This window comes from Babylonia areolata, chromosome 7 (assembly GCF_041734735.1).
Source record: "Babylonia areolata isolate BAREFJ2019XMU chromosome 7, ASM4173473v1, whole genome shotgun sequence".
NCBI lineage: Eukaryota > Metazoa > Mollusca > Gastropoda > Neogastropoda > Buccinidae > Babylonia > Babylonia areolata.
The window spans coordinates 26,254,199-26,391,698 of NC_134882.1; the positions used below are offsets into that span (position 1 = coordinate 26,254,199).

The 137,500-nt window shown below is 45.2% G+C and overlaps 1 protein-coding gene across 2 annotated transcripts; it reads right to left on the bottom strand.

Moving 5' to 3' along the window:
* Positions 1 to 8,324: 8,324 nt before the first annotated feature.
* Positions 8,325 to 112,405, bottom strand: LOC143283927 (uncharacterized). 2 transcript variants are annotated; one of them, XM_076590367.1, is made up of 18 exons: positions 112,272 to 112,405; positions 106,131 to 106,205; positions 105,575 to 105,604; positions 95,217 to 95,263; positions 90,744 to 90,816; positions 85,016 to 85,097; positions 84,099 to 84,213; positions 78,332 to 78,386; positions 77,234 to 77,345; positions 74,880 to 74,944; positions 53,887 to 53,996; positions 38,297 to 38,352; positions 35,057 to 35,092; positions 31,272 to 31,315; positions 30,111 to 30,187; positions 24,123 to 24,442; positions 18,990 to 19,030; positions 8,325 to 14,891 (listed from the first exon to the last, which is right to left on the bottom strand). In XM_076590367.1, exons 1-18 carry the CDS (start codon positions 112,380 to 112,382, stop codon positions 13,467 to 13,469), a joined length of 2,874 nt encoding a protein of 957 aa, XP_076446482.1. In that variant the 5' UTR covers positions 112,383 to 112,405; the 3' UTR covers positions 8,325 to 13,466. The 2 variants fall into 2 exon arrangements, with proteins under 2 accessions (XP_076446482.1, XP_076446483.1); XM_076590368.1 differs by lacking the exon at positions 35,057 to 35,092.
* Between the last annotated feature and the right edge of the window lie 25,095 nt (positions 112,406 to 137,500).

Here is a 137,500-nt window from a genome sequence, read left to right on the forward strand (position 1 = left end):
ATCGAATGTGGCTTTCAGGACAAAGTATACTCTGACGGTGTGGATAGACATGGAAAAGGCTTTCGACAAAGTGTGGAAAAATGGGTTCCGCCTGAAACTTCAAAAGAGCTGTGTGACCGGCTGTATGTACCACTGGATCTGACCAATAGGGAGGCCCCAGAAGATACTGAGGGAAGTGCCCCAAGGAGGCGTCTTGAGCCCAACTAACTACAAGGCTGAGGCAGAAGCCCTGAAAACAGCAGCAGCTCACATCGAGGTCAGCGCTCATGCTACCATAACGTAGTCCTGACTGAAGCCCTGTCCGTCCTACAGGCTTTACAGTCCAATAAAAACACTGACTTAAACGACCTATCACCCGCTCTTGCCTCCCTCTACAGGAGCCACACTGTTGTCCCACAATGGATTCCCTATCACTGCACATAATGTGCTGGTGGATAGGTTCAGCAGCTACCCAGAAGTAAAGATTATCAAGGCCAAGCAACAGACTGGGGTGTCCATCTGACCAACGAGAAGAAGAAGGGGATTTCTGTGATGGAGCGTGTCCTACAGATGTCTGTGATGGAGCGTGTCCTACAGATGTCTGTGATGGAGCGTGACCTACAGATGTCTGTGATGGAGCGTGACCTACAGATGTCTGTGATGGAACGTGTCCTACAGATGCCTGTGATGGAGCGTGTCCTACAGATGTCTGTGATGGAGCGTGTCCTACAGATGTCTGTTATGGAACGTGTCCTACAGATGTCTGTGATGGAACGTGTCCTACAGATGCCTGTTATGGAACGTGACCTACAGATGTCTGTGATGGAGCGTGACCTACAGATGTCTGTGATGGAACGTGTCCTACAGATGCCTGTTATGGAACGTGACCTACAGATGTCTGTGATGGAACGTGACCTACAACAGGTGTCTGTGATGGAGCGTGACCTACAGATGTCTGTGATGGAACGTGTCGTACAGATGCCTGTTATGGAACGTGTCCTACATATGTCTGATGGAACGTGTCCTACAGATGTCTGTTATGGAACGTGTCCTACAGATGTCTGTGATGGAGCGTGACCTACAGATGCCTGTTATGGAACATGTCCTACAGATGTCTGTGATGGAGCGTGACCTACAGATGCCTGTTATGGAACATGTCCTACAGATGCCTGTTATGGAACGTGTCCTACAGATGTCTGTGATGGAACGTGTCCTACAGATGCCTCTTATGGAACATGTCCTACAGATGCCTGTTATGGAACGTGTCCTACAGATGTCTGTGATGGAACGTGTCCTACAGATGCCTGTTATGGAACGTGACCTACAGATGTCGGTGATGGAACGTGTCCTGCAGATGTCTGTTATGGAGCGTGTCCTACAGATGTCTGTGATGGAGCGTGACCTACAGATGCCTGTTATGGAACATGTCCTACAGATGTCTGTGATGGAACGTGTCCTACAGATGCCTGTTATGGAACGTGTCCTACAGATGTCTGTGATGGAACGTGTCCTACAGATGCCTGTTATGGAACGTGACCTACAGATGTCGGTGATGGAACGTGTCCTACAGATGTCTGTGATGGAGCGTGACCGGAGCGTGACCTACAGATGTCTGTGATGGAGCGTGACCTACAGATGTCTGTGATGGAACGTGTCCTACAGATGTCTGTGATGGAACGTGACCTACAGATGTCTGTGATGGAACGTGTCCTACAGATGCTTGTTATGGAACGTGTCCTACAGATGCCTGTTATGGAACGTGTCATACAGATGTCTGTGATGGAACGTGTCCTACAGATGCCTTTTATGGAACGTGTCCTACAGATGTCTGTGATGGAACGTGTCCTACAGATGTCTGTTATGGAACGTGAACTACAACAGGTGTCTGTTATGGAACGTGTCCTACAGATGCCTGTGATGGAACGTGTCCTACAGATGCCTGTGATGGAACGTGTCCTACAGTTGTTGGAACGTGTCCTACAGATGTCTGTGATGGAACGTGTCCTTCAGATGTTGGAACGTGTCCTACAGATGCCCGTGATGGAACGTGTCCTACAGATGCCTGTTATGGAACGTGTGCCTGTTATGGAACGTGTCCTACAGATGGAACGTATGCCTGTTATGCAACGTGTCCTACAGATGCCTGTCATGGATCGTGTCCTACAGATGCCTGTTATGGAACGTGACCTACAGATGCCTGTTATGGCCTTACAGATGACTGTGACTGAACATAATTTACAAATGACTGACGGAACATGTCCTACACGTCACTGCTGGAAAATGACCACATCGCCAACTCAGGGTTGGAAACACGTGAAAAAGAAGTCTAACAACAGTGAAAACCTCAGCAACACATAACTGGCCATTGAAAATCAGTTTAACGTTAGTGAACCTCCCAGAAACACATGAACTGTTTTGTCACCACCACCTGTGTCTCTGCTGTGTAAACATGTTTATGCAGCGTGTATTATTTACCTGCGCGCAACAATTATTTCAATGTTAACAGTGACACAAAATATTGTGACGACCTGGTTGGAAGGATATATATATATATATATATATATATATATATATATATAGAGAGAGAGAGAGAGAGAGAGAGAGAGAGAGAGAGAGAGAGAGAGATGTATAGACACTGATCTCTCTAATTTTGTACACATATTTTGAGATATACATACATATATATTAGTACTCCATATTGGCCCTATATCCGACTTGCCCAGAATTATGGATTCTGTCTTACACCCAGCTGGTGCATAAACAGGCGGCTGGTATTCACGTAGCTGTATGGATTCAGTTTGTGCAGCAACTGTTCGCCGTGTAAAATGAAATTGATCAGTCCCACTGCTCCCATCGACCACTTGGACGTGCCGTTGACGGTGTGATGCCCAGTATGGACTCATACTAAGGAAGGCCTGGTGTAATTCCAGTGTGGAGTAACCCCGGGAAGACTTCCAGCCTTACCCTGGAATGAATCCCATTAATTAACATTAAAAATCTCAAAGCACGATGACACTGGTGTAAAAACAAACAAGGTGGCGTAAATTTTGGACAGCAACTGTCACAATTGTCCTGATCCCACAAGCACCCCAACAGTTATTCTGGGGTTAAATTCATACGAACAAGAGTGGGGCAGCTAAAAAAATCATTCCTTGGTGAGTCATTTTGTGGTGTATTTTTGGGACATAGAATGGAGTCATTCAATATTTTCGCGATTTTCCACCAAAGAAAAATTCATGTGGTAACGAGCTGGTTTGGTACAAATGAAGATATTCCATGGGAAAAAAAGGGGGTTGGGGTTAATACGGGTCATGGGGTGGTGTAACTAAGATGGCTTGCCTTGAAATAGCCCCAAGGGATGTACTTCTGGGCAAACACCAATGAAGTGAAGGTCTTAGACATTGATGCTCCCGCGTCGTTGGACGCATAAGGCAGTCAAAGCGCTCCATTCTCTGCGGTCCTCAGCCAGTTTGCTGGTACCACACCATCGTCGTCAAGTCAGACATTTCTCTCCATTGTTTTGCCGCCAGTTATTTTGGACCGTGACCGAGACAGGCAGACTGCCAGTGGTTCCTAATTCCCCGTCCATAAAGTGCTGTGATCCTTCCGGCTCTGAATAAACTGACTGTTTAAGTAGTCTCTCTAATTAGTTTCAAGCTTATTTGATTTTTATTGATTGATATGGATACTTATACAGCGCCTATCTTCGGTCGGAGACCAAGCTCTAAGCGCTTTGCAAACACGGGGTCATTTGCACAACAGGCTGCCTTCCAGGGTTATTCCGACTGACGGCTGCCACTGGGCGCTCATCATTTGTTTCCTGTGTCAATCAATTTCAGGCATACACACTCAGACAGACATGTAACGTGTATGACCATTTTGTTTATTTAGTCCGCCATGTAGACAGCCATACCCCGTATTCGGGGGTGTGCATGCTGGTTATGTTCTTGTTTCCATAACCCACTGAACGCTGATATGGATACAGGATCTTCAACGTGCGTATTTGATCTGCGTGCATATACACACGAAGGGGGTTCGGGCACTAGCATATAATTATGTTCACCTTGGAGATAAGAAACATATGCACTCTTTACCCACCAGGTACCGTCACCGAGATTCGAACCCATGACCCTCAGATTGAAAGTCCAACGCTTTAACCATTCGGCTATTGCGACCGTCACTGGGCTAAAGCTTCCACATAACGCGCGCTGCTAACTTTATTGTGGTCATCTTCACTTTGCGTACACAACAAAGTCAGAAAACAGTTCAAGGTCCCATCGCCTTTTGGGGGGCAGAGGGGCTCTCGGGGCGCTAAATTCATATTCAGTTTTGGGCTCGGTGTTCGACGGCGGAGCCAAATCCTCTTCTTCCACCGTCAGAATCTTCTACAACCGAAGTCGGGTACCTATTCACATACCTGGGTGGAGTGAGGAAATTGAACACTGTGCCGAAACGGGGGCTTGAACCCTGATCACTGGTGAAACTCTGGATCAGGTCCTAACCGATTCAGCCATGACACCGCTCCCCCCGAAAAAACACAACAAACTGGAACGCAAACATGAAATGGTATACCTTTGTTGGTGGTGTGTGTGTATGCGTGCTGAGTGTGCGCTGATGATAAAGTGAACACAATTAATCTAATATTCCGTTGATCAACATAGTCAGGTCCTTCAAAATAAAGATTTATGAGCTGTGTTCATGTCAGCAGTGCCACAGGAACACAAAGCAGTTGACCGACGACAGCTGTGACAGACATGGAAACGACGCACGCCTGTCTGAACCTCTTATCACCAGCTTTACTCTGAACCTCTGTTCAGACAAGTCATCCTTTGTATACTGCAAGTTACAGTGAATGGATTAATCACAAATAATTTTTCTCTTTTCTCGCATTTTGTGTTGCGTGTACGTGTCAGTCCGCATGCCATGGTGCCCGGTAGAAGCAGAGCAGCCCACTGAACAGTATAGATATGTCTCACACGTGAGACAGAGTGGTGGCTTTATGGTAACGCCAAGGAAGCGAGAGAATATGAGGATATGAGATCGAATCCCACACCCTCCAGGATTTTCTTTCCCCGAACGCCGGATCTTGAGTGGTGATCTGGACGCTAGTCATTCGGATGAGACAAAAAAACCGAGGTCTCGTGTGCGACATGCACTTGGGACACGTAAAACAACCCGCGGCAACATAAAGGTTGTCCAGACAAATAATGTTGCAAAATCTATTTCGACTGTGAAACAAATACACCTGCAGACAGAAAAAAAATGGTGGCGCTTCACTGTGGCGATGAGTTCTCCAAAAGGGAGAGCGGACCAAATTTCACACAGAGAAATCTGTTGTGACAAAAAGACAGACAATATATATATATATATATAACATTCTCACAAACAGTCATCGTCATTTGTGACAGCGACACACACAACACTGTTGACTGGAAAAAATAAGTTTAATGAATAACGAGAACGAATGAACAATGCGTAACATGATGAAAAGACAAAAGGGACAAAGAGAGAGAAAGATAGTGGCAGAGAAAGAAGAACAACAGAGAGAGAGACAGAGAGAGAGAGAGAGAGAGCTCACAAGACATAATACAAAATCACTCTAAATAAATAAGCAAAACCGGGACTGGAAACGTCGTTACAATGACCACGCCACGTCCCCTGGCTCACAGTGGGCATGTAGGAGAGGCCTCCACGTGTGAGACCCCCCCACCCCTCCCTCCCTTCACCCCGTCAGTGACCCTCACTCCACACTTCTGACCACAACAACACTCATCTCTCTTCTGTTGTCCGCGTGGAGTAAAAATCCAGCAGCTAACCACAATCGCTTGCCATAAAAAATCCACACACATAACAGCAGACTTTTAACTTCGATCTTAAAACAGCTTCAGCTACCTGTCATTTTTTGAACACTGATCAAAACCTTAACACCTTCTGAAGGCACTGCGTCTGATGATGGTCCACATCAACGTGGGAATATAACCCTGGGGAGGACATCAAGGTGTTTGGACAAATATAAACTGCAGCTGAATGTATTTCTAATACTTAGATGATTGTAAATACCAAGTCGTTCTTTCTTGACCAGCAACTGCTCCACCCAAGGTGAAAAGTACACCAACCCCACCCTCCTGTCCCCGTCTCTTATTTCTCCATGAAATTCCGCCGAAGCCGTAGAATTTAGAAATACACCCCTTTGAAATAACCTACTCCACCGAACAGACTGACAGGATGTAAGGGTGACCCTATATGTACACCATGGCCAACATCATCACGTCAGGACCACTCTTCCTTGTCTCGCTTCCACAGCAGTCAACACCTTTTCCTCACCGTCTGTCTGTCCAACATCACACCACCACATCGGACCTAGTTTCCTGTTAACGGACCATGACGGTACCGCATTCTGGAACATTTCCTTCCGCAACCGGCTTCACTGCCATCCCGTCTGAACGTTCCCCACAAACTCCCGCAGTCAACTCTTTTGCATTTGCTCTTTCTGTTCAGCCTTCGTCGTCTCACACAGCCCGGTCCCAGCTCTCCTTAAACCACCACCCACCTGCATAATTCACCTGTTCACCGCCTCAATCCCAGCGTTAAATCATGGTCCTCGCAATGTCCGTCATAATCATCCTGACCCATCGTCACTATAACTAGTAACGACGCTGTCGTTCTCCACTTTCTGACACCATCACTCCTATCCTCCACTCTATCACATCATAACGTGTGAACGAACTAAACTGCATCATTTGGCGTCCTGTCTGGACTTGCATTGCTCTTATCCATTACAGTTCAATATAATCAACGAACAACAACAATTACAACAGCTTCATTGAAACAGCTACATGTCAGTTCTCAAAGAACACTAACAACCAACCACAACAGCATCACTGAGGTGGATTAAACAACTAAACACTGCGCTTAGGCATGGGACACTAGTACTTAATCAAACCAAGGATACTAGTCAGGGACACTGATAAGTACACAAGTCAGGAACATTGATAACTACGACAGGCAGGGGCACTGATAACTACACCAGTCAGAAACTGATCACTACACCAGTCAGCTGTTGATAACTATATCAGTCTGGGACACTTACTTACGTCAGCAAGTAGACACGGAGTACTGTATTAGACTGACGACTTCATCAGTCAGGGCAATGAAGATGGGCCAGTTATAATGTAACCGTTAGGTGACACTCAAGACGGGACACTGATAATCTCATCAGTCGGTAACATCAGTTGGTGGACACTGATAACTGCATCAGATGGCACACTGATTATTGCATCAGATAGGGGACACTAATAGCTGTACAGGAATCTGATAACTACACCAGTCAATGGATATCGATAATGTAACTGCATCAGAGGACACGGATTTCTACAGTCAGGGGATACTGATGAAATATATCAGTCAAGGGGCATCAATAACTAAGCATCAGTCAGAACTGATAATGGCATCTGACAGAGGACACTATTAACTGCATCAGTCATAGGACGCTTGATAGCTACAACACTGCATCCGGCAAGGCAATGCTTTAATTGTCACGTGACCATCAGTACAATCTGCCACGGTACAATTGTTAAAGCTACAATACAAATTGCGCCACTGCTATTCAAACAGTTCCAACATTCTAACACTTTCCATAAATCGGCTAAAATGACAAGTCTGCCACAAAGATAAATTCACTATGTTCCAATAAAGTTACAGCGATATCTATATCATGTAGACACACACACACACACTTAACACAATGTAACGTTACATTATTGTAATTACACACCATGGATTATAGAACAATACTTTGACCATTGCAACTAAAACGGTTAAAGTACAATACCTGGACCATTGCATCTAAAAACAAAACAAAACACACAAACCAATAACAAATCAACAATCAACCAGAACTGAACTATTTTACTGGCAAAGTAAGGCCGGCAATTGTTCAGACTACGCAAAAACAGTGACACTGGCAGCAGTGACAGTCACTACAGTGTTACATGGCATGTCGTCAATTCAAGTAACAGCACGTTAAACTGACCACGTCCACAAGGTTTCCAGGCGATTTCTTTCAACAAATATCCATGCCACCCAAATCGCCATCTGTATATAAAGTACCGTTCCCATCACTTTGCCTTGCCTTCAACCCCGAGCACACACTTTCCCCCTTTGTTTCTTTTTTGATTTCCTTCAAACTCTAGGCAAAACAAATGTCTCCATCAATATTCATGTCAACAGCTGCTGACGACACTGCCTGCGCACTAAGTAACGTGCGAAGACAACAGAAAAAACATAAACAAACCTACTGGTTTTTTTAAACACGAACACACATCAGAAAACACCCCCCCCCCCCCCCCCCCCCCAAAAAAAAAGCCCAACAGAATCACATGTGAACAGTTTGTTACGAACAGTATGAAACATGGGAAGCAAAACGTTGTATGTGGTCGATGACAGTGCTACTCACGTTTTCGGGGTCATTATCTCCATTCATGACTTGTCCATTATGTAATTCAGGATTTTATGTGGTCCATTCTCGCATTCATGTATTCTACGGCTCAGTCAGTCTTTATATGGTCCATTCTCGCATTCTATTGCCTATGTGCTCTCATTCAGTCATTATATGGTCCATTCTCGCATTCTATAGCCTATGTGCTCTCATTCAGGCTTTATACGGTCCATTCTCGCATTCTATAGCCAATGTGCTCTCATTCAGGCTTTATACGGTCCATTATCGCATTCTATAGCCTATGTGCTCTCATTCAGGCTTTATACGGTCCATTCTCGCATTCATGCATTCTGCGGCTCATTCTCTCATTCAGTCTGTATGTGGTCCGTTCTCTCATGCTTACATTCTGTGGCTCATTCTCTCATTCAGTCTGTATGTGGTCCGTTCTCTCATGCTTACATTCTGTGGCTCATTCTCTCATTCAGTCTGTATGTGGTCCGTTCTCATGCTTACATTCTGTGGCTCATTCAGTCTGTATGTGGTCCGTTCTCATGCTTACATTCTGTGGCTCATTCAGTCTGTATGTGGTCCGTTCTCATGCTTACATTCTGTGGCTCATTCAGTCTGTATGTGGTCCGTTCTCATGCTTACATTCTGTGGCTCATTCAGTCTGTATGTGGTCCGTTCTCTCATGCTTACATTCTGTGGCTCATTCAGTCTGTATGTGGTCCGTTCTCATGCTTACATTCTGTGGCTCATTCAGTCTGTATGTGGTCCGTTCTCTCATGCTTACATTCTGTGGCTCATTCAGTCTGTATGTGGTCCGTTCTCATGCTTACATTCTGTGGCTCATTCAGTCTGTATGTGGTCCGTTCTCTCATGCTTACATTCTGTGGCTCATTCAGTCTGTATGTGGTCCGTTCTCATGCTTACATTCTGTGGCTCATTCTCTCATTCAGTCTGTATGTGGTCCGTTCTCATGCTTACATTCTGTGGCTCATTCAGTCTGTATGTGGTCCGTTCTCATGCTTACATTCTGTGGCTCATTCAGTCTGTATGTGGTCCGTTCTCATGCTTACATTCTGTGGCTCATTCTCTCATTCAGGCTTTCTGTGGTCCGTTCTCTCACTCAGGCCATCAACTGCCATTCTCTCATTCATGCATTCTGTGGTCCGTTCTCTCACTCAGGCCATCAACTGCCATTCTCTCATTCATGCATTCTGAGGCACATTCTATCACTCAGGCCATCAACTGCCATTCTCTCATTCATGCATTCTGAGGCACATTCTATCACTCGGGCTTTCTGTGGTCCATTCCCTCATTCAATGGTCCATTCACTGATTCAGGCCTTCTATGGTCCAAACGTCTTTTAATGTACACATCACACACAGTCAGACAGCCCCTGATTCACACCCACACAGTCACTGGGAGGAGCTATACATCCCAGCATCACACGAAGGAAGATTTTAAACTCGCACTCAAATAAACCAATAAGGAAATGGAGGCAGCCAACAGTGAGCACTGCAGCTTTTGATCGGCTGACATTTGTTTTGTCTTAAGCCTTGATAATAGAAAAATGAAACATCACGTTTCTTTTAAGTTAAAAAAAAGGGGGGGAAATCCTACTTTACAGTGGGACACAACAATGAAGGCTTCCTGTGTGAACAAATTACTGGATTGAAAAAAACAACCAAAAAAAACACAATACCACTTCTTTGATTACACGATCAACTTTCAACACTGCAACAGACATCATCAAATAGATTTTGACAAGCAACACGCTCACACACACACACACACACATGAAACTCTGCTACAGAAACACTCCCTCTCAACAATGCGTTGGTTTAAGCCTTGTCATGTAAAACAGTCATCTTTGAATCTTTCTTCATCAGTTTTCCCGTTCATTCACATCGATATGGCAAGAATGAATGAGAAGAGCGCAGCATTTGTTGACACATTCTAAAGATGATAACAATAGGACTTGGGGTAAAATGTTTGAAATTTATTTGGAATACTAAAAAAAAGGTTCTGTATTGATCTAGAACTACCTGGAGAAAAGACCAGCTGTTGAAAAAAAACCTTCCTGTCAAAAATATTGACAACAGCTGGGTCAATGTGTGGGCTAACATTCACACACCCACAGAAAAAGGGCTTCTTTTGAGAGAGTGAAGAGGGGGTTGTTTTTCGAAGGCTGAAAGATAAAATAATTCCAGATACTGTGCAAACATCAAGGATATGGACAGAATCCAAGTCTCATCCAAGATGAAAGCACAGAAAATATTCATCACGCACAAGTGTCCGGCACATCAAACAGATGCTGGTTTAGAAATCGACAAAATTCAAGTCCTACCCAATATCCATGCATAGAAAATAACTTGTTCCCAATTTACCATACAAAAGTAATGAAGCAGATTCTGCATATAGTTGAAAGCAGGAAATTCTCCTGTTACCGCAGTTAGGTTATGTTGTGTCAAATCAGACAGCTGACGTTAAACTGAGACAACTTAAACAGCAGGACAAATGCATAGTAGTATGAGGCACATTGTGAACAGTAAAAGGGACGCTGTAGCTGGGGGCTGGCAGATTAGATCATCTCTCACCACATGCATACTCACACAGCTTTACTCTTATTCGCCATACTGGTCCAAATCTTTTCTTTTTCACCACACTGCATATGTTTTACAAAAGAATCAAAACCAGTTCTTTAGACATATCTATTCTTTTCACCGACTGTATGTGCTTTAAATAAGAATCAAAACTAAATGTTTGTTAGAACTTATTTCTGTCTTTCTTTGTGTTTTGATGTTGTCTGCATCTTGCCCTCTGATCAAAATCAGCTGACTGATGACTGAAATCATGGGCAGTGGGGCCGGCTAATAGGACAGTGGCAAATGTCAGGGTTGACAAGGCAGGTGAAGGACACTATTTTCAAGGACATGACGAGGTAGTGAGGAATTACTGCATTAGTTATGAGGCACCAATCATGGTCATCCACATCACAGACCTTACAGGACCAATGCCGTGGAACAAACGGAAAGCTAACGAATCACCGACGTTTAAGTCACTTGCGAAGTGAGGGATCACCGTTTCCATGATTAAAAAAAAAAAAATTAAGGGAATCCTGACACTTTGTTAACGAGATGGTATCACTGACTTGGGAGTTAAAGTGACAGTATCACTGGTCAGCGAAATAGCATCACTTATATCAATGAGGTAGTATTCCATGGGAGTTAAATGGACAGCAAAAGCTTCCTTACAAGTCAGTTAACAAGAACACTGAGGGATCACCGAAATGATGGGAGGTACCGAACAGCAAGACATTACTTACAAGAGATCACTGTGGGTTCACCGACATGGTGGCGCTTCAAACTGGAGTCACTGTATGACAGGATAGGGCAGTGTTGACAAAAGGACAAACTGAACATTTGAATCTGGGAAACAGATAGTCTCAATCTTTACATCCAGGTGTTCACTGAGCTGAAGCACCCGTTGCATACTGTGAGAAGACTATCAAATCATGTTGCTAACAGCCCAGCCGACTGCCAACGGCATTAAGAACAAAGGAGTTGTTTTGGAATGAGACAGGAAAGGGAGAGTCATTCTGTATCATTTATACATCTCGCTTCCACAAATGTTATCGATATCATTAAGAAAACAAATAAACCGATCATGTTCATTTCTGGAACTCACAGTCAACATAAACCATCCGACACTCAAACACACATGTTTTGAAGATTTTCTTTTTAGTTGGTTTGCTATTCTTTCGTTGTCATACGTCTAAGGCACAGAGAAACTCAGCTATCGGCAATCCACAGCCGTTCATCAACAAAACTGAGGGAAAAAGACACGAGTCTGTGGGAGTCATTTCTGCCCTTTAAAAATAAAAACAAAAACAAAACAGAAAATTAAGAGCAGCAAACAGAAGCTGTGCAGGACCTTGTGGATGCAGATAACCACCACCTGTACCACACAATGCCATATACAAACACTAGACAAGAAAAAAAGGTAACATTTGCGGTCCTGTTCTACAAATCCCATGATCTCGTAGTTGTCCTCTCCTTGGCTACTGTTGGGACGCTTCAGAACATAAATGAGTTCCGAGGAACCAGACCAATATACTCGCGCCCTATGGTTTCTTTTTCACTGATACACTTTACACTTCTGTTTGCATCACAATATTTGACAAACTAGCAAACCAGTCATGAAAAGTTGCCAATTTTCGTGACACTGCATATTATTAGTCTGATCATCTAATCTTTTCGTGATCACCTATGGTTACACTGTTAAACCACAAGCTAGAACAGTGAATGTTTCAACTGACTGAATGCTCTACACACTGGCATTCATCACTGATGCACAGCATTGGCATGGGAATGCGAGACAAAGTGATTAAAACGTTTACTCCAGAGTCATGGGACATGTGACAGGATATGCGAGCAGTCCACTACAAAGTTGAACGGATGTCAAGGTAGAAAAGAAAAGTTGGTCACCCAGCACACAGAGATCCATCCCATCACCACTGGTCAGCATTGCCCAAAGCCACCAGGAATAGGCCAACAAGACATGACGTCATGCATACAAACATAAAGCAGAAAAAGAAAAAGGAGGAAAAGAAAAGATTCTCCCACTCCCGTTAACACCACTTATCACACTCACACGCTGCCACTAATTGTTACTACCATTCACGTCTCATACAAACACACACAAAAAATAAGGAATGTTAATTAAGTCACACCTGTGGACTTTGCAACTAACCAAACGCACAGGTAAGAGGTTGGGTAATCAATCGTGGTTCGTTTTACACGGCCCATACATTGCTCTCATGAAGCCGCTTTCACGTGACAAAATCAGAGCTAAGTTAAGGTACAGTCACATGGTCAAGATAATGCCTGCTCTAGACAGTGAGGATGTACAGTTCACAAGGCACGACGACCAGGAAGGCCAACAAACAGAACAAGAGTTCAAAACAACAGAGGACCACGGACAACAGTTTTGGTGGCTGGTGATGGCCCCCTGAAGACAGCCACCAGAGTCAGTCCTGTGCTAGTCACTGCACGGCCACAGGGGGGCAAGCCACGCCCATGGTGTGGGCAGTAGGCGGGGCCATGAGGGTGGGTTGATAGCCCGTGCAGGGCGAGGCCGGCCCATAGCCCTGGGGGTTCATCACGTACACTACCTGGCCCTGGGACAGGGCAGGGCCGTGGCTCTGTCCCTGAGGAGGGGTGGCCGGCAGGGTAGGGAAACCTGTGGAGGGAGAAGAATACATGTAAAAACATTGCTTCCCGCCACCAGCTAGAGGGGGGTGGGCAGAGCCCGCATGCAGGGGAGGGGCAGACAGAGGGGGCGGCATGCTGCTGGATACAGGGAAAGCGGGAGGCAGAGACAGAGAGAAGGAGGAGACAGACACATGCGAAGAAGCAGCTTTGTTGGACGAGGGCCCTGCCAGCTCGTCGGGCCTCTTCTCTGGACCCGAGCTGGAGGGGCCCTTGCCCAGGGGCCCCCCAGCCACCACCACGGGCAGCAGCTTGCCCTCCGCTGGCCCCCCGGCCATCTTGCCCTCAGCAGCAGCGGCACGGGGGTGGGGGGGCAGCGAGGGCACGGGCAGAGCGGGGCGGGTGAAGGTGGGGGGAGGCAAAGCGGTAGCAGAAGAGGAGGAAGGCAGAGAGCTGTAGACCACGCTGACGGGAGTAGGGATCCCCGCTGCTTGCATGACGGGAGGGGGAGGGGGCATGACGATGGGAGGGGGATGGCAGGCGGTCGTGAAGCTGGCCATGCCGCTATCGTCCAGCACGATCGTGTCGTACGGGTGGGCCGGGTAGAAGCACTGAGCGTCCACGTTGAGGGCGCTGGCCTCGCCCTGCTCCAGGGCCATGAGGTCTGCAGGAGACAGCTGCATGTAGATGGGCTGCCCCTCGCACCGCGCCTTGGCCGCGCTGTTCTCCGCCAGCATCAGCTGAAAGCGGGGCGGAATCTCCTTGATGGGCTTGATCAGCTTGTGTGAACCGTACATGTAGTACTTTCGCTTCCCTTTCCCCTTCGTCCCTCCCTTCTCAGACCCAGCCTCTTCCCCCTGGGTGGATCCAGAATCATCATCAGTACGGTTGCTGGCCACGTCCAAGTCCTCTTCCCCCGCCGGTCCGCCCTCCCCACAGCTGGTGAAGCCGTTGTCGGACACGTCACTGCCCATCTCCATTCCCTCCACCCTGCACTCTGCCCCTCCTCCACCTTTGCCCTGGCTGGGGCCCGTGGCTCTGCCAGAGGTCATGGAATGGGGATGGCCCTGACTCTTGGCCTTGGGAGGGAAGGGGGCGGCAGGCACGGCAAAGGACGCACCCTGTTCCACTGGCATGTAGACGGTGGAGGTGGGGGGATAGCTGGCCAGCACTTGGGGCATGGGTGACGTCATGTAGCTCTGCTGCGGCTGCTGCTGGGGTTGCTGCGGTTGCTGCATGTTGGCGCTGATGCGGAAATACTGAAACAATGAACACACAGTTACGTGAGGGATGTGGAATTCACCCACAGGACTTTAATGATGTGGAGTACACTTCAAGGTGGTTATGGACATTCACTTAATAACCTCACTTTATGCAATTTAAGGAACGTGGAAGGTCATATATGCATGTGAAAAAATGAGGAAAGACACTATATGCACAGTGAGGGATGAGGATGCTCATTTTATGCACTACGAAAACTGAGGGAGGTGGAGTTCTCTTGACGCACCATGAGGAATGGGGAGTTCTCTTGACGCACCATGAGGGACGGGGAGTTCTCTTGACGCACCATGAGGGACGGGGAGTTATCTTGACGCACCGTAAGGCATAGGGAGTTCTGCTGACGGCGACTGCGGGGGATTAGGGACGGGGAATTCACTCGACGCATGTAAGGAGTCTTTTCTTGACGCATGTTTGACAGGGAATTCTCATGATGCACAAAGGGGGAGGGGGAGTTGTATCGAACAACCATGAATTACAGGGAAGTGGAGTTCTCTTGACGCACCGTGAGGGACGGGGAGTTATCTTGACGCACCATGAGGGACGGGGAGTTCTCTTGACGCACCATGAGGGACGGGGAGTTCTCTTGACGCACCATGAGGGAGGGGGAGTTCTCTTGACGCACCATGAGGGAGAGTTCTCTTGACGCATCATGAGGGAGGGGGAGTTCTCTTCACACATCATGAGGGACGGGGAGTTCTCTTGACACATCATGAGGGACAGGGAGTTCTCTTGACGCATCATGAGGGACAGGGAGTTCTCTTGACGCACCATAAGGGACGGGGAGTTCTCTTGACACATCATGAGGGACGGAGACTTCTCTTGACGCACCACGATGGACGGGGAGTTCTCTTGACGCACCACGATGGACGGTGAGTTCTCTTGACGCATCATGAGGGACGGGGAGTTCTCTTGACACATCATGGGGGACGGAGACTTCTCTTGACGCACCACGATGGACGGGGAGTTCTCTTGACGCACCACGATGGACAGGGAGTTCTCTTGACGCACCACGATGGACGGGGAGTTCTCTTGACGCACCATGAGGGACGGAGACTTCTCTTGACGCACCATGAGGGACGGAGACTTCTCTTGACGCACCATGAGGGATGGGGAGTTCTACAAACGCACCACGAGGGACGGGGAGTTCTACAGACGCACCACGATGGACGGGGAGTTCTACAGACGCACCATGAGGGACAGGGAGTTCTCTTGACGCACCATGAGGGACAGGGAGTTCTACAAACGCACCACGAGGGATGGGGAGTTCTCTTGACGCACCATGAGGGACGGGGAGTTCTCTTGACGCACCATGAGGGACAGGGAGTTCTCTTGACGCACCATGAGGGACGGGGAGTTCTACAGACGCACCACGAGGGATGGGGAGTTCTACAGACGCACCACGAGGGACGGGGAGTTCTACAGACGCACCACGAGGGATGGGGAGTTCTACAAACGCACCACGAGGGACGGGGAGTTCTACAAACGCACCACGAGGGATGGGGAGTTCTACAAACGCACCACGAGGGATGGGGAGTTCTACAAACGCACCACGAGGGACGGGGAGTTCTACAAACGCACCACGAGGGATGGGGAGTTCTACAAACGCACCACGAGGGATGGGGAGTTCTACAAACGCACCACGAGGGATGGGGAGTTCTACAAACGCACCTCGATGGAAAGAGTTGATTTGACGAACATGAGGGTTTAGGATTTGTAACGGGGAGTTCTCTTGAGACATTGTGATGGTTAGGACGTTTGGAAGGGGTACTGAGTTCTTTGATCGCACATAGGAGTTTGTTGAAAAAGGAAAGAAAAGGAAACTACAATCAGACCTACAAAAAGGCAACTACACCGTGGTGAAGAACAAAACTGCACCATGACGTTAAAAAATCATAACACCATGAGAAATAACACAAACACACCCAGACCTGCAGAAAGTAACTACATCACGAGAAAGAAAATGTACCATGACGACAAAGTTAACTACACCCTGGTAAAAAAAATATTGCACCAAGACCTATAAATATAACGATAACTACGCCACGAGGAAGAACAAAAAACGCAATCAGGCCAACAAAAGTTTACAACACCCTGGTAAAGAACAAACTACACTCAGGCCTATAGAAATGTAACAACATCGCAAGAACGGACAAATTAAAAATAAAATCCGGACCTACAGAAAGCAACGCCACAAGAAAGAACAAAAAATGTGCCAAGACCGCAGAGAGTTGACAACACTCTGGCAAAGAACTTTAAAAAGTTAACAACATTTTGAGAATGACCAGATCGCACGCCGATCCGCTGAGACTGTTATTACACCCTGAAATTGAGCGGTCAAAGATCCTGTAATCCATGTCAGCGTTCCGTGGGTTATGGAAACACGGAAACAAGAACATGCCCAGCATGCACGCCCTCCCCCCACCAGGAAAACGGAGAATGGCTGCCTACATGGCGGGGTAAAAACGGCCATTCATGTAAAAGCTCACTCATGTACATGTGAGTTAACGTGGGAATTGCAGCCCACGAACGAAGAAGAAGAAGAAGAAGAAGAAGTGTCAAAACAGGCGGAGTCCCATGCACAGTGCAAACTGCACACATCGAATCATGGTGCTACGTGCCCATCCCACCGCAAAGGAGCCATTTCAGGGCTGAATACCCGTCGGCTCTTAAAGTCAATGAAAGGTAAACTAATATTTTGAAAGGTCCTTTAAAAACACCACCACCACCACCTTTAAAAAGACCAAACTCATCCACGACTAATTAATATATTCATCGTAAAATTCAAATCACATTAAAAGTTTAAATATATCTCCGTCAAGAACTGGGACAAAATATCAAAAACACCAGTATCCGGAGCAACATCATAGAACTAGCGTAGAATGTTTGTGCCCGTCATGGAATTCTCTGCAGTCGGCCAGCAGATGAAACTTCAAGCAACACTGCATGATGAAATACAAAACTGACTGATGAAATGTAAACCAAACCGCCGTACTTGGTACGCTGATGCATACACCATCATCCACCCACACTAACACCGTAACCCATAAAACAACGATACAGACCTCACAGCAACCCGTTTCACTAAACGTCATGACATCGATAAATGCTTGATGCATCGCAAATATCTATCGTGTACAGCCATATCAACTGCAGCACTGATAATAAATAAATAAAATGATAACATAATAAATAAAAACAATAACAATGTCCGGACTGCAATAACAGGTACATAGATTTCTACGTACTCTGCGTAATCGGACTGTTGTGTATCTACTTTGTTAAACATCACTTTACTGCAATCATTCTGTACATAAAATTACTTTTATTTTCCCTCGCGATTTAAGAAAAAAATAAATCGACGAGTTTTCTGTCAGAATATTAGTCGCTGATCTGAAAATAATATAGCTACATTACATAGTTACTGATTCACGTCTTCCTGGGTCCGGGCTGACCGGCACTCGGCTCACTGAAGACATTCACAGCAGATGCTGGAACTACGCTGGTATTGGCCGGTCTTGAAAGAATACCATACATGGTGCCCTCAATGCTACCAGTTTTTGCAGTGTGTTTTTTGTCGCTTTGGTTTTATTTATGCCAACTTAACTTTTGTGATAACGCACTTCATTATTAAGTGATCCGTGTGTTCTTAAAATGTCATATTCGTTTATCGATGGCATTTTCAACACTGAATTCATAAAATGTATCACTGGTACTTTCAAGTGGCATAAAAATATATTTACATGTGGGGGTCTTCGCGAACTAAGTAATGGAGACCGACACTCACGCGCCCCATACAGGAGAGCTCGTGGCGTTTACAATGGAATTTATATTAAATATTTACATATTTATACATGCAATAAAGTACACCACAAACACAAACACACACAAGAGCACGCACACTCACGGAGCAGAAGTTCAATAGACAAATTAGTCAAAATGGTGGAAGGAAGAACGTATAAGAGACATGCAACTTAAAAACATTCACCTCCACCATCAGCAACAGAAAATGGATCTGTTCATGAACTCTAAAAGACTCCCCCCAAAACAAAAACAACAAAACATTAATTGCTACTCACCTCAACTCCAAGGTTAAAGAAGTAACGCAACGTGTTCATATCTGCAACAGATGAGACATGGTGACTACAGTTTGAATATAACAACCCTGCATGTAGAAACAGAAGATCGAACAAGGCACGTAAACCCGACAACAACAACAAGGGGTCTACACGATGAACGGAGTGAGAAGGAAGGAAAAGGTATGCTCACAGTGCTGTGTGCAGCCAGTCACTGCGTCAGCGTGCGTGGTGGAGGTATAGGGGCAAGAGCAGACAGGACTGGCTGTGCTTGCTTCGTTCTGACACCGACACCCACAGGTGTGCACCATTGATTTGTAACCCCCATCCCCCGCCACAGTTGCCTGCCTCGGGAGGGAGGTGGAGGGGCGGGGGGTGGTAAGCACGCGCAAGCCAGTCACCGAACCCCCACCCCTGACCCCCTCTCTCTCCTGAACACTCATTGATCAGGCCCAACAAACAAAATCAAAGCGTGTCCGCAGAAGGCTTGTACGGACAAAGGCCAAGTTAAACGCACCACTCACACACGTTGTAGCTGTGCCAGTTTCCGCTGGGAGAGGCCATGCTGGCGGGGAAGGAGTGGATAGGGGTGGGGGATGTAACAGACGTGAAGGCTGATAGGGGGCAGGGACAGGAGGATAACACAACGGAAGGAGGTGGGGGGAGCTCAGGCTGGGTGCAAACTTCCTTCCTTCAGAAAACAGCAAAGTGGGTTGACAACCTATAACTTGCGAGTTCACTGAAGTATTGCCAATCATTCCAATACAGATACAAAAACGCTGAAAACGTGTCGAAAATTACCTTCACATTCGGTTACTGAGGTCCTCAGAAAGTTCTGAAAATAACTCGTGAAGCTGCATGTAAAATGTTTTAAAATAGCATTCAGTATCCTGTGTTCTCTGAATGTTCATTATTTCTGTGTTTCCGTTCATACACGTGTAATTATCTTCAATTTTACAGTTGTCTTTATGTATAGTCGTCTTCCAGTTGTCTTTCCACTTCAAGTGATTTAAGACATGAAAAAATAAGGAGTTGGGGAGAAAAGTGTGTGTATGTGTGTGTGTGTGTGTGGTGTGCGTGCACTTAAAAAGTTTGCGTTGTGCCTTCCCTGGTTCTGTTTGTGTTAGTGTTATGTCCCTATCTAGAATGTCAAAAGCGCGTCGGCGCATGTTCTTGTATAAGGTTTTGTCTGACTGACATGTATGACTGATTGGTTATTGAACAACACTTCGAGATTTTGTTAGAAAGCTTCGAGATTTTGTTAAAAAGCTTATGTACACTATCATCATACAAGAGGAAGGAAGTGAAGAAAAGTGATACGTGGTGTGTAGCCCTGGTGCCAGTGACATTTTTTAATTTTTTTTAATTGATCGATATGGATACTTATATAGCGCCTATCCTCGAATGGAGTCCAAGCTCTCAGCGCTTTACAAACACAGGGTCATTTGCACAACAGGCTGCTTACCTGGGCAGAGCCGACTGACGGCTGCCATTGGGCACTCATCATTCGTTTCTTGTTTCATTCAGATTTCAGGCACACACACATACAAACTCAAACATACATGTAACATTTTATGTGTACGACCGTTTTGTTTATTTACGTTGCTATGCAGGCAGCCATTTTCCGATTTTGGGGGTGTGCATGCTGGGTATGTTCTTGTTTCCATAACCCACCGAACGCTGACATGGATTACAGGATAACATCCGTATTTGATCATCTGCGTGCGTATACATACGAAGGGGGTTCAGGCACTAGCAGGTCTGCAGATATGTCGACCTGGCAGATCGGAAAATCTCCACCCTTTACCCACCAGGCGCCGTCACTGAGGTTCGAACCCGGGACCACCAGACTAAAAGTCCAACGCTTTAACCGTTCGGCTATTGCGCCACTGCAATGTATTAATCCTGCCAGCAGAGAAGCCAACCCCTCTGAATCACTTTCAAGAACATTTTGAACTTTCTGGAGCACTCAGACATTCAGTCGCATCGGCATACATACATAGTTTTCCTACCCGACAACAAAAGTCTCGTCCTTCATTCTTCGGGAAAACGAGTCAGCTGACTGGTCAGCTCAATGCAAGTTCAGAGTAAACGCATGTGACTGGTCTGGGTCTGTTTCATCACCTGAGACTAGGGGTGTGACTCACTGTCCCAACATCCGCTCAGAACGCCATGCGCATCGCGAAACTACCCTTCGGCCTGTAGTAAGAATGCAGAACTTCTCCTTGGGTCAGTGTTACCTGGGTGGAAGGCCAGTCGACAGACCTTCAGGCAGATCCGAATGGTTGACAGTCAGCGGTTTACTTGTGCGTCCTGATTCCCCGAGCCAGTCGAGCAGAATGAGAGAAAAGGGTCGACACTTATCACTGGACCATGGTTTCGGGGGATGGCGGGTTCCGGTGTCCTAACGATCACGCATCATTGAACAGACTAAAAACATCCACCCGTCGGTTCATGCAGTCCGCACCAAAACTGATCCCACTGATCAAAAAATCCGCTTCCACGACAGCGGTGACAAGAGGCTCACACTTCATGCACTCTAGCAGGGGAGAGGTGCCTGTGGATGGGCGAACAGAAAAAAAATCATTGCAGGAAATCAACAATGGATAAAAAAAGAAGAAAAAAGAAAAAAGGAACCATTCTATCCACGCACGACACAAAACACACACACACAAACTAAACTGGAACAAACTCGCCAGTTCCTCCTCAGTCAAAACATGAACTTGTGTCGAGCCCAGCAGAGTGAACACGCGTCAGGCTGCTGCTGATGAGCAAAGGGAATGAACATGTCCCCGTCACAGACCGCACGCACAGACAGGACACATACACACACACGGCTGCGTCACTCTACTCCAGCTGTTTGCAGCTTTCACCTGATGGGTTACCCATCATCACAATGATTATACCTGTCACCTGCACCTGACACGAGGAGTAAGGACACACGGAAAGGACGTCAAGGTACGAGGGACGGAGGGGTGCGGGAGGTTTCACTACTGCCAGCACGCTCAACACACATTAACGCCTTCAGAACAGACACACACAATTACCGAGACATGGATGATTGCGGATAATGGGACGCCCTAGGATCTCCCTCAACTGCCCAGAAGTCATTAACCGCTATTGTATTGCATCGTATTGTGCAGTGTGATGTGCTGTATTGTACTACTGTCACTGCTGATTTATTGTATGAAATCCAGGACAGCGAGTTACCACCATGCAGCGCCACCCACACAATTTTTTTTTCCTGTTCAGTCTGTGCGTGTTTTGCTTTCAATCTCTAAACTTAAGCCAGGGACAACCCCTTTGTTGCCGTGGATTGTTTTACGTGTGCTAAGTGCATGCTGTTTATCGTCTAATCCGCGTGACCAGCAACCAGATCACCACTCAAGGTCTAGTGGAGAGGTGGGGGCTGGGGAGTAACACAAAAATTCTGGCCGTATATCCTACTCGAAACCGTGGGCACACGTTTCCTATTCGGGCGCACTACCAATAGGCCACCGCTCTACGTATGGCGATGGATAAACCAAAGCAACGACTTCACCCAGTTGCTTGTGGAGTATCATCCTGCGCATCTGCTCTCCACCAGAGTATCTGTGTATTCCCACTGTTTGGTGGGGAATGGGAAGTAGGGCGATCAGCTTTGCTCCTAACGTTTGCACCAAACATTTTGTTCTTTCGAGTCCCCGTCTCTTGCGTGTAGCTGAGAAGAAACAGCTGAAAGTCTGGACAGTCAGACACTACTAGCAACACATGTTCAAAAAGCTCATTTAGAAATCAACGCTTTCCTTTTCGCACTGACGGATACAACTTTATCCTAATAATACCTGTCCACCAACAGGTATGAAGACATGGGGATCGCAAACAGAGCTTCCTCCCTTTTCATACCTTGTGCTCATAATGTGTCTGACGGTTTAATAATAACTAATATGTGCATATTCGAGGGATTAATAAAAATATAATAATAATAATACTGTAATACTAATAATGAAAAGTATCCATATGATTTTATCGCAATACTCGTAAGACACTACACGTTGCTCATTTACACATCGTTTATTACCATTTCATTCACTCAAACTGTAACTACAGAACACCATACTGTGAATACATACATGTGTGGACAACGTGATTCAAATAATGTTTGAAAAATAATGTTTTTTGTTGCGATTTGAAGACAAAAACACCCATAGAGGACAATTTCGCAGACTGGTATGCAATGAGTTCCAAACAGCCGGCGCAACACAAGAACTAGACAAGACAAAAAAATCTTTATTAACCATGGTGAAACATGAAACCATGGGGCTTTTTCTTCACATACTCACCTCGCCATAAAAGATATGGAAAAAGCGGGAAGGGACAGCTGATATAATAAAACGAAGTTTACGTCCTTCTTTCAGAACTTACATAAACTAACGTCAGAGCGAAGATCTGAGGGTTACGGAAGGAGAGAGAGAGAGAGAGAGAGAGAGAGAGAGAGAGAGAGAGAGAGAGAGAGAGAGAGAGAGAGAGAGAGAGAGAGAGAGGTAGAAGTGAGACAGAAGGTAAAGAGATAGTAAGACAGTGACAACGAGAAAGAGATACACAAAGACACAATATGACTACACGGAATCAAAAACAGAACTGAAGACAGGACAAACACAGAGAGCATCAGGATATCATCAACTTTTCCACCTATTGTTTGTTCAATTACAATCAGACAACGCACATTTCTGTATGCTTTTCTCATGGAACTATGCCTTGTAGATTGTATCAGAGTATTTCTGGTAAAGAATTCCATACCAACCCTCCAGAGTGGGGAAGACGATTTGATGAGCTCTATTCGTGAGCTTGCTGTTCAGCACTCCACCCCCTCGAACAACTGAACCTTCATGATTTGCTATTTCAATGTTTTTGACACATCTGCTAGCTGCTGGATGGGAACTTCTGTTATTTTGGAGAGAAAAAAGAGGAGTGGGAGGACAGACTGGCAGGCAGTAAGTCGTAAAACTCAACTCTACCGCCTTCTGGCTGTTTGATGGGAACTTCTGTATTATATCATGCAGAAGAGAGAAGGGCAGAGAGACAGAAAGACATAGGACATAAAAGGGAAGGCAGACAAGCAGACAACCAGCCAGTCAGCACAGCCAGCCAACCAACCGGTGAGCGGCAGGTCCTTGCCGAAAGGGTCCTGAGAGGGAGCCCAGGCCAGGTTGACCTGCCCCATGGTGTTGGCGTAGGGCACGCTCACCACCGGCATCCAGTACACCACGCCCCCTGAGGAACCCCCACCCACCCCCTGACCCGCCGAGGGCTGCTGGGCAAGGGGCAGGGAGGAGGAGGTCATCAGGCTGTAGCTGGCCCCACCCACCGCCTCCATCGACTCCCCCACCCCCATCACCCCGCCACACTCCAGGCTGACGGGCTGGGAGGAGGTAATGGTGGTGTGCACCGGCTGGCTGACGTCAGCACCTCTGCTCCTGCAACACACACAACACACCTCTCATCGTGTCACTGCTCCTGCAACACACACAACACACCTCTCATCGTGTCACTGCTCCTGCAACACACACAACACACCTCTCATCGTGTCACTGCTCCTGCAACACACACAACACACCTCTCATCGTGTCACTGCTCCTGCAACACACACAACACACCTCTCATCGTGTCACTGCTCCTGCAACACACACACAACACACCTCTCATCGTGTCACTGCTCCTGCAACACACAAAACACACCTCTCATCGTGTCACTGCTCCTGCAACACACACCTCTCATCATGTCACTGCTCCTGCAACACACAAAACACACCTCTCATCGTGTCACTGCTCCTGCAACACACACACAACACACCTCTCATCGTGTCACTGCTCCTGCAACACACACAACACACCTCTCATCGTGTCACTGCTCCTGCAACACACACAACACACCTCTCATCGTTTCCCCCTACACTGCTCATCCCGTCTCCCCATACACGACCACACCCAGCGCCGGCAGTCAACAAGGAGCTATTGAAGTCTGGTCGCCAGGAGGCCCTGCACTTCAGCGGAGACATCTTGGTGGTGTTCAGCGCTGCCTGTTCGGATTAAATACTCAAGGGCATCACTAACTTCGCACCCCCTCAGCCCACTGATGATAATAATCGATAAGTCGCGAAACAAGTCCCAGAGGGGGTTTCATCACGTTTCTCCGACAGAACCTGTCGATGCTGACGACTTTGGCAGGAGGAACTCACCATAAGCATAGAAGTGGTGGAAAAATCGAAACCGAGATCACCGTGAGAGTACAGCATGAGAGGTCACATAATTTGGGCGTTTTTTTCTCTCCTTCTTTTCAAATAATCATTTCTGTATTTCATGATGAATTATATGGATATAGACGATGCTGCAATGGAGGTCCACTTCGGTTTGGGACTAAAGGCTGTACTCTACACATCACTTTGGTTTGGGACTAAAGGCTGTACTCTACACTTCCTTTCATGAGACAGCCATCTGCAGTGTTAGACAAGAAACTTGAGCAACACATCCAAGGACGCATCCATTAAGTGATATAACCTCCGACTCTGTGGTTCCAATTTTCCCACAACACCTTCAACTGTGGGCAGCAACCGGCCACCAGTCGAAAAATCCTGACCTCTGCTGAGGGTCCGAACGCATGTCCTCCAAGTCGCCAGTCCGCGATGCTAACCACTCCGCTACTGCGGGTGGTGTTGCCTTTATCTTTTTTGTTTAAGAATTCAGAGATACACAATATACACAGACTGCAAATACAAAACTCTGGTTGCCCACATGGACGAGATATCTTGCCTTAAACCAGCTATCTGAGATTTAAACAGGCCATGAAGAGTGCAAACATAATAAAGCACCACATCAACACACTGGTCCAGTCCTCTACAACGCAGGGGGAGGGTAATACTCACCCCGACAAGGAAGGGTTTTTCATGTGATTTTCTTGTGTGTTTTCATGTCAGAAATCATAATTTATACCTGTCTACCAAGTTCAAATTACGGAATAAATGCATGGGAAGGGTAAATATTGGCCATTTTTCCTTCTTTGGGCCCAAAATGACTTTTGGGGGTAGATGTGCTTGAAGCGACACTACATCCATATATTTTATCACACAGTTATGTCACGTCTGCAGAAAAGAATTCGAGTGAGCTATTCTCTGGATGACATTAAAACTGGATTAGCGCCTAAGCTTGTCAAGAGATCAAATACTTCTGGTGCACTGAAAATGCTCAAACGCAAGCAATCTGGCTACTGGATGAAGGATGTTTTTATCAACATGGGGTAACCGATAACACAATTAGGCACTGTATTAGAAAACATTTGTGTTATATATGTAGTATTGCTTTTAATCAGTCTAACAAACATGGTTTATGGCCTAGCCGACCGCAAGGGTCATACTGTAAATGAAACGGTGTTTTTTCTTCTTCTTTTTCCCAATGCATTTTATGAAAGGAATCACACTGTATCAATCTGACGGATTTATTTGTGGTATATATACACAAGTCGGTTTTCCTTCTTTAAACTGAATAGATAAGTTTGGGGTATACCTATTTGCAACGCCACAGTGGCCACATACAGGACTTACATCTTCTTTGTATTAAACAGTAAATTTAGAAGCGTGGACACACAAATTATGCATCATTCACAACAAAACCAACTTCGGGGCAGACACAAGAGTAGTGACCGAACAAAACAAGACAGCGTGAGAAATGTGAAATTTGATATATCGAATGCGCAAGATCCAAGATGGCCACGGAACTCTCCAACGGTCTATTTTTGTGATCGTCTGGATACGCATCTTGTGGCACGGTAATTACGCAACCACAAAATCTTTCGGGAGAGACTTGATTCTGAGGCATGTGTATAGACACGGAAGAAGAGACAAACTGTTTACTGAGCAAAAGGAAGTCTACACGAACACGTTTAACCACGTGTACAAATAAATGGAAAAGAAGATCATTGACGAAAACAAAGCGAAGCGTTATCAATAACCTGTTCTGATAGTGTAACTGTGCAACAAGCTCTGCACGTGTCACTGAAAGCAACAAGACAACCGGGTCAGGATCATGCTTTTATCACGTTTGACCATGGACATTTGGCAAAATGAACAGTCCCAGAAGAATACGGTATGTCTTTGTGCGTTTCATTTCGTTTGTTCTTTCCTTAGTACTCTGGGACAACACATGAGAGGAACAGGCTTTAGAGACTAACTGTTCAGTCGGGCTACTGCGCCGGTGGCTCCACTAAAGCCTTTGTGGCAGGGAAATACAACAGCCATGCCATCAATGGTGGAAGCTCTGTGGAGACTTCTGGGACAGTTCCTCAAAAACTCACCTGGTGCAAAGGAGCTCTTCCAGGACGCATATTGGCAACTTAAAGTCAACAAAAATGGAGAGAAAATAACCGACAAAAGTATACTATTAATATGCGAAGTACAAGGAAGGGGTTCTTGGTGGCAAGAAAGGAAAGACGGCATAGTTTGGTTGTGCACATGAACAACTCGGTGATCCTTTTCCTAAATCGATATGGATGACCAGAGTCAAAATTTGGAATTAACTCTCTCTGCTATTTGTGTTGGCCACACCTTACGCAACACAGATTCTTACACCGCAACTGACTTTATGTCAGACAGGCTTCTTCTTCTTCCTTCGTGGGCTGCAACTCCCACTTTCACTCGTATGTACCCGAGGGGGCTTTTACGTGTACGACCGTTTTTACCCCGCCATGTAGGCAGCCAAACTCTGTTTTCGGGGGTGTGCATGCTGGGTATGTTCTTGTTTCCATAACGCACCGAACGCCGACATGGATTACAGATCTTGTGCGTATTTGATGATCTGCTTGGGTGTGTACACATGAAGAGGGTTCAGGCACTAGCAGGTCTGCACAAATGTTGATCTGGGAGATCGGAAAAATCTCCACCCTTTACCCACCAGGCGCCGTCACCGAGATTTGAATCCGGGACCCTCAGATTGAAAGTCCCAACGCTTTAACCACTCGGCTATTGCGCTCGTCGTAGACAGGCAATTATTGACAGGTAATTAAAGACAGAAAAACTGACAAAAGTATGAAGCAGACAGTGTGAAAAATTCCCCCTGCTGAGGGTGTAGGGACACAAGCATCATTAATGATCATGTATTGCTTACCAAATACACACTGTAAATTGCGGAGACGCGATACTTGAAATTGTGGAGTTGGGTCAGTAACTGAACGTCTGTAGCACTCGGGTACATTTTAGCAGGTCATTCGTGACAGTAGAAGGCTGAGTTATACAATAAAAAGCTCCACAAACCTAATCTTCATCAAACTGAACACTTCACAATTAATTAACAAGATACAATTATTATTGATCACACACTTTCCCAATAAAATTACAGTGCCCTTTTTTCTCCTGACATATTCGTACCGTAATTCATTTTTGGTGGACAAGTGTAGAGAGACAGGGGAGAGCAGGCAGAGTGTATTATGCAGGGGACAGAAGACTAAGAACAAGAGGCAGAGGAAAGCAGGCAGAGGACAAAAGGCAGAGGAAAGCAGGCAGAGGACAAGACGCAGAGGAAAGCAGGCAGAGGACAAGAGAGAGAGGAAAGCAGGCAGAGGACAAGAGGCAGAGGAAAGCAGGCTGGGGACAAGAGAGAGAGATGAAAGCAGGCAGAGGACAAGAGGCAGAGGACAAGAGGCAGAGGAAAGCAGGCTGGGGACAAGAGGCAGAGGAAAGCAGGCTGGGGACAAGAGAGAGAGGAAAGCAGGCTGGGGACAAGAGGCAGAGGAAAGCAGGCTGGGGACAAGAGAGAGAGGAAAGCAGGCTGGGGACAAGAGGCAGAGGAAAGCAGGCTGGGGACAAGAGAGAGAGGAAAGCAGGCTGGGGACAAGAGGCAGAGGAAAACAGGCAGAGGACAAGAGGCAGAGGAAAGCAGGCTGGGGACAAGAGGCAGAGAAAAGCAGGCTGGGGACAAGAGAGAGAGGAAAGCAGGCTGGGGACAAGAGGCAGAGGAAAGCAGGCAGAGGACAAGAGGCAGAGGAAAGCAGAGGACAAGAGAGAGAGGAAAGCAGGCTGGGGACAAGAGGCAGAGGAAAGCAGGCAGAGGACAAGAGGCAGAGGAAAGCAGGCAGAGGACAAGAGGCAGAGGAAAGCAGAGGACAAGAGGCAGAGGAAAGCAGGCAGAGGACAAGAGAGAGAGGAAAGCAGGTTGGGGACAAGAGGCAGAGGAAAGCAGGCAGAGGAAAGGAGGCAGAGGACAAGAGAGAGAGGAAAGCAGGCAGAGGACAAGAGGCAGAGGAAAGCAGAGGACAAGAGGCAGAGGAAAGCAGGCTGGGGACAAGAGGCAGACGAAAGCAGGCAGAGGACAAGAGAGAGAGGAAAGCAGGCAGAGGACAAGAGGCAGAGGAAAGCAGGCAGAGGACAAGAGAGAGAGGAAAGCAGGCAGAGGACAAGAGAGAGAGGAAAGCAGGTTGGGGACAAGAGGCAGATGAAAGCAGGCAGAGGACAAGAGGCAGAGGAAAGCAGGCAGAGGACAAGAGAGAGAGGAAAGCAGGCAGAGGACAAGAGGCAGAGGAACGCAGGCAGAGGACAAGAGGCAGAGGAAAGCAGAGGACAAGAGGCAGAGGAAAGCAGGCTGGGGACAAGAGGCAGAGGAAAGCAGGCAGAGGACAAGAGAGAGAGATGAAAGCAGGCAGAGGACAAGAGGCAGAGGAAAGCAGAGGACAAGAGGCAGAGGAAAGCAGGCTGGGGACAAGAGGCAGAGGAAAGCAGGCAGAGGACAAGAGAGAGAGGAAAGCAGGCAGAGGACAAGAGGCAGAGGAAAGCAGGCTGGGGACAAGAGAGAGAGATGAAAGCAGGCAGAGGACAAGAGGCAGAGGACAAGAGAGAGAGGAAAGCAGGCAGAGGACAAGAGGCAGAGGACAAGAGGCAGAGGAAAGCAGGCAGAGGACAAGAGGAAGAGGAAAGCAGGCAGAGGACAAGAGGCAGAGGAAAGCAGGCAGAGGACAAGAGAGAGAGGAAAGCAGGCTGGGGACAAGAGGCAGAGGAAAGCAGGCAGAGGACAAGAGGCAGAGGAAAGCAGGCTGGGGACAAGAGAGAGAGAGGAAAGCAGGCAGAGGACAAGAGGCAGGGGAAAGCAGGCAGAAATAAATACCTGGGAACGGTGGAAGAGCGGGGACTGCGGACGGGGGCGGAGGGGGGCACGAACTCGGCAGCACTGGGCATGGCGCTCTGCACAGTCCACACAAAACCCACCCCCTTCCTCAATGGCTGCATCCTGCTATCACGTCAGGCACCATTCATACAACGTGCTAGTCCTCATGATCCACTGCCGTAACATTCATACAACGTGCTAGTCCTCATGATCCACTGCCGTAACATAATACAATTATCACAGCTTGGCTATTTGTTTATTTTTTTCTACAACGTGGCTGTCTGGTTCTTTCTTCCAGAGGAGAGAGAGAGAGAGAGAAAGAGAGAGAGGATTTATTCATTTAAAACCACAGCCCCATAAGAACATGGGAGCGATAACAAAATTTGTAAATGTCATCATAACTGTCTGTGTTTATACAACTGATTTCACAGCTTAATAAAGAAATTAAGACAATATTGAGACAAGAGAGAAGGGAGAGAGGAGAGAGAGAGAGAGAGAGAGAGAGGAGGGAGAGAGAGAGAGAGAGAGAGAGAGAGAGAGAGAGAGAGAGAGAGAGAGAGAGAGATACCCCAAGCACGTGGAGCGGTATCGAAACTGAGGTCACCATGAGAGCAGTGGAAGGCCACAGAATCTGGGACATTGTTTTCTTATCGATGATGAAAGTCGGGGGGAGCTGATGATGACGATGATGGCAATGTTGCTACAGGGGTCTATTTAGGCTTGGGTCTGCGTAAAAAGGCTGTACTTTACACTTCCTGTCAAGGTCGTTGGTGTAGGCAGATTCATGGGGGACTGTTGCTGGAAGACGTGGTGGCGGTTTCCACTCTGGGGGAGACGCTCATTCAGTCTGGCTCCGCGACTAAGCTATTATTGTCGTCGGTACGGGGGTTAGTAGGTGGTGTCCTAACTATGTAAATCAAAACTACTGAACAAGGCACTACTGAACACTACCAAAGGGACTCAACAACAGCTCATGGCCTCCTCTGGTGTGTGGCCTCCTGACGACCAAACATCGATAGTTCCCTGTGTACTGCCGACACTGGGACTGCGATAGACGAACCCGGGTGTGGCTCTATGTAGGGAACTCAGAATGAGCGTCGTGGAAGTAATGCCACTGAAACGGAGATGATGGTACAGAAAAAGCATACCCACTGAACTCACCTTCCTCCGACACCTGCCTCGTCTGTCTCCGTACGGTACAGGACCTGCGCGCACACACACACACACCGTTGACTGCAACTCTGATGCACCGAGCGTCCTTGTGAGTCCATTTATGCATGTCGCACTCACCTCTCTGTGTATGTACGTTAGTACGTTTGCACGCGTGTGTGTGTGTGTTGAGGGGGCGTGGGAGGGGGGAGGGAGAAGGGAAAAGTGGTGACAGATCCTGTTGGGCATAAACGTCAAGAGTTAAGTTCTGTCCTACGTCCAAGCCACACATAACAGATGAAACCGAAGACCTAGGCTTCAATCCAGGAATAAACGGTAATCGAAAAATAACGATTAATTAATTTCCCCTCCTTGCTTCTCGAGTTCCTTGTGACGCGTAGCGTGCAATGCAACAGATGGGCATTTAAAACTACGTTTACCATTGGCAGAAAGTCAACTAACAGTTACGGTTCTGTCTGGTGAGGTACATACATATATGTATACTCGTCCTCGTCCTCAGAAAGATAAGATCTGAGCACATCACTCCTCTTTTGCAACGTCTCCACTGGCTCACACTGAATAAAGTACAAGATCAGCACTCTATGTTATAAATGTATTCACAAAACTGCCCCTTCCTATCTCTGTGGCTGCTTTCACCTCTACACTCCATCTCGCTCACTACGATCGGCTTCGGATCCACTCTGTTTACGCATACCCAGATTCAAACACTCGACCGTTGGCCACCGTTCTTTCTCTGTCTCTGGACCTTGCGATTGGAATGAACTTCCTCTTTTGCTTCGTAAAGTCTCCACTCTCAGCTCTTTCAAGTCTGGCCTTAAAAACCCACTTCTTCCCAAAATATCCTCCCTTGCCTGCCCTTCCTTGTCTTTAGTTTCTACAGTTTTAGAGTTATGCACGCGTGTGAATGACTGGTGCGAAAGCGCTTTGGTTTGTCTCTGCACAAGATTAAACGCTATATAAATGCCATTATTATTATTATACATGCAATGAACACTCACTTGGAAACGATTCCCTGTTCGTTGTAAGACTGTTTACGTGTAAAGCTGGCTTTGTAGCCATGAAAATGACCGACACATGCTGAGGGTCACCACAGAGAAAAGAAGGAAGGGGGAAGGGGACTGGGAGGCGCGAGGATGTGGCCTGAATTGTTATCAAAAAGTCAGATTAAAAGTCGACATACATACATTCACATGCATGCACCAATTAGTAGAGTCTTACTAAGTGCCAATTCTCAGATTCGAGCATACATGTGGATTAAACACAACTCACTCAGTGGACTTACCTGCGCGCTCAGGCGCGCGCGTCTTTGTGTACGTGTGTGCGTGCGAGAGCGCGTGATATTATCCATTTTCTCACTGACACGGGAAGGTGAAAAGTCAGCGTCTTATTGATCAGACGGGTCGGCCGCAGTGCAGAATTACTTTTCAGTCAGACACACGTGGTGATCACTGAAATACTGTTCGGTAAAGCAATAAAAAGGTTCTTGCAAGTCCTCATGCTCCTCCACACGCGCGAGTGTGTGTGTGTGTGTGTGTGTGTGTGTGTGTGTGTGAAGAGGTGTTTGGGGGGAGGGAATTTCCAGCTTCAGTTGTCTGTTAAAGGTGTCACTGTCTTGTGAGGACCATGTATGAGATATGTGACCATACACAATCCACTTTTTCTCCATCGGTCACTCACTCCCCGAAGAGTTGTGCATTTTGCGACAAAATGCGCTTGATGAGTAGTCAAGTCACAGCAAAATGATATGGCCTAATGACTAATCGAAAAAAACACACAAAAAACAACAACAACAAAAACCCCACAAACCAGCCAACCCGAATTCGATGCAATTGTTGATGAACGATATGTTTTCCCCTTTCTCTCTCATTTTCTTTAGTGTTTTTTTCCCGTAAGCACGAAAAAACAACAAAAAAACGCAGATGTATTCTCCTGTGGGCACTCAGCTCCACAAAAGCGATGCACGTCCATTATAAGCATGAATCAAACTGTAGGCTACGTTTTTCTTGCTCTGACATGCCCGACCAAGCGAATGAAACTTTATGACAATGATGGCTTTTTGTAATAAATCCCCTCAAGTGAGTATGCCTACAAAACAGCTCTCTGCATTCATATTTGATCGTTTCGGACACATGAGCCAGTTAATTTCACTTGTATTTTACTGTGCAAGTACTAAACGACCTTACCGCGATTCTAAACGACTTGACTGCAGCACTTATTCCAAGTGTAATATTAAATCTCCTCTCACTGAAATAACAAATGTCTTCGCTAACTAAAGCGATAACTCTCATCATGGCTTTCAAGGCTTCGTTATGTGACCGTTTTTATTCCTCGGGGAAACTCCAGATGTGTCAGCCCGAGGGCTCAGCACGCTGTTAGTGTGATGGAAGTGACAAAATCCATGTGGTTTTAGAGACGAACTCACAGACCCAGCGATGTGTCACGGCTGACGAGGACTGTAACGTCAGATCCGTGTCTGTGAAGAAACGGCTGATTCAATGGGATACCACTGTATAAAACTACCAGAACGAGATCTTTTTTTAATTTCTATTTCTTCTTTTTTCTTTTTTGTTGCGAATGCTAACGTGTCACACATTCATGATCGCGCGCGCGCGCGAGCGTGTGTGTGCGTGCGTGCGTGTGTATGTGTGTGCGCGCGCACACACATGTGTGCATGCGCTCTCGCGCACGATAGTAACGAGTTCATGTTTGATATTTACAAATGTGTGTATTTTATCAATTATACATGAAAACATTGAATGTGTCACGACACGACATGTATGTCTGCGCGCACGAAGGTAACGAGTATGAACTATGGCATTTGAAAAAAAATCTTCACAAGAAAGCACTTTTATCAACCATCAGGAAGTAGAAAAACACTGTAATCAATCATATGAACCTAACTAATAAAACAGAAGCAAAAAGCATACAACACAACCATTTCTAGAAGAGGAAAATTTGACTGAGGCTGAAGGAGACCAGTCAGCTGTCAGAAATAATACTTCTTGGACAACGTCAAGATGGATAAAAGATCAACAATATTTCGTTTTCAAGTCCCATCGTAGAGATATATTGGTACAATTTGTAATTTGATTTGATTTGATTTGATTTAAATATGTAAATGTAACGGTAGTGTAAATGGGTTGATCGTGACGGCTGTTTGAAGAGCCGTTTCCACACGGTGTCAGTATTTCACTGTTGTTGCTTACAGCCAAGCCGACCACAGAGGCCAACTACTCAGATCAAACAGTCTGAATTTAAGAACAAGACCGAAACAGAGTTTCAGAATAAAGGTGACGAGAAAGGAGCGGTGGCCGAGAGGTAATGCACCTGATTAAGAAGCAAGTGTCCACAGGTTCGAGTCCCATATACGGATCGGGATTCTCAGTCCCTGTACACCCGCCCTTGGAGTGGTGGTCTGGGTGCCAGTCTTTCGGCTGAGATGTAAACCGCGATCCCGTGTGCAGTATGCACTCAACACACCCACAGGAACCCACGGCGAAAAAGGGTTGTCCCTGGCAAAATTCTGTATAAAAATCCACTCTGGTTGTAAAACAAGTTCACTCGCAATGCAAAACGGTGGCGCTACTCTGTGGTGACCTGCTCTCCCTGGGACAGCAGCACGAATTTCACACAGAGAAATCTGTTGTAATACATACATCACTCAATTCTAACGAAGAAAACAAGGCATTGTTGATCACGTCAGCTATTCAACTCCTGATTAAATCAAGGAAAAGTATTAAAAAGAAAACTTTTTTTCAAATCGTTCAGCGACTCACCTAAGTGGGCTATAGGTAGACCCTGATAGTCGGAACCTACAACAACAAAAAGTACTACAATCACAATATTAGGTTCATCATAATCAACAAATGACATACAAATAACACAAAAAACAAACGAACACTTGGCACATTTTAACACCTTCATTTTCGTGCTAACAGGTGCCCGGAACACCGAGTCAGGGGTGTCGAACGGAACAACCAGGGAATGCTTCATCGGTCGTGAGCCAGTTTCAAGAACCGAATCGTTCATTAACTCAGATAGCTGTCACTGGCAGCAAATTGTGAAAACAATGTGACAACCTATTCGTTTTTAACTGGCATCCCATACATGTGGTTGTAGTCAATTTCGGACGCGCTGGCCAAACATCATCTTCTGACTTGCTCCCCCACCCCCCCGAAAATGCCTAAATGGCGGGGTTAAAAATGGCCATACACGTGAAAGCTGAAATGTACATACGAATGAATGTGGGAGTTGCAGCCCTCGAACGGAAACAAAAACAGAAACAAAACAAACACCACATGAACTTTCGCAAAAGTCAGACCAACAATATAAATACAAGCATAAATGCTGTAAGATAATCTCTCTGCACTCCAAATGAAAAAAATCCAAAATAGCCTACCAAACGCAGCTAGAACTATACAGACCTGATAAAAACAAACTGGCCTTAAAAGGAGAGATTTTAAGTTTAAATTCCTTTATAATTACTCAGACACTAATTATTCAAACATGACTTTAATATCATCATTATTATTATCATTGTTGCTTTTGTTGCTGTTGCTGTTGTTATGAGAAGGCATAATTCATTTTTTAAAAAGGGATTTAGCCTTGACAGATTGCGATTTTCCATTTGTGTGTTAATTGTGAGATTGTAATCTACCGAGAAATCGATGATGCTCAATCGTTTTGGGGATAATCATATTTGTTCTAAGAACAACATCATCCAGTCTTTCTTATTTAGTCTTTGTTTTTGCACGTGGCTCCCAGTCTGGCGAAGTCCCCCGTCCTACCCCATGCACCACCGCCACAAACACGAACATCTAAATTGCTTCATATTGATACAATGCACACTTACGTCCCTGCGTATGGAAACTGCCGTGTCGACCATTAACAAAAATCTATGCTGAATTACGAATAATTCCTCATGAAATACGTACTCAAATCACATTTACATCCTCTCCCCCCTTACACACACACACACAACTGACAGGCAAAAACAAAGCTGCAACAGGTAACAGAACTCACTACACCTGGCACACAACACAACCGTGCAGGCAACAACAGTAACAGTACAGGCAGTATATTGTCACAATGATGAAGGATAAATAAATCACACTAACAGTATTTCCATACACACGTTCCTATCAAAAACTTAAACACAGAACACACAATACATAAAAATCGATGAACACTACAGAAGAGAAACCATGTGCAAACAGGACTGGGAAATACTACAGAAAACATGAGACAAGTCTACACTAATCTTTTTTTTTTTTTAAACAAAACAAAAAAACCCACTCAATTAAGCATCCGCGTGTGCGTATATATATATATATATATATACATATATATATGTGTGTGTGTATATATATATATATATATATATATATATATTACGTCTGACATAGACAAACAGACACTGTCCATACACGACTGTAAAGTTTAGGTCACTAATTTAACACAGAAAATAGAATTTTGACATTACAGAACGCACAACAAAACACTGACAGTGAACCTCTGATGTCAAATATATCACATAATTATAAGATAACTGAATAACGAATTCAGCAGAAGGCAAGAACCCAATTGTTTCCATCAGTGGTCAGTGATCTAAATAAACCAGAAAGGCACGGAAATACAGAACATTTATATCAAGGTCATGACACAGACTGGGCGGGGAGGGAGAAAGAGAAATCGAAATCAGAACTCTTTTAATTGGGGAAAAAAGAATGAGCACACAATAAACTCTTTTCATCTTACCGTCACAAAAGAGAGATGATGAAGAAATAATCAGAAAGAGATAGAGGAGAGAAGAGGAGGGGGGGGAGAGGAGGGAGGAAAAATAGCAAAATATATTATTTGCTTTGAATTGAAAGGCGTAAAAACAATTTCTGTTTATAAAATTTCAAATAAGAACCTGTGGTAATCTTCCTTAAAAGGGGATAGGCTATTTTTGTCTTTTAAATAATCGGGGATTTCATTCCAAAGGGATGTTTTACATTATTCCATTGATGAAGACAACTTCAAGAAGGCCGTTGGACAACTGTCATGCCCTAGGGGCCTGGGGACAATTCTGTCGTGCCCGAGAGGCCTGGGGACAATTCTGTCGTGCCCTAGGGGACTGGGGACAATTCTGTCATGCCCGAGAGGCCTGGGGACAATTCTGTCGTGCCCGAGAGGCCTGGGGACCATTGTCGTGCCCGAGAGGCCTGGGGACAATTCTGTCATGCCCGAGAGGCCTGGGGACCATTGTCGTGCCCGAGAGGCCTGGGGACCATTGTCGTGCCCGAGAGGCCTGGGGACAATTCTGTCATGCCCGAGAGGCCTGGGTTCCATTGTCGTGCCCGAGAGGCCTGGGTACCATTGTCGTGCCTGAGAGGCCTGGGGACAATTCTGTCATGCCCGAGAGGCCTGGGGACCATTGTCGTGCCCGAGAGGCCTGGGGACCATTGTCGTGCCCGAGAGGCCTGGGGACAATTCTGTCATCCCCGAGAGGCCTGGGGACCATTGTCGTGCCCGAGAGGCCTGGGGACCATTGTCGTGCCCGAGAGGCCTGGGGACAATTCTGTCATGCCCTAGGGGACTTGGGACAATTCTGTCACGCCCTAGGGGACTGGGGACAATTCTGTCATGCCCTAGGGGACTGGGGACAATTCTGTCGTGCCTGAGGGGCCTGGGGAAAATTCTGTCGTGCCCTAGGGGACTGGGGACAATTCTGTCGTGCCTGAGGGGCCTGGGGACAATTCTGTCGTGCCCAAGAGGCCTGCGGACAATTCTGTCGTGCCCAAGAGGCCTGCGGACAATTTTTGTCGTGCCCAAAAGGCCTGCAGACAGTTCTGTCGTGCCCAAGAGGCCTGGGGACAATTGTGTCGTGCCCAAGAGCACTCTGGACAATTACGTCTCAAAGTAACATGCAGGTGCAGGGAGTGAAGTACACGGAAAGAAAGGTGCAACAAATGGGACAAAGACAGCCATGTGTACCCCCCGGCACCCATGGCTATGGTCAACACGACACGTACCCTGCTTGTTGGCGCTCAGTGGCAGAGGACGCAAACAGCTGTAAGACACCGTCTTCCTGCAACACACACAAATTGTCAAGCACCATATCCTCTTGCTTTCAAAACACTGTGTTCAAAACAGTTTGGATTCATCAAACTTCATGATTTTTTCTTTCTTTTTTCGGGAGGGGGCATGGGTGGGTGGGGGGGAGTGCAGGGCGTTCCCTATCATGCAGTCCCATAAAATACACAGATGAAGGGCTAATATTCCACCCCTCTTCCCACTCCAACCCTGTGCCCCCAACCCTCCTCTCTCCTTTTCCCTTTTTCATTCCCCTTCAGTCTCCCCCCCCCCCTCCTCTCCCCATCCACTACTGTTTTCTTTGTGAAATGTGAGGGGAGGTGTAGCACGGACGTGAGTGTGGCTGTTATGTGTGTGTATGCTCTCCTCCTTACCTCACCACTTTCACTCACCCGCCTCCCTTCCCAGGCTTATCTTAATAGTGATGGGTTCTTTTCCCTTTTGTCACTTTGAGGAAGCCTGATATAGGGAAAATTTGGTGAAATCAAACTAGTGGGATGACAGGCAAGCCTAGTGTTTTTCTTCATCTTATCTAAAAAAAAAAATCATCCGTCTACCTTAGTGAATGCCAATCCTGGAAGGTGCGGCGCCTATACCCCCCACTCTCTCCACACACACACACACACACACACAGAGGCGCGCGCGCACACACACATATATAAATAGTAGCAAACCAATTCTTCAATCATTTAAGACTTGACAAAACTGAAGTTAAAAAGGAATAACACACAATGTCAATAGGTAAGAAAGAAGAGAGAAAGCAAGGAAAGAAAGATACAAATCTAAAATGTTCGTGGTCAGCCAATTGGGTGAATAAATTTTCTTTCGGATCCGAACACTCGATTCATTACCACGCAGTTCCCACAAAGGGGGAGTCACTAGTGGGTGCGCGGTCCAGGGGACACACTCGTGGATTCAAATTTTCTAACTGTTCTAATTTTTGAAAGCCTATCAAATTCATATGTTTCAGAACTTAAACAGCGCGCGCGCGTGTGTGTGTGTGTGTGTGCGCGCGCGCGCGCATGTGCAAGCTCATGTGCTCGAGGCCAACTCTTCCATTCCCAGTTTCCTGGACAATGTTGACAGGCTACTGACAACCAAACAAAAACGATGTTGACAGGCTTCTGACAACCAAACAAAAACGATGTTGACAGGCTTCTGACAACCAAACAAAAACGATGTTGACAGGCTACTGACAACCAAACAAAAACGAGGCTACTGACAACCAAACAAAAACGATGTTGACAGGCTTCTGACAACCAAACAAAAACGATGTTGACAGGCTACTGACAACCAAACAAAAACGATGTTGACAGGCTACTGACAACCAAACAAAAACGATGTTGACAGGCTACTGACAACCAAACAAAAACGAGGCTACTGACAACCAAACAAAAACGATGCTGACAGGCTACTGACAACCAAACAAAACGATGTTGACAGGCTTCTGACAACCAAACAAAAACGATGTTGACAGGCTACTGACAACCAAACAAAAACGATGTTGACAGGCTTCTGACAACCAAACAAAAACGATGTTGACAGGCTACTGACAACCAAACAAAAACGATGTTGACAGGCTTCTGACAACCAAACAAAAACGATGTTGACAGGCTACTGACAACCAAACAAAAACGATGTTGACAGGCTACTGACAACCAAACAAAAACGATGTTGACAGGCTACTGACAACCAAACAAAAACGATGTTGACAGGCTTCTGACAACCAAACAAAAACGCTCGACAAAAGGCACGAACTAAGACATTCACGCACACTCCAGCAGACAATAACACCCAGCAAGCATACATGTATGAAAACACGCCCCGTAACGCTACGCACGTGCTGAAGAGCACCAAACTGGATAGGCGAGAAGAAATCCAAGGTAAACAGGGAATGTCTGCAAATAGCTGCATCCAGATACATCTAGCTGGCGCAATCAGGTGCACAGCTTGGCATACTCCCCCCAATAACCCCCTGCTTCGGTCGATCTTTCTGGTGCCCCTGTCATGGACTGATCCACTCTGTTTACCATGGCAACCTGTTTTACAGTACACCCGAACTCCAGCTTAGTTAAACGAACCAACTGCAGTTCCATACATGCGAAAAATCTTAACAGCGGTGACCGCGTTCTCAAATGCGCATAGTATTTTTGAAATGGGTAGCCAGCAGGATTTCACAGTGACTTTACTGTTAATTCATTTGGTGTTTTTTTTGTTGTTTTTTTGCTTGTTGTTGCTTTTTTCGCTTAGTTATTGACCCCCGTCCCACAACAGCAACACACACATTCTCACACAAACAAAAGGGAGAAAGCGGTCTGGGAGATATGGAGGGGAATGGAGGAGGGTGCGACACCTGACCCACAACCTTTGTGTGTGTATATGTATGTGTATGTGTCCACTGTGTGTGTGTGTGTGTGTGTGTGTGTGCGCGCGCGCGCGCGTATGCATGCACAACTTCATGTATGTGTCAAAAATTCTATTGTATATGTGTATATGATTTTCAATTATGTACGTTATTTTATGTACTCCCCCCCCCCCCCCCACAAGATTCCTTGTGACTCCCGGTACACTTGGTAATAAAGACATATTCTATTCTATTCTAAGATAAAAATTCAGCCGATCGCAAGAGCCGTGGAATTGTTGTCAACTGAAAGAAAACGGTACACATTAACAATCACAAGGCATCTGACACGTCACGCACTAACCATTCAACAGGTAACAATGAATGACTCAGGCACCCAGCTCTAAACGCTTCACTCCTAGTGACAGATGAATGTGCTTTTGACTTTACATACTTGTTGGAAGACGAAATCACAGCGCAATTGAACATCCATATCTGCACACTTTAGTTTGACCCACCGTCCACTATCCACACACACACGAAGGTGGAAGGAGGTGGTAATTAATTAACACCTGGGTGACAAATTGATCTGTACCTGTTATTCCCATCTGCCATCATTAGCTTCATTTTGCATGCACACACACCAGCCATTAATTATCGTATCTCAGTACAAGAAGTCATTAAGCTTCTGTGTGATACATGTGCTGATCACCAGCCATCTTGTATGCACACACTTTGTGGGGCTCACGGGGTACTTCAAGGTATCAACTTCCTCTTTGATGCGTGACAGGATGTTTCATCTTCTTTAAGTTTCATGTGGAACATATACTCCAACTTCTTTACTACTCAACGAGATGTTCATACTTCATACGGAACTAGATTTTTTTTATATATATAAATTCCTCTTTTTTCCGTTTCTAGATATTCCGACTTCGTCTTTAAAAGAACACGTGACTGTATGTTCTTCTTTAATACGTCCTGTTAACTTCTTCTTTAATACTTAACTGCGTGTTCCAACTTAATCGTAGCGATAACTGTGTATTTCAACTTTTTAATTTTTTTTTAAAAATCTTATGCGTATGTATGCTCAAACACACATGACATCAAAGAAGAATGCACAGTCACAAACGACGTCAGTGAAACGCACGAATGGTTTCAAGATTTAAGCCCATGCCATGACGACAGCAGGACAAGATGTCCATGACGTCAGAATGACAATGATGAAGGGGAGGGTGAACCCCACCCACGTTGCATCCTGTCGGCAGGGGCAGCACTCCTGACAGTCACACTGACCAGGTGTGCCAACAGACACAGTCCTGACAGTCACACTGACCAGGTGTGCCAACAGACACAGTCCTGACAGTCACACTGACCAGGTGTGCCAACAGACACAGTCCTGACAGTCACACTGACCAGGTGTGCAAACAGACACAGTCCTGACAGTCACACTGACCAGGTGTGCCCACAGACACAGTCCTGACAGTCACACTGACCAGGTGTGCCCACAGACACAGTCCTGACAGTCACACTGACCAGGTGTGCGCACAGACACAGTCCTGACAGTCACACTGACCAGGTGTGCCAACAGACACAGTGATGACAGTCACACTGACCAGGTGTGCCCACAGACACAGTGCTGACAGTCACACTGACCAGGTGTGCCCACAGACACAGTCCTGACAGTCACACTGACCAGGTGTGCCCACAGACACAGTCCTGACAGTCACACTGACCAGGTGTGCCCACAGACAATCACAGCTCTGCTGCCACGCTGCTCACCCTGATCGGGACTGTAACTGGGCACAGGACCACGGTTGGGTTGCAATGCGATCTCATTTTAACTTTGCCTAAGTTAAGGGTTTACCGATCAGTGGGCTTTCGTGCAGTTAGGGACGTTATTAACGCTGAGCAAACCTGGCGCTGAAAAAGGTCGCTTAAGCATCCCAACCTGGGTCTGTATCCCTCGGTCCACTGTAATAATGTTCTCATCCTTTGGAAACAAGCTTTCTTTTCACCTCAGTCATCGACCACTGTCCTCAGTATTTTCTCAAACAGTTTCAATACTCTTTCCCAAATGGCATCAACCCTCAGAGAAAACTGACGGTTTTTTTTCACCTTTGGTGTTATTTCAAATACACTGTTAAGCATGTCATCCTTTCTTTTGTTTTCAGGTTAGCCATGCTAATGGGATGGAGAAGGCAAGGCAGCCTTTTGTTTATTTCAGATTTTCTGTATTAAGTTTCAAGCAAGCGTCGAGAAGTCCGGACTGACCCATGTAAGCTACACCTAATCTGCTTTCAAACAAAGGAAGCAGATGCCTAACCTACGCATAAACCCAACATGCTGGTCTGGCTGTTATCTGTACTAAGAGTAAAGACACAGAACAGATGATCTGTTTCCCTCAGTCGTCTACAGAAATATCAAACAAGACGAGGATTACTGACAACACGTGCACAGATCGGCAAATGAAGGACAAGACAGGCCACCACCACCCCAAACAAATGTTAACGGCTGACCCTGAACAGCAAAGCACGCGCCCCAGGTGCACAAGTCCAGCTGGTAAAAACGTGAGCCAGGATTTCGGCCCGTGCCCCTCAAGGTGAGTGAGGCCGGGACAATGACAAGCCCTGTCTTCATCACCTGACCACAGGGACTGGAGGGAGCCGGCAGGGGGGCAGGGAAGGGGGAAGGGCGTCAACCAGCATTTCTACATCTATCCATGTGGCAGGATCAGACGGAGCAAGTGGTCAGCAAGTCACGGGGCAGCCTCCTCAAGTCACCACCACTCTCCTCCTCCCTCCCTCCCCAACCCGCTAGCTGAAATTAAGAGGGGTGGAGGGGGCAGGGGCCACAACGCGAGTAGCCACGACCAATGGCGCGAACTACCGTGCGTGTGTGTGTGTGTGTTGTCTTCAGTTTAACGTCTTTCCACTTGAAGTGATATTAGACAGGGGAAAAAACAAAACAAACAAAACCCACAAAAAACAAAAAACGTGGGGATAGGGGTTGTGGGAGGGGGAGGGGTAAAAGTGTGTGTATGTGTGGGGGGTGAATAGGGAGAGACAACGCTAGGGGAAAATGGAAACGTTATAAACGCCAACATCAAACAACTATAACAAATGTCCTGTAGGACTACGCAGCAAACCTGCAATAACAAATAACATATTGGAACTGTTAATAACACATTCAAAAGAACTTTTGGTGCAGTCTGGCAAAAAAATTTAGATTCTGAATTCGAATATTACATGATTGCTAGAAATATGTTCACATATGCATCTGACATCTTTACTGAACTTAGTCATAAAAGCGTTCAGTTTTATCCTGTTTGATAATGTATGAATCTGCCTTAATGTTATTGAATTACTGTATGTATTTGGCTGATTGATAGTTCCCGGTTGTTGAACATTAATTACACTATGGTTTAAAGCTTTGCCCTTTTCCTGGTATAATTCTCTGACTTTGTTCCACAATGTGTTTTTTTCTAGTATTCGATAACCCTCTTGTACAGACAGAGGCACATCAAGTTCTATGGTTCCCTGTTCGTTTTTTGCTCCTTTTCTTGCAGCCCTGTCAGCCCATTCATTGTACAGAATACCAAGATGTGAAGGAACCCAGCAAAATTAGCTCAGCCAAGACAGCTGCTCAGTGCTGGTGGAGGACGTGGGGGGGTGGGTCACAGGAGTTGTGGAGAAGGGGGAGGGGGCGAAGGATGGTGAACGAAGTGGATCCGACACCCATGAAGTGATCTCGTTTGAAAGATCGAATGAACGTAAGCAAGCAAGCAAGCAAGCGAGCGAGCGAGCAGGCAAGCGCGCGCGCGCGCGCACACACAGATGAATATTTATATCGCTCAGTGATCGCTCATGCTTGTCACGCTTCCAAAGCTTCACAGAGAGAGAGAGAGAGAGAGAGAGAGAGAGAACACTGAAACTATTTAATGTCATCAGCATAAATGCCATAATGACATGGGGTTCACGATTTCATGGGCATTGTCAACGAAAAATAGATATTTAGGGACCATCTTAGACAATAAGCTGACTTTTGACAGAAATGTTGATTCCATTCATAAGAAATGTCAATCTAGAATTTTTTGCTTACAGAAGCTTAGAAATGTTGGTATAAATTCAAATATTCTTCAAAGTTGTTATCGATGTTGTATCGAGTCCGTGTTCACAGTTTCATTTATGTGCTGGTATGGAAGTTTGGGAGTGAGGAGTAAGCGTGTTTTGAACGATGTCATGAGTGTATGCAGTAAAATTGTGGGGGTGAAACAAGCTAGTACGCAAGAGCTGTATGAAAGTCGAGTGGTTAAAAAAAGCAGGCAGATAGCAACTGACGACACCCAAGTATTATGAGCTATTGCCATCAGGATGACGCTACAGAACTTTTAAGTTGAAATCCAGACCTCTGAAGACTTTTATTCCACGTTCAATCCACCTTTTAAATTCTTGAGAACTGTGTGTGTGTGTGTGTGTGTGTGTGTGTGTGCGCGCGCGCGCGCGCGTACTCTCATGTGAGACGTGTTAAAGTCCGTGCATGATAGGCTGTACCTTGTTCTAGTTGTGTGTGTGTGTGTGTGTGTGTGTGTGTGTGCGCGCGCGCGCGCGCGCGTGCGTGCGTGTGTGTGTTTACTGAGCTTAAAAACGTGAATTGTTTATAATGAATGTGCAATATGTAGGAGGAATAATGTGCAATATGCAGGATGAATGTACAATGGAATATGTCTAATGCTAACGTCCATATTCTAAATATATTTCTGTTTAATAATTACGATAGGGGGGGGGGGGGAGGGGGGCTGCGGGTGTGTGCTGATTATCTGGTTGCAGTTTTCCGCAATTTATCTTTATTCTTATCTTATCTGTCTATTATAATCAATGTGCAGTATAGTAGGCTATGTTTATAGTTATATTCAAATAATTTTAATTCTTTCTGTTTTTACATTAAGAATACTAGTTATTACCTGCAGTGTGTGGATGTATGTATGAAACGGTGTATGTGATTTTTTTTTTTTTTTTTTTTTTTTACATTTGTGCCTTCGTAATATTCATAAAAGCTGTTGTTGACTTTTACAGTTATGGTCCCCATGTTGTCTATGTTGTGATAATGCACCTGACCAAATTTCTCCAGTTGGAGATAATAAAGTTATTCTTATCTTATCTTAAATAAACATTAACAGAACAAATAAATACCTAAAACACTATTTTACATGTCGACAACAGTCGCTCAGCGTACATGCATATCTGAGAGAAAGAGTGAGAGACAGAGACAAAGAGACAGAGAGAGAGAGAGAACGATCCTTGTACAGAAACGGCGATTGTTGGTTGTTTTTTTTTCACTTGGTTCAGTCTCAACTTTCGTGCCTCTCACACTTCCAACGATTCTGAAACAGACACACACACGCACGCACAGTTTCCTACCAAGGACTAACACATCAGGCCAGACAGTGAAATGTCCAAAACCAACACACCTGGACAAGGTATTGGAGAAAAGCTTTCACCCTTCAGAGTGCCGAGCACAAAGCTGAGTGACAGTTATGTCCCGTTTGTCGCCACTACCGGGGGGCTGTGCCACAGTGACAGTCAGCACTCTGTCACCAAGTTACTTGATAAACATGAGAACGCTGGCCATTAAGGAGAAGCGTGAGCGAAGGAAGCAGGACTCAACTTCTGGAGACGTTTTCAACACCTGTGGGAAGTGCTGCGCATCCAGAATCGGCCTCTTCTCCCATATGAGGACACACACCGACAGATAAGCCTGCCTGCCTACTCATCCGTCGGACCGACGGGAGACTCCATCACTTGATAAAACAGCACTTCTGATGTTGAATCAAGGTTCACCCCTCCTGCTTCCGTATCGAGATCTCCATACGTGTGTGTTGCTGCCTCTACCTTCCCGCGAGAGAGTTTTTGTTATTGTTTTGTTTTGTGTGTATGAAAATAAAAATATAGCAGATGGTTTACCTGCGTGTAACCCCAACGCGCTAACTTCTAAGACATGCGCGGGATACCCTCACCTAAATCCCATACACTGACGATTATACTCCCACTTTCAAGTCCCGCACTAGACCAGGATTGCTAGACACCCCCACTCCCCTCCACAAGACCTTGCATGGAGGTCGGGTAGCCTGTCTTTCGGACGAGACGTTAAACCGAGGCCCCGCGCGTAGCATGCGCTTATCGCATTAAAAGAACCCACGGCAACAAAAACAAAGGCTACTACTGACAAAATCATGCAAAAAAAAAAAAAAAAATCCACTCATGAAGTGAAAGAAACACACCAGTAGACAAACATGGGTGGCAAAGAACTGTGGCGACGGGCTCCACCCGAGGAGAGCAGCCCGAAAATCACTCAGAGAAATCTGTTACGACAAACAAAGCACGATAATAAAATGTAAATCGATACTTGTCAATAAACGTTTGAAGGAGAGGGGGATGCAGAAGGGAGGAAGGGAGAGTGGAGTGGAACCAGTGGTGTAAACCTGCTGGAGTAAAAGGTCATCCACGTGACATAAATATCAGCCTTGTCAAGGATACCCTCGTCACGTCTTTCCTGACAAAAAAGAAAGTCACAGTTCTCTGGACAGGCATTGTGTGTGGTTTAAGTAGCACCCGTGTGTCACCCTCTGCACGTATCAGCCACATGCACACAACGCACACACATGCGCGCGCGCACACCCACACAACATTAATTTTCCCTATTTCCCTGACATTCATCCTTTGCTCGACCGAGCGAAACTCACAGTGAACTTGCTTGTTCCCTGTGCCAATACTGTCCTCGAATCAACCAAGTCGTGTAATACACACAGTTCAACAAGCTGTCAAGCTGTAGAGTACAACCAGAGCACGAATCCCCAACGATTTGAACATGGTTGTGTACACACAGTGAAACAAATCAAATTTTTTCTTTACATGGCAGATCTTCCATGCCATTTTCTCCGGTCTCCATACCATTCGTCCCGAATTCTCCATGAACAGCCACCACCGCGCCTGGGCCAGTTCTGTCAGATCTTCAGCAGTACACACACACGCATCATTCAAAGTCATGTCACCCAGAACTTCAGCAGAGATCCTTCTGTACTTCGGTGGTGGTGTTCAGCAGTGTCTGCTCTTATTCGAATGCGCACGTTAAAGATCTCGTTGTGCATCTAAGCGTTCGGTGCACTGTGGAAACGAACTTACCCAGCATGCACACCCCCGGAAACGGATTGTGGCTACCAACATGGCGTGGTAAGAACAATCATGCAGGTCAAAGCTCACACAGTGGAAGTGGGAGGTGCAGTGGGTGCAGCCAAAGAACGCAGAAGAGATTTTTCTAAACGTAATAGCTATGTTATACATTCCTTTCATCATTTCTTTGTTTGTCTCCCAACTTACAACGCTCCTTTGTTGTTTTCAATTCTATCCCTGAGCCAAGCGCTGCAACCAAGTTCACTCAATGCACAAGACAAGACTGGCGTTACTTCACGCTGTCAGTGGCTTGTCTGACGTGTACCTGTCTGAGAAACCCAGACATTTCCAGTCCACATTTTCATAGTGTGACCAATTGTTAAAATTGTAGGGAAAAAAAGCACAACTAAAATGACAGGATTTAAAATAGAGCAATTCAAACCTGGTTTTATTTCAGAAGACATAATAGTCTACTGGGGTGTTAAAAAAAAAAGCAAAAAAAAGCAAAAAAAAAAAAAGCTTCTTTCAAGAAATGAAAAATGGCCGTTTGCCCCCAATTGTCTTTTTTTAAAATGAAAAGTTCAGCGCCACTTATGGCAAGCCAAACTGGTCTTCCGAAAGATGATCATAGTATTAAACGTTAGGACAAGATGTCGTGCGTGCATTCGAACACGGAGCCACGCTTTTCAGTGTCATTCGAAAGATTTGTAGAAAATGTGTCAGAACCAAGGGTAACGTCGATGGAAAAGTCATAACAGAAATATGTGTGTGCGTGTGCGTGTGCGTGTGTGTGTGTGTTTTCATATTCTCCGGTACAGATTTATCAGGGCGACAGAAAATATTTACTTCTCGAAGGTAAATTCATTGCAACCTTGAAGAAAGAACAGACTCTGGGATTCAGAATCATCTTCAAATGCTCGGACAGATCGCCAACAGAAGACGGTCTATTTCCGTTTCGTCAACTCTGCGATCGTACCGCCACTCTCAATGGCTTCAGTCAGTCTGCCCCACCCCCCGACCGCCGCCTCTCTCTCTCTCTCTCTCTGTGCAATGAAGTATTTTAGAATACATACAACAGCAGAGTTATATGAAGGCGAACTGGGGGCAGGCAGATCAGGGTTACCAATTTAGTGATCGGCAAATCGGGAAAAGGCGAGTCGGGAATATGTTAAACAGGAATAGGTGGATCGGGAATAGCCTGGGAAAACTCAACTGCCCCTGATACGTTTACATCGAATTAGTACTGCATGGATATCCCCAAAATGAATGCTCCCAATTCATGGCATGCTAACCTGCACTGCGACAAGACTGCAGAGTATAAATCTCTATACGAAATAAAACAATTAAAAATAGGTATAACATTCCTATTCCAAACCAGTTTGCACCAGACAAGTGAAATAGAAAATCAACTTGTTTCCTCCAATAACTGAAAACTCGTCTCGGTGTAACATCCACTGAGAATGGAGAATGTTCAAAAATTGGCATTAAAAATGTTTGTGCCAAAATCACTACTTCAGTTTCTCAAGAAGGCGTCACTGAGTTCGGACAAATTCATATACGCTACACCACATGTTTGGCGGATGCCTGACAGCAGCATAGCCCAACGCGCTAGTCAGGCCTGGAGTGCATGCTTATATAATTGTGTACCTAATATCAGACTGGGTTTCTTTTGACATCATTTTGTCAGAGGACAACGCTTTTGTTGCCACACGTTCTTTCACATTGCGCCAAGTGCGTGCTGCACACTGGACCTCGGTTTATCGTCTCGTCCCAAAGACTAGACGCTCAGTTTAATTTTCCTGGGAGAAAGGGCGAGAGTGGGATTCGAACCCAGACCCTCACGGACACTTTGTTGGCAGATGAGTGTTTTAACCATTCTGCCACCTTCCTCCTAAACTAAATCACCAGTGAACAAAGCTCATCATGCAATTTCTTTCCCTCTGAGAGGGAAGAGATGGGAAGGAGGAGGTGATGTTTATCATTACCACCACTCATAGCCCAGCCCACCACACAGGGCCCTAGCAGTGCTGAAAACACTGCCTACACTGATCCCTACATCACGTAAAAAAAAAAAAACAATGGAAAAGAAACTTGAGCACAAGTACAGCCATGTTCATGAACATAAACCTAGCAGAACATTCCTCTGCATTGATCTTACTGTCTTTTTCGCCAAAGGAATAAGAAATTAAAAAGCAACCTGAACATAAACATAACTACAAATATACAGTATCTGTATATATAAAGCTCTCTCTCTCTCTCTCTCTCTCTCTCTCTATATATATATATATAGTCATACAAACCAATTAAGAAAACGACAAAACAACCAACCAATAAAAACAACAAAAAGAGAGCTGGAGACTCATACGTCCATTGGGTAAAAAACGAACTCAATATTGTTAGGATGCCCACTTATCGAGTATACTAAAAGACTAAAAAAATAAAATTAAAATACAAAACACATCCAAGGTTTTCCAGACAAAACTGTTGGTGAATGATCCAGCACGGCAGAAAGAGGCGTCAGAAAGAAACTGGGACAAAGCCAGATACCAAAAAAGACCGATAGAAAAGAGGAAACTTCTCGTACAAAATTCCCAGGTGATCACGGTCCATGCAGACCGCAGAACGTGGTCACCGCCGATACACCCCCCCCCCCCCCCTCACAACGGTCTTTCCGGCACCACCACCATGGACCACTGACCACGACCAAAAAGTTTTACGGTCATCGCCGCTGCTTGTACTGATGCCATGCAAAGGTAGGCTGCAACTTGCATGGGTGTGAAGAGGTGAAGGAGGGGGAGAGGAGGGGGGGACCGGTGGGTGGAGGGGGAGGGGGGCCGGGAGAACAATCTGCTGCATGACATGTCTGACGAAGTGGAAACGGTTCCAGGTCATTTCAGTCCGCACACAAAACATCAATGAGCTCGTGCGAACACATCTGCAAAGATGCAAATGCGCGCGCGCGCACACACACACACAGAAGAGACCGCGCGCATTAAATATCAATGTAAAATGGGAAAACATAAAACAACGATAAAAACAAAACAAACAAAAAACACACACACACACGCACAAAAATACACACACACGCGCGCGCGCGCGCACGGTCTGTGATTTGTGAGCGGCGTGTGAGGCCGTCTGAGGGTGGGGGGATCGATAAGACAGCTGCTGTTGCCTACCTGTGGATCGAACAGTGCTTAACTGTCGACCCCCCCTCCGTCCTCCCTCCCCCACCCGAACCCCCACCCTGTCCGCTGGTGGAAGCAGTCAACCATGGCCTCTGCTGTCGGCCAACCATGGTGTGTTAAGTCAACGGCCAACAACTGCTGCCGACCAGGTTGTAAGGTAGACAGATGTAGGTCCCCTCACAACAGGCGCCAGTAATCAAGTGCCGACAATGCATAAAAAAAGGTGTGGGTGAAGGGGATGGGGGAGATTTCTTGGCTGCAGGAATGCCTGTGATGACGCTACGTTTTATACTGAGAACTGTTCAACGTTAAAACCAATGTTATGTTACAAACTAATAATTGTCAACTGTTAAAATGGAAGTCAATGTTCTAAAGATCGCCTAATGTTAAAAGAATGGTCATGTTCCATACCAAAGACTGCCATGTCTATAAGGATGTTCCACTGTCATCAGTTAAAAGTCATGTCCGTACCAAAGACTCACCAGGTTAATAGGAAGTCTCTGTTCAACACTAATCTACGTCCAGTGTTCAACAGATCCGTTTTCTTTTCTTATCAAACGTACGCGTGTGCGCGCATGCGTGTGCATGCATACGTGGGTGCGTGCGTCCCAGTGTGTGCCTCTCTGTGTGTGTGTGTGTGTGTGTGTGTGTGTGTGTGTGTGTGTGTGTGTGTGTGTGGGTGGGTGGGTGTGGGTGTGACTGACACCCCCCCAAAAAATACCAATGAAGTGATCAGAAAATGATCCGGCCAATGTTACCGTCTGTGCTCTTGGGAATTTGACTTTACACAGCTGCTGCCACCGATCAATGCACAAAGAGATACTATTTCAACAAACATGTCCATTAATACCCCGCCAGTTCCCTCCTAGTACCCCAAATCGTTACTGTTGTTACTACTTTTTACTACTTTTTTTGTTTTTTAAAGTACGAGCGTGAAGACATCTACATTTCAGTCATTGTGCCCATCTGTCGTTTTCCATAACAACCCAATATAAAATCAACCATCTTGGAACATTTCAACAAAGGAAAAATCAATCAATCATGCGTGCGTGCGTGCGTGCGTGCGTGTGTGTGTGTGTGTTTGTGTGTGTGTGTGTGAGCGCGCGTTTGCGTTTTTTCTCATAAAATCGACAAGTCTGAATACAAATATGAAACCGACCAACTGAACACTAGACATCGATGTGTATTTTGTTCGTAATGCACTGTGTCAATTGTGAAACGTGGACAGTCATACTGTCACAATCGCAACCAGACTGTAAAAAAAGAGAGAAACATTCGTGGACTAATTTCGGTAGCCTTGACTGCAATTATTCTTCAAACAGAAGCTCACAAGGTTTGGCATCTGGCTAACGCATGTCTTTTGAGAACTTTTCTCTATAAATATTGTACATGACACAACCTAAAAGATGAATTTCATCCTCGAAATTCTACAGCACACCGTGTTTCCTCTTTCAGTAGATAATTTTTGTTCTTGTTTTATTTCAATATTTAACCTCTACGTGTATTTCGCTTGTAATGTATCTTGATTTATTCATTTGTCTGACTATTCTGTTTATATTGGGCTGTTTTATATACCTGTGGTAGGCTCCCAAGGCCCTGACCAGCGCGCTGGGTTTATGCGTGGTCAGACGTCTGCTCTTTTAATCCATTTCTTGTTTAAGCACATGTGGTGAAGCACGCTTTACCGCCTCCTCCACAGGACTTTCGGTGTATTTCTAAACTTTCCCTGTTCGATACATAACTGTAAGTCATGGGCACTGATTCGGTAACACCCTTGTCGTATCACTCCCAAGACCTGCTAAGCTGATTCCAAACCCATTACCGCTTTCCAGTTTTTTTGTGTTTTTTGTTTTGCTGTTGATGGTGGGGTTTTTTTTAAAATAAATATTTCTTACATTCAGTTTCTTGGCATTTACCACCGAGGGTTGGGAGCAGAGAGGATTGGAAAGCACAGAGAGAGAGAGAGAGAGACAGACAGACAGACAGACAGACAGAGAGGGCGGGGGGAGGTGGTAGGGGGAGAAGAAGTCCACTTTTGACAACATATTACAAGAAAGAACGAGAGCCCACTGAATCTGAATAGAACATCCAACACGCACCATGATGGACACAGAAACGATGAACACCAGCAGCTGATGGACACAACACGGACGGCGCTGACGACTTGGATCAGTGGCAGAGGAAAGAAGAAAAATGGCCAGTACTCCGACAAAGTGAAGGAGAAAACAAAAGAGAAAGGCAATCAAACACCCCATCCCACCCCACCCCTTCCGTCAAACCATCCCTCCACCTGTACCCATACACGCCCGCCTCCACCACACCTTATTATGGTCTGGGTGCAAGTCTTTCCGATGCGATGATAAACAGAGGTCTTGTGTGCAGCAAGCACCAATTAGCGCATATAAAAGAACCCACGGCAACAAATGAGTTGTCCCTGGCAAAATTATGCTAAAAAATCCACTGAACTAGGAAAAGAAAGACATTTGCTAACAAAGAAAAGAAGAAAAAGTAAAGAAAAGAAAAAGTGGCGATGGACTGAGGCGATGCACTCTCCAGTTGAAGAGCAACCCGAACTTCACACACAGATGTTTGTTGTGACAAAAGAGTAATAAATACAATGCAAATAACAGACCCATTCTCTGTCATGCGAGTGCTTGCTTGCGTATGTAGGTGGGTACTCACTTTTCACCCAGTTTTGTGGTGGTGTGCTGTGGTGTGGAGTGGGTGTGAGTGTGAGTGTGAGTGTGAGGGTGGGGGTTGGGTTGGGTTGGATTGTGTGTGTGTGTGAGTGTGTGATGAGAGAGAGAGAGAGAGAGAGAGAGAGAGAGACAGCTCACTTTTCGCCCAGCTCCTCAATGAAGACCACCACGGGGCCCTTGGGTTCGTTTATCTCCTGCACGTGTGCATTGTACAGCGTGCCGCTGGGATTGTCTTCCTCCAACTGAACCTGCACACACACCACAAACACACAACATATAGGTCTGTATCATACACACCACACACCACAAACACACAACATATAGGTCTGTATCATACACACCACACACCACAAACACACAACATATAGGTCTGTATCATACACACCACACACCACAAACACACAACATATAGTTCTGTATCATACACATCGCACACCACAAACACACACCATGTAGGTCTGTATCATACACACCACACACACATATGTCGGTCTGTATCATACACACCACACACACACATGTCGGTCTGTATCATACACACCACACACACACAACATGTCGGTCTGTATCATACACACCACACACACACACCATGTAGGTCTGTATCATACACATCGCACACCACAAACACACACCATGTCGGTCTGTATCATACACACCACAAACACACAACATGTAGGTCTGTATCATACACACCACACACACACACCATGTCGGTCTGTATCATACACACCACACACACACATCATGTCGGTCTGTATCATACACACCACAAACACACAACATATAGGTCTGTATCATACACACCACAAACACACAACATATAGGTCTGTATCATACACATCGCACACCACAAACACATAACATATAGGTCTGTATCATACACATCACACACCACAAACACATAACATATAGGTCTGTATCATACACACCACACACCACAAACACACAACATATAGGTCTGTATCATACACATCGCACACCACAAACACACACCATGTAGGTCTGTATCATACACACCACACACACACAACATGTCGGTCTGTATCATACACACCACAAACACACAACATAAAGGTCTGTATCATACACACCACATACCACAACATATAGGTCTGTATCATACACACCACATACCACAAACACACAACATATAGGTCTGTATCATACACATCACTCACCACAAACACACAACATATAGGTCTGTATCATACACATCACACACCACAAACATATAGGTCTGTATCATACACATCACACACCACAAACACACAACAAAAAGGTCTGTATCATACACATCACACACCACAAACAAACATATAGGTCTGTATCATACACATCACACACCACAAACACACAACATGTAGGTCTGTATCATACAAATCACACAACACAAACACACAACATATATGTCTGTCATACACACCACACACACTGGGAGTGTGAGATTGAGTGAGACAGAGACAGATGCAGAGAGAGGGAGAGAGCGAGCGAGAGCGAGAGAGAGAGACAAAATCGGTGACATAATGTGTGTGGTGGTGGTGATGTGGGTGAGAGAGAGCGAGCGACATACAGAGAGAGAGAGAGAGAGAGAGAGAGAGAGAGAGAGAGAGAGAAAGATGCAGACAGGGGTGTTAATCTTCATATACGAGGGTAGTATGTAAGCAGGCATATCCCAAAAGAAAGGCTAAAATGAACGCGACAATTTGTTAACAAAGTCAAAATATGATAAAACACAACGAAAACATGCATCACCAAAATACGAGACTGGGAGAGAGATAAGACAAGACAAGACAACTTGTTTAACAAGGGCTGAGCTTTGTGACTTTTTTCATGTGTTGCCTTTGCCTACGAAGCGGAAAATGTTGAAAAAAATGTAAAAATAGAAAATAATATAAAACAGAAAGAAAAACCACCAAAGGAAAACGAAGAAGAGAGAAAGATAGGGAGAGAGAAACAGACAAACACAGGGAGGGAGAGACAGAGACAGCATGAGACAAAGATACACACTGAGGCAGAGAAAACGTACAAGAAATAGTATGATGCGGCCAAAGCAGGATCAAATGCCACAAACTAAAGTGACATCTGCTGAGATTTACACGTTCTGGCACATTACACTGCACAACACGTGCGATACTACAGATCACAGTCACGGATCACATGGACTAGCCTGTGTGTGTGTGTGTGTGTGTGTGTGTGTGTGTGTGTGTGTTTTCTCGATGACACTGTTTTTTTGTTTTTTCCCCCCCCCTTTCTTTTATTTTTTTTTATAGATGCGACTGTACTTGTTCCGATTACCCGACTGACAACGAATTTTCTCAGTATCGTTCTTTGATGATTGAATCGAATTTCCGCCGTGGTCCTTCAAGTTTAAAAGTGTACAAACGCAGTCTCCCAAGGGAGAATTGCAACAGAACCATGAACACTGAAGGAAACCATAGTTGCACAAACTGCAGATCAGAATCTAAAAACATTCACTTTCACCGTTCACACATACACACACCCTAGGGCTGACTCACATGCACGACAGTAAAGAAAAAAAGAAAAGAAAAGAGTGACAGCGAAGCCTTCACCGTATGCACCCCACATTTCAGAATAGTGACTCTGGAAAATGGGAGAAGATACTGACGTGTGCAATGGGATAGGTGCTGCTATAACATACGTGCCATGGCCATTATCATGCACAGCACATACGCCGTCCCACCCAAACCCCCACTGACATGCCTATGCACAATCAGCTGCTGTGAAGCATGAATAAATAAATTAATTGATACTGCTTATGCCCGCTTTGTGTCTTTCGACTGGCCGCACACGCCTTTACGAGATGAAAAGGGATGAAACGATAAACGTGTCAAGTATTGTCAAAATGATCTTTACTGAGGATAAATGATAAAGCATATACAGCTTTTTTTCATCGTATCTGCAGAAAAAAAAAGATTTTTCAAAATGTGTATGAGTGTGTTTGTGTGTCTGCGCGCGCTATATATGTGTGTGTCTCACACACACACACACACACACACAGAGAAAGAGAGAGAATGCGAATGGTTTATTTATCAGGCCATGGCCCCTCATGAAGGGGTAAGTGAACAAATACCATTTCAAAATATTCAAAATCAAAATCAAATTTCAACAAAACAGTACTAGAAACGAGAAACGATAGTTCAGGATGTACTAAGAGGTTACTATTTCTCTAAGTTTAAATGACAGATTACGCACGCCACATTGTCTTGTGGATGACATCAAAAGACTTAGTTTAAAAGAGACAGACAGACAGACAGAGACAGAGACAGACACACACACACACACACACAGAGAGAGAGAGAGAGAGAGAGAGAGAGAGAGTTTGTCGTCATTCAGATGATCCCTCACGCGGTATTCTTTTTGCGGCCGTACGTTTTCATTCTTTGCCGAGTTGTGCATTTTACAGAATTACAAAAGTATACTGTCTAAAAAATCAAAAAAATCGGGGGTGGGGGGTGTAAATGCTATTTTGTTTCTACACCTGGAATGACTTGATGGACTGCATCACTGTTCACTGTCATCCAGCGATCAGTTGTTATGGAGCGATGCCGGTCACAGACTAAAATAGGGTTATCCCGTTCCTCGCACACACACACCAATCCGGCACTGCCACAGCACTGGCACAATACTTAGTATTTTGTCTTGGAAATGAAATAACCTGTTCGCGCGAAAGCTGCGTTCGAAAGAGTAACACTTTTAAGAAAACGTAGACATTGCTTTCTTACTGCTCACACACACACACACACACACACACACACACACACACACACACACACACGATGCATGCACCCGCCCCCTACTCCCAAATTCTTATGTGTGAACACAATGCTCTGTATCACAAAATCGACCTATACCCACCTTGCAAATTCAACATCACCAGGTCACTCACACTGCTGGAAATGTGCAGAACATAACGATAACTATTTAGTCCATTGGAAGCACGTACACCTATCGTACGTTCTGCGCTTGTTGCGGTTTTAAGCACAGCGCATATCAGGACTAAAAAGTTATGTACCTGTCGCTCACTTCTTTTTTGCCACTGCACTCAAACAAAAGTCACTGAGGACCAGTCAGTCCTAAAGGCAGAACGTGGCTGTCCAAGTGGAAAGGGGGGTGTGAAGGGGGTGGGGGTGGGGGTCAGAAAGAGAAGAGGACATGACAGTGATGACTACAGACAACAGCCGATAGTAATCACCCCTCCCCCTCCTCCCCCACCCGGCTGCCCCTGGGTGAACTAACTTGGTAAGGGAATCACCAACACCGTACATTAACAATGTGAAGTGATTTTTCTGGATTTCAATCGATACACAGCATGAAGCAAACTGATACCTCTCCACGGTATAAATCTATTTCAAACGCGCGCGCGTGTGCATGTGCATGTGTGTGCGTATACATGTGCGTGTGTGTGTGTGTGTGTGTGTGTGTGTGTGTGTGTGTGTGTGTGTGTGAGAGAGAGAGAGAGAGAGAGAGAGAGAGAGAGAGAGAGAGTGAGTGTGTGTGTGTTCGTCAGTTTAACGTCGATTCACATAATGTGATTTTAGACCGAAAAAGCAAACAAAGGAGCGAGAACCCAGAACAAAGTTGACTGTAAACTTAATTAAATCAAAAGTCCAACTGGACTGCGATATATGCGTGTGATCAACTAATGTGACAGCACTTTTTGTTGTCTCGAGACAGGCATGAGCGCTATATCATCATCATCATCATTACTACTACTATTATTACAACAAATTCATGACAGATACGACGCACGAATAATATTTCAGCATGCTTAAAACCAGTAACAGTTCTTTTCGGCGACACATCAACCAGCCGACGGTCCCGTTAAAAGTCCCAACAAGGTGAGAGTGAAAGGGGACAGGAGGGGGTGAAGGCGAGAGGAGAGTCCGAGGAGATGCCCATCTGATGTGGTGTGATGCCTATCACACTGAGCCTGACCAGTTCCGCACCAAACACTGCCCCCAGGTTCAGTCAGCGCACCTCACCCACCACGTGCTCACGTGGCTGGCCGACCACACTCTCCTCTCCTCCCACAGTCCTGAACTTCCAGTCACTGACTGTATTGCTGTGCAGTACTCTTTTGCCATTACACATTTCTCTCGTGTGAAATTCGGGATGCTTTCCTCGGGGAGAGCGCGTCGCCACGATGCAGCGCCACCATTATTTTTCCTTTTTTTCCGCACTTATTTTACTATCAAAGACGATTTTCTACAGAATTTTGCCACGGACAATCCTTTTGTTGCTGTGGGTTCTTTTACTTGTACTTCGTGCATGATGCTTACGGGGACCTTGGTTTCCAGTCTCATCCGAACACCTAGACCACCACTCAAGGTCTGGTGGATGGGGGGAATAAAAAAAACAACAACATTCCGGTCTATATATGAGTCTTGAACACTCCCAAGTCAGGCCTATTACTAACATGCCATCGCACAACTTGACCCCAGTGCGTTGGTGTAGGGAGAAGGTTGAGGGCTCTGTATTTCGATGGAGCGGATTTCACTCCCACAGCAACTAAACTGCCAACTGCAGAGTTGTGTGGGCGGCCGGATGAGAGGTCCGATTTGAGCAAGACGGGTACGCGAGCCTCGTGAGAGTATGGTGGCACATGATATACTGAGACTGGGACACATACAGGAGTGACCAAGGAGAGATGGGAAGTTTGGGAAGGGGGGGGGGGGAGCAAGAGGTAGACACAAAAACAATTTTGACGGGAAAAAAAAGAGTTCGATAATGAAAGGAAAGAAATGAAAAGGAGTGGACTGTTTTCACATCCGGTCCAAGACAAACCATCACAGGCACAAAAACAAATGTTTTCACATCCGGTCCAAGACAAACCATCACAGGCACAAAAACAAATGTTTTCACATCCGGTCCAAGACAAACCATCACAGGCACAAAAACAAATGTTTTCACATCCGGTCCAAGACAAACCATCACAGGCACAAAAACAAAACGTTCCGTCCTGCCCATTCCTTGCTGCTGCACACCAGACCACACTGACTGACTGCCACACATGGGGTCTCGGGTTATCGTCTCATCTGAATGACTAGCGTCCAGACCAACACTAAAGGTCTAACACAGGGGGTGGAAATTAAATACCAGCCAGTGTGACACCCAACATAGAAATGGGCAATTTCACTACCCATCGTAATGCATTGTGCTGGTGGTGTCAATGGCGTGTTAGATAGGTCTACTGCCGCCAGTTTTGTTTTTGTTTGTTAGTTTTTTCCCCATTGATATCCCCCGTCAGCCATGTCAACCGAGGTTACAAACCGACTTGAACTTACAGAGTTAGGGAAGGAAGGGGCAGGGATACTGAGAAAGAGTGCAAAAGACAGAGGGATGGGGCAGAACGAAAGGGGGAGGGGGATGGGGTGGACAGGAGAGGGATAGGCAAGCAGACAGGCAACAGACGCGTTATCAAGTTAACTGTGGGGTGCCCAGGCGATGTGGATCAAGCCGCGGGCGACACGATCCAACAGTGCTGCTGGGTGGATACATGTCAGGCTGCCCACAGCCTATCTCACATCGCCATCACTCTCACGTTCAAGGTGGCGTGGAAGCGTGCGGACTGATCCGCAAACGCTATACTATATCACAACTGATTTTTTTTTAAACGCTATGCTATATCACATCTGATTTTCTTTAAAAACGCTATACTATATCACATCTGATTTTTTAAAATTTAAACAAAACAAAAAAGAAAAAAGAAAAAAAAGAACCGAAGACCTGACACATACACACACAGACAAAACGTGCTGGTCAAATTTTTATATCAAAAACATCTATCCATCCATTTGTCTGTCTGTCTGTCTATGTACGTTTGTGTGTGTGTGTGTGTGTGTGTGTGTGTGTGTGTGTGTGTGTGTGTGTGTGTGTGTGTGTGTGTGTTTAGTTCGATTTTGGACCAGCTTAGTGATATCGAACACAGAAAAATATTCTGGGAAAATATATTTGATATTACTTGACTTATATCGAAATGGTAATTATTCTTCAAAATGGATGAGCTGTATCAGACAAATTTTAATAGAAGCGGGGTATGAATGTGTTTGGGATGCTCAATTCTTCTTGGAGAGGGAATCTTTCTGCAAGAATGTCAACACTGCTTTGAGAGATAGTTTTCAAAATCTATGGAGACATGCTCTAGAGGCGAGTAGTAGATGTTTGTTTTATCGAAATTTCAAAAGTGGATTTGGTAGAGAAAAATACAAGTCAAATGCCTGTTAATTACGTTATCAGCTTCTTCAGATTTCGAAGTAGTAACCATAAGTTGGAAATAGAAACAGGGAGACACAAAGGCATACCACGAGTGTTACGGCTTTGTAAGGTTTGTAGCATGTCTGTGATCGTTGATGAGTTTCATTTTATAATGGAATGTCCCAATTATGATCAGTTACGAAACAGATATGTTCCTAAAAAAAATATTTGTCTCCAAAATCGGTTTTTTAAATTTTTTTTAAAAATATGCTCAAAGGAGGCAAAAATGCCATTTTAGCTGTAAGATGATTAGATTTGCAAATGTTGCCTAGCTATACTTTTGAAGTTGAAAGAAATTTGTGTTTTCTCAACTTTTATGTGACACTGTTGTGTATTTGGAAATGTTTGTTCTGGGCATGAAAAGATTATTTTGCAGTAATCCTCCATACTCCAATAGGAGTAAAAGGATAACTGAAAATTGAAACTTTGTGTGTGTGTGTGTGTGTGTGTGTGTGTGTGTGTGTGTGTATGTTGTGTATACGCGCGCCTGCGTGTGAAAACAATGAACAAAAATGAAATAAAACAAATACACTCAAGTGAACAAATGAGTAAATGAAGAAAAATCGTATTCAAAAAGGGGGAAACAAACATGAAAACAAAGTCGACATCACAGCTCAGTATATGTGCAACCTTCCATCACGTTATCCCCACCCTACCCCGTTTCCATTCACCCATTCATGGTTTAATGTTGATGGAAACTGTAAGAACCAGCTGAAAAGCTCTCGTCAACTGATTGTCGAAATTCCTGCGTAAATCTTTTTCTTTTTTTTTCTCTTGTAAATATATATATATATTCTTAATTTCTGATTCATTTTCACCCAGTCCTACAGTCCGCCCATCATTTTTTTTCTTTTCTTTCTTATTCATTTATTTTTGTTGTTGTTGTTGCTTACTATTCACACACACACACACAAATAACAAGATGTGGTGTTCCGCTTATGGATCAGACCACACGTTTTGACGCCTTGAAACTGAAACAAATTGAAACCTCCCCCACCCCACTTCCGGTCTACCTGTCCTGTCCTATCTGTCCCTTTCAGCCTGTGGCAAACGGAAATGTTTGGGCGGTGCATGATGATATGATGATGATCGTTCACTGGAGCTATCTGCCATCACGATCAGCCACGGAAACTGTACCCCTCGGCAAGACAACTTGTTGACCACAAACCCGAGTCCCTGACAGGCTGAAGCGTCTGTGGCCATCTCCAACAGTCTGTCTCCCCACCCCTACCTCCCCTCCCACCCCCTATCTGGATATTTAACACAGCGCTTCGTTAAAAGCTTCCATTTTCATACAGGATCGAGCTTCATGTCACTGAGAAAATACCATATATATATATATATATATATATAGAGAGAGAGAGTCGGTGATATCCACAAGCTTCAAAGCGGGTTTCACTGTGGCATCATGCTGGCTGCAAACTGTGCTTTCCATGACTATTAATTAATGGGCAGTTTGTTTATATATTTTTTCGTTGTTTTAGCCCCAACAATTCCAATGAAACAACCAAGATGCGACGTCTTTCTCTCCATCCCATTGGACAACCACCAAATATGAAATTCGAAACACATTCACAACGCCAACAGCGAGTCAAGAGATTTCTTTGAAACTACAAAATTTCGAGGTGAATATTGCACGAACCAGTTACCCAGACATCAGTGACATTTCAGGTACAATCACTAAAGGGAAAGCCTTCACTGTCAAGGCGCGTGCAAGCGAGTGACTGTTTTTGAAGATGTCTGTGCGTGTGTGTGTGTGTGTGTGTGTGTGTGTGTGTGTGTGTTTTAACTGCAAATGAACACAGCTTTTATGTGTGTCTTTAACTGCAAATTATCACAACAATCACACCGTGTGATCAAGCATTTCTGCTTGAAATGGACAGAAAAAAAAATGCATCCATCTGCTGCTTGAAAAGAGAGGACCGTGGAAAGGACTTCTCCACAGATGCTGCTGTCAGTGTGAAGAACCAGAATGGCTGCTTGCGGCTCAGTCCACCACCGCTGTTAACAATCAGCCATGTTGTGCTGTTCAACAGGGCAATTATCACGGATGACTGATGTTCCATGGTGTTTTTGACAAACGTGCCCTTCTCCTCTTCATGGTCGTGTTTGATGTGGTCAGTTTACCGAGGGTCAGGATGGAGGACCGGGGTGGGGTGGATGACCCTGAACTACATTCCGTGAACCCCCCCCCCTCCCCTTTGAAGGCGGATGAAATCAACGATACCTCCTTTTTTGTTTTGTCTTTTAATGACATACACAAAATAATAAACTTTTCCGTGAAAGCAGTTATCTCAGCACAAATCCATCTGACTCCGAAAACGAACCTCACACACTGCAAAACAAAACATGGCCCAGTAGTATCTTCCCCAGGTATAAAGTAGCCAAGAAAAATGTTGTATCAGCCGCATTTTTTTTTTATTTTCGTGCCTACGTTTGTTTTAGTTTCAGTGACATCTTGACTGATTTCAAATCTTTTGACATTTAGGTTTGTCTTCTTTCGTTCTGCAAGTGGCACAACTGCTATAAAAGTAAGGGGCTGAGTGGCCATTCTTGATAGATTATTTATTTAGTTGGAAACAATCTGACATCCATCCCTCAATGTGAACGCAACTGTTTCGTGTTCTGCAAAACCATGGGTATTTGGCTCATATATTGTGGCCCAAAGTTAAATGTGCCAATGCCTTTGAAATTTCTAAAATAATTATTGTCCTTTCATTATTAGTCTTGTTTAAAAGATGTGTGGTGTCCTAAAGTAGCCTCGAGTTGGTGGCAATACGTTTTTGTTTTTTGTTTAAATAAAACCGGCTTGATCTCCATTTACAATAGTTTGTGTGTGTGTGTGTGTGTGTGTGTGTGTGTGTGTGTGTGTGTGTGTGTGTGTGTGTTAATATTTGGAGTCGAACTGCTAGTGCTATGTCCCGTCTGTCAAACAGCATTTTATGAGCTCAAACAAATTAGTTCAATCCAAACATGCCTCACAGATGATACAACAAAAACACTAGTCACCTCGTGTTCTTCCAGATTTGGTTACTGTTATTCGTTATGAACAGATTTGCCATCTACTGTCATAGAACCTCTAAAGAAAGTCAAAAACTCAGCTGCTCGTCTCATCTTTAAGGCCTCTCGTAGATAACCATGCACTCCTCTTCTACACAAGTTACACTGGCTTCAGTATATGAAAGAATTCTAAAATAGCTTGTGTTTCAACTCACTGAATGGTTCTGCATCATCGTTCCTTTCTGACCCAGTCAAAATGTACAGTCCACCCCGCCCTGCCTTGCGTTCTTCATCTGACACACCCATGTTCGAAATCCAGCGTTACAGACGCAAGCCCCATGGTTTCCGAACATTTACACACTATAGCCCTTGGTTTTGGAAATCTCTACCACAGAACATCAGACACTGCTCCACTATAAAATCTTTCAAGTCTAATTTCAAAACATACTTGTTCAAACAATATCTTACAATATAGATCATTTTCTCCACAAGCAATCTTTATGTGTGTGCGTCCATGTTTCTGTGTGAAGGGTGGGATGCTGGGGCGGTGAGGTGGGTGGGGGGTGTGAGTCCAAAGTGGTGTTGCACTTTTTTATAGTAATTTTTGCGTATCAATTTTGCAGTTATGATAAGGCAGTAGTCAGTTTTATCCAAGCAACAAGTACACGGACTGCTTTGAACTGTCCCCATATTAAAACATAAAAACATATAAGTAGGGTAAATGTGTATTTAAAATATAAAATAAAAAAAAAATAAAAAAAACCTGATTCGTTCGCAGTTCACCCAGGCTATGTTTCAAGGTTTAATTCTTGGCAATATTCATACCCTTCAAATATCAATGTATTTCAGGGGGAAAATAGGAAGCTATAAAATAGCCAAGAACAAATCATACCCCGGATAAAAAGTACCCTATGCTAGTTTATATCCGGGGTATATTCTCGCTTTGGCCACTTTATACAAGGGTATAATAATTATTCTAGACCAGGCAACTTTATATGGGGGCCTGCTCTGGACGCGGTAGAGTCTGGCCTGCTACACCGGGATGGAAGCCAGGACCCGAAGTCAACACTGATCACAAGGCCATCGCAGCCGTCAGTGAACGACTCGTGGGGACCTGCTCACAGCGCTTTCAGCCCAACGTCCTGGAAACACCACTGTCACCACTTGGGAACAAACCTCACCTTCATTTTCTGGTGGACTGTTTTAACGGCAGGGGGCTCGGAGGATGGGGTGGAGGTCAACAAAGCAGACCTGACATGAGCAGGATGCCCAGGACAGAAGTAATAAAAGCCCCTGGTCATCATGTGGGTAGGGAATCTCCATATCGGATGACTTCAAAACTGGTCCTGGAAGTTAGGACACTGAAGCAAAAAGCACAGCTCTTTCCCACTCAATTATACATGCCTGACTATCTCTCTCCCAACACATACACACAGCGCTTTGTCAGCATCAACTAACAGCCTATCGTGCAGCATCTAGCGCTGTCGGTAATAGACTGATGAATATATTTTAGCGTGTGACCAGCACACACGATGGTATACCATCAGATATGATCCAGGCTTTTGCCCGAGTTTCACTTTCAAAGAGGCATCAAAGCCTGCACACTGATCCATGTAAGCCACGCCACATCTGCTTAAAGAAAAAAAAAGCAAGGAAAAAAAAAGCAAGTCTTTCCAACAAAAAAGCCAACATGCTGGTCAAGGCCTTGACAACCTTCCACAGGTATTTATCAAATAGCCTGAAATTAAATAATCATGATAAATGAACGATCATTCCATACCCACGATAGTCCGATTAAAAAAAAAAGTTAATTCCTTTAATTCTGACAGTATTGAACAATCAGGGAAAGAATGAAGGGGACGGGGTTACAGAAGGGAATCTTTCCCCTGACTGCATAGCTACCCACAAACCCAAAAGGAAAGAAAGCATCCGTGTGTGAGGAAGAACAGGAGTGGTATTCAAGTGAACATCCTACAGTAGGTAAAGGTGTATCTAAGGGTAAATCTACAAAAGGCAAGGCCCGCAGATAGGATGGTCTGAATACCACCCATGGGCGGTAGAAGAGGGCTGAGGGCAACACAACAGACTCCTAACCTAATTATTAACGTTGAGAATTTCATGGGGAAACTCTCTCCTTCCCTCCCACCCCCCGCTGTTCACAAAATGCCAAGAACAACCAATGTAAAACTTAAGGTGCTTCTCTCGTATCAAGAGATCAGCAGAACTTGAAAATGATAACGTTTTATCATTTATGCTGTTTTAAAGCTATATTGTAAACTGGACTGAGAAAAGATATAACATGTTGCTCTTTAAGCGCATTACCATGGCGTGTGTTGAGGCGGCTTGGAGGAGTTTTACTGCTGAGGTGCACAATCCGAACTCCCACCTAATCCCCCGCCGCCGTTGTGTCGCTCAGTCCTGCACAGCTCAGCCTGATGTCGCAGGGAACAGGGCTTTCCACACTGACAACACCCCCCTCTCTCTCCCCACACCCACTCACCCCCACTCAACTCCTTCTTTATAGTAAAATCGGTGGAAAAATTCCCGGACGTGAACTGCTGCACGTTTAACTTCTGGTTCACATTATTCGACAGTTCAACCTGTGAAGCATCATTCTGATCGCCAAAGGGTACGAAGCATTAAATAAAAAATACACACACATATAACACACGTGCGGGGGGCGGGAGGGTGTGTGTGTGTGTGTGTGTGTGTGTGTGTGTGTGTGTGTGTGTGTGTGTGCATGCTTCCGAGTACAAGCGTGCTAAAGTTAAAGCGAACATCAGCAAGCATTTGCGATTTTGCACGGGGCATGAAAGAGTGGCAGGGAAATGGGGGGGAGGGAGGCAGGGGGAGAGAGAGAGAGAGATGCTGAGAAATTCTGATCAATAAGAGAGATCAGCTTGATACTGCATAATTATTCCAAAAGAAGTGTAGAAAAAAAATATAGTTGTAATGTATTTGTAACAATCAAATGCACGCACACACGCGCGCGCGCACACACACACTGAAACAGTCACGCTTTTTGCTCGCATTAAGCTAAAAATCCTGTAATCCACGTCAGTGTTTGGTGGATTAAAGATACAAGAACATACCCAACATGCTACGCCCCCCATCCCGCAAACGGGAGTATGGCTGCCTTCAAGGCAGGGGTTTAAACGGTCATGCAGGTAAAGCCCACTCCTGAACCCGGTGAAGGGCAGCCCTTGAACACAGAAAGAAGAAAAACGTCTACTAAACACCGGGTCAGGCTCCACAGTCTATCCATTTTTACTTCCCCCTCCACTACACCTTTGGTGCTGATCTGGATGCTTGTCTTTCGGATGAGACGATGAACCGACGTCCCGTGTGCCGCATTCACTTGTTTGTTTGTTTTTGTTGCTTATAGTTCAGCAGACCGCACAGGGCCACATCAGGACTGTCAAACCATACAAACTCCCAACCGCGCGAACACAAAACCGCCACATCTACAAAAAGCACAAAAAAACACACAAGACAAACCCACAAAACACAGTTCATGACACAGTATTCCAACCATTTAGCTCCTTATGGCAAATAGACTACGTCATGCTGAGGACGCCAGCCATTCCGTTTAATTTATCATCCCCAAATTTAAAAAAAAATCGTAAAAAAGGACAAAAACAATACTTCAAAGTCAAACAATAAATACATAAAAAGGCCATATAGGCAAATGAAACTGCAGAATGGGGAGCTAGTGCCCATCCCAGTGTTTTCATCTCACAACCCAATCACCAGAGCAAAACAGCACTGACAGTAGTACACCATACACTGCGGAAAAGAAACTAGTGTCAAAGCTTGATTGAAAAAAGAAAGGGGAATGGACTGGGAAGGCAGAAAAAGGAGACAATAATGAAGAATGAAAAAAGGCAGAAACAAAGACAGTGGCAGAAAAGAGGAAATTTCTAGCACAGAATTTCCAGAAGGCAGGGGTGCTATTTATACTGAAAGACCCCTGGCAGCCCCAAGGGGGCAGCATTCACTTAAAAACGTAAAAGAACCAATGACCAGAAAGAAGGGTTAAACCTGGCCAAATTCTACAGAAAAAACCGCTTTGACAGTAAAACAAATACACTTGTAGACAGAGTCACTGAAGAAAAAAAATGGATGCCAATCATGGGTCTGCACTATGGCGATGTGGTCTTCCCGATTTCACACAAGAGAAAGGCAGGCCTGTCCAGGACTGCAGGACGAAAGACCAGCACAATGGTCCCGCCTGGACATGGCTCGGGAACACTTTCTTTCCTCTTTTCTTCTCTTCCCTCCCCTCTTCCACCTACTTCGTTAAGTTTAGTCAGATCTTGCAGCGAGTATTTATTTCTGCAGAAAAAAAACATGTTCTTCGTTTGCTTACTATGTTGCACATTTTTTCTCTCTTCCTTTTCTGTCTTTGCTGGGTTAATTTATTCTTTTCTTTTGTGACCGCGTTCAAGCTTATTCCTTTTCCACTCAATAAAAACTTTCGAAATCCTTCCACTTCAATGCCACAATGTCTTTAAAGAAGAATGTGCTGGTTTTGCCAACAACAATGTGAGTGATACGATAAATAACATAATAATGATCATCAGAATGAACACTTATTTAGCACTTTTTTTTTTTTTTGAACACAGCTCAAAGTGCTTTACATGTGTAAAAACTAATTAACTGTAGGTGATGAAATAATGCAATAAATCAATCTACACACTAAGTGCAGACATCATGACACCACTTGTCCAACTCACTGGCACAGAGAGGGAGGGAGGGACGGAGGGAGAGAGAGAGCGACAGAGACAGAGAGAGAACACCCTAGTTTGATGTAAAAAAAACCCAAACCAAACCAACAACATAAAAGCTGAATATAACAATAAGAGGGCGTAAACAAATAAGAGAAACATTAAACCACAGTGCACAGTGAAGGGGAAATACGTTGATACCAAATGACTGAAACAAAACAGAACTTAAGTGGGCCAACTTCAGTGAACCCGCGTGCACCCACACACGAGCATACACCAAAACAAGCGTGGAAATCACACACACACACACACACACACACACACACACACACAATCTGCAGTCTCAAAGGCAAGAAAGCTCAACTTTCAACATACAAACGAATGTACCCAGGCCCCACTTTTCACACAGAAGCATAGAAATTCCTACATATAAATTCTCTCAAACATACACAAACACGCACATACTGAGATATGCATGACGGGCGCAATAGCCGAGTGGTTAAAGCGTTGGACTATCAATCTGAGGGTCCCGGGTTCGAATCACGGTGACGGCGCCTGGTGGGTAAAGGGTGGAGATTTTTACGATCTCCCAGGTCAACATATGTGCAGACCTGCTAGTGCCTGAACCCCCTTCGTGTGTATATGCAAGCAGAAGATCAAATACGCACGTTAAAGATCCTGTAATCCATGTCAGCGTTCGGTGGGTTATGGAAACAAGAACATACCCAGCATGCACACCCCCGAAAACGGAGTATGGCTGCCTACATGGCGGGGTAAAGAACGGTCATACACGTAAAAGCCCACTCGTGTACATACGAGTGAACGCAGAAGAAGAAGACATATGCATATATAGACACGCACGCATACACACAAAAATATATACACACAAATACATCTGCAAAATATTAAATGCCAGTGCTCGTAAGAGATGAAAAGTTGACTGAATACGAGTTTATACAAAAACCTGGACAGAATAATGAGAAAGAAGAACCCTTCTGTTGTTCCAAATGACGTTACTTACATCTAGATTACGAAAGCGTTTTCAAATAAAATTAATAAATACACCAATACCTGGGTCCATTCGGGCCCAGTCTAGTTTTATCAAATTCTGTTCCATTAAAAATGTGAGAAAGAGGACAGAGAAATCTGCTAGGAGCTGCCTCAGTACTTTCTGCTGCTTTCAGCTTCGATCTTTCAGTTGAGAAAGCGAGCGAGCGAGAGAAAGAGACAGACAGACAAAGAGAATGAAAGACAATGAGAGAGAGAGAGAGAGAGGAGAGAGAGAGGGCGAGGTGGGGTCAGACAGACAGAACCGAAACGAGGGAGAGACATACAAAGAGGAGAGAGAGACACTGACATAGAAACATAGCAAAAGAGAGGGGAGAGAGAGAGAGAGATAAACGAGAGAGAGCGAGAGAGGGAGGGGGTGGGGTGTAAGGAAGTTATTTATGGCATTACATGGAACTGGGTTCAAATTCGTCCATGAGAGAGGCAGCTTACCTTTCGGGAGTTTATCTTATGTGTGTCCATTCGATACACAGAAATACATTGCGAGTAAATAATGTATTTTTCTCCCCCCCGGCCCCCTCTCTTGTCTTCGTTCAATGTGCAAGCCTTAATGTTCTCAAAAATGAATACAATGAATACCTTATGGATACGTTTGCGGGACAAAGCCACTTTATAGTATTTACACAAATAGGAGTCTGCATGTATTTTGTGTGTGTGTGTGTGTGTGTGTGTGTGTGTGTGTGTGTGTGTGACTTATTTTTGCGCATCCAGTGTTTGTGTTCATGCATACGCTATGTATGTGTGTGAATATTGCTGCTCTCTTTTATTACTATCACTGGAAATTATATTATTAATTATTGTTTAAATCGCATACATTTTCACTTTTTTGGTACAGTTGGGACAGGAGGAAGGGTAAGGGAGGGGTGGGTTGGGGGACATCATTTAAGAAGAAAGGAGTGCTTTACTTTCTGTCTGCCTTGTGTGAAAATCTGGACAGTTAAGGTTTTCAGTTCAGTAATTAGAATTTAGTACAGTCATTTCTTTTTTTCTTTTTGTTTTTGTTATTTTTTATGTATTTTATTTTATTTTTTTCTCTCAAGGCCTGACTAAGCGCGTTGGGTTACGCTGCTGGTCAGGCATCTGCTTGGCAGATGTGGTGTAGCGTATATGGATTTGTCCGAACGCAGTGACGCCTCCTTGAGCTACTGAAACTGAAACTGTTTTAATCAGTTTGATTTTATCTTTACTTTTTGCTATGAGGGCTGAATACAAAGTAGCATACATGCTTATTCCACTTCCCTCATTAAACAAATTCTCTCCCTCCCTCCCTCCCTCCCTCTCTCTCACGTCCTAACGTGTTCTTCCCACTGACCCCTTTCCCTCCCCTAACTCCATGTCTCCTCCGGTCCCCTCTCTCCCTAATCATCAGAAGTGCATGATTATATTGTTATATTCTGTTCTGCTTTGTGATTACATTCTGAGTTCCCATTTCTTTCTATTCAACTGAGATTTATGTTTGTTTTGTTGTTGTTGTTTTTTTCTTTATATTTTCTTTTTATAGACATGATTTACAGTTTTGCATGATGAATTAAAAATAAAACCGAACATATTTTTGTCTAAATTGTTCTTTTGAAATGATCGCTTGATTTATTTATCAGTTTCTTGAGTTAGGATTATGATCTCATCATGTTGATGTTGATTGTGATTTATTTATCAGTTTCTTGAGTTAGGATTATGATCTCATCATGTTGATGTTGATTGTGATTTATTTATCAGTTTCTTGAGTTACGATTATGATCTCATCATGTTGATGTTGATTGTCCTTTCTTTAATTCTTCCTCTCTTTTTTTTCTTCGTCTCTTTCTATTGTCGTCTTTTTTCCTCCCCCTCCTTCATTTTCTTTACGTTGTTCTTTCTACTTCGTTTGATTTTTTTTTTTTTTAATGATTTAAAGAAACATTATTACAATTATCATTATTATCATTTTGTTGTGAGGGCATGGCTTGGAACTTATTCTTTAACCCTCAATAAAACATATCGAGTTCAAGTTCTCTCCCCCCTCCCTCTTTCCAACCAGTCTACTGCACCGACGGCCTCCATTTAGCTAATAATAATAATAATATTAATAATAATGATAGTATTCATATAGGGCTGACTCTTTTTGCAGAGACAAATCTAAGCGCTTTCACACTAGTCATTCACACGCATGCATAACCCTAAAACTGAAGAAACTGAAGACAAGGAAGAGGCAGGGGAGGGAGGCTATCTTGTGAAGAGGTGGGTTTTAAGGCCAGACTTGAAAGAGCTGAGTGTGGGACCTGACGAAGCGAAATAAGTTCATTCCAAATGCAAGGTCCAGAGACAGAGAAAGAACGGCGTCCAACAGTGGAGTGTTTGAATCTAACTAAGGGAGAGAGAAAATGAGTGAAGGGGGTTGTAGCGAAAACACAAGCAACCAGGCTGACACAGAACTAAAACGCATGACCTGTTGATGCTGCTAAGTCCAATTTTGCTCAATAAAATCTCACAGCGAGTGGTTGGATTCTGTTTATGACATACGTAGATTATATGCCCGCCTCAGAACTGTAGTTTGTATCAACAACACCAATCTCCCCTCCTTTGAACCAAAAAGTTACCAACCGTCCTTTGGATCGACAACATCTATAACTGTCCAAAGGATCACCAACAGTTATCTACACTCCTTTGGAAATCGTCTTCTTGAGCTCCCACTTCATATTTGCTCCAGGGCTATGAGCAGTTAGGTGATACGGACTTTACCTGACCGCAGTTAACTGTCTACTCTTCACCCCCTCTGCCCTTTCCAACTTCCGGTGACAGATGAAAAACAGACAAAGCGCCTGCTGGGCACAAACCATCACCAGAATGAATGGTTCGATTTGTCAAATTGTTTTGTTGTCTATCCGTTCAGCAGACCGATACACAGCCCCTCTTCCATTCCTCCTCCACACACACACAGACACACGCACACAGGAGTAAGTTTCCTGAATTTTATCGACAGAGAATGAGTCAGTGAGTTGGGGCAATGACAGACAGGTACAATAAATCAATCTGAACTGGCAAAACACATCTTCAAAAAACACAAAACTACGTGGGTGATCGTTGTATTCAGAAGTTCTCGAGTCCCCCACACAATTTTTTAATAGTTTCCTCCAAGCTTTCCCCGAGACTCCATTCAAAAGCTGATGCCATCCCGATATTCTGACAATCATCAATGCACATATCTCCATTGGTCATGACAATATAATCATTATATCGGTCTTATTTTCTGTCGCAGAGCATGTATCTGTGGCAAATGAAATACACACCAATCTTTCATCTGCTGTATACCCCATCTTCTTGTTTTCTGAGGGGGCTCTTTGCATGCAGTCCATGAAACACATGCTTACCCAAGGCTTCTTGGAATAGTCAATCTGCTTCTCCAAAGCTCTGAACACGCTTCAGACATTATTATCTTATCGACCACCTACCCTGATTCTCATTCTCTGAATTATTCGACTTGTGTCCTCTCCTCTGTAAATAATGCTGCTCTTTAACATACTATAAAACAGACATTCAGGGCGAAAAAAAAGTATCTGGCAAAATTCTGTTGGAAAATCCATTTCGATAATAAAACAAATCAGATTACACTTGCAGAAAAGAAGAAAAAATGTATGGTGCTGCACAGTGGGACATACTATCCCCCGGGACAGAAACCCTGATTTTTTTTTTTACAGAAAAATCTGTTGTGACAAAAAGTAATAAAGTCAAATAAGGAAAATATTTTATCTGGAAACATTCTCAGCAAATTACGTATCTTCAGGACACGATTCCAAAACGCCCATTCGTGTCTGCTCTCCACTTTGAAGAACACTATTTTGTGTGTGCTTGGCATTATTCGGCAGAGGGACATTTTTCCATATGCAGGACAAACCGACTGGGAAAAGACGTTCAGTTTTCAAAGAGGCGTCAAAGCATGCGGTCTGATGAACACTCGATACACCACATCTGCCTGAAAAAAGCCTGACTTACGCACAGACCAAACACGCTTGAGAACCTACCAAAATGCTGCAGTAATCAAAGAGACTGGTTGTCTACAATCACCAGTAAGTGTGATAGAACATTAAACAAATTTGCTCCTCCCTTTGAAAAAAAAGACAAATATCACATTAAAATAAATAAAATTTAAATATATGAGCCAAATAAAAAATAAGCAAACACACAAAATACAGATACATAAAACACATTAACATAAAAAAGAAAACCATGGAGACCAACACAGGGACAATACCACACAAAGCCAGTAAGAAACGGAAAGAGGTGAATATGAAGCAGGCACCGCATCAGTTAGCAACACAAAGTGCAGAAAGTTCAGGTACAACTACCTACCGAAATGCAGCACAAACATCCATGTACATCGTCTTCTTCGTTCGTGGGCTGCAACTCCCACATTCATCCGTATGTACGAGTGGGCTTTTACGTGTATGACCGTTTTTACCCCGCCATGTTGGCAGCCATACTCCGTTTTCGGGGGTGTGCATGCAGAATATATTCTTGTTTTCATAACCCACCGAACGCGGACATGGATTACAGCATCTTTAACATGCGTGATCTTTTGCTTGCATATACACACGAAGGGAGTTCAGGCACAAGCAGGCCTGCACACATGTTGACCTACCTGGGTGATTGGAAAAAATCTCCACCCTTTACCCACCAGGCGCCGTTATCGAGATTCGAACCCTGGACCCTCAGATTGAAGGTCCAACGCTTTAACCACACTGCTATTGCGCCCGTTACATCAGAAGCTCATAACTTCACACTCCACACACACCGACACAAACACAAGATTCAGTTTCAAGGAGGCATGGAGGCACAGACTGATCCATGCATGTTACACCACATCTGCTAGAGGATGCAGACAGATGCCTGACCAACACATGAGAGCCTATCGATTTCTAAAGTAATCTTTATAAACAATAATCAAACTAAATAAACCAAGAAAAACAGATAAATACATTAAAAGTGGAAGTAAAATGAAATATAAACATAACGCAAGTAATTAAAATAAAATAAGAAATGTAATGGTGAATTTGCACACACACAAACACACGAGCAACTTGCCTGACACTTGTCTCCAGGACAGAACACTCCGTACAGACTTCTGCCTTGCAAACGGAGTTTGATTTCTGCAACATTGATATCACCATCATCAACATCAGTGACCAGCAGCCTCCTCCGCTGCCTCCACTGTTCTTTCTCTCTCTCTCTCTCCCACACCCTTTCTCTCTGTGCACAATAGCACCTCTCGCCCGTGGGAAAAAACAAAAACAAAAACAAAAAAAAACCGCCACATGTACAATCAATAGTCCAGGTTTACGTCATCAATGAAGCCCACCACTCAGTGGCTGCACTTTTGCCGAAACCACCCACCTCGCTGTCAGTGCGTTCAGTGGGCGAACCACAACCACATGTCTGCCTCTCGGTGGACGTTATCTTCAATATAGTAGCTGCCGCTTTTTAATGGGGCGATAGCGCGATCTGAACGTCAGCAGCAATAAAATAAACTCAAACCCACTCCTGTTTCCTTCCCAACTACTCACCAAGAAACGGGCACTGAGAGACAGACAGACAGACAGACATAGAGAGACAGACAGACAGACAGACACACACACACACACAGAATAAATGACCAATTGCGAAATGAGTGCAGGCACATAATATGTTTTACAGAGTGTGTAAATGACCCTGTGTTTGTAAAGCACTTAGAGCTTGGTCTCCGACCGAGGATAGGCGCTATATAAGTATCCATATCAATCAATCAAGTGTAAAATGTATAAGCCGAAAGCTTCATTACAGTAAGGCACTGACAGCGCTTCAATAATAGCCTCTGATTCGTTTTGTCACGTGAACTTTAAGACTTCCAGTGGGTGGATAGTTAAAGAACAGTTTGTCAACAATATAGGAATAGATATAACAGATAGTAATATTTGTGATTTGGATAAGCCCTGTGCATTAGGGATAATCAGTAGGGTCTTACCACAAAGGTGCTAAAACATTTTACATACTTTTGTACAAGATAACTAATAAACATGGACTGTTGCTAGAAATGGACAGAAAATCTGAATATTGATACAGATCGGAAAACAGAATCTAAAAATATTCATAGAATAAGAGACATCAAACTGAAATGGTTGCAAGTAAGAATAGTACCCAGAATCATTGCTATCAATGTTGTTTTGAATGCTACTGGTTAACTGACAAAAATGTGTATGGAGTTATGAGGCAAGAGATTCAACTGAACATTATTTATATTGTACGTTTCCAGAGGTCATGGTTTGCTCTGGAGAATCTGTTCTATGAAAACTGTCCACATTTCACAAAATATTGTAACTTTTGGACCTGATCAACATATAAAAACTAATGATATAATATATATGTATATATACATATATATATATATATATATATATATAACAACATCAGCCAAGATGTATATGTACAGATGCAAGATGGAAATACTTTCTCCAAATATATATCTGATTAAAAAAACCCACAACAATCAAATAGTTGCTTCAAAGTCGAGTTAAACAATCCGAAAATAAATAACCATATGTTCAAATTCAATGTAGAATGGAATAATGATACATCAATGCTTTTCGACATGTATGTTGTGGCATCGTCATTTTACAGTAATAATGGTTCTATGTACGACGATAAAATGAAGAATGATTGCAGAGTCTACAGAAACACCAAAATAATGGAGAAAGTTTATAAACTTTCTCCATTTAATGGTTCTATGCATGCGTGGAAAAATGAGTGTGCTGGTCAAGAAACGAGAGAGAGAGAGAGGAAGGGGAGAGGTTTGCTGAAGGTAAGGCAACATTCAGGGTCCAGATTTCTTTCAAAACAGAAGAAATACTTGAAACCAAGCATGTCTTTAGAGATATGTGGTATCGATTGATCGAATCACTGTGGGAGGTATATCTTGGAAGGTATAAAATGAGCGCAGTTATCCCGTACTACATGTTTGTATGTTGAAGTGTATATATTCCAAGTCGCTCTGTTTTATCTTTGTCATCATGTTAAGGTGGTCAACATTAAGTCATAAAACATTGTACAGACATTGTAGGCATCGAAATCAACTCAGTGTGCGAGGTTCATGCACTGTGACATTCTATGACAGTAAAATAAATGTCTTCACAGACTTGTGCTGCGCGCGTCCTCTTATCCACGTGAGCTATGGAACGTGGTCACTCAAGACGTCACCGTCATTAGCCTATAAAATCGATACAGAGCCAAACCATGTCCAAGGTTCACCAGTCTGTGAAAACTACTGTCTCTTATTGTGTTGTGTTGTGCAACTAAAAAAAATGCATGTACAAACCCTGCCCACCAGACACACACATTCGAACCTGACGTTTATTAACAGCAGACAGACACACACACAGACAGACAAAGGCCACAAGGCTCCACACCTCTCTTCTCCTCCTGCACAATGTCCAATTCCACGTTCCTGTACAGCACAGGGTCAAGAGCCTTGGCAATGCGGTACGGCAGAGGGGGCGTGGCCCGCTCGATGGCCCCTCCCTACCAACACAAAGACAACCAATGAAACCCAGCGGACTTGTCAGTGACACTGAAACAGGATCCAGAGCCTTGGAAAAGCGGTACGGCAGAGGGGGCGTGGCCCGCTCGATGACCCCTCCTTACCAACACAAAGACAACCAATGAAACCGCGCAGACTTGTCTGTGACACTGACACACGGTCTATAGCCTTAACAATGGCGTCCGGCTGATGGGGCGTGGCCCGCTCGATGGCCCCTCCCTAACAACACAAAGACAACCAATGAAACCACGCGAACTTGTCAGTGACACTGAAACAGAGTCCAGAGCCCTGATGCGGTTTATCAGAGGGGGCGTGGCTCGCTCAATGGTACGTGTGCATAGTGGAGGCATTAGTTATATTACCAATAGACGAATAACAACAAATTGCTGTGGGTGATATAAAACACCCTGAATATCGCCGTTCAAATCTAAACTCATGTACTTATACTCAGTTGTGAGAACTGGGCAGTCAAATGACAGAAATCACAAGTTACTTAAAAATACATTCTACTGTATTTTCACATCATTTTTAGATACAAATTTATGTATGTCATGGACAAGATATTCTTTCTGTGTAGTTTTTAAAGAAATCAGAAATACTGCTTGTACAAGCGTCAATTTAGGGAAAGAACTGGCATAATATGAGGTGCATTTTTAGTTTTAGCACATATGCAACAATATGAGGGAGGGAGGGAGGGGGGAAGAGGAAGAGAGAGAGAGAGAGAGAGGGGGGGAAGAGAGAGAGAGAGAGAGGGGAAGAGAGAGAGAGAGAGAGAGAGAGAGATGGGCAGACAGAAAGACACACATACACAGAGACTGAGAGTGACAAAAACTGAAAAACTAACAAACCAATATATATATATATATATATATATATATATGAGTAAAAATATTTTTTAAAAGCGTAATGATGACGAAGAAAATATGCTACATTTTATACCCCCACTCCCCCGAAATTCTTCTCTTACCTGATAATGCAGATCCTTGGCACACAGTTTTTGGAGAGACTCAGGGAAGACAAATCTGTAACCAGCACACCAAGTACAACCAACCCTTGTTGAGAAAGAACCACACACAAATGCCCACACATGCAAGCACACACGTGCGCATCCCTTCCTCCATCCGCCACATAAAACACACACACACACGCACACATCCCTGCCTCCTCCTGCCACACACACACACACACCCAACACAGCAGTTGAACCGGTTGAGTGATTAGAGCCAGGTGTTTAATCAAGCAGATGAGAATAAAGCTGACCATCGATTGTCGGTTGGTGTTATTCATCAGCCCTGGTCATCAAATCACGCCAGATCAACAGCTGCTGATCGATAAGCCACCGCTCAATCCCTTCCACACACGCACACTACGCACCCCCACCCCATCACCATCACACACACACACCAACAGTGCAAAAGGCTAATTAGAAGATGGGTGTAGGGTGCACTAACAATCAGAGCCACCAAGTCCCACATGGAAGCCAAGCCGAACACAGCGGACCACAGACCCGCCATGTTTACGAAACCCTCGAGCATTCTGGTATCACACACGAGTACCATCACATAAGGTGAAGGACGATTACTTCAACACCATAAAACCAATTCTTCCCCCATACCTTCATCCCTCCACCCCCACTCCCCAATGAGACTGCGCTTGGGATGGGGTGCTTGGCGCCAAACGTTATGACAGAACACACTGTCGCACATCGTCACTTTGGTGTGTTCTGCCTTTACCATGACTGGACAATCTTTGCAGACGTACTGCAGACAACAATCTGAGTTGCCTTGTACATTTTGGCTTAACACGATTTTGTCTTTCTACCATGTGAACAACAGTTCTGAATGTACATTATGGCTGATCATAACTTTGTCTTATATCTTTCCATTGCGGTTTTCTGGACTGCAAGCCGTTGTGCCGGTCAGATATGTCAGAACAATATCGAGCAAGGGTATGAAATGAAGAACTGATATCTCGGAAACGGTGAGGGGGGTTGGGGGGGGTGCTAAGGGGGAGGTGCCTATCAAATGGTTTACGGGATCTTTTTTTCTGCCCTATCATCTGCAACTTTTCAGTGGCATTGCTCCCACGCTGCTCATTCCGAGAACCCCATTCACGGCCACACCCGGGTAAGCGTTAGTTCCATGGTCGTCAGTCCACATGTAAGCACCAATGTTAGGTCGCCAGGAGGTCACACACCTGGAGATCCTGCACTGCTGCTGAGTCACACCAGTTTTGTTCAGTAGTGCCTGTTCTGATTTAACATAGGATGCCACTAAGCCCCTACTGAAGACAATTATCGTTGTCGTAGAGCCAGGCTGAGTAAGCGTCCACCACAGAGTGGAGACCACCACCATGACCCTCCAGCGACAATGCCCCATGAATCTGCCGACACCGAAGACTCTGACTGGACTCAACCTAAGCATGTAAGTGGAGGGGATCGAAACTGAGGTCACCAAGATATAGGCATAAAAGCCCATATAATTTGGGGTATCATTTTTCTGTACTGAAGATGATGACAACGACGATGCTGCCATGAAAATCAATTTTAGGTTTGTGACTACTTTACAATGCTGTACTGTGCGCTTCCTTTCATAATGATTTTCAGGTGTTAACCAGGAAAGAGACAGACACTTGCAATGTTGGTCAGGAAGGTTTAGCAATACACCCCAATGGCACATACGCGGAGTGGATGACACTCGACTATGCGGGCCCATTTCAGCCCACAGCATATTCTGGGTAGGAGCCTGCCACGGGCCAGAAAGCAACAAACAACAAAACACACCTCCTCTGGGAATCAGCTGGGCGCGGAACAAGTGAACTCTGGGAACGGACATTCAGAACACTGGGCAGAAATCACATTGCGTCAACACCCAGTTATAGCTATCGCAATGCTTTATTTCAATTTGACAGTCGGATTCCCGTTGTCCGTACCAGTCTGAGTCGATTGTTAAATATCAGCCAACGTAAACGGCCAAAGCAGACACATACATATATCTGTGGCGGTCGACGGGAAGGTTGAACCAGCGATCCGAACTCGGCCCACGCACCCCCTGTAAAGGAGGGGAAGGCCTCGCCCAGTCCGCGGCCGTCCCGAAACCCGCTTCACACTCCAGCCCGACTGACCCAGTCCTCACAGCCAGTCCTATTCCTGAAGTTACGGATCCACTTTGCCGACTTCCCTTACCTGAATGGTTCAATCGCTTATCTGTTCAAAACAGTGTCCGCGAGGGTCTGGGTTCGATTCCCACTCTTGCCCTTTCCCCCAAGTCTGATTGGCGAATCAAACCCAGCGTCTAGTCATTCGGATGAGAAGATAAACTGAGGTCCCGTGAGCGGCACGCACTTGGCGCACTAAAAAAAAAAAAAAAAAAAAAAAAAAGAGAGAGAGAACCCATGGCAACAAGAGTGTTGTCCTCTGGCAAAATTATGTTGAAGAAATCCATTCTAATTGGCACACAAATATATATGCATGCACTCAAGGCTTGACTAACGCGTTGGGTTATTCTGCTGCCAGGTGTCTGCATAGCAGATGTGGTGCAGAGTATATGGATTTGTCCCAACAAAGTGACGCCTCCTTCAGAAACTGAAAACTGGACACGAAACACGTGAACTCTGGGGGGTTGGACAAATTTAACTCTGGACACATAACAAGTGAACTGTGGGTACGAAACACGTGAACTGTGTGAACTGTGGGCACGAAACATGTGAACTGGCAGCAAACTCGTCATTCCACACACTGCGACAGGCTCCATGTGTTGTTGGACGCAACAACCCCACTGTGTGCCGACAGGACAATGAACAGAAATACACATCACCTGTTCTCCGTGGTACACTACTTTCAAGTCCACCATGGCGTCCACTGTAATTAGTTACCAACCTCTCAATACGAAGCACTTGAGTTCTGAAAAAAAATCCATCTCTGATAACTCTTACCAAAACTCTTCAAAAACGTGACGACCACGGTCTTAAAGAGTCTGGTGCGGAGATGTCAGAAATGTCAGGTCCTTACTTTCCAACCACAACTGCAGCAACAATCACCCCAACTATACTATTGATGACTACGGCATCACCACTGAATGAACCATGAACAAACCTTCAATGATTTTCAAGGGCAACCCTGTCCACAGCCGTCACGACTGCTGAAGGCGTTTTTCATCAGCCCCCTCGTGCCGTAAATGTTGTGTACAGCTTTCCACCACACACAGGGGGTCAGCAACATAAGAAATGTCCCCAAAGCTTATTCGGAACAAACCGGGATTAGAGGGAAGGAGGATGGGGTGGGAGTGGTTGGTGAAGAACAGATGCAGAAGTTGTGGTAACAGGTTTGGGAGAAAAGTTGAGAATGGAGGCAGAGCTAAAGGCTGCTCTCCCGCTGCGGGGCACTGAGCGACACACTCTGGCTGTGGTGGTGGTGGTGGTGGTGGGGTTGGGGGAGGGGACTTTTTCAGCCCTTCTCTTCCACAGTTATATGAAACCCAAACCGTGCTGACTGTTAGTGTATGTCTCTGATAGTATCGTCATCTACCTGCCCCCGGCCTACACACACACACACACAGTCCCACACATACATGCACAGAATCACACACACACACACACACACATGCATACACTTACAAACACGCACACACCTACATACACGCACACTCGCCATACACACACAACATTTTTCCACACAAGCATGAACAAACATTATTATATACAGACACAAGAATTCACACCCACACAAAACATGCACACACATGCGCATACACAGAGTCACACACTGACACACAGTGTACAACAGCTACAATTGGAACATACATCCTTTCTAGACCAGTGGTGAAACAAAACAAAACGCAAAAGCACATATGGAGCCGAGGGGATGGCAGATTCAGGCATGCACTGGGGGTACAACAACACTGCCCCTTCTCTTTCATCCCACTGCCCATCTCACGAGGCTGACGATTTGTAACTGCCTGTGGTTTAAACACTGTGTCAAGTTTGGGAACAGTCCTCCATCTATTAAAGTTAGCTAGTTATGTGTTAAATAGTTCAGTTGGTTGTTTATTGTAGGTCCCCACGTGAACCTCTTTTCAAATACTAATCTACAGAAGTAGTGCATACAATATGTGATTATTGATAATTTTTTGGTCCTAATCCCGCTTCCCCCGTCCCGCCTCTCACACACACCCTTCCAGTATTATGTTTTTTCTTTCTCCAATCACTGACACTCACCCTCTCCATTTTAGATTTTGTACTCTATCTTTTCCACATTCCGTTCTCTCTCTCTCTTCCTTTCTTAGTCCCCTCCCCCTCGCCCCCCTCCCCTCCACCTCCACCCTTTTCATTCGAATATACAGAAATGTCGATTTCTAATTAATAATAACAATCATCATTATGATACACATGATAATAATCCAAATAATAATAATAATATCATTTATTTTCAGTCTAATATCATCATCTTTGATGAACAGACTATAAATAAATAAACGAAACGAACGGTCCTCCATCTCGACGATGCAAGTGCGTGCGCAAGTGGCGCGTACGTATGTCATATACATAATCATCACTGTAATTAAAGGGTACTGTGATAAAACTAAGAATACATGTGAGAGTGTGAATGTGTGTGTGTGTGTGTGTGTGTGTGTGTGTGTGTTTTGTGTGTGTGTGTGTGTGTGTGTGTGTGTGTTTTGTGTGTGTGTGTGTGTGTGTGTGATAGCATTTGAAGCACGAGAATCAGGAAATTGGTACTAAGCAAACGGTACAAAAGTTATTTTTCTACAAACTCTCTCTCTCTCTCTACACACACACACACACACATATATATATATATATATACACACACACATACATATTGCAATGAAAGGTGTGCACAACATTTTTTTTTTCAAGAGGGAGCAGACACTTTCACAGCTTTCCCTCCAACAGATCTGATGAAATATGCTGGCTGCGCTCATGACCTAGGGGAGGCTTGATGAGAGAGAGAGAGAGAGAGACAGAGAGAGACAGAGACAGACAGATTCATGACACGCTAACGCTTGGTATTAATGTTCACAGCGCCGATTTTAACCAAGCTTGGAAAAGCGGCTACATATCGAATTTCTCTGATTATTTGCACGTTAAAAGTTCATAAGAGTCTTAAAAAAACAAAACATAAAACAACTGTCTATGACACCGCTGACAGGACTGATGAAATGACTCCAGATTGAACACCGGGGCTGGGCTGCATGTGTGATTTTTGCACGGCTAAGACTGCTTAACATTAAGAATCTGCCAAAGTCTACTGAATGAACCCAAAGCAAATGTAACGATGTTCATGCGATCAAGCCCACGTGTCTAAAAACCGGCACGATTCCAATAAAAGCCATAATCTGTCCACCTGCACGGATTAAAAAAAAGAAAAAAAAAGAAGAAAAAAAAAGCAAAAAAACCAACACCACTGAGCCGACAGTGGTGCGATTCAACATACACGCAATCTGTGCGACTGTTTCGAGCTGGTCCGATTACAGATAAAGGGCGGTAAGTTTGGGGGTAGAACCAGGTGAGAATGAAAATCTATTTAAAGGAGGCAATTAAAATGAAAATGTTAAATCTTAATCACATTTTCATTAAATATTAATTACGTTTAAGGACACACAACTTCGGGCCATTACTTGTCAATGTACCCCCACAGGTAACGAAGAATAAAAGCAAAAATAAGGAAAGCAAAATAATAAAGGAAAATTTCTTTCGCTACAGAAGGTAGTACACACATTTTGCCATTGGAGTCCAGCGAGGATTTCTTCTGTTGACGAATGAAGCTGACTGCCTCCTGTAGCTCCACGGTCAGACCGAACACCCCTCTGTACAGCACCTCGTACACGACAGCTGTAGGACATTCATGTGGACGTGTTATCATTGATACATCACTAGTGGACTGGTGTTTGTGCGCCCGACTAGGAAGCGAGTGTCCACAATTCCCAATCCCATACGCGGACCAGCAGCCAGTTGCGGAAGAGCCTAGTATGGTCGGAAGCCGCTACTGTGCGCAGTATGGAACTGACCAATGGTGTAGTTCGGTCAACGTAGGCATTTAGTCAAGTGTAACTGTCAAAGAGTTAGAACCAAGCAATGCAACTGGCACCAGGATTTTTACTCTCCCCTCCACTAGACCTTGAATGATGGTCTGTGTGCTAGTCTTTCGGATGAGACGATAAACCGAGCGTACGCAAATGAAACCATGACAACGAAAGGGTTGTTTTTGGCAAAATTAGGTAGAAAATAAATTCAAACAGTAAAACAAATGCAATTACAGACAAACAAGAGAGAGAAAGGTTGTCGCTGCACTGCGGCGATGTGCTCTCCCAGGTAAGAGCATCCCGAATTTTTCACAGAGAAATCTGTTGTGATAAAAAGTTAACACAAGGCTGTGAACGCGTTGTTACTGATGTAAGACGTTTATGTGGCCATGTTCATAGGCTACTGTCAATGTGTCTCGGGGCACATTACTAGTGCACTGCTGTCGATCTGTTTGTAACCTTTATTCACATCTCCCTATAATCTGTGTACCTTTATTTAAATATATATATATGACAAAGTTATAAAATTAAATGCAAACATACATATGCACGCGCTCACACGCATACACATGCACGCGCTCACTCTCAGTCACACACACACACAAACTTACACTGACAAATGGCGAGGTCCTGCACAAAGGCACGCGATTGCACCAGATCATAATGACCGTTATCTGCATACACCAGACAGATCTGAAAACACCATGTGCACAGATCATAATGACCGTTATCTGCATACACCAGACAGATCTGAAAACACCATGTGCACAGATCATAATGACCGTTATCTGCATACACCAGACAGATCTGAAAACACCATGTGCACAGATCACAGTTTTGTAACTGCTTAGGTTTGTTTTTTGTTTTGTTTTTTAAAATAGCATTTAGCATGCGCGTTGGGTCTAAGCGTATGTCAGGCATCTGCTCCTCACCCTCATACACTTTTTAAAAAATCACTTTAAGCAGAAGTGTTGTAATGTAAATGCATCAATCCGCCTGCGTGCTTTGACAAATCCTTCAAACTGAAATGTAGTATATTATTTCCTCAATGTCTTTTCCACTTGGTGATCACGTACATTATCAAGTGGGATCTCTCTCTTACATTGAAGGAGCTGTTTCTTTGGCTTTGGAATTATTCATGCACATTGTTCGATACCTCTCTCCTGTTAGCCAGCCACCAGGGACAACGAACAAGGCTCGATATGTCCACCCGTCCAGACTGTCCACGGCAACTAAACACTCTGGTGGAAAAGTGGAAATGCTCTCTCCACGTGTTTGTTGGGTAACAAGTTCCTGTGTCAGTGAAAGGCTGACTGCGTACCAGTTTCAGTGCAACCGGGAAACTCTTTCTCCCCTTTTCATGTTAACACCACCATCCCACCCCGGTTTTATCTCTTCTTGTGATACATACTAGCTTAAATCAGATTAAATAATGAACTATGTCTGCGTTTCTGTCATTGCATTAACAGTAGTTTCTCAGGAAGGGCTTGTAGAAAATTAGGGGACAAGTAGATTTTTTTAAATCCGCTTGTCCCCAGACGACAAAACAGTATCTGGGAATTTCTAACCCTGACATGGCAAAAAGTCACATCCCGCTGTGGCTGTCGTCCAACACAGCACATTGCTGTGCAACGTACACAAACATACAGATATATTACATCACACTGGAATGGCACGTGAAAAAAAAGACATCACAAACGCAGGCTACATGCTGCAGAGAAAGTTTTGCCGACACTAGGAATTAAAACACTATAATTGGTCATTACCACTACGTGCATCACCACAGACATTGTCAGGATTTTTTTTACTACATTGTTTGACCATGTCGGGAGGAAAAACCCAACAAAATAAAAAAGGGAAAACAAACGAACAGAAAAAAGCAAACACTTAAAAGCGGCACAACATGAACAACGAAAACAAAAAAGAAATCGCTAAAAGGAGAAGGGCCGCATTCACACGCGCCCTCCCCTTGTCTTTCCGCCAAGAGGAAACAAGCAAACACACATGCAAGGAAGTATGTGTTGATAAAAGTTCGGCTGACCACTGGAACCATTTAAGGGCTGAAAACCTGAATAAAGAAAGGGAAAGAAAAAAGAAATGCTAATTCAAAAAGAAATCTTTAAAAAAAAAAAAAAAAAGAAAGATGTACACAAAATCATGTCCAAATTAAAAAGACTAATAGTAGGCTAAAATCTGCAACGGAAAGAAAGTTCCAGAGAATTACTTAATTACAATAGCGTAAATAATAATGATGATGATGACAGTGATGGTATTGTGCAGAAGAAATAGACACAGAGAGAAAGGGGAAGAAAGGTGGGGAAAAAAGGATCAACTGACAGAAAAAAACAGACATACAGATTGATTGATAAACAGTAGATAGATAAGATGTGCAGACAGACCAACAGACAGATAAGACACAGAAAGACAGGCACACAAGATACAAAAACACTGTTATCTCATCCATGCTAGAAATTGTTCACACGTCTGCTGATAAAAAATTTAAAAAAAATCAACATACAACAATACGCCTCGGCATTTTCTCCCTGAATATACAGACAGACGAACAAACAAACAGGCAGGCAGGCAGGCAGGCAGACAGACGGACGGGCGGACAGACGGACGAAAAATGCGAACGACAATTTCTTTATTCTCAAAGATAACATTCTGTTTTGTTGTGTTCTCTTGTCCTTTACAGTGCTAGTGCCTGCACGACAAACAATAAAACAGGTCAAATCAGAGTACATTGTGCACAGATATGCAAGAACAGCTTACGTGTCCAGTTGGAGACAGGAAGGGAGACAGAGAGACAGGGAGAGACAGGGAGGAAGAAGCAGGCAGACAGAGACAAAGAGACGTAAGCCACGGACAAACACAGGCATACAACAACAACAAAAAATGCTCACGCAAGGTAAAAAAACACATCATAAACAGATACGAGAGACCGATTGATTAAAGAATAAACAAACCAAAAAAATGGTTCAAGCAAAGTCTCATTGTCAGAAAAAACTATATGGCAACGACAGCTGTGGCAGAGGCTTCCACCACCACTACCGTCAAACCGTACCCCCCCCCCTCCCGCGTCCCTCTCCACCCCCACCCGCCAGCACCCAGTTGCTAACTCTGTGAACAGTGAACACTGGCCAAGCGGTGCTCCCCCATCAAAATGTTATCCCCACCCTCCTCCCAACCCACCTGCCCACGCTTGCTGTTCCGAGCTTTCAAAGTTGTAGCCACCACCCCTTGGGGGTGAGAGGTGGTACAGGGTGGTGGGTTTGTGGGGGTAGGGTATGGAGAACGTTTAACGCCACCTGGTTCCGGACCAACCCCCCACCGCCCCCCTACCTCTCACCCACCACCCCGTTCCCCCGCATGATCACCATCTATCTCTCACCTGGGCATAAGTCACTGCTGTTGCCCTCCCTCATGCGGTTCGCAAAACAAGAGCAATTAAAGTTGAAGAAACTAGAGCTCTGTCTGTGTGTGTGTGTGTGTGTGTGTGTGTGTGTGCAGGCGCGAGCGTGAGCGCGCGTACGTGTGAGTGTGCGCGCATGTATGTGTGCGTGCGTGCGTGCGTATATGTGTTTGTGCGCACGCACGCGTGTGTGCATGTGTGTGTGCGCGCACGCGTGCGTATGTGTGTGCGCGCGTGCATGTGTGCGTGCGTGTGTGTGTTTCTGGGCCACTGATTTCCCTCTTAAACCGCCCTGAGAGAGCACATGGAACAAAATTTATGTTCACTGTGAACTGAAAAAAAAGACCCGTGGGTGGAGACTTCAGCCCGTGTCAATCGACTCACAGAAGCAAAAGAAAAATAGTTCACACACACACACACACACACACACACAGAGGTATCATAATTCATGTGTCTTGTTCCTTTTCCTTTTTTTGCCCAGCGTTGATTTTAATTGCATAAACTGCTGTTGCCGGGACACAAATCAGATAGCCCACGAAACTAACGCACTGATACTCAGCTTAGTAAGCCAGATCAATGCCTGCACTGTTGTTTAATGCATACGAAAAGCCAAAGATAAGACCAGGCCAACCATACAGGGCCACATCTGGGTTAACACATTTCACAAACAAAATTCAAGAAAACAAATGCATCCACCACCCACCAAGCCCCCCCCCCCCCCCCTCCTATCTCCCTCAGTCCCTCCCCTCCCAGGATAAAAAAAACAAACACACACAACCACCACCCATCTGCCACCAAACCCTCAACGAACGAAACTGACAACCTGGCAGTCAAGAATAGACAATACACAGTGATGACGTCAATATGACACACGAAACAGGAATGGACAATACATAGTGATGACGTCAACGTGACAGGCCAGGAATGGGTAATACATAGTGACGATGACGTCAAAGTGACACACAGGACAGGAATTAACAATACATAGTGATGACGTCAAAGTGACGCACAGGACAGGAATGAACAATACACAGTGATGACGTCAATATGACACACGAAACAGGAATGGACAATACATAGTGATGACGTCAAAGTAACACACAGGACAGGAATGAACAATACATAGTGATGACGTCAATGTGACGCACAGGACAGGAATGAACAATACATAGTGATGACGTCAATGTGACACACAGGACAGGAATGAACAATACATAGTGATGACGTCAATGTGACGCACAGGACAGGAATGAACAATACATAGTGATGACGTCAATGTGACGCACAGGAAAGGAATGAACAATACATAGTGACGATGACGTCAAAGTGACACACAGAACAGGAATGAACAATGCATAGTCACGACGTCAATGTGACGCACAGGAAAGGAATGAACAATACACAGTGATGACGTCAATGTGACGCACAGGACAGAAATGAACAATACACAGTGATGACGTTAATGTGACGCACAGGACAGGAATGAACAATACACAGTGATGACGTTAATGTGACGCACAGGACAGAAATGAACAATACACAGTGATGACGTTAATGTGACGCACAGGACAGAAATGAACAATACATAGTGACGATGACGTCAAAGTGACACACAGGCCAGAAATGAACAATACATAGTGATGACGTCAATGTGATGCACGGGACAGGAATGAACAATACACAGTGATGACGTCAATGTGATGCACGGGACAGGAATGAACAATACATAGTGATGACGTCAATGTGACGCACGGGACAGGAATGAACAATTGATGACGTTAATGTGACGCACAGGACAGGAATGAACAATACACAGTGATGACGTTAATGTGACGCACAGGACAGAAATGAACAATACACAGTGATGACGTTAATGTGACGCACAGGACAGAAATGAACAATACACAGTGATGACGTTAATGTGACGCACAGGACAGAAATGAACAATACATAGTGACGATGACGTCAAAGTGACACACAGGCCAGAAATGAACAATACATAGTGACGATGACTCAAAGTGACACACAGGGCCAGAAATGAACAATACATAGTGATGACGTCAATGTGACGCACGGGACAGGAATGAACAATACATAGTGATGACGTCAATGTGACGCACGGGACAGGAATGAACAATACATAGTGATGACGTCAATGTGATGCACGGAACAAGAATGAACAATACATAGTGACGGTGACGTCAACGTGACATACAGGACAGGAATGGGCAATACACAGTGAGAGTGATGACATCAACATGACATACAGGACAGGGATAATACACAGTGATGACGGTGATGATGATGATGATGATGATGATGGAGTTAACGTGACAAACAGGACAAGGGGAACAACACAGTGATGATGATGCAGAAACATCAAGGAAAGGGTCAGTGTCAGTTTCAAGGTGGCGACGAAGCATGCGAACTGATCCATATACACTGCGCCACATGTTGCTTTTAAAGATTTTTTAAATGGCGAAGCTGATGCCTGACCGCACAGACCCAACACTCTGATAAGATCTCGACCGTCTGCCACATTTATGCATAAAACATTAAACTAAACTGAAATAAACAACAACAATCGTGTAATTACACTGAGAGCAGGATGGAAATGAAAAACACGCAGAAGACAAATAACAAAAATAAAAAGAATGGGCCACTTCCGACGAACTTGTCCACACCCACATGATAGTAAAAATGAAATATAATAAATAAAATAGATAAGTAAATGCATTATTAAAACATAACAAAAAAATTAAAAATACAAGGCAATAGAACAAAAATAAGTAACTGGCAAATAATATAAAAACAAAAATAAATAATTGGCCACGATGAGCGATCATGTGCACACACACACACACACACACAAATTTGCAGCAAACATAACAAACAGGACAGGGGGGGGATAAAGCACAGTGTCTGACCTGAGTAGCGTGCCCTGACCCGGTGACGTTGATTGGTGAGAGTCCTGGTACTTGGAACACGAAAAACTCCAACCTGTAACATGGCTTTCGGTCTTGAAGAGCCGCTTCCCCTCCCTTTTCTCGTGCTTGTGGGTGTTTTGGTTTTGATTGGGGTGAGAAAATAATATCCGAAAGTGATGTATATACAAGTGAAATTCAAATGTTTTGATGTGACTTTTATGTGATACACTTCCTACCTGTCGTTCAGTTGTTTTATACTTAAATAGTTTTACTATCTGTTCTCACGACTTTATTGCTTTTAACTAACAAATCATTCTAACATGTCAGTGAAATGTGATCATTTTAACATGTTTCAGTGCCTTCTGGTTGTTAGTGAAAAACGCAATATGAATAAAACGTATAATAATAATGTATAATAATAATTATTTTCGTTATCCTTTTTGCATCATGCAAATTCCCTGCCTGTCCGACTCATTGTTCTTGCCCCAATGACTCCCACTCTCTCCCCCATATCTTCACACGAGAGAAAGAGAATACACAACAATGTTATAATGTCAATTAAAATTACGTAAAAAGACCAGTTTATCCACGTCTCGCTCAATCCAAATAAAATTTCAATAAAGTATTGAAAATAACATAAAATAACCAATTCACCAATTAAGTTCTGTCACGTAAAATTCAAACCAAGTTTTGATTACTGAAAATAACGAAAAACAGACCAATTCACCTACATAAATTTCAGTCTATGTAAGACTCATTCAGTTTAAAATTCTGGAAATAATAAAGACTAATTCTCCCACATATGATTCAGTGATTCGGTCAACGTAAGTTCAAAATCATGTTTCACAAAAATTCGGTCCTCGGTCATAGTATTTGTGTGTGTGTGTGTGCGCGCGCGCGCACGCGCATTTATAAATGAATTCAAGCACTCATTCACTTTTCCAGCATCTTGTACAGTTCATAAAATCAACATTTCTTCCACCTTGTGGTGAATCGAAGAATTCTCCACCCTTTTTTTTTTTTTTTTTTTTTGAATCAATCTCTTGTTAACCTTCGCAATACACATAACTTCACAGGGAAAACAAGAACGTTTTAGCACACAAACTGGGCGACAAATAAAAGGAAAGGACAACAAAGTAAAGGTGACGAAAAGCAAAGATGACACAACAAAGCAACGACGGCAGTAGCTGTGTAATCAGTCATCCTTTACGTGCGCGCGCTTGTGTGGTGGGGTCCCTTGCGCAAGCGCAATTTGTGTGTGTGTGTGTGTGTGTGTGTTATGTATTTCATTTCAATCTTAGCATTATTTACCTGACATTTTCTTAACGGTTTCATGGATTTTGGAATGTGCTTTTCCAACTGTATATACGCAGTCGAATTTCGATTTGCATGTGTGAATGCAAAGGATGTTTTTTAGTTGATAGAGCTATTGTGACTGTATGATGTTTGGTACTTTTGACAAGCATTCGTAAAGGATATCGCGCTACAGAAAAGTTTTTATATGTCATGTTTACATTTAACTGCACAATATTAGATATTTTTGACAAGCATCTGTAAATGATATCACGCCACAAAAACATGAATTGCTATCATCATCATCATCATTATTATCCTGTGTGGATGCCCACGTCTTTTAATGCTGTCAATCACAGCCTGATGCAAATACACTGCGGATCTGGGACGTCGCCCCGTATGGACAGGCGGGACAGGATTCAGAGACAGACAGGCTCAATCCATCAGCACACACAACACATCTGTTGTTTCCACACACCCATTTCCATACTCGCATGAACGCAACAAACAACGAGGTCATGGATCTCGAGCGTCACAACAAGACATTCTTCTTATTCTGCTACTCCCACGTTCACTCGAATGTATACGAGTGGGCTTTTTACACGTATGGCCGTTTTTATCCCGCCATGTAGGCAGCCATATTCCATTTTCGGAGGGGGGTGTATGCTGGGTATATTTATGTTTCCATAACCCACCGAATGCTGACATGGATTACAGGATCTTCAACGTGCGTATTTGATCTTATCCGTGCGTATACACACGAAGGGCGTTCAGACACCAGTACGTCTGCACATATGTTGACCTGGGAGATCGGAAAAATCCCCACCCTTTACACACCAGGAGGTGTTACCAAGATTCGGACCCAACGCTTTAACCACTCGGCTACTGCGCCCGTCACACCATGACATAAAATGACACAGTGCTGTCAATCTTCAGTGTTGTCAATCTTAACAGTGGCAGGGAAAACTGAAGAAAGTTTATAATGACATGCATTTCATTTATCTGTTTATTTCTTATTTAGCTCTTTGATGTTATGAATCGAAGTTAATTTCTAATGGAGTTAGTGCCCCTCCCGTTTTTTTGTGGGGGTTTGTTGTTTTTTGTTTGTTTATTTTTTGTACGTTTTTCGCTCTTCTCTTGACTATTTACTGGAAATGAATGAAAACAGAATGAAGAGGAACCAAGGAGAGCGGGGGAAGGGGGGTTAAGAAGTAGAGTCAGAGGGGAGTCGGAAAAAGATACAGTGGAAGGAAGGGGGATGGAGATGAGGAGAATTAATGAATGAATGGGGGGGGGGGGGGGGGGGGGGGGGGGGGGGGGTGAGCGCGTGCATGGTGTGTGTGTGTGTGTGTGTGTGTGTGTGCGCGCGCGACTGTGTAGTTTCGGTTTGAAGTCTATTTGTAGGTATTAAGTCTATGGGAGTGCTAAGGGATTTAGTTTAGTTGAGAGTGATAAACAAAAGAAGTAACAGAGGGAACTAATGAATGACATGAGAAGGAAAGGAAGATTTATCACATGTGCTCTAGCCAAACATGATAAAATTGAAAATAAGAGAAAAACAGAAAACGGGCACGGGAAGGGAGGGATGGGGGAAAAGGGGGAGAGAAAGGGAAAAGGGGGAGAGGTTAATAATTGTGTGTACACGCGCGCGTGTGTGTGCGCGTGAGTGCATGAGAGAGCATGAACATCCAAGCGAGTATGTATGTGCATGCATGGGTGTATTCACATGTGTGCAAGCAAGCAAGAGCAAGCGCGTGTGCACGCGTGCACGTGTGTGTGTGTGTGTGTGTGTGTGCTGTCATTGCCCTTACCCCAAACCGCCCGTATTTCCTTTTTTTGCCCTTAACTTTTTCATGTAATAGATGAAACATGTCACGTTTCTATAAAAACGATCAGCCCACGCTTGCGTGTGTCTCACTTGCGTATGTGTGAGTGAGTGACTGCACAAGCATGTAATGCACGTACATGAGGGAACATAGAATGGGACATATTGTGTGCTAGCCACAAAAAACCCACGAAACTCTATGAGCGATGATTAGTTTCGAAAATTACCACACACGGCGAGCGAACGATCCAGCGAAAGGGAGAGAAAAAGGACACATGGACAGAAGACGAAGGGAAGATCTGAAAGAGAGGCAAAGGGGTGGGCATCTGAAAGGAAGAGGAGTGGGGGTGGTGGGGCAGCTGGAGAGAGAAAGGAAAACAGAAGAGAAAATGTACACTACCCCCCACCCCCCAACACACACACTCACAAAGAGTGCCTGACAACCAACCCAAGAGAGAGAGAGAGAGACTTTTATTGCCGGGGATAAAAGCACTGATGCGCTTTCCCCCCCGCGAATCCGTGCCCTGGTTAGGGTCTACATCACATAATACAAATTAATAAGCATAAGCATGATGATTATAAGATATAAAGGGATAAGAAGTACACAGATGAAAATATAACGATGCGGAAGTATATTGATAGAGATACATATAGCAATAATGGGAGAACATTACAAAAGCAAGGGAAGTGTATGGGCTAGAGAGAGAGAGGGAGAGAGAGGGGGTGAAAGGGGACTGACAGAAACTTGGTTAGGGAAAAAATGAATGGCAGATGTTTTTCCTCGGTGATGGGGCCGACGGGGGAGAGTTCACAATATATACACATCCGTGAGTGGATGTCAAGGAAATCCTTGATTCTGGACAATCAATATTTTTTGGTCCATCTTTCTAGTTGGAAATTTATGTAAGGATTCCAAGAGAGGTTACCGTGAGGATTCCCAGAGAGATTATTGTCAATTACAACGCCCAGAACTTTATGATCACTCACTCAGGTTCACTTTTAAGTTGGATGAGCGAAAAGTTATCTAAAATGTTTTGTCTTTTTTGTCTGGTTATGATGAACACGCATTTTTTGTGGGTGAGTGACGTGTGGATAAATTCGGTCCACTTGATGAAATCACCAGTACTGTTCTTACCGTTTCTGCAAGAACGTCAGTGTTAGTGCGAGTTGTATGGATTGTTGTATCATCATCAAGAGTTCACGCTGGGATTTTTCTGTGGAGAGGCAGGTCATTTATGTATATTGAGAATAGTAAAGGGCCTGAAACCTCTGATGAATGCCAAAATCAAGTGTTGTAATGCGGAGAGAGAGAGGGAGAGAGGTGGAATGCAAGATGACGGGTACCGGTTACTCACTGGTAAATTCTGGACAATGCCATCATGTCCGTGATGCCTGCCAGCTCCTGCACACACACACACAAACACACACGTACACACACGGCAACAGCCGTGCACATCATCATCGTGTTCATGTGACAGAAACACTTTGCACAAATTGTGGTCAGTGATATACATCTATATTGCCGATGTCGTACATGCATCACATGTATATTCCATCAATAGATTTCTTTGTATTTGGAACTGAACTGACTGCAGTTAGGTTAAGGTTAAAGGTCCCTCAGCAACCGCAGTGAATTCGTATTCACTTTCTTGTGCACGGCACAGGAAGGCGGGGCACAATCCTCTCTTTTCTCTGTTTTAACCTTTTACATCCGGTCAAGTACTCATTCACACCTTAGTAAAGGGAGGAAAATCGGAGTAAAGTGCCTTTCTTGAGGACAGAACACCATATCAAAACGCGGCCTCAGTATGAATTGCAGTACATTTATTTGAGAAGGCCATCCGCTTGCCAGGCTTTGAAATTTGGCGAACATGTCTTTGTGCGGCGCCCCGACACATGCCATGTAGTATGTCAGGAGAAACGGTCCACCTTTCACCCCCCCTAATAAATTTTTCATATGTATAGATCACGAAAAATCATGTTAACATAAAAATCTCGGGACTCACTGTCCCTTCTGGCTTAATTGTGAAGGGTACCCATCTCAGGTGCCGCGGCTACTTTTCGTCGGTCCAAAACCTTCCATAAATTTGGTGATCACCTGTGTCAATGTTATTTGTGCTACAAGAATTTCCTTTATGTTTTTGTTGACAGTAATGCCTTCTGCACCATACGCAATAATCAGAACGACAATATATGCAATAAAGTGACCGCAGTGAAGCTACGTGTGTACCCACCGTCTGTCACACGTTGCGAACTGTGAATTTGCCTAAATGTTTGCAATAAACTGTCTCTCTAGAAAACTGTGCAATATATTAGAAACAAAGTACAACACAGTTTCAAAGAACAGTCTCTTGTGATTCTTTTGAGCTATGCCACATCACTATGGGCCTATTCTGCTGTCCTCTGCCGCCGGTTTATCTCCCCCTACCCCCTATTTGGCTTCAACGCCAATTTAATTCTTTACAAATTCATATTGCTCTTTTTATTGAAAAAAAAAACCGTTTATGTGCACTTTCCAAGTGTGAGCACGTGTGTGTGTGTGTGTGTGTGTGTGTGTGTGTGTGTGTGTGTGTGTGTGTGTGTGTGTTTTCTTTATGAAATGAAAGACTCTGTACTATAGTGAAAGATTACATGGGGAAAGTGTTTCAAGCGGTGCGGAACCACGAGGGTGAAGCATGAAAGTATTATTGTGACTTTTGAGCCATGTCGAATAAACGTTCTGACATTATTACCATTAACCCGGCAAAGAAGACGACATTGGACTACTACCCTGTGATCCATCACCCAGTCACCGAGTACAAGACAGTCCAGGAGTGCTTGAGACTTGCAGAGGAGGCCACGAGAGAGGTTGGACAAAAGTACGTTATCACTACATTTGATCTTGGGGTTTGTATGAAAGTACGTTATCACTACATTTGATCTTGGGGTTTGTATGAAAGCCTACCCGATCGTCTGGAACCTACCTGACCAGTACAAGAAGCATATCATTCTGATCGGTACATTCCACTTTGCCTGTGCGTACCTCAAGATGCTTGGGAAAAAGCTAGATGGTTCTGGTTTCGGAGATATCCTTCTGGAGGCAGGCCTGATCTCTTCTGGTTCTCTGCAAGGGGTGCCGTCTGGCAAACATTATGAACGAGCATTGTTCTGCCATAAGACAATGCTTGAGAGTCTAGAACGCTCGGTGCTAGAAAGATATCTTGAAATCAGAGATGAAGACACGTCATTTCCGACACTGTCAGAAGACAGCATGATTAAACTCAAGACAGCCTCTTGTTTCTTCTCAAAAGAGACGTTGACTGAGCTTCAGCAAGATAAAGCTATCGCCAGTTTTATGGTAGAGTACGAACAGTTCAGAGATAGTCAGAGAAGGAGCCTTTGGACCAACAGCACAATTTTGGTTGTCGTACATCGATCATGCATGGCTTGTCCTTGCGCTCCTTGAGGCTGTCAAAATCAACGACTTCCTGCTCTACAAAACTACACACGCTACCTGACCTTCTCAGTCTTCTTGACAAACATTGGCTTGTCACATCCTGGAGCTAAGGAGATGCTGCAGAGAGGTGCTTTCAGCATGGCAAGGTCCTTCATTCCTGGCAATCGCTATGCAGTGGACAAGACCATGGAAGAAACGTTCATGAAGCACACCAAAAGCCAAGGAGGAGCTGGCGGAGGTGGCGCTGGTCTCACGGGACTGCTGTCCAACCAGGAGGCCTACCACAGATGGGTCAGGACAACCCATGAGAGGTCAAAGTATCTTCATGCAATTCTCACCATGGCTGGCATGGCACAAGGTGATGAGGTTGGCAGTAGACATCGTGACTTGTGTCCTTCTGAGAGACGTAAGAGCGAAGAATCAGGATGCAATCAAAAGTTTCATCGACCCTTTCTGTGAGGAAGCCTCGGTCAAACTCATCGCCTTGTCATCTGGAGCATCTGTCCCAGCTGGCATTCAGCATGATGTGTTGAGGGCAGAAAAAAAACTGGTAAAGCCGCGAAGGAGGCGTTCATCACGCAGAGACTGATGGCAAATGACCATTTCTTTGAACCAGTCAAGCGGCTAAACCTGAAAACGATGGCATCGATGAACAAAACCGTCCACATGAAGACTACCAAGAAGAAGGTTGTGGAATACAAACAACAAGGGAACATTGCCTTTCAACTCCTTCTGAAGGCACAGGAAGCAGGTGTTCAACTCGATCTGAAACAGCTGATGACATACCAACTTACTCCTGTACCTTACAGTATTGCCACTGCTGACAATTTCCTTGCCAAGACCAACAAAGCAAAAGGGTTCAACTACCTCACCAAAGATATGGAAGATGCTGCTCTACCTCCCCATGATGCCACGCTGGTTGTGATTGATGGCAATGCGGTGTTTCACTGCTTGCAACAGCTTCCTTCCAATTTCATGGAGATCAACCAGAAGATATCTGACATGCTGCCAAAGGGAACGGACGTGGTGTTCAGTAGTGACATGTACAAAACGTACTCAATCAAAGCAATAGAAAGGAAAAGGAGAGGCACTGGCGATAAGATCATCGTGAAAGGAGACAGCACCAAGCGTTCTGCAGACTGGAAGACGTTTCTGTCAAACAACGAAAATAAGAAGCAGCTCACCCAAGTATTACTCGACGTTTGGAGCGAAGATGAGAATGCGCCAAAATTCAAGGGACAGAAAAGTCATGTTGATATGCGAGGGAGAAACCTTCCTGCTGCAATCGGCAGATAAGCTGAAGACAACAAGGATGCCAATCGCAACGCTCAAATCCACACAAGAAGAGACGGATTCTAGAGTTGCCCTCTACTGTGCGTACGCTGAACGGAATGGCTACAGGTTCGTCCGCGTCAAGAGTCCCTACTCAGACATGTTCTTCATTCTCCTGCACTTCGCTCTGCAGCTGAAGGACGTGGTGATTCTGTTCGACACAGGAATGGGGAACAAACAGTGGCTCATCAACATCACTGACATCGCAAAAGCATACAGGCAACAGCACTGCACCGCCTTCCTGGCTCTTCATGCTTATACCGGCTGCGACACAAGTGCGTTCAAGGGCATTGGGAAAATAAAACCCATCAAAGTTCTTCAACAGAATCCAAGATTTGTGGAAACAATTGCCCGCCTTGGAGATACATGGGCCATCGCTGAAGAAGTCAAAGCCGATCTTGAGACCTTCACCTGTGTACGGCAGACATCGTTTCACCAGTGTCAATGACCTCCGACACCAGCTACTCAAGGAGAGATGTGGAGATGAGCCACTGAATGCAAACCACAACGTTGACATGGCAAGCATGCCTCCGTGCAAACAAACTCTTCAAGAGCACATCAAACGGAGCAACTATCAAGTTGCCATTTGGAAAAGGGCTATCGAACCCATTTCTAATGTTTCAGCAGCAAGCAATGGACATGGATGGATCGACGTTGATGGCACCTGGGAACCAATGTGGTCCGCAGAAGACGTCATCCTGCCCGCAGATATGGTTGACTTCCTTGTGGACTTTCCAAACTGACGACGAAGAAGAAGCTGTCATATCCTACGTATCAGAAGAGTCGCTTTCTACTTATGCCGAGGGAAGCGACTCAGAATGATAGGGGGTATGGGAGATAAACCGGTGACAGAGGACAGCACACACACACACACACACACACACACACACACACACACATGTGCTCACACTTGGAAAGTGCACATAAACGTTTTTTTCAATAAATAGACCAATGTGAATCTGTAAAGAATTAAATTGGCGTTGAAGCCAAATAGGGGGTAGGGGAGATAAACCGGCGGCAGAGGACAGCAGAATAGGCCCATAGTGATGTGGCATAGCTCAAAAGAATCACAAGAGACTGTTCTTTGAAACTGTGGTGTACTTTGTTTCTAATAAGTTGCTCAGTTTTCTAGAGACACAGTTTATTGCAAATATTTAGGCAAATTCACAGTTCGCAACGTGTGACAGACGGTGGGTACACACGTAGCTTCACTGCGGTCACTTTATTGCATATATTGTCGTTCTGATTATGGCGTATCGTGTAGAAGGCATTACTGTCAACAAAAACATAAAGGAAATTCTTGTAGCTCAAATAACAAAGACACGGGTGATCACCAAACTTATGGAAGGTTTTGGACCGACGAAAAGCAGCCGCGGCACCTGAGATGGGTACCCTTCAAAATTAAGCCAGAAGGGACAGTGAGTCCCAAGATTTTATTTATGTTAACATGATTTTTCGTGATCTATACACTCTAAAGCACCAAAAAATACATATGAAAAATTTATTAGGGGGGGGCGGGGGGTGAAAGGTGGACCATTTCTCCTGACCGAGTAATGGAGGAGGAGGAGGAAGACGAGGAGGAGGAGAAGCCTTGGAAAGATTTCAATGGCGGAGCCTCCTCCAGACGACTCTTGTCCATATATTTACAGAAGTGACCAGTTCTTCTTCATAACGTTACAGGAAACATGGGGCAATAGGTACTGTTGCGATAATTTGTAATGAAATCCGACTTGTCACTTTAGTAATACTGACTTCTGTGCCATTGTTACAGCACATCAATTCCCAAAAGATGCATCTTTCCGAGGCTATACTATGGTGCAGGAAAAGGGGAACTGGTGGATTTGGGGGCATAATGCTGCGAGAGTCTGGTGTATTGGATAGACATGGGAGTATGGGATAAAATCAATATCTTTCCACAGTCAGCTACCTTTTTTGTTTTATGTAGCTGTTTTGCTCCATCATCTGCGCCGTTTCAGTGGCGTTACTCAAACGCCGCTCATTCCCGGTCTCCTATACACAACCACACCAGGGTTAGTCTGCCTCAGTCCTGAACTATCGATATTTGGTCACCAGAAGGCCACGCACCAGAGCACTCCCTTTACTGCTGCCCAGTCACTATGGTGGAGTTCAGTTCTGATTCAACATTCGGGACACCAGGTACTAAGCCTTATGACGACACTAATCGCTTAGCTGTGGTGCCAGATTCACTGAGAGTGCCATCCAGAGCAGTGAACGACACCACGTCCCACCAAAGACAGCTTCCCAGGACTCTTTTGCTTAGGGGTGAAAATTTTCCTAAGTCTACGGCATTGGCGCTTCCAAGTAATTCTGTTGTACAACCCGGCCAAGGTCGGAGCAGATCTGATTCGCTTCCTCTTTGATCATAATTATCGTCACTCTTGAGAGTTGGACTTTCTCTTATTTCGCCTACCCGTTCTTCCCGCTTCACCTATTCAGCCTCTCTCTCTCTCTCTCTGTCTCACACACACAAACACACACGCACATTCAATGAAGAAAATTATATTTCTTAATTTTACACGCACGCACACATACACAGACAAACTGAGTACATAGGCAAAGTGGGAATAGGCGAATCGGGAAGAGGCAAACATGGATAGCACCATCGGAACAGTAGACGTCTGACTGCTGACACACGGCCAGGGCCGGATGAAGCAGCAGTGTCGAAGCTGTACTGCGCCTTTTACTTGCTGTCAATGAAGGAAACGTGACGTGTTTTTACGTTCTATTCCCTGTCTCCTCGTCTGTTCATTGTTTACACACCTCAGGCGTGTGAATGTATCCATCTCTTCCAGCCGAGACATCCTTTCGTTAATCTTAGACGAGCTGAGTTACGGACAGACAACAGGACAGCTAATATAAACATTTTAAAATGGGCCTACCCTCCACCTTTGTTGCCACGTCACAATTCAATTTCCAATCAGGGTCACGATGAAAATAATTCTTTTCGGGCAGTGAAAAGGCATCATTGTCCTATATCACTGATCATGTATAACACATATCTTATTTAGGGTGGTGGTGTTTTTTGGGTTTTTTTCATATAAATGTTCAGATATTTAATCAATGGTTTTCTCTTCACTCCAACATAAAAAAGACAAGAACTCACATTTGCGACGCTATGCTGAGCCACGTTGATCCAAATTTTGTACAGTCAAGCACCGTCTAGCAACTGTAACTGATTTTCAGAGCAGCAAGGCTTTTCTTTAAAATAAATAAATGAATAAACAAATGACACCCCAGCTATCTCCACCAAATGTCGTCTGCCACTGATCAAGGTCAAGAACTCTCCGAGCTTGTTAGGTTCTCTGGCAACATGTTCGCTCCATTGCTGGCGACAAAGCCAGTGATAGCAAGAAAAACGCAGTGAATGTCACCTAAAGTATTCCTCTACTCTCCCCACCCACATGCACACTATTCAACAACGAACACAAATGCAACGGCAGCGTTCATTATTTCTGTTTTTCCATTGCCAAACACTCTGCACTCCGTTGGGCTATTTCTTTGTGGTGAAATGAGAACATGTACATATGACTTGATCACTTAAAATGGCACGCAAATATCGTATCCCCTCTCCACACACACTTTTTTCTTTTTGATGTATAAATCTGGTGTTGAATCAATCACCATGATTTGGTTTTTAAATGTTGCATCATTATTTCTGAAAAACAGAAAATTCTGAAAGAATACATCAACTTTCGTTCTTTAGGAACCTTTGACCTAGCCGATTTATTTCAAAACCTTTTCCTTTTGTGCGGTCTCCATCTTCCCACTTTTTATGTGCTTTGATTTTTGTAAGGCTTCCCTCGATATCTTTTTCCCATTTCTCTCTCTCTCTCAGTAAACAATTAAACGCAATCTTCACTCACACCCACCATCACTAATAGCTTTTGCTCATGTTTTCCTTTTGTCTGGCACAGCAATTGCCCCAGGGTGTCTTCCGGCATGCGATTTAGGAATATTCGATACCTGTACACTGAAGTCTGGGTTTATTGTTGCTCGAGAGAGTTGCCGCTTGCATTCCAGCAAGTGTAAAAGTGGCAATGTCTGTCTGGGTTTGTTAAACTTCTCTTTTCTTTTTTTTCTTTTTTTTTTGCGTGTGTATGTGTGCGTGTGTGAGCGTGCGAATGTGTGTGCGTGCGAGGTGTACCCACTGCTAAGTTAAATAGTCAACAAATTCAAGACATATACTTTTCACTTAATTGAACACGATGATCGAAAATTGTTTCTAACGTTTGATATCTTCTTTCGGGAGATAAAAATTTTTCGAGGTTACATCGCCCGATCAAGTTATAAACAGTAACAAAGGCATTCACACTAGTCCCCGTCGGTTCCAGTGAGTTAGAGCAGAAAATAGAGGCGGAGCCGAGTTTGAAAAAAACTCCGACGTCAAAACAAAATAGCATGCTTTGCACGCACGCTGCGTGCGGTATGCAAATTGTCTAGCCCGACACATCTAACCGACTGCAAGTGATTGCAACCTTCTTTACATGGTTGGGGTCAGTAAAAGTGAGTTACATCGACGCGTGTTGTAACTTGATCAGTTACAGTGTGAATGTATTTGAGCTGGCTGACTGTCATTTTTTTCGTTCTTCTTGCTGCGTCTACACGAATCGACGATTCATGATGACAGGTCAAGATGGAATGAAGAGACCCCCCTGAAACAAGGGGGTTTTATACTTTCAAAGGGAGTTACAAGGGAGTTACAAGACCCAAGTTCCAACAGGTTGCAGCAGGTCACAGCAGGCTGGTGGAGATGCACAACCTCAAGACCCCCCACCTCATGGAAACCCACGGGAACCACAGAAAACAAAAGTATACCCCAATCTGTACATGACGCCTCAGCCACAGCACCCCTGTAACTTGGCTTGTAACTTGTTCAAGTTAGAACGAAGTTACAACGGTAGTTAGATGCCACCAGTCTAACTTCAGCGCAAAACAAAACCCAGCCAGCGAGCGAGAACTGCTGCTCTCAGTCAAAAAACGCGCGGGAAAAGGGGCGGAGCCTAATAGTTAGACAGTGGTTAGACGCTTTCCGTTCACACATGCTGTATGAAAAATCTAGAGTTTGTCTCATGGTAGTTACATCCCTCAATGTAACCATTTGGTTAGATCGTGGTTACAGCCTGTGTGAACGTAGCATAACGGAGGCCCGTCTTCAAATATTTTCTAAATATCTAGTGGTTTGGCATTGAACATGTCAGCTTCACAGTCTGCTGGTTGTGCTTCGTTGGTATAGGTCTCATTTCTTATAACTCAGTCAAGCCAAGCTGGCGGGAATGCATTTCTCAGTACACTGAATTCAAATATTCTTGTTGCACTTTTGTGTCCCCAAAGCAAACCAATTCCCTCTGGATTCAACAGTCTGTGTTCTGTGACATGCACAATGTCTCTAAACCACTGTAACCCGTTTCTTTCCACTTTTTAAAATACAAAATTTTAGCCTAATATATAAACAATAACTGGTTTAAAACGTTGCTCTGATAAATATCATTTATCTTTGTTTCTTATTATCTAAGTATGTAGTAATTGTTGCTTTTCAAAATTTATTTTCTACTTTTCTAAGGTCTTTTAATACTGTTGCTTTACAACTGATCATGAATCAAGAGTCATTACATAATACTTTATCTAAATGCCACTTGGGGACTGCACCACAGTTCGTTTCGGAAGTGGAAAACAACCCACTGTAAATGTATGTATGAAAGCGAGTTACACACTGCACAAGTCATGGGACTCATGAGGGTCTCCGTGGCCGTCACAGGGGTCAACAGTCTGGATAGCCTGCACAAGAATGTCGGAGAGAACATCTACGACTTCACTCCCCTTTAGACAGCCAAGGCTCCCTCCTTGGAACGATTGACGAACCTCCCACCCGGGCAGGCATCCAGAACTCACCTTTTGAACGACGCAACACCCCCGAAAACGGAGTATGGCTGCCCACATGGCGGGGTAAAAACGGTCATACACGTAAATGCCCACTCGTGTACATACGAGTGAACGTGGGAGGTGCAGCCCACGAACGAAGAAGCAGAAGAACGACACAACCCTCCCAAAACCATGACCCAAGCCCTGAACAACCCGACATTTGGGGCGTCTCCCAATGAGTCGTTCAACGTAAGTCCGCTGCGGATATAATAGCCAGCCAACATGATTGTGTAGGTATATTCGTAACGCTGTATTGTGTGCGCGTCAAATGTATGGATGGATGTACTGTACGTACGATTTTGAGTATGCGCATATATATATTTATTGTGCATGATTGCGAGTTGAGGACTGGGTGTGTTTCGAATGCGTGTGTGTGTGGATTTTGAAGCGCTCAGTGGCTTTGTGCAATGAGGAAATCGCTGATAAATGTCCAGTTATCATTATTATTATCATGACTCGGTGTCTCCACTATCATATCTGTAAACCACTGGATCGATCGACCTCAAACTATGGGATTTACTGACCCTCTATTCACCCAGGGACTTAGAAACCTGCCTTCTAGGCGTTTGACTTCAGATCTAGCGTTCACCTGTGATCAGGGTTCGAAGCCCCGTTTCGGCATGGAGCTGTCCCTAAGAAAGGCACTTTACTCCGCTTGTCTTCACTCTACCAACGTGTGAATGGAAACCCGACTCGGTTACGGAAAGGTCAGAACGGTGACGGACAGGACTGCGCCCGGCCTTCCAATGCCGAGCCCTGGACACAGTGGATTTGAATTCCTTGTCCCGATGACCAGAAAGATTATGTATGAAAGCTTCAGCTTTTAATCTTTAAACTTTTTGTTCAACGGTTACGTCACTAAATGTTTCACGAAGAAACATGGAAGACGTTTCCTTTAAAGACGTCACACACACACCACACACACACACAAGCAATGGAGTCACATACAAGCCCCAAGTGGTACGCGTGCTTCACAGACAGGCAGACATGATCAAATGCACTTACCCTGTGTTCCGAGATCTCACAATCCTGAAACTGAAAAACGGCAAAGATTGAAATGCATGTTTCAATGGGCACCTGTGGAAAAAAAATGTTTGTCTGTCTGTATTTGTGTGTGTCTGTGTGTGCGTGCGTGCGTGAGAGCCATGCACGCACGCGCGCGGCACGTGCGGGCAGGGATATGGAATGCTCGACCGTATTCCTGCAATAACCGTGTGTATTTCTGGCAGATTTTATCTGAAAGTGAAAGTGTTGAGCACCCAGCAGGGGTTATCTGAATGTATAATTAAATTTCGCATGCAGTTAAAAGTTATCATTAATTTGTTATCTTGCCATTTTAGATAAGCTATATCAAATATAACTGAGAGGCAGATTCTGAAATAACAGGCAACCAGGGGGATACTTGCCCCCTTGGTACCATCTCTGACATGGTAACACATGAGTGGGTATGCATGCAGTGCACGAATACGTGTGTGTGTGTGTGTGTGTGTGTGTACGCGTGCGTGTGTGCTTTAGAGTACGCGTGATGATAGGCTTATAAGGAAGCCATGACATCACTCACCTCTTCCTGATGACGCCACACATAGTCTGTGCACATCTGACGTACGTGGCTGTGGTAGGCTTGGGTCAGGAACAGCTGCGCACAGAAAATACATTTTGCAGTCTTCTCTCTCCCTTTCGAACACACACGCACACTGAGGCACACTGGCACATGCATGCATTCACAAATACACACATGCATGCAGTTTCAGTTTCAGTAGCTCAAGGAGGCGTCACTGCGTTCGGACAAATCCATATACGCTACACCATATCTGCCATGCAGATGCCTCACCAGCATGCACACACACACACATGCTCCCCCCCTCCCCAATAATCCCCACTGATTTCAGAGCCACCTTTACCAACTAAGTGGAAAGGTCTCACAGCAGGCTATGTGGCACTGGTAAGATACAACTTCCTTGTCTGTAAATGCACAGAAAGTGGTCTTGGATCAAGTACATGATACAACACATCAAGCACAATCACTTTTAGAACATGAACATTCATGAAAATATGAAACAAAATAACCAAAGTAATGTTGATTGGGTAAGAAAAACCTCATGTCATGGACAATTACGTATAAGCTAAATGATATCGCAGTAATACCTGAATAAGTCTGTCTCGCCCCTCCCCCCACCCACTCTCTATATCCTTCCTCCTCCAGATGGACAAGTTACCCAAGTTCACTCTTAACGTTAAACCTCTGGTCATCCGATCAACTTAATCCAGGGGGTGACTCCTACGGTGGAATTAAACCTCTAAATGCATCATACATGCTTAAAAACAAACAAACAAAACAAAGGAAAAGAGGAAAGAAAGAAAAGAAATAAAATGGTTATCAACTGAGTGGGCAAATGCGGAGAAATCTGTGTTTTATCAACTACAGCTGTTGAGAAAAAATAAAGCACACACATGAATGGAGTGGATTTCTGAAAGCTAAAAACGCCTAAAGCAAGCAAGCAAGCAAACGAGCGAGAGAGAGAGAGAGACACACAGAGAAAGAGAGAGAGAGAGAGCGAGAGAGGACATTAGTTGTGATGAAATTCCACTAACTGTAGAATTTCAGCAGCAACAACAGCAATACTACTACTAATAATAATGATATCATAAACACACTGTATGATAATAATAATAATGATGATGATGATGATGATGAAGATAACAGTAATAATAACACAAACACTGTATGATGGTCATGTCCAAATATGACAATCAGAACAGCAAAGGAGACAACTGTTGTCCCAACTACATGGGCTAGAACCTGGTAGAAGTGGAAAGTGTCTTGCCAAAGGCACATCCCTACTCTTGTCCAAGAAAGCTTTAGGACAGCTGATGTTGGGATGGTAATGATAACAGAAATTGCATGGAGCAATGTGCATGCAAAGCAGAATTTGTTAATTACCCAAACTGCATGAATACAATCATATGCCGATAAAGGTACTATGCATTAATGCAAGACTGACTTTGGGAGACAGGTGGCAGAATGGTTCAGACGCTCAGCTGCCAATATATTGAGTCCGTGAGGGTGTGGGTTCAAATCCCCCTCTCACCATTTCTCCCAAGTTTGACTGGAAAATCAAACCGAGCGTCTAGTCATTTGGATGAGAATAAACCAAGGTCCCGTGTGCAGCACACACTTAGCGCACTGAAAAAGAACCAAAGGCAACAAGTGTTTTCCTTTCAAAATTCTGCTGAGGAAATCCAATGATAGGTTCACAAATATTGATATGGATACTTAAAAAAAATATATAAGCATACACTCAAGGCCTGACTAAGCACATTGGGTTATGCTGCTGGTCAGGCATCTGCCTAACTGATGTGGTGAAGCGTATATGGATTTGTCCGAACACACTGATACCTCCTTGAGAAACTGAAACTGACTTAGAGACTGTTACATTGTCAGATTAACAGAAATGACACATCATCAATACATCATGTCTGTTAGAAATGACACATCATCAATACATCACGTCTGTTATCATTATGAGTCCACATCCAGCTACCACCATACAAATACACACACACTCTCTCTCTCTCTCTCTCACACACACACACACTCTCTCTCTCTCTCTCACACACACATACTCTCTCTCTCTCTCTCTCTCTCACACACACACACACACTCTCTCTCTCTCTCTCTCTCACACACACACTCTCTCTCTCTCTCTCACACACACACACACACACACTCTCTCTCTCTCTCTCTCTCACACACACACACACATTCACACATTAACACACATTTACAATTCATAATGGCATACTATTTCCAACACTGTGCATTAACAGTTTTCGTCATACTAATTATGTGACTACAAACACCACAGTCAAATCATACAACTGAAAAGCCACTGAAGTGTGTGGCCAGCATCTTACTAAGAACAAACACAAAACAAAGAGAAAGAAAAACATACACACAGAAAATCAATACGCATATATATCTGTTAAAAATCAATGAAGTCCAGCATCCATTCACTGAGAACGATTTTATCTGGAATCATATCATCTATTGATTTTCAGTGGGTGTGTAGTGTTAGTATTCACTGACTTTTTGTATGCTGACTTTTTGTATGCTGTTTAAACACTTGTATTGCATTGCATTGTATTGTGTTACTCTTTTGTTACAATATACTTCTTAGTGTGAAATTCAGGCTGCTTTCCCCAGAGAGAGCATGTTGCCACAGTGAGAGAGCCTCAAACTTTTTTTTTTTTTTTTTTTTTGCCTGCAAGAGTATTTGTTTTCCTATCAAAGTGGGTTTTTCTAAGGAATTTTGCCAGGGATAACCCTTTTGTTGCCATGTGCAAAAGTGTATGCTGCACACGGGACCTCAGTTTAATGACTCATCCGAATGACATTGACTAGCTTCCAGACCACCACTCATGGTCTAGTGGAGGTGGAGAAAATACTAGTGAGTGTGGGGATCAAACCAGTGCGCTCAGATTCTCTTGCTTCCTAAACGGATCCGTTACTTCTAGGCCAACACTCCACTGCACTTGCCACTATTCAGTCATTGAGTAATTGCTCAAGTGGAACTTAACTGAAATGAAGAAACAAATGGCTTTCCCGTCTTCTTAGAAATATTATTGTGAGCAGACAATCTTTTTTTTTGGATATAATTCCCATAAAGGGCAGAGCAACAATCAGTAACTAGCATCTCTCTCTCTATATATATATAATGTATATGTGTGTGTGTGTGTGCGTGTGTATATATATATATATATATGTGTGTGTGTGTGTGTGTGTGTGTGCGTGTGTGTGTATATGTGTGTGCGTGCGCATGTGTATGTGTGTGTGTAGACATACACTGAGCACTATCAAAGTGTGTGCGCATGTGTATGTGTGTGTGTGTGTGTAGACATACACTGAGCACTATCAATGTTTGGTTAATGTTAAGATAAACTGAACTTGCCAATATTCCTCCACTGTCCTGGTACCACTTGTGTGCAGTGACTGACAAAAATTTGTACTTTTGTTGTTGTTGTTGTTGAGCTATGTACATAAAATGTTTTAGACTTTCTTTGAACTGCACAACTCATTTAAATTTTGAATGCTGTGTTTTCATCAGTCTTCAGTTTATACTTCCGGCTGTGTTCAGTCCTGCCTGAGTGCATGTGTGTGCTCTCCTGCTTGGGTGCACATCTGCACTGTTGTGGGACATGACTGATCTGTGGTTTGTTGAGCCACATGACCAGATGTGTTCAGTCTTGGGTGCATGTGCACTACTGTATGACACGACTGTGGGCACTGTGACTGAGCCACCTGTAATCAGTCTTGCCTGGGTGCATGTGCACTGTGGGAGATGAGACTGGTTTGTGCTGTCCACACAGCTATGATTTTCCAGGAAGTACAAAAGTCTCAATGTGAATTTTTTTTTTTTATACTGGCAGTACAACATTGTATTGCACTCTGTGTGTGTGTGTGTGTGTGTGTGTGTGTGTGCTTTGTCACTGATACATTCCTTATGACTTGCTTGTGAGTCTTGATTATGGTTCCCTGTGTAAATTCATGTAATCATTTTATCTCCCATGTTGAGATGAACACTAACAAGTCCAGGGCCATTGTGCTAAGGGCACTGAGCACATTATTGCAATCATTACTACTGTTCAGATGGAGTGGGTGAGTGAGGGGAACCGCTCCATGAACAGGTGCTGATGGCCTGTAGAAGGACACCCTCGGTGTGTTGACTTGTGCAGCTGTAGGCTATATATTTCTTGTTCCTTTTTCATGTCCATTCAAGTTCACTTGTTTTGTTGACAATGTTAACATGTAATCATAGTGGTTAAATACTGGTTAAAAAAAAAAAGAAAGTTTAGGAAAACAACAACAAAAAACAGCAAACATCAATGTTTCAATCAGTTTACATAGGTTGATAAAATCTGCCTGTCCCAAACACTCCAGAATCCATGAGGCTGGGAATTCAACTGCTTTGTCTTCAAGAAGTAAGTGAAAGACATTTGTTCAATATCTCCACTTACGATTGTGGAACAGATTCACAGAATAATGGTTTCATATATTTATAGTCACAAAATATATGCAAAGCAGACAACTCTCACTTGCAGTAACCTCTTGAAGTTTTCATGAATTTAGTCTAATCACAATGAATTTTAGTGAACACCATACACAAGATAAATATATTATCGGCGTTTGAAAGACTAAAGGACTGGCTTCATCAGTCTGAAGTTGTTAAGTTTTGTCACACATGCTTTGTAAACGTGTTTTATTTCATGAGGTGGATAAGTTTGCTGTTCGCAACAGCCTATCCTGTGTCCAGCCCAGTCAATACAATGCCATCAGTTCAATTTTAATACACGATGGCATATGTCTGATTTCAAGAAAATGTTGAAATGTGTTGATGGTGGCAGGTCCTGACCAGATAGAATCCACTGATTCTGGGAACAATCCACAATTTCTGGGCAGTGGCATTGGTTGCATGTTGACTGAAAATCTTCTAAATCTATAATTTCACTTACAAAATGGCACACAGTGAACAATTCCCTCAACACTGCATACTTTTAATGCTTCTTTTCAAACAAGTAAGTGTGGAAGTGTGGACTGACTAAAGTGATGATATGAATTCAGGTGTGCTGGGCTGGGCATGAAGCTCTGCATGTATATATATATATATATATATATATATATATATACAAAGAGAGAGAGGAGGAGGAGGAGGAATCTGTATGCATATGCAATGTTTTAAGCTTGTCATAATTTTCTTCATCTGAGGCAACAAGTAAAATTCTACTAATCAGTTCTGTCCAAAGTTGTTTTTCCCCCTTTCTCTCCCATACAGAGAATAAGGTATAATTAAAAACAAATGTTTGGTTATCAGTAAGGTTACAGCTGTAAATTATTCTTAATCTTGTCATTTTTGTTGCTGTTTTCACTCTCAGCCTTTTCTTGTGTGTGTGTGTGTGTGTGAGTGTGCGTGGGTGTGTGTGTGTGCGCACGCGCGCGTGCTTCTGACACCCTGTATTCCAAATGAATATTGTAATATGTAATCTGAAAACTGAGGTAGATCCAAAATCCAATTTCTTGTATTAAAAAACAACAACAAAAAAACCAATCTCATGTATTGCTGTGGGAGGGAAGAAGAAAAAAAAAGAAAAAAACGAACTGTCACCATTTCAGAATGGACGTAAAAACCATCAACAAAGACTCATAGGCTTTGACACACAACCTGCAGGAATTGTGAACAGTTCAGCTCGGCGCCCCAATGTCTCTTATTTCAGAATGAAGGCAAAAGAAAATATGGCCTTCGCGATCTTGACAGCTATCAGTCATGTGCAGTTCCCCCATCCCACTCCATCCATTTTAGTTGCTTCTTCCTTTTTTAATATGTTAGTTGATGTAACAACTATTTTTCCATAAAAGGACATTGTTGCAGAAATTGACCAGAGGTGCCAGTGCGACGGACCCTGTGCGGCTGCCCATGTGGGTACGAGTGTGGCTAAAGGCCTACCATGCAGCGACAACAATGGGGCCTACACATTTCACGAGGCAGTTCACAGCACAACGCGAAGCACACAGCCGGTCAGCAGCGAAAATAGCCCACATTTTCCACGTGCGTATCGAGGTCAGCTGAGTGAGTACCGCAACCAGACAGAACTGTGAAAAACTGAAGGCACAGACAGCAGACACACACTCACAGTCTATGAAACTTACGGTTTCAGACACGGCACGGAAGATGCAAGAACCGTCCTTGACAAGCAGTTTTCTGCAATAGCCGTTCTGCGCCAGAAAATTGTCCATTATGGTGATAAGCTTTGAATGCATATCAAATGCACGAAGAAAAAGGTGTGTCCCCCCGTTTACACAGTTGCTCCGCCGTCCACTTCGTACTCAGAAAGAGATCTCATTTACATGTGTCGAGGGTTTGGGGATAGAGAGATGAAACGCAATGATTTGATTGGTGTACGAGCATCAACTTTGTTACACAGAGTGTCTGGTGACCTCGGGGTCAACTCTGAGCGACGTCACTGAAATTGACACACGAGCGCTTGTTCATGTCAGTTTCAAAGGAAAGTTCTTCCGTAGAAGGTTCTTTTATGGACACAGTTTGCGACAGAAACGGATACAATAAGCGGTTGTTTTGCACTTGAACCAAACGACTTCATCCTTCTTGGATGAAAAGTTTAATGGACTTTTTTTTTTTTTAAACCTTAAAATTTTTTTTTTAATTTTAAAGTCCTCCGTGTTTGCAGGAATGTTCGAAACAAAGACACACGTACCGCATGGTATTCCCTTAAAAACGAAATTCATTTGTATGCACATTGTAGGCAACGGTATGGCATACTCTCATGTTTGGTAGTGTATTCACGGATGCGAGTGCATGTTTTTGTTGTTTTGGGCGGGTGGGTTGTTTTGTTTTGGTTTGGGTTTTTCGCGGCATGCTGCCGTCCGGTCCGTAGGCTAGTACATGCGTCTGTCAGTGTTCCAGTGTGTGTTTGTGTGCTTGCATGCTTTCAAATATAGTTATGCTTTAGAAATACGTGAACAAGTTGAAACTTAGTAAACTCTCTCTCTCTCTCTCTCTCTCTCTCTCTCAAGGCTCACACACACACACACACACACATTATAAGACAGGCGATTTTGTTGAGAAGGTGTGGGGAGATTCGGAAAGAATTCCGCTGTATGCACACTGCTGTGTTTGATGTTAAGTGTTCAGCTTCGTAGGTAGACATTGACAGCCACAAGCTGCATGGCCTTTTTAGTTTTCGTTCTGGTTGTGTCAGTGTGCAGTCAGTGTTACGTTGGTCCCTTCTCACTGTCCATCTATGTTGTTCTGGTCAGAGGTATCAGTGTTTGGTTACATAGGTCCCTTCTCACTGTCCATCTACGTTGTCGTTCTGGTCAGAGGTATCAGTGTTTGGTTACATAGGTCCCTTCTCACTGTCCATCTATGTTGTCGTTCTGGTCAGAGGTATCAGTGTTTGGTTACATAGGTCCCTTCTCACTGTCCATCTATGTTGTTCTGGTCAGAGGTATCAGTGTTTGGTTACATAGGTCCCTTCTCACTGTCCATCTATGTTGTCGTTCTGGTCAGAGGTATCAGTGTTTGGTTACATAGGTCCCTTCTCAATGTCCATCTATGTTGTTCTGGTCAGAGGTATCAGTGTTTGGTTACATAGGCCCCTTCTCAATGTCCATCTACGTTGTCGTTCTGGTCAGAGGTATCAGTGTTTGGTTACATAGGTCCCTTCTCACTGTCCATCTATGTTGTCGTTCTGGTCAGAGGTATCAGTGTTTGGTTACATAGGTCCCTTCTCAATGTCCATCTATGTTGTCGTTCTGGTCAGAGGTATCAGTGTTTGGTTACATAGGTCCCTTCTCAATGTCCATCTATGTTGTCGTTCTGGTGGTATCAGTGTTTGTGTTACACAAGTCCCTTCTCAATGCCCTTCTCGAATGTGCTGTCGTTCTGGTAGTGTCAATGCAGTGTTAGACAGCTCCCTTTTCACTGCGAGTCTGTATGTGTTGTCGTTTTGGTGGTACCTGTATTGTGTCAGACAGGTTCATCTGAATGTGCTGTTGTTCTGCGGTCTCTATGGTGTGTCACTGAGATAGGTCCCTTCTCACTGCCCATCTGAAAGTGTTACTGTTCAGGGGGTAGATATGTCCGGACTTACCGTTGCCTGTTTGAATGAGTTGTTCTGGTAGCGTGTCAGCGTAGTGTCAAATAAGTCCCTCTTCACTGCTTATCTGAATGTGTTGTCGTTCTGACGGCGGTGTCAGTGCAGTGTCGGATTAGTCTCTTCTCACTGCTCATATGAATATATTGTGATGTAAGTGCAGTGCAAGACAGATCCCTTCATCCTCAATGTCCACCTGGATGTGCTGTCGTCAGTTCTGGTGGTGCCTGTATAAAGTCAGATAGGTCCATCTGAATGCATGTGTTGTCGTTTTGGAGGTGTCAGTGCGGTGTTAGTCTCCGTCTCACTGTTTATCTGGATGTGTTGTTGCTTTGGTCGTGTCAGTGTGCAGTGTCAGACTGGTCCCTTCTCAATCACGTCCCATCTGGATGTGATTCCGTTCTGATGGTGTCTGTGTAGCAGACAGGTCTACATATTGTCCAGCTCACCTACTACGGTTGTCCTTGCAAGTGCATGAATGATTGTTAGCCCAAGATGTACCTGGTCAGTACGAGACACCTGAGCACATCGTTCACCTGCATGTGGAGCACCAATCAAATTTTGCATTCAGAGATTCGTGGATTTGAGTCCCACGGCCCCTGGAATTAAAACAGAAAAGGATACTCGTGGTCCACCTTTAGTTAAAGGCCTGTCTGGATTTAACATCGACACCCACGTCAGGCGGTATGATCGACAGGGATATCATCCCTGGAAATTGAACGGCAGAGACCTAACACAACACTGACGGCACTGTCAGAACAACAACACGTACAGATTGGCAGCGGAATTGGCAGGTGTTGGGTGTTAGTGTTGCAAGTGCACCATTGTTAGTTTTAGAGGCACGCACCTTCCACTTGTTCCCCGCCACCAAGTATTCACATGCTGCAGCTTGAAGGAACAAGACATTTTAGAAGCTTGCAACACTAGAGAGAAATGTTTCTGAAACAGAGATCGGGCCTTCTACAGAAGACATAAACTGCTCTCTCTCTCTCTCTCTCTGAGGGAGAAGGGGAAGTGGAAACAGAAACAACCATGAGAGGAGGGCAACACAAAGAGCCGCAGAAATAGGTGCTTTTTTGTCGAAATTTGATGAATGAATCAATGATGAAGAAAGCAACTCTGCCATGGAAGTCCGTTTTGGTTTTGGACTACGAAACTAGGCTGTACTCTATGCTTCCTTTCACACTAGGTTGACAACGATGACGCTGGGTAGGTCCATTTAGGTATTTAAGACAACAAGGCTGCACACTGTGTTTTCTTTCATACTATACCTATATCAAGTGTGTCAGTCACTGAGGCTCTAGAGACGATGACTCTCTACGATGAAGTCGCAGACTTCCCAATTCAAACCCGCAGTGCACTCATCTCTGGTCTGTAGGACACGGACACGGTCCAAACAAATTCCTACCTCCGACTGGGCTTGAACCCGAGTCTTCTGAATCAGTATGCGACACTATAAAACAATTAACCACTTGGCCAATCTCTGTATTGACAACTCCGGAGGCTGCATGATGGCAACAGCGACACGTCTCGCGGCAAGATGAAAGGCGTTCGAAGTCTCGATATTTTACAACATTGTTGCACTACATGGCTTGCCCTGATTTCCCTTAGATCTGTTCATTTCCACTGACGCAGTTGTAAAAACTGAAAGATCAATCAACGCCGACGATATGGTTACAGTGGCAGGAGTTGTGCGAATTTGGTGCTCTTCAAGCAAAAGCAGAGCCCGCAGGAGCCAATGGTTCGGGGTAGTGCGAGAGGGCGGGTGGGGGTACGGAAGGGAAAGAACGCGGTGGGAACCCAGGAGGTTTGGAGGGGGGTTGGGGGGGAGGTTGGGGGGGGGGACCCAGGAGGTTTGGAGGGGGGGTTGGGGGGTGGGGACCCAGGAGGTTGGGGGGGAGGTTGGGGGGGGGGACCCAGGAGGTTTGGAGGGGGGTTGGGGGGGTGGGGACCCAGGAAGTTTGGAGGGGGTTGGGGGGTGGGGACCCAGGAGGTTTGGAGGGGGTTGGGGGGGAGGTTGGGGGGTGGGGACCCAGGAGGTTTGGAGGGGGTTGGGGGGGGGAGGTTGGGGGGGACCCAGGAGGTTTGGAGGGGGTTGGGGGGTGGGGACCCAGGAGTTTGGAGGGGGGGTTGGGGGTGGGGACCCAGGAGGTTTGGAGGGGGTTGGGGGGTGGGGACCCAGGAGGCTTGGAGGGGGTTGGGGGGGGGAGGTTGGGGGGGACCCAGGAGGTTTGGAGGGGGTGGGGTGGGTTGGGGGGTGGGAACCCAGGAGGTTTGGAGGGGGGTGGGGTGGGTTGGGGGGTGGGGACCCAGGAGGTTTGGAGGGGGTTGGGGGGGGGGGAGGTTGGGGGGGGACCCAGGAGGTTTGGAGGGGGGTGGGGGTGGGTTGGGGGGGTGGGAAACCCAGGAGGTTTGGAGGGGGGTGGGGTGGGGGGGTGGGAACCCAGGAGGTTTGGACGGGGGTTGGGGACCCAGGAGGTTTGGAGGGGGGTGGGGTGGGTTTGGGGGGTGGGAACCCAGGAGGTTTGGAGGGGTTGGGGGGGTGGGGACCCACGAGGTTTGGAGGGGGTTGGGGGGGGTTGGGGGGTGGGGACCCAGGAGGTTTGGAGGGGGTTAGGGGGGGGGACCCACGAGGTTTGGAGGGGGTTGGGGGGGGGGGTTGGGGGGGTGGGGGGGACCCAGGAGGTTTGGAGGGGGTTGGGGGTGGGGACCCACTAGGTTTGGAGGGTGTTGGGGGGGGTTGGGGGGGGGGGACCCAGGAGGTTTGGAGGGGGTTTGGGGGATGGGACCCAAGACGTTTGGAGGGGGTTTGGGGGGGTGGGAACCAGGAGGTTGTGGAGGGTGTTTGGGGGATGGGAGCGACCCAGGAGGTTTGGAGGGGCTGGGGAGGGGGGACTGGGGGGACCCAGGAGGTTTGGAGGGGGTTGGGGGGGGGCAGGAGGTTTAGAGTAGATGGGGGTGGTTGGGGGGGGGGGGGGGTTGGAGGGGGACCCAGGAGGTTTGGAGGGGGTTGGAGAGGTGGTGACCCAGGAGGTTATGAGGGGGTTGAGGGGTGGGGACCCAGGAGGTTATGAGGGGGTTGGGGGGTGGGTTGGGGGGGTGGGGACCCAGGAAGTTTGGAGGGGGCTGGGGGGTGGGGACCCAGGAGGTATGGAGGGGGGTTGGGGGTGGGGACCCAGGAGGTTTGGAGGGGGTTGGGGGGGGAGGTTGGGGGGGGAGGTTGGGGGGTGGGGACCCAAGGAGGTTTGGAGGGGGTTGGGGGGGGAGGTTGGGGGGTGGGGACCCAAGGAGGTTTGGAGGGGGTTGGGGGGGGAGGTTGGGGGGGACCCAGGAGGTTTGGAGGGGGTTGGGGGGTGGGGACCCAGGAGGTTTGGAGGGGGTTGGGGGGGAGGTTGGGGGGGACCCAGGAGGTTTGGAGGGGGGTGGGGGGGAGGTTGGGGGGGACCCAGGAGGTTTGGAGGGGGTTGGGGGGGAGGTTGGGGGGGACCCAGGAGGTTTGGAGGGGGGTGGGGACCCAGGAGGTTTGGAGGGGGGTGGGGGGTGGGGACCCAGGAGGTTTGGAGGGTGGTGGGGTGGGGGGGTGGGGACCCAGGAGGTTTGGAGGGGGGTGGGGGGTGGGGACCCAGGAGGTTTGGAGGGGGTTGGGGGGGAGGTTGGGGGGGACCCAGGAGGTTTGGAGGGGGTTGGGGGGTGGGGACCCAGGAGGTTTGGAGGGGGTTGGGGGGGAGGTTGGGGGGGACCCAGGAGGTTTGGAGGGGGTTGGGGGGGAGGTTGGGGGGGACCCAGGAGGTTTGGAGGGGGGTGGGGACCCAGGAGGTTTGGAGGGGGGTGGGGTGGGTTGGGGGGTGGGAACCCAGGAGGTTTGGAGGGGGGTGGGGTGGATTGGGGGGTGGGGACCCAGGTGGTTTGGAGGGGGTTGGGGGGAGGTTGGGGGGGACCCAGGAGGTTTGGAGGGGGGTGGGGGTGGGGGGTGGGAACCCAGGAGGTTTGGAGGGGGGGTGGGGTGGGGGGTGGGAACCCAGGAGGTTTGGAGGGTGGTGGGGTGGGGGGTGGGAACCCAGGAGGTTTGGATGGGGGGTGGGGTGGGTTGGGGGTGGGAACCCAGGAGGTTTGGAGGGGGTTGGGGACCCAGGAGGTTTGGAGGGGGTGGGGTGGGGTGGGTTGGGGGGTGGGAACCCAGGAGGTTTGGAGGGGGTGGGGGGTGGGAACCCAGGAGGTTTGGAGGGGGTTGGGGGGTGGGAACCCAGGAGGTTTGGAGGGGGTTGGGGGGGTGGGGTTGGGGGGGGACCCAGGAGCTTTGGAGGGGGTTGGGGGGTGGGGACCCACTAGGTTTGGAGGGTGTTGGAGGGTGTTGCGGGGGGGGACCCACTAGGTTTGGAGGGTGTTGGAGGGTGTTGGGGGGTGGGGACCTACTAGGTTTGGAGGGTGTTGGAGGGTGTTGGGGGGGTGGGGACCCACTAGGTTTGGAGGGTGTTGGGGGGTGGGGACCCACTAGGTTTGGAGGGTGTTGGAGGGTGTTGGGGGGGGGGACCCACTAGGTTTGGAGGGTGTTGGAGGGTGTTGGGGGGTGGGGACCCACTAGGTTTGGAGGGTGTTGGAGGGTGTTGGGGGGTGGGGACCCAGTAGGTTTGGAGGGTGTTGGAGGGTGTTGGGGGGGGGGGGGGACCCACTAGGTTTGGAGGGTGTTGGAGGGTGTTGGGGGGTGGGGACCCAGTAGGTTTGGAGGGTGTTGGAGGGTGTTGGGGGGGGTTGGGGGTGGGAACCCAGGAGGTTTGGAGGGGGTTTGGGGGGTGGGAGGGGGGTTGGAGGGGTGGTGACCGAGGAGGTTTGGAGGATGTTGGGGGAGAGGGTTGGTTGGGGGGACCCAGGAGGTTTTGAGGGGATTTGGGGGGGGGGGGCTGGTGGGGGACCCAGGAGGTTTGGAGGGGGTTGGGGGGGACCGAGGAGGTTTAGAGGGGATGGGGGGTGGGTTGGGGGGGGCGACCCAGGAGGTTTGGAGGGGGTTGGAGGGGTGGTGACCCAGGAGATTTGGAGGAGGTGGGGGGGGAGCGACCCAGGAGGTTTGGAGGGGCTGGGGAGGGGGGCTGGGGGGGACCCAGGAGGTTTGGAGGGGGTTGGGGGGGGGGCAGGAGGTTTAGAGTAGATGGGGGTGGTTGGGGGGGGGGGGGGGGTTGGAGGGGGACCCAGGAGGTTTGGAGGGGGTTGGAGAGGTGGTGACCAGGAGGTTATGAGGGGGTTGGGGGGGGGGGGTTGAGGGGGGGGGGGACCCTGGAGGTTATGAGGGGGTTGGGGGGTGGGTTGAGGGGTGGGGACCCAGGAGGTTTGGAGAGGGTTTGGGGGCTGGGAACCTAGGAGGTTTGGAGGGGGGTGGGGGGTGGGGACCCAGGAGGTTTGGAGGGGGGTTAGAGGGGTTTTGGGGGGTGGGGACCCAGGAGGTTTGGAGGGGGGTTAGAGGGGTTTTGGGGGGTGGGGACCCAGGAGGTTTGGAGGGGGTGGGGTGTGGGGACCCAAGAGGTTTGGAGGGGGGTGGGGGGTGGGGACGGAAAGAATGAGGAAAGAGGAGGAGTGCACTTTTCAGTAACATTTCTCTGTGTGAAAGTCAGACAACACAGCTTCCTCATTGCCCGCACCGGCCTCTCCGGGTGAAGCGTTTCACCACAGTAACGCCGCCCTTTTGTTTTCCTTTGTAATCCGCAACTGCTAATTTGTTTCACAGTTGAAGCAGGTTTAATTATATATATATATATATATATATATATATATATATATATATATATATATATATATATATATATATATATATAATATAAATGAATAATAGATAAATAAACAAGCATACCATAGACCTCTCGATACTTTCTCTATGTGCGTGTTATGCTGCGCAAGGGATATGATTCCTCACACACACACACATACACGCACGCACGTGCGTGCAACCACACACACACACACACACACACACACACACACACACACACACACACACATATCCTTACAGTCGCTCACACAAATGCACAAGGACACACACACACACACACACACACACACACACACTATCAAGTTGCGGACTAAATAGAGGACAGCAATCGAGGTAGGAAGGGAGAAGGGGGCCGCCGAAATCTAGTAAAATGCGTCAGCACTATAGTCATTCGCGGAAAAAGAAGAAGAAGAAGAAAGAAACAGAAACATCTGATCACAAATTCATACGTTTACCTGCAGGACACACCTGAGCTATAATCATGTCAAGAATATAAGGCAAACATGTGCATGGAAAGAATAACAGGGGCTGAAACCAAAAATACACACGAGGATAGCCGCAAAACCGCCACAACCATGAAGAAAATCCAGACGTTCATTAACATCTGTCTGAGAACAATACAACGTATCTGCTGGCCAAATACCATCAGAAAGCAAGACGTGTGGCAACCGAACCAACCAACAGCCTGTGGAAGAAGACATCCTCCGAAGATGCTGGAGGTGGATTGGCCACACCCTCAGAAAACCTACACCCAGCACCACACTACCAGCCCTCACCTGGGAAAGAAAAAGAGGCCGTCCAAAGAACAGCTGGCGCCGAGATGTGGAGACAGACATCAGGAGAATGGCCCGCACCTGGGGACAGCTGGAGCAACTGGCTGAGGACCGGGGTGCCTGGAGAGCTCTCGTTGACGGCCTATGTCCAGACGGGACCTCAGGCGTAGATAGATAGATAGATAGCCGCGAAGGACATACGGAACTGGGCGTATACTACAGATCGATGAGTGCATCACCACTTTGATGATAATCAAACCTTTGGTATTAAAGGTACCATGGGATACCAATAATCAGAACTGACTCAGTCGGTGCTTCATCTCAGTCCTCTAATGCACATGCTCGAAGTTTTAGTTGCACCGCGTAAAACAAATGAATAAAAAAGAAAAGGAAAAGCAGAAAGAACTTAAACTGATAGCAATGAAGCTCTTTTTCTGTACCATAAATTACGGGACTCCCCCGTGTCGATACTCTCCCGCGTCAATACTCTCCCATGTCGATACTCCCTCTCACAAAGATCCAAAAACAGTCAAATACAGATGTATGTATACATTTGTGACCGATAATGCTTTCTGCTTGATCAAAGATGTGTTGTGGAATGATGAATGTGTTATGTGTTCTCTTCAAACCAGCCGTCCGCCTTCAGAGTTGAGCAGCGACTTGTGTGTTGGGCCCGCTGTTGTGTGGAGTGGACTCGCGACTCCGTGTATCTGCGGGGAAACGCTCTCTCTCTCTCTCTCTCTCTCTCTCTCTCTCTTCGTCTCTCATTTTCTGTTTCTCTGTCTCTCCCCCTCTCTGCCACTCTCTCTCTCTCTTTCTCTGTCTCTCTCTCTCTGTCTCTCTCTTTCTGTCAGTTTTTTTTTTCTCTTTCTCTCTCTCACTCACTCTCCGTCTCTCGGCATTTTCTGTTTCTCTGTCTCTCCCCCTCTCTGCATCTCTCTCTCTCTGTCTCTCTCATTCTCTCTCTTCTCTCTGTCAGTTTCTTTCTCTCTCTCTTCTCTCTCTCTCTCTGTCTCTCTCTCACCGCCTCCGTCTCTCATTTTCTGTTTCTCTGTCTCTCCCCTCTCTGCCTCTCTCTCTCTGTCAGTCTCTCTCTCTCTCTGTCTCTCTCATTCTCTCTCTTCCCTCTGTCAGTCTCTCTCTCTCTCTCATTCTCTCTCTTCCCCCTGTCTCTCTCTCTCTCTCTCTCCGTCTCTCATTTTCTGTTTCTCTGTCTCTCCCCCTCTCTGCCACTCTTTCTCTCTCTTTCTCTCTCACTCTGTCTCCCCCTCTCTGCCTCTCTCTCTCTCTGTATCCCTCTCTCTCTCCGTCTGTCACTCCATCTCTGCCACTCTCTCTCTCACTCTCTCTCTGTGTCTATCTCTCCCGACCCCAGTCCTTTTGTATTGTGGCCCAAGGCCGATGTACATTAAAACAGTTCTGAGTTCTGAGTTCTCTCTCTCTCTCCGTCTCTCATTTTCTGTTTTTTTATCGCTCCCCCTCTCTGCCGCTATCTCTCATTTTCTCTCTTATTCTCTCTCTCCCTGTCTCTGTCTCTTTCTCTCTCTGTCTCTCTGCCCGCACACACACACTTATACACAAACATATACGTTGTGTGCATCCCGCTGACACACAGTAAATACATTATTCGGTGAACACCACACACACACACACACACACACACACACACACACACACATTCACACTCTTTCGCCGCGATATGAGATTCAGTATCGATGATGGTTTTAATGTTAATCAATGTAATTTGTCACAATTTACAAAGAAAACCATGAAGGACTTTATGGAATAAGTTCAAACTGGAAAGAAAAATACCACTGAAAAGAAATAGGTCAGTAACAGAACGCCTGTAACGCTAGGGTACATTTTAACTGGTCATTCTTGATAGTAAAAGACTGAGTGATATAATATGAATCTCTACAAACCTAATCTTAGTCAAATAGGACACTTCTTTAATAACAACATTTCATTTTTGTTGATCACACACTTTCTCGACAATATAAAAACAGTGTCTTTTTTAATTATATCCTGGTATATTCATACCGTAAATCGTTTTTGGCAGACAGGTATATTTGGATGGCAAATTGATAAAACTTTCGGGAAATCATTTTGAACCCCTCCCCCCCCCCCCACCTGGGTAAGGGGTGTGTATGTGTGTATGTGAGGGGGAGGTGGGGAGGTTATGGTCACTTGAAGGTCTACCACCAATGACCGCTGACCTTCAATGACCATTGCTGACCCCTGACTGTCGCTGACCACCAGACCACCACTGGTCACTGACCAAGGCTGACCTGGGAGAACATAATGATGATGATGATGGAGTCTCCCTTCGAACCGACGGATGAGTAGGCAGGCAGGCTTATCTGTCGGTGTGTGTCCTCATATGGGAGAAGAGGCCGATTCTGGATGCGCAGCACTTCCCACGGGTGTTGCAAAGGAAAACGTCTCCAGAAGTTGAGCCCTGCTTCCTTCGCTCACGCTTCTCCTTAATGGCCAGCGTTCACTTGTTTTCAAACGTCTTTATGCCATTAGAGCACAGCATCCTCCAGCGAGAGCGGTCAAGGGCATCAGTTTCCAAGGAAGCGGTGTCTATGTCACAGGCTTTGAGGTTTGTCTTCAAGGTGTCCTTGAAGCGCTTGCAGGGTCTTCCAAGTTCGCGGTGGCCTTCCTTCAGCTGGCCATACAAGAGCATCTTCGGGATCCTGCTGTCTGTCATACGGACAACGTGTCCTGTCCAGCGTAGCTGGCACTGGATCAGCAGGCTTTCGATGCTGGGCAGGCCGCTCCTCTCTAGGACCGTGTGGTTGGAGACCCTGTCTTGCCACTTTATGCCGATGATCTTTCATAGGCATCTCTAGTGAAACTACTCAAGTTGTTGAATGTGACGGCGATACGTCGTCCATGTATCATAACAGTACAACAAGGTGGTCAGCAAAACAGCTCTGTAGGTTTTGATTTTGGTGCTGAGCCTGATGCCTTTGTTGTTCCACAGCTTGTTGTTGAGTCTGCCAAAGGCGGAGCTGGCCTTGGCGATGCGCAGCGTCACTTCTGCATCAAGGGCTCCGTTGCTGCATATGGTGCTGCCCAGGTAGCAAAACTTGTCGACTGACTTGATCTCTGTGTCATCTTGATTGCAGGTGGGGGGGAGGCACTGGCGTTCTGTGAACTAGCTGGTTGATACATGGACTCGGTCTTGCTGAGGCTGATGGTGAGTCCAAAGCATCTGCAGGAGGTTGAGAACCTGTCCATAATGAACTGCGTGTCCTCATGGGTGTGTGCAGCAAGCGCGCAGTCATCAGCGAAGAGGAACTCTCTCAAAATTGCCCCAAACACCCTGGACCTAGTGTGGAGTCGCCGCAAGTTGAAAAGATTGTCATCTGTGCGAAACTGAATGTAGATGCCCCGGTCACAGTCTTGGAAGGCGTCAATCAGCATGGCAGAGAAGAGAATGGAAAACAGTGTAGGTGCCAGGACGCAGCCCTGCTTCACTCCATTTACCACAGGGAACGGATTTGACATGTCAGTATTTTCCTGTACTCTCGCCTGCATGCCATCATGGAATGACGCAATCAGCTGGATTAGGGTCTCTGGGCAGCCGAACTTTAGGAGGATCTTCCACAGACTACGGCGGTTCACCGTGTCGAAGGCCTTAGTCAGGTCTACAAAGACCACGTGGAGCTCCTTGTTCTGCTCACGGCACTTCTCTTGCATCTTGCGTACGGCAAACACCATGTCACATGTTCCCCTGCCTGAGCGGAAGCCGCACTGTGCTTCAGGGATGACAGAGTTGGAGACATGGTCAACCAGTCTGTTCAGTATGGTGCGGGCGAAGATCTTGCCAGCAAGTCTTTGGTGATGGGAAGGCGGTGGTGTTCAGCTTCCTAGGGGGTTTATGCCTGGCTGGCTGGAGCTTGCGTGCAAGTCTGATGTTACTGCGTGCAAGGCGATGGTCCGACCAACAGACTGCACCTCTCATGCAGCGTGTACTGGAAACATCACCTCTGTCCCTCTGTCGGACAATCACATAGTCCAGCATGTGCCACTGCTTGGAGCGGGAGTGCATCCATATGTTCTTGTACTTGTCCGCTTGTTGGAAGAGGGTGTTGGTGATGGTCAGTCCATGCTGCGCGCAGAGCGAGGGCAAAAGCAGTCCGTTGGAGTTGCACGTGCCAGTGGACTTTTGGCCAGCCCTAGGACTTTTGGCCACGAGGAGAAGTCCACGCCGACGCGGGTATTGAAATCCCCAAGGATAATTAGCCTGTCCTTTCTGTCTACCGCTGAAATGGTGCAGCTGAGCTCCTCATAGAAGGCTTCTTTGATGTCATCAGAGTTGGTCATCGCCAGACATAGCAGCTGATAACTATGGCGAAGCGATCCTCGGACACCTTCAGACGCAGGGTCATCAGCCTATCGTTTATCCCACGTGGTAGGCTGTCAAGCTGTCGTGCAAGTTTGGTTTGTATGGCAAAACCCACGCCTGAGGTTCTTGCCTTTTGGCTTCCAAATGCAGTAGAAGGTGTAGCTCCTTCCAACTTCCTCCAGCTGGGTTTCACCGGCAAACCTGGTTTCGCTCAGGGCTGCTATGTCCACCTGGTAGCCATCTAGCATTCAAGCAATGAGCGCTGTGCGCCTTTCTGGTCTGTCGTCTCTGTCCCAAAGGGTGCGAACATTCCAGGCACCCAGAGTCAGGGCATGACTCCTTGTTCTTTTCTTCTGTTGTTTTCGACCGCTAGTGTTGGATGTCCAAGTAGGTGCGGTTTCCTACTAGGTACTAGGTGAGGCAGGCTTTGTTTAGGGATCTTTTTAACTCCCCTTCCCTGTGTGGGTCTGTCTAATTCTTCATCAAGATCAAAATCTCTGTTCAGTCTTTAGGATATCGTCTTATCATGCACGGAATATGATATATCTAATAAACAGTGGGTTAAAAAGACACGCACACATGAGCAAATAAATATAAATCTATCTACATCACTCCTCACCACTCTCTAGGTGTGTGTGTCCTGCCTGTCCTACTCTCACTCCCACCATCCCCCCCCTACCTACTCTCACTCCCACCATCTCCCCCTTGTCCTACTCTCCCTTTCCCCCATCTTCTACTGTCTACTATCCTACTCTTCCCCATGTCCTAATATCCCTCTTGCATCTCCCTGTCCTACTCTATCCCCCCCCCCCACCCCTCCCACCCCCCATCTCCCCCATCCTACTCTCCCTTCCACCCCCTGTCCTACTCTCATATCTTTCCATTTCCCAGCCCAGCCCTACTCTCCTATCACCCCTACTCCCCCTTCCCCTTCCTACTATCCGCAATTCACGCCCTGCTACTCCCATTACCCTCAGTCTGACTACCTCCTCCACTGCTCGACCTCCTACCCCATGCAGTAACCCTCCATCTGACACAATCACCTGCAGACGCTTTACATAAAGAAAAAAGAAAAGAAAAAAAAAAGACCACACATTTTCCTCCAAAGAACGGAGGAGTAGAATTATTGAGTGTGATCCCCTCCCATCCATCTCTCTTCCTGTCCTACTCTCCCTCCCCTCATCTCCCCAGTCCTACTCTCCCACCTCCATCTCATCCCATCTCTCCCCCACGCCCATCCTATTCACCTCACCCCATATCCCCCACCCCGTCCTACTCACCAACCATCCACCTCCACCCTGTCATACCCTCCCTTCCTTCATCTCCCCCTTGTCCTACTCTCCCACCCCCTATCTTCCCCCTGTCCCACTCTCCCCCATGCCCATCTACCCCCGTCCTACTCTCCCATCGCCCCATTTCCCAGCACAGTCCAACTCTCCTTTCCCCCTACTCCCCCCTCCCGCTTCCTACTATCCCTTTCTTACACGCTTCTACTCCCGTTACCCTCAGTCTGGCGACCCCCTCCACTACTCAACCTCCTACCCCATGCAGTAACCCTGTATTTGATATAATCACCTGCAGACTCTTCGCAACAGAAAGAAAGAAAAAAGACCACATATTTTCCTCCGAAGAATGGAGTAGAATGGTTGGGTGTGACCCCCCCCCCCTCCCACCTTGTCATACTGTCCCTGCCCCCATTTCCCCCACCTACTCATCCTCCCCTAGTCTCTCATGCCCATCCCCTGTCCTACTCTCCCTCCCCCCCTCCCCGTTCTACTCACCCACCTTCCATCTCCCACCTGTCCTACTTTCCTGTCATCCCACCCCGTCCTACTCTCCCTTTCCCCTACCACCCCACCTGTCCTAGTCTCCCCCCACCACACCCCCCAACCACTATCTGTCGCCTGTCCTACTCCCCCTGTTTCCCCCTCTCCTACTCTCTGATCGCCCCCCCCCCCCCCCCCCCCCCCCATCCTACTCTCCCTTCCCCCTACCACCCCACCTGGCCTAGTCTCCCATTCCCCCTATCTCTCGCCAGTACTGCTCCCCTTATTCCTCCTCTCCTACTTTCCCATCCATCCATTTCTCCCACCTGTCCTAACTCCCCTGTCCCACTCTCCCTTTCCCTATCTTTCCACCTGTCCTATTCTCCCTTAACCCTCCTACATTTTCCTCCAAAGAACGGAGGAGTAGAATTATTGTGATCCCCTCCTGCCCCATGCAGTAACCCTGTATTTGATATAATCACCTGCAGACTCTTCTCAACAGAAAGAAAGAAAAAGACGACATATTTTTCTCCAGAGAATGTAGTAGAATTATTGGTTGTGAACACACACCCTCCCCCCTATCTTACTCTCACCCTTTGCCTATGACCCTGCCCCCCCACACTGTCCTATATCTATACCCACCATGTCCTCCACCACCCCACCCCTTTGTTTCCCTAGGTCCTACTCCCCAACTTCTACCCTCCCTCACCTGCTTTTCATCTTCCATCTGACTTTGCAGACACTTCTCACAGAAACAAATTAAAAAGGGAAGAAAGACCACACATTTTCCACCAAAGAACAGAGGAGTAGAGTTATTGGGTGTGCTCCCCACAGAGATCGCCCTAATTCAAAGCTAGTTTTTGCAGACATTTTTCCCGCTACAATGCCACACTACCAAACTAAAATACCCATAATGTCCTGGTGTTTCCACTTTAGCAAATTTTAGCGTATTTCATATTTCAATTCTTTTCATTTCCCGAGTTTTTACTGCTTTACCAATGATACTAAAGCCCTATATTCATTTCATACAATGTTCTTACATAATTTGATAGGGCATGATTACCATATTTTCTTGGTTTTTCACCCGTTTACAAAAGCAAATCTTACATAATTGTCTTACAAACACAAGACGTTCCATGACAAAAAGATAAGGTGTGATACATCACTAAAGTTACTCAGCTGCTCTCAGCGTGTATTCCTTCACCTTCACCTCTCCCGTAGTCTGGGTTCAGACCGTTGGGGCACCGCTGCTGACCTGGCCACCACCCCTCTCCACTCTTCACGGTTTTCTGATTTCCTCAGGGCGTCACCGAGCGTCAAGCCTGTCCACCCCCGGATGTTGTCTTCCCATCTCTTCTTCTGCCGTCCTCTTCTTCTGCCTCCTTGTACGGTGCCTTGTAGGAACGTTTTGGCAAGACCAGATGATCGGGAGATGTGTCCATACCACCTAAGTTTGCGTTTTTTCACGATGGACAGAAGGTCTTCGTAGGGTCCAATACTTTGCTTGATTCTGTTCTTCACTTCCGTGTTAGTGATGTGGTCTCTGTAGGAGATGCCAAGTAGTCTACGAAAGCATCTCATCTCGACAGCTTGGATTCTTCTCTCGATGTCTGCAGTCAGGGTCCAAGTCTCGCAGGCGTAGAGCAATATTGATATAACCAGGGAACGCATCAGTCTGATTTTTGAGCTGAGAGCGATGTTTTTGTTGTTCCAGATGGTGTTCAGCTTGTTGAGTGCCATTGTTGTTTGGGCAATTCTCGAGAGTACTTCTGGTTTAGATCCTTCATCTAACACGATTGCTCCCAGATATTTGAAGCTGTGGACTGTTTTAAGCTTTTCGTCGTTGACTTTGATGTCAATGCTGATGCCGTTGGTGTTGTTAGTCATCAGTTTGGTTTTCTCCGCACTGATTTGCATTCCATACGATGTGGAGGCTTTGTCTAGATGTTTGACCAGGCTTGCCAGTTCTTCTTCTTTTCCAGCCAGTCCATCAATGTCGTCGGCAAAACGTAGGTTTGTGATTGTTCTGCCGCCTATGCTGACTGTTCCTACATGCTCTTCCAGTGCGTCAGTCATTATTCTTTCTAAGAAGATGTTGAAGAGTGTTGGGGAGAGTAGACAGCCTTGTCTCACTCCGACTGTGGTTCTGAACCAGTCCCCGATGCTATTGTTGAGGTAGACGGCGCCATCGTGTCAAGCTGCATGTGAAGCAGAAAAATCAAAGGATTATGTCGTTTGGGTAAAAAAGCCAATGGGTTTAGTTGTAAATTACTGCCCTTTGATTAACAGAGGGAACGTCCACCTTCACTACCCTTTGTGCCAATATTCAACAATCAACTGAGTTATATCCGTCCCTCACCACCCCACCTTCCTGTCTTATTCATCATCAAGACTAGGACGTGGGGTAGGATGGGTGGAGGGAGAGTAGGACAGGGGGGTGGGAGGGATAGGCCAGGGGGAAGAGATTGAGGGAGGATTAGGATGAGGACGAGATAGGGGGAGAGTAGGCTGAGGAAGAGATGGGGGTGGCAGGGAGAGTAGGATGGGAGGAAGACGGAGAAAGGACAGTAGGACAGAGGATGGGGGGGGAGGGAGGAGATCACACCCAATAATTTTACTCTCCCATTCTTTGGATGAAAATGTGTGCTCTTTTTTTTCTTTTTTGTGAAGCCTCTGCAGGTGATTGTTACTGCAGAAGGTTGTTCTGACACAATCAGCTGCAGACACTTCGCAACAGTAAAAAGGATGAACTAACTCAGAGCTAGTTTTTGTCAACATTTTTTCCTACAATGCCACCCAACCAAACTAAAATATTCATAATGACCTGGTGTGTCCACTTTTTAGCAAATTTTACCGTATTTCCTTCTCTCAATTCTTTTCGTTTTCCGAACTTTTACTGCTTTATCAATGATACCAAAGCCCTATATTCATTTCATACAATGTTCTTGTATAATTTGATACGGCGTGACTACCATATTTTCTTGGTTTTTCACCCTTTTACAAAAACAAATCTTACATAATAATCTTATTAACATAAGACGTTACATGACAAAAAGATAAGGTGTGATACATCACTAAAGTTACTCAGCTGCTCTCAGCGTGTATACTCATTAGCAAACAATGCTTTACCATCGTGTCAAACCACATGTGAAGTGGAGAAATCAAATGATTATGTTGTTTGGGTAAAAAAGCCAATGGGTTTAGTTGGAAATTACTGCCCTTTGATTAACAGAGGGAACATCCACCTCCACTACCCTTTGTGCCAATATTCAACAATCGACTGAGTCATATCCGTACTCACCATCCCACCTTCCTGTCTTTCTCTGTCTTATTCATCATCAAGATCAAAATATAATCTGCTCAGTCTTTGGGATATTGTCTTATCATGCACGGAATTGAACATATCTAATCATCAGTGGCTTAAAAAGACGCACACACATAAACAATCAAATAAAAATCTATCTCCAAGCCTCTCTCACCCCTCTCTTGGTGTGTGTGTGTGTGTGTGTGTGTGTGTGTGTGTGTGTGTGTGTGTACCGAGAGGGAGGGAGGAATGGAGAGAAATATCTATGTATTTATTTGGTGCACGCGTGTGTGCACACGTGTGTGTGTGTATGTGTGTGTGGGGGGTGGGGGTGGGGGGTGTTGAAGTCACTTATCATTCAATCCCGTGCATGACAGGACTTTATTCTTAAGACTGAACACATTACACTTTGATCATGATGAAGAATTTGACAGAGACAGGAGGGTGGTGTGGAGAGGGACGGATGTTACTCAGTCATTTGTCGAATATTGGCAGTAAGGGGGAGTGAAGATGGATGTTCCCTCTGTTAGGCAAAGGGCAGTAATTTCCGACCAAATATTTAGTTGTTGTTTGTTTGTTTTTTCCATAACGACATAATCCTTTGATTTCTCCGCTTCACGTGCAGTTTAACACGATGCAAAAACATTGTTTGCTGATCAGTATACACGCTGGGAGCAATTGAGTAACTTTACTGATGCATCACACCTTATCTTTTTGTCATGTAACGTCTCGTATAATTTTATAAATAAGGTAATTATGCAAGAATTTTTTTTTTGGGGGGGGGGGATAAAAGGGCGAAAAAAGCAACAAAATATGGTAATCATGCCAAATAAAATTATGCAAGAACATTATATGAAATGAATATGGGGCTTTAGTATCATTGATAAAGCAGTAAAGATGGGGAAGTTAAAAGAAATCTCCAAAGGAAATATGTTATGAGTATTTTCGTTTGGTTGGGTGGCATTGTAGCGGGAAAAATGTTGGCCAAATTTAGTTCTGAGTTAGGGCGATCTCTGTGGGGATCACACTCTAAAACTCTACTCCTCTGTTCTTTGGAGGAAAATGTGTGGTCTTTCATCCCTTTTTTTTAAATTTTATTTTATTTTTATTTTATATGTCTGTGGGTGAATAAGTTAGATGGAAGGTACTTCAGTGGAGTGAGAGTAGGACAATATGGGGTAAGCAGGACAGGGGGGATATAGGGTGGAGGATAGGGGTTAGGGAGGGGCTGGAGGGGAGAAGGACTTGGGGGGGGGGTAATTAGCACAGTGGGGACATGTGGGTGGGGAGGATCAGGAGGTGCAGAGGGTACATAGGGGGGGGGGGAACAGAGTTAGAGAGAGGAGGAAAGAGATAGGGGAGGGAGAGTAGTACAGGGGGGAAGAGGGGGGAGGAGGTTGAAGAGTAGGACAGGGTGGGAGGAGGGAGGGTAGGACAGGGATGAGAGGGGAAAGTGGGGGAGGAAATTGAGGGAAAGTAGGAGGGGGGAGTCGGACTGGGGAGGAGATTGAGGTGGCAGGGAGAGTAGGACGGGAGAGAGATGGGGGAGGGAGAGTAGGACAGGAGGAGATGGGGCAGTTAGTAGGAGAGAGAGAGTGTCCGTGTGTTGTACCAAGAGATAGGAGGTGAGGAAGGAATGGAGAAAGATATATATGTATTTATTTGGTGTGTGTGTGTTTGAAAATGTAGTAAATTTGGGACACGAGTTTACGACCTTAACATTTTGCTTTGTGTTCCTTCGAAACCGGTATACATATTGTTGGTATACATATTGTTGGTCCTTATGTTCGTTAATGGATTGTTGATCTGGTGGAGAACATGTGAGGAGAGGCAGACAGACAGATAGACAGACAGACAGACAGACAGAAACAAAAACAGAAAATGAAGGAGGGAGAGAAAGAAAAAGAGACAGAGACAGAGAGACAGACAGGGACAGAGAGAGATACAGTGAGAGAGAGAGAGAGAGAGAGAGAGAGAGAGAGAGAGAGAGAGAGAGAGTGAGAGAGAGGGGTGTGGAGTTTCAAATGAATTGTTTAGTTAAATATCATGTAAATCAATATGGGAGGGAGGGAGGGAGAGAGACAGACAGACAGAGACACGGAGAGATACAGAGACAGAGACAGACAAGGACAGAGACAGAGTTGAATATATCATTGGACTGATGTGGAATTTAGAGAAGAAAGAGTGCGGTGAGTTGAAAGAGAGAACTAACGAGCGAACGAAAATGGTTTAATAAAATTTGGCTATGGACCACAATTCAAAACCAGGGGACTGGAGGGTGGCACGGGAAGGGGTATTATGATACTTGAACAGCATCATACAATTTTATTCTGTTCATGGACGTGACATTTTACTAAATTATGTCTGAGTAGATTGTTTCTCCTTTTGATCACGTGGAAAATAAATTTTGATACTTGACAATTCATCTGCTTGTTGTTTGATCGGAGAAGTGTCCTTGGAAACATATTTAAACAGTCTTGAAGAAATTCATCCGCAAATCAATGTACATATAACAAACAATAAATGGTATTCAGTTTCAGTTCATCCTGGCAAAAAGGACAGAGAGGGGGGGGGAGAGAGGAAGAGACAGAGAGAGAAAGAAAGAAAGAAAGAAAGAGAGAGAGAGAGAGAGAGAGAGAGAGAGAGAGAGAGAGAGAGAGAGAGAGAGATGGATGGATAAACAGGCAGACAGATGGTGATGCTGGTATAGAGTTTCCAATGAATAGTGCAACTGTATATAATGTACACTGTATTTCCATTTTATTGTGTTTGATTTACTATATTCCTGACACAGGACTTTCAGATTAAAGTTTCAGTTTCAGTTTCAGTAGCTCAAGGAGGCGTCACTGCGTTCGGACAAATCCATATACGCTACACCACATCTGCCAAGCAGATGCCTGACCAGCAGCGTAACCCAACGAGTTTTTTTTTCAGATTAAAAATATTCATTAATCACTTCAAACGCCCAAAAATCAAGCTTCTAGAGTGTAGGCATTAGTCTTTGAAAGAGTCCAACAGATATTCAGACAGGTATTTTAATTATGTGTATTTAATGTGGTATTGTTAAGTTAGAGAGTGTGTTTTCAAAATTACGTAATATATGCTCTTTGCATCGTTACTAAGCCTCATATGAATTTTGAAAATGTGTGTATTATATGCCGCAATATGTTATAGCCGCATGCAGTGTCGCCGGTGCAGTTGATCTTTTGGTGTGTCTCTCCTGGCACACATTGCCGGCGACAATAATTATGTGCATGGCGACAATATGTGCCGCAACATGTGTAAGCCTCGAGTTCGTGTGTGTGTGTGTGTGTGTGTGTGTGTGTGTGTGTGTGCGTTCGTGCGTGTGTGTGCGTGCGTGCGTGCGTGTGTTTGTAGAGGGGCGGAGGGGAGGGGGGGCGAGTGGCCGATTCCTGTATATGCGCGCACGTGTAGGTGTATGTAAGTTTATTCAATAATCTTTAGGGGTTGTGATTAGTAAGTCAAGTGCTGCTTTCGTTATTCCAAAACTACCACGTTTTTTTTTTTAAGGAGGACGTGAAATATCTTTCAAGTCGGAAATCAAATTTCTTGGGATCCTATTTACTTCAAAACTAAACTGGAAGAAACACATTGATTCAATGGTGACTAAAGCAGTTAAAAGTTTAAATTTCTTAAAAATTGTAAGTCACTCTCCTTGGGGACAAGACTCCAAAATTCTTTTACATTTAGCGACATCTCTCGTAAGATCAAGATTGACCTACGGTCAAGAAATTTTCTTTTCTGCTCCGCCGACGTTCCTAAAGAAGCTGCGAATAATTGACAGTAAAGCTGTGAAACTGGCTTTAGGGGTACCTGTGCATACTAAGACCTCAGAAGCCTATAAGCTTGCGGGTATTCTACCACTAGATGAAATCAGAAAATTAAGTTCTGCTAAATATATTGTGAGATGTACAGCAGTGGATGATTTTGAGGAATTAAATATTAGGTCTGATATTGATTTTCCAAAAAATGCACAAAATAATTCAAATCTACAAACCATTCGCACATATGTGTCAGATATTTTAAATTCTTCAGACATTGATTTGCATGATATGGCACCTCGTGTTCTGGTGCCACCTGTCCCTCCCTGGGAGTTAACAAAAGCAAACGTCAACATATGTGCTTCTGACACAACAAAAGGAGAATCTCCACATATAATAGCAGCATCTGTCAGAATTGAATAAGGGACATTCAATTTTTACAGCTGAATTGGTGGCCATCCTTATGGCTTTAAATCATCTTGTTGATATACCAATCATAATAAGTAATATTCTATTTTGTGTTCATTCTCAATCTGTCTTAAAAAGGTTTGCTCCTTTTTGAGAATAATCAAAGAGAAGATTTATTTTTTGAAATTAGGTATTTATTGCACTCCCTATTTGTGAAGGGTACAAATGTTGATTTTTGTTGGATACCATCCCACACTGGATTCCGTTATAACGACCAAGCAGACAGGGCAGCAAAAAGGGGAGCAAAAAATCATATAGATAGTATAAAAGTATATTGCCCATTGTCATACAAGGAAATAAGTAATATACTAGAAAGAGACTTTTATAGGTGCTTGAATTCAAGTCTAAAACCTCGTCAGTTGACTCTCTCAGACTTTGGTCCGATTCGCAGACCAATTCTGACCTTAGCTCTCAGACTATTATCAAATTCATTACGGACCAAGTATTGTTCTAATGTCAAGTGTATATGCTTTAATAACCTGACAATTGAGCATATAATTTTTCACTGTAGCGTGATGAAGCCTTTTGTACACGAAAGTGTGTCTTCACAAGTGACTGAGAACGTTGATGTTTTTGACTTTTTGCATTCATTATCAGTTGTTTCGCTTGTCAGTTTAACGACTTCTCTTTTACGAAGTCCTTTAAGTAATTTCCTGTAACTGTATTTAGAGGGGATTTTGTTTGTTTGTTTGTTTTGTTTTTCTTTCAAATTTCACCCACATTTTTACCCTCATTTGCCCAGTTTCCCCCAACCCTCCATTCATCCACATCTCCCACCCCTTCTAACCGATAATACTCAGATGTATTCATAAATACTTTTACAAAATGTCTTCAATCACCGATATGTGTGACGGGACATTAAACAAAATTCCTTCCTTCCTTATTCCAAAACCTTAAGTCTCAACACGGTTACTTCATCTGGAAGAGTTCTAAAAAGTTCTTCTTCACTGCTGAACAATTCTGATGGTGTTAAAATGTATAATCTCGTTTCCGAAAAACCGTTTTTCAGATTCTATTTTGTGTTGATAGTCTAGTAAATCAGTTCTTCACGGTATCAGATCTTTAAAAGACACAGTCAGGTCAGAACTCATTGAAATAACCATTTCGTTCACGAACTCGAGGCTTACACATGTTGCGGCACATAGTGTCGCCATGCACACAATTATTGTCGCCGGTAATGTATGGCAGTAATGACACAACAAAAAATCAACTGAGCCGGTGACACTGCATGCAAACTACAACATATTGCGGCATATAATGTCGTCGGGAATCACCCCAGCAGTTATGCAGTTGTGCTGGTGGTGATGGTGTGTTCGTGCGCGCATGAGTTGTATGAGTATGTGTGAGTATAATTATGCGTGCGCGTATTACAAGGTGTGTTTGTGTGTGAAAGTACGTTGAAGTTGTGTGTGTGTGTGTGTGTGTGTGTGTGTGTGTGTGTGTGTGTGTGTGTGTGTGTGTGTGTGTAAGTGGGTGCTTGCGTGCGTGCACGCACGGCGGCGATCGCACCCTGTATTATCTGGCGCTTATATCTTTGCCATCGTGTTATCTCCAACACTTGGCTGCATCGTAAAACTTACAACTTTTGTGTCTGTTGTGCTCACTGTGTCGATGTGTGTGTGTGTGTCAGTGTGTGTGTGTGTGTGTGTGTGTGTGTGTGTGTGTGTGTGTGTGTGTGTGTGTGTGGTGTGTCTGTGTATGCTAGCGCGTGCATTTGAATTATGTTTGTGAATATGTATGTGTGTATGTGGGTGGTGGGTGTGTATGTGGGCGATGGGAATGTATGAGGGTGGGAGGGGAGGCGTCAGATGGTCCGTGTGTGTGCCGCGGCGTTTGTGTGTGCGTTCATGTGTGCGTGTGTCTGTGTGCATGACGGTCAGTGTGTATGTGTGTGTGCGTGTGTGTGTGTGTGCGTGTGCGTGTGTGTTCTTAAATGTGTGTCTTTGTCTTATATGTGACGTCTCCTCGTCGGCCCCTTCACATCTGCATCTGGGGTGGGGCGCTCTAAGATGGGGCTATAAAAAGGCCATAAAAGTGGCCCATAACATGTTGGAAGTGTGTTTCAGGCAGCGGGATCAAACCATGGTGCGGCGGCTTGGCCAAATAATGGGGGGCCGAGGGGGAGGGGCGTGGGGGGGTAAACTTTACTGGTTGGTGATAATATATCGAGGTCCAACAATGTCAGTGTATGCACACGCGCCGTGTGTGTGTGTGTGTGTGTGTGTGTGTGTGTGTGTGTGTGTGTGTGTGTGTGTGTGTGTGTGTGTGTGTGTGTGTGAAAATAATCAATAACAACGAAACGAAAATATAGGCCCTATGTTTTTTAAAATGCCACGAGCGGTAATTGCTACACACAACTGATTAATCGCCTTCTTTATTTTATGTATTACAACTGAATTATGTAACATGAATTATCCGTGCTAAATCTTACAGCAGCAAAACGCTCTGTGTGTGCCTGTGTGTGTGTGTGTGAAAACAATCAATAAAAAGAATCGAAAACACTGAACAATCCATGCAAACACTGACGTATAACCCCGCCCCTCAAAACCATATGCTATAAATAAATCATACAATTAATTAATATCTTTTTTTTACCTGTTTATATGTTGCTATTCGCATTACATTATATTGGTTATTAATGCCGCGAAGTTAATCATACCGATTCAAATCTTTGTTGATTAGCCTCAAGTTCGCTTACTATTATCATTAGCATTTCGTTCTAAGGATGTTTTATTGTAATCTCAATTTTTAAGCAAAATTTCACCAATTATAATTATCCAACACACACAGACACACACACACACACACACACACACACACACACACACACATGAACAGTTACTTTTCCCTCACCAGTAGCCGTCTTTCCCCCCCTATCTTTGTCAAATAACACTTGTGGCTAAAAGACGCTATACTGAAAAAGACAAATCAACACACACACACACACACACACACACACACACACACACACACACACACACACACACACACACACACACGTGTGTGTACGGGGGAGTATTGACACGGGGGAGTATTGACACAGGGGAGTATCGA

Excerpts from the sequence above, each read along its gene's own strand:
- LOC143283927 (XM_076590367.1), bottom strand. The coding sequence starts at position 112,382 with ATGCATTCAAAGCTTATCACCATAATGGACAATTTTCTGGCGCAGAAC. Across the intron at positions 38,353-53,886 it reads ATTGAGGAGCTGGGCGAAAA|GAAGACGGTGTCTTACAGCT; the intron begins GTGAGCTGTCTC and ends TGTGTGTTGCAG. Across the intron at positions 19,031-24,122 it reads CAAGGACCTGCCGCTCACCG|ATATGAACACGTTGCGTTAC; the intron begins GTTGGTTGGCTG and ends CATCTGTTGCAG.